Raw genomic sequence first — 101,276 nt, 5'->3', positions numbered from 1 at the left:
TTGTTCTTTTGGCAGTCCGTGGTGTATTCAATGTTCTTCACCAACACCACAATTCAAAGGTGCCAACTCTTCTTTGATCTTCCTTATTCATTGTCCAGCTTTCGCATGCATATGATGACAATGAAAATACCATGGTTTGGGTCAGGGCACCTTAGTCTTCAAAGTAACATCTTTGCTATTCAACATTTAAAGAGGTCCTTTGCAGCAGATTTGCCCTTTTGATTTCTTGATTGTTGCTTCTATGGGTGTTGATTGTGGATCCAAGTAAAATGAAATCCTTGACAACTTCAATCTTTTCTCCATTTATCATGTTACTTATTGGTCTAGTTGCGAGGATTTTGGTTTTCTTTATTTTGAGGTGTAATCCATACTGAAGGCTGTGGTCTTTGATCTTCGTCAGTAAGTGTTTCAAGTCCTCTTCATGTTCACCAAGCAAGGTTGTGTCATCTGAATGATGCAGGTTGTTAATGGGTCTGCCTCCAATCCTGATGCCCTGTTCTACTTCATATAGTCCAGCTTCTCAGATTGTTTGCTTAGCGTGCAGATTGAATAGGTATGGTGAAAGGATACAACCCTGACACACACCTTTTCTGACTTTAAACCACTCAGTATTCCCTTGTTCTGTCTGAACAACTGTCTCTTTATCTATGTACAGGTTCCTCATGAGCACAATTAAGTGTTCTGGAATTCCCATTCTTCGCAATGCTATCCATAATTTGTTATGATCCACACAGTCGAATGCCTTTGTGTATGCAATAAAACACAGGTAAACATCCTTCTGGTATTCTCTGCTTTCAGCCAGGATCCATCTGACAACAGTGATGATATCCCTGGTTCTGCGTCCTCTTCTGAATCCAGCTAGAATTTCTGGCAGTTCCCTGTCAATATACTGCTGCAGGTGGTTTTGAATGATCGTCAGCAAAATTTTTCTTGCACCTGATATTAATGATATTGTTCCATAATTTCTGCATTTGGTTGGATCCTCTGTTCAGTTCTTTTACTTCATCATTTCTTCCTTTTGCTTTAGCTGCTCGACATTGGAGAGCAAGTTTCAGAGTCTCCTCTGACATCCATCTTGGCCTTTTCATTTTTTCCTATTTTTTCAGTGACCTCTTGCTTTCTTCATGGATGATGTCCTTGTACAACTTGTCTGGTCTTTGGTCATTAGTGTTCAACGCATCAAATCTATTTTTGAGATGGTCTCTAAATTCAGGTGGGATATACTCAAGGTTGTATTTTGGCTCTCATAGACTTGGTCTGATTTTCCTCAGTTTCACCTTGAACTTGCATATGAGCAATTGATGGTCTGTTCCACAGTCAGCCCCTGGCCTTGTTCTGACTGATGATATTGAGCTTTTCCGTTGTCTCTTTCCACACATGTAGTCAATTTGATTCCCGTGTGCTGCATCTGGCGAAGTCCACATGTATAGTCACCATTTATGTTAGTGAAAAATGTATTTGCAATGAAGAAGTCATTGGTCTTGCAAAATTCTATCATTTGATCTCTGGCATTGCTTCTAACACAAAGGCCATGTTTTCCAACTACTAATCCTTCTTTGTTTCCAACTTTCGCATTCCAATCACCAGTAATTATCAATGCATCCTGATTGCATGTTTGATCAATTTCAGACTGCAGAAGCTGATAAAAAATCTTCAAATTTCTTCACCTTTGGCCTTCGTGGTTGGTGCATATATTTGAATAATAGTTGTATTAACTGGTCTTCCTTGTAGGCATATGGATATCATCCTATCACTGACAGCATTGTACTTCAGGATAGATCTTGAAATGTTCTTTTTGATGATGAATGCAACACCATTCCTCTTCAAGTTGTCATTCCTGGAATAGTAGACTATATGATTGCCCAATTCAAAATAGCCAAGGTTAGTCCATTTCAACCCACTAATGCCTAGGATATCAATCTTTATGTGTTCCATTTCATTTTTGACTATTTCCAATTTTCCTAGGTTCATACTTCGTACATTCCAGGTTCCAATTATTAACGGATGTTTGCAGCTGTTTCTTCTCATTTTGAATCATACCACATCAGCAAATGAAAGTCCTGAAAGAGTGATTCCATCCACATCAATAAGGTCGACTCTACTTTGAGGAGGCAGCTCTTCCCCAGTCATCTTTTGAGTGCCTTCCAACCTGGGGGGCTCATCTTCTGGCACTATATCAGACAATGTTCCGCTACTATTTATAAGGTTTTCACTGGCTAATTCCTTTCAGAAGTAGACTGCCGGGTCCTTCTTCCTAGTTCGTCTCAGTCTGGAAGCTCGGCTGAAACCTGTCCTCCATGGGTGACCCTGCTGATATCTGAATACTGGTGACATAGCTTCCAGCATTACAGCAACATGCAAGCCCCCACAGTACAACAAACTGACAGACATATGGTGGGGGGGGGGTAAGGTAGAGGGTCAGTGAAAAAGAGGAAGATTCTCGATGAGATGGATTGACACAGTGGCTGCAACAATGAGTTCAAACATAGCAACAATTGTGAGGATGGTGCAGGACTGGCAGTGTTTTGTGCTGTTGTACATAGAGTTGTTATGAGTCAGAAGTGACTCCACTGCACCTAAGAACAACAATGACAACCGTCTTTACATGTTTGTGGAAGATGAAACTATGTAGCCATTTTTACTTAAGGAAAATTTTTGGAAATTTAACTTTTGGATAAATGTGTAACTCAAATCACCCACGCCGTCTTTATTAAAACATATAGCTTTTAATTGCTATACCGAGCCTTCAACTTTGTGCACGCAATAAAAGGAAAAAGATATTTCTTACATTTTCATTTTGAACACTAACATTTTATATTGACTGTATACTAATAAATACTTCATCCTATCCAAATATAAATACACAACATCAAGAGATACAAAAATGCAAAATCTACAAAATGCAACTAGAATCAAAAATTTGTATAAGGGAATTCTTTAAACACACCACATTGTTTTCAAAACGTGAGAGATAAAAACCAGGCAGGAAGCCCATATTTGTGGGATAGGACACTGGGAGGTGAACTGTCTACTCGTGTTCAGTTAAAGCCCCAACGAATCTGAGCTTGTAAAAGATAATGCCATACAGAAGGGAATTTTCCAAACAGACACAGAGATCTGTCAGTTCTGAGGTTTCTGTCTAGGCTGACCATTCCAGAGATCATCTCTAATTAAGGGCTGTAAAAGAGAATGTCTATTGTGGATAGATTGAACAGGATCATTTTCTAAATGATACATTTTATCTTGAGGCTCCCAGTTTCACAATAATTATAGTTAACAGCTATACATCTGAATCTCAAAAAAGATGTCAATTCCAACTCATAGTGACCTCAAAGTGCAGAGGAGAACTGCCCCATAAGGTTTCCAAGGAGCAGCTGGTAGATTTGAACTGCCAACCTTTTGGTTAGCAGCTGAGTTATTAATCACTATGCCACCAGGCTCCCGTCTGATTCTCAAGATGGTCAAAACATCATATGCGCTAGAAAGAGAGTATTGCAACACATTCGATAAGCTCCCTATGAGCTTTATCTAAGCAGTCTAGAAAAATCAAATCTCTGTTATATCAGGGAATATCCTGCACAAAATGTCCAAGAAGACAGCAGCTCAAAGTTGGCCTAGTAAATCAAAGGAAATATTTATACTTCTGCAGGAGAATCTTTTAAAGCTGCTTCGAAGCTCATCCATTAAGTGTCTTCACATAACATGACTCTAGTGGATGGGGGAATTTGGGATTAACCGTGCAGTGCAAAACTCAACTGTTACTGAATTGTACACGTAAAAAATGTTGAAATGGCAAATGTTTTGTTATATGTATATATATCTGCCACAATTAAAAATAAAAAGTCAGTTAACTATGACCAATGCAGCTGAGAAAAAAGAAGATTCTATTCCAAGCTAGAGAAGTCTCTGAGCGGTGCAAATAGTCATATGCTTGGCTGCTAACCAAAAGGTTGGAGATTCAAGTCCACCCAGAGGTACTTCTAAAGAAAGGCCTGGAGATCTGCTTCTGAAAAATTAGCCACTGAAAATCCTATGAGGGCACAGTTCTACTCTGACACACATGGGGTTGCCATGAGTCAGAATTGAGTCCACGGCAACTAGCGGTAGTCCAAGTTGGAGGGCCAGAGTGCCAGACTCGGTGGTCTATGTGGGAAAAAAATTATTCCCTGGTGGTACTACATTGACTTCTTTATTGGTTTTCTATGATGTCAGTCCCCTCTGGCTGTCCTTACTTTCTCTGCAATCCCTTTCATACTCAGTAGGAGGCAGTGTTGAACAGGGAAAAGTACTGTGCATTACATTCAGGCAGATTTTGGCTAGAATCCTGGGGTTCTATGCTTCCTGGCTCTGTCACTTCAGGCAGATGTCCTGACTTTTTAAAGCCTCAATTCTGTTACTGTAAAATGGGAATAGTAATACTATCTCATGTGCATGGTGTGAGGATGAACTGAGGCTCTGTATTGAAAGCTCATAGCTCAGTATATGTACCCTCAGGATGTTTGAGCACTCACCCTAACAGTAGGCATTCTTTTGCATTTTTAGAGCACCACATCTTACTTTCCACGAGGTGCCTTGAAGTCTCAACCTTAAGACTGGAAAATCTGAGGGCCTAAACAGGCATCTGTTTCTCTGCAAGGAGGTCACGATGACCAGCACAATGGCGCCCTCTGTTGATAAGAATGGACGATTGCAGAGAGAAGAGGCCACTTCCCAGAGGCCAGAAAAATGGTGGCCAAGTCCTCAGTCAGGATCAGTGTTCAAAGTAATCATTTCTTCCTAGGATCCTGCAGGGTACTTTTGTGCAGAGGGGAGGCATAGTCGCTTGCCTCATTTGGTACTAAAGGTAAGGATCAGAGTGGCAACAAGCTAAGACCTTTCTTTGTACCAGTTAGTTCCCTACCATCACATGCCCTCTTGGATTCCTGTCCAGATACCAGGGACACAACACTCCCAACTGTAGAATTTGAATTATTCACCCCAATCCATCCAATGGAGCTCACCATGCTTCCCTCAAGGAGAGAGGTGGCAGTATACCCTTACAAAACCACATGAAGCTGCATCTCAGAACATCTGACCTCTGATATGAAAGACTGTCCCATCATCCTCTACTGCAGGAAGCTGTGGTTGACTGCATTACAGCCACAGAGCTCGATTTTTCCGACTTGAATCAACCCACCAGTTTTCTTAGAAAAAGAGTCATGTCCCTTGTTTCCCTTGCCCCCAATCTTAGATTACTGTGTTGCTGGGTCCAAACAAGAGTTTCTTTGTCTGATAAACTTTAGACCCATGTTTAAAATAATAATAAAAATAATTATCCTGAATCCTATCCCTGTCTCTCCCTTTCACTAAGAAGCAGTGCAAGAAATGATGCCTGAAGCTTTTCAGATTGAGGCTTGTGCACCACATATGACAAAAGGCTAGAGGGAAGGCAGAGACGTTGCTGCTGTTCTGGCCCTGCTCCCAGCTCAGTGGCTGACCCTCCTGCCTGTGGCCCAGTGCCAGCCGCTGACAGGGTGCTGCCTCCGTGGCAGCTCAGGGAGCAGCGTCACAGGCCACGCTACCCCTGGGAGGTCCTGGGCTTGGGGCAGATTTAATGCTCTGTGAAGGGAGGACTTCCCTTCCTCATTCAGGATCTGCAGCCTGTGTCCTGGCACCAAGTCTCTGCTAAAGTCCTGATTCTGCAATTTCAGCCAGTTGGCCCAACAAGCTGGAGAAGGGCGGCCGGTCTTCTGGCCTCTGGAAAGGGAAGAAAAAGCTCTGTGAATTCCTTGTAGATGTGTGTCAGGGTATATCCAAAGTGAATCAGAGTTCAATAGCAACACTCTGTTGATATTTAAATATGCTTCCATATACACTTTAACGAAAACATTACATTCTAGTTGTTAACAGTACGTTTCTGATTCTGGAATCAGAAAGTCTGGTTTTCAGTTGCAGCTTTACCACTCATTAGCTATGTCATCTTGTTACTTGACCTCTTTGGATTTCAGTTTTGTCATCTGTACAATGGGGTTAATCATCGTATCTACCTCATAAGATTTCTGTGAGAATTAAATAAATCCATGCATAAAAGTACATCATAAAAATAAGTGCTAAATAATACAAAAAATAAAATACTTAGGTATCCAATATATATATATATGAGCAGGCTCTACATGATGGAAATTATAAAATTCTGATGAAAGGAAGCAAAGGTCTAAATAAATGGAGAGATATTTCATGTTCATGGATAGTAACTCAGTATTGTTAAAACGTCAATTCTTTCCAACTCAGTTTATAGATTCAGTGTAATCCCAATCAAAATCCCAGCAAGTTGTTTTGTAGATATTCACAAACAGATTCTAAAGTTTATGTGGAAAGCCAAAAGACCCACAATAGCCAATATAATATCGAAGAAGAAGAATAAAGTCAAAGGATTGACACTACCTGACTCCAAGACTTAGTATCAAGACAGCATGGTACTGGGGCATCTATACAAAACCAACAGCCAACATCATTCTTAATGGAGAGAGGCTGAAAACATTCCCCTTGAGAACAAGAATAAGACCAGGATGTCCTTTATCTCCACTCCTATTTAACACCATGCTAGAATTCCTAGCTAGAGCAATAAGGCAAGAAAAAAGAAACAAAGGGCATCCAAATTGGTAAGGAAGAAGTAAAACTGTTCCTATTTGTGGATGATATGATACTATACATAGAAAACCCAAAAGACTCCACAAGAAAACTACTGGAACTAATAGAAAGATTCAGCAGAATACAAGATAAACATACAAAAATTAGTTGGATTCCTATGTGCCAATAAAGGGAATGACAAAAAAGAAATCAGGAAAACAACATCATTTACAATAGCCCCTAAAAAAATAAAATACTTGGGAATAAATCTAACCAGAAATGTAAAAAGCCTATACAAAGAAAAACTATAAAACACTACTTCAAGAAACCAAAAGAGGCCTACATAAATGGAAAAACATACCATACTCATGGATAGGTAGACTTAACATTGTGAACTGTCAATTCTACCCAAAGCACTCTACGAATACAATGCAATCCTGATCCAAATACCAACAGCATTATTTAAAGAGATGGAAAAACTAATCATTAACTTTACATGGAAAGGGAAGAGGCCCTGGATAAGTAAAGCACTACTGAATAAGAAAAACAAGGTAGGAGGACTCACACTACCTGACCTCAGAATCTGCTATACAGCTACGGGAGTCAAAACAGCCTGGTACTGGTACAACGACAGACACATTGACCAATGGAACAGAATTGAGAACCCAGATGTAAATCCAACCACCTATAGTTATCTGATCTTTGACAAAAGTCCAAAGTCCATCAAATGGAAAAAAGATAGTCTTTTTAAAAAACGGTGCTGGCAAAACTGGATGTCCATCTGCAAAAAAATCAAACAGGATCCATACCTCACACCATACACAAAGACTAATTTAAAATGGATCAAAGACCTAAGCATAAACCCCAAAACTATAAAGATCATAGAAGAAAAAATAGGGTCAATGCTAGAGGCCCTAATACATGGCATGAATAGAATATAAACTATAACTAACAATACACAAACACCAGAAGACAAGCTAGATAACTGGGATCTTCTAAAAATTAAACACTTATGTTCATCAAAAGAATTCACAAAGAGAGTAAAAAGAGAACCTACAGACTGGGAAAAATTTTTGGCTATGACAAATCCAACAAAGGTCTAATCTCTAAAATGTACAGGAAAATCTAACACCTCTACAACAAAAAGACAAATAATTCAATTCAAAAATGGACAAAGGCTATGAACAGACACTTTGCCAAAGAAGACATTCAAGTGTCCAACAGACACATGAGGAAATGCTCAAGATCACTAGCCATTAGAGAAATGCAAATCAAAAGCATGATGAGATACCATCGCATCCCACCGTTACTGGCATGAACCAAAAAAACAGGGAATAACAAATGTTGGAGGCTGCAGGGAGATTGGAACTCTTATGCACTGCTTGTGGGAATGTAAAATGGTGTAACCATTTTGGAAAATGATATGGCACTTCCTTAAAAAGCTAGAAATAGAAATACCGTACGATCCACTCCTAGAAATACATCCTAGAGAAATAAGAGCCATCATATGAATAGACATATGCACACTCATGTTCACTGCAGCATTGTTCACAATACCAAACAGATTGAAACTACCTAGGTGCCCATCAACAGATGAATGGATAAACAAACTATGGTACATACACACAATGGAGTACTATGCAATGAAAAAGAACAATGATAACTCTGTGAAGCATCTCACAACATAGATGAATCTGGAGGGGACTATGCTGAGTGGAAAAAGCCAATCAAGAACAGGCAAATATAGTATGAGATCACTACTATAAAAACTCACTGTAAAGTTTATATGCAAAAAGAAACAATCTTTGATGGCTACGAGGAAGGGGAGGGGTGAGGATGGAAAAGCACTAAATAGTAGATAAGTGGTAACTTGGTGAAGGGTAAGACAGTACACAATACTGGGGAAGCCAGCACAACTTGTCTAAGGCAAGGTCATAGAAACTCCACAGACATATCCAAACTCCCTCAGCACTCAAATTACTGTCCTAAGGGATGTGGGGACCATGGTCTTGGGGAACACCTAGCTCAATTGGCATAACATAGGTTATAAAGAAAATGTTCTACATTCTACTTTGGTGAGTAGCATCTGGAGTCTTAAAAGCTTGTGAGTGGCCATCTAAGATACTCCACTAGCCTCACTGCCTCTGGAGCAAGGGAGAGTGAAGAAAACAAAAGACACAAGGGAAATATTAGTCCAAAGAACTAATGGACCACAGCTACCATAGCCTCCACCAGACTGAGTCCAGCAAAACTAGATGGTCCCTGGCTACTCCCACTTACTTCTCTGACAGGGATCCCAATAGAGGGTCCCAAGCAGAGCTGGAGAAAAATGTAGAACAAAATTCTAACTTACACACACACAAAAACCCAGACTTAGTGGCCTACCAGAGAGTGGAGAAAACCCAAGAGTATGGCCCCGTGGACACCATTTTAACTCAATACTGAAATCATTCCTGAGGTTCACCTTTCAGCCAAAGATTAGACAGGTTCATAAAATGAAATGAGACTAACTGGACATACCAGCCCGGGGTAAGGATGAGAAGGCAGGAAGAGACAGGAAAGCTGCTAACGGGGAACCCAAGATCAAGAAGGGGAGAGTGTTGACATGTTGTGGGGTTGACAACCATTGTCACAAAACAATATGTGTATTAATTGTTTAATGAGAAACTAGTTTTCTCTGTAAACCTTCATACAAAGTACAATTAAAAAAAAAGATAAAGATCTAAAAAAAAAAGACAGCTTGGTATTAACAAAAGGACAGATAAATAGATCAGTGGAATAGAGTAGAAAGCTAGGGAATTGCAAATTAAAACAACAATGAGATACGACTACACAAGAATGGCTAAAATTCAAAACACTGACAAGACTCAATGCTGGCGTGATGTGGGGCAACAGAAATTCTCATTCATTGCTGGTAGAAATGCAAAATGATACAGCCACTTTGGAAGACAGCCTGACAGTTTCTCACAAACTAAACACAGTCTTAGCATACAATTGAGCAATCCTGCTCCTAGGTATTTGCCCATTGGAGCTGAAAACTTATGCCTACACAAAAACCTGCACACAAATGTTTAGGGCAGCTTTACGCCTAATTGCCCCAAACTGGAAGCAACCAAGAAATGCTTTCTCAAGCCTCAAAAAGATATGGAGGAACCATAAAGGCGTATTGCTAAGTGAAGAAGTCAGTTTGAAAAGGTGACATATTTTATGATTCCAACTATGTGACGTCCTGGAAAAGGCAAAACGATAGAGACAGTGGAAAAGATCAGTGGTTTCCTGGGATTCAAGGGAAAGGAGGGTGAAATGAACAGGGAATTTTTGTTGCTGTTTTTGTTAGGTGGCTTCGAGTCAATTCTGACTCATAGAGACCCTATAGGACAGAGTAGAACTGCCCCATAGGGTTTCCAAAGAGCAGTTGGTAGATTTGAACTGCCGACCTTTTGGTTAGCAGCCAAAGGTTTAACCAGTGTGTCACCAGGGCCCCAATATAAACTACAGGCATTAATTAATTCACGATTATGCATCAATATTGGTTTATTAATCATAACAAGTGTACCACACTAATATAAGATGTTAATAATGGGAAACTGTGTGGAGGGGAGGGAAGGTTATATGGTACTTTCTGTGCAATTTTTCTGTAAATCGAAAACTGTTCTAAAAAATAAAATCTATTAATTAAAACATTATTAAAAGATAGTTAAAAAAGAGAAAAGTGCCAAATAAATGTGAACTATCATTATTATTATAGCATTTAATCCATATGAAGTAGACAATATTTGTTTTGAGCTCTTATTTATATTGTTATTGCATTGTTCTTTGCTTTATTCCTGATTATAAAAGCTCTATGAACTTATATGTCAAGTATTATTCAATTCTCTTTTGCCCGTAAGAAAAAGGGGCTTCAGAGAATTGCCCAAGATTAATGTCTAAGGAAGGGTAAAGCTGAGACAAAACACAAGCGTCCCATGTTTTTTCTTTTCCACCTTATTGCCCTTCAATGATTTGAATTTTTTTGCCAACTATTTCAGCAACTTTCAACTTTGGCTGAAATTTACACTGTTCTAAAAGTCACCAAAGGACATCTGAGACTCATGCTGATGTGGCTCAAGGCACAGCCTGCCACCTGGGAACCGGGTAACTGAGCGCTCCGGGAGGGTACAGAGTCATCGGCTCCCATTCTGAATCCCCAGGACTGAGAACAGTGTATGACGTACATGAGGCTTTCAATAAAGGTTTACTGAATGAATAAAATTAACTTTAATAAGCCATTTTAATATATTCACAGCACAAATGAACTTGTTTCCCAATTTATAGGACTAATTAAATAAACTTTTTAATGGTTTTATGGTATTACTGATATTCTCTTCTCAGGAAATTGGGGAGGGGGGTGGCAAAGGCCTTACCCCACCCCCTCTCCAAGACTGTGTTCATGGCTTATGACATTATGCAGCAAATCAAATATCATTTAAGGTCACTGCCAGCTCTTAGGGATAAGGATCTCTCTAGTTAATTGACCCTCAAAGTCACTTTCCTGCTAATCTGTTTTAGTCATCTCTGCTGCTTCTTCCTTCTAACAGGGTTCCCTTCTCTAGGGAAAGGGGCGGGCCCTGAAATCATAGATTAAAACACAAAAGGAAACCACTTTCTCCACTGACCTCTTTCCAGCAATGATTCATGATCTGGTAGACATTTGTGGAGGCCAGTCGGGGCTTGTATAACCGAAATCCGGTACTGATGTCTTCCACCACCTCAGAGTTGCTTCGGTTTTCATATGGGATTTTGCCTTCGCTGAAGACTTCCCACATGAGCACACCTATGAGAGATGGTGAGTGAGGTACAGCTAAGGATAAAGTCCACAGGTCGCAAACAAACTAACCTTCAGAAACCACAGGCTCCTTGGCATTAGGATTTAAGCTCCTACCTCCGGGAGGTAAAGTATGAAGTCCCCCTAAGCTGATGAGGCCTGTCCTTTTCCTAAAGATCTGAGATTTCCCAACCTTCCTAGTGGCTAAGAGCTTTCAAGCTCAGCCCTTTGTTATACCTAACTTAAATGCTTATGATTAAAAATTGCAGGGGAAATAAACTCAAATGCCTATAAAGATGATGTAAATGAATAGAGTGGGGAGGTATGTATTGGTGAGGGTTGAGTGAGGAGTGCGGAAAACTGGAGACCAAAAGCTCTGTCTTAAGAAGACACCTGTGATTCAGCTCTAGACAACTTACGGCACAAGGCAAAGGGTTGCCACTTTTCCGATTTTTTAACAGAAGACAGACATTGAATTTTAAAATATGAGCTCGGTGTTTTGGTCATTAATTTGACTTTTAAAAATACTGTGTAGACCAAGCAAAAGACACCTTTGGGTTTGTGCATTTTTGACCTCTGATTTAATTCTCTTCTACCCTTGGTAGAAATGTCCCCCGGGCTTCACTGTATACCTATATATCCATAGGATGTCAGAGTGGGAAGACAGCTTGCAGATCACCTAACCCAGTGGTTTCTGAGGTATATTCCACAGAACTTAAGGGTGGAGTTCCCCAAAGTTGATCCCTAAAACACCCACATAAAATATCCCCTCAGAAGTTTGTTAAAATGGCAAATTCCTAGGGCCCAGCTCAGACTTACTAAGTCAGAATTTCTAGGACATCCTCAGAGGTGCCTAGGAAGTTTTGCAAATTTAGAACTTGACTGTAAATAAGGCTGTTTAACATCCAAAGAGGAGCCCTGGGTGGTGCAAGCGGTTAAGTGCTCAGCTACTAACCAGAAGGTTGGTGGTTCAAAGCCACCCATTGCTGCCTTGGAAGAAATGTCTGGTGACCTACTTCCAAAGGTCAAAGCCACTGAAAACCCTATGGAGCACAATTACATTCTGACACACATGGGATCGCTATGAGTTGGAATCAACTTGACGATAACTGGTTTTGTTTTGGAACATCCTGAGATACCAGGATTTCTAGTGAGATTTCTTTTGAAAATGGGGTTCTGCTGCTAAAAAAGAAAAAAAAAAGTTTGAAAATGACTGCTTTATTACAAACCTTCTACTGCATAGATGAAATACTGAGTAAAACTCAGAGAGGTTACTTGACTTGCTTAAAACAACACAGCTAATTAGAGTAAAAATCTTACAATGCCTGATTTAAAGTCCAATGCCTTAAGGCAAAGGTCAAACTCTCAGCCCACCCAGGCTTCTGTTTCTCACACTTTCTTCACTGAACCCATTCTACTCTGTATCCATCAGCCAACCTCATCTCTGGACTCTGTCCAGATGACACAACCCAAGCAGGGACAAGCTTCAGCCCAATACTCTAATTGTAAGATGCAGCAGAAAATTCCCAAGCTGACACCATGTGGCAAAACTAATCCCATTCAGATCAGGAGGTGAGTGTGTGAAAGTGGCTATTCCTGTAAATATCTCTTTATAGGCCCCCAACTGGGTGCAGTGTGACTGCCTTTGTCACCCGTGAAGAGATGGCTGCAAACCAGCCCTGAGCTGATTAGTTATACGCACTGGAGAAAAGAGAGTCTTCTGAGAATGCTGGTAGTGCATTCTGTAACCTAAACCTGGCTAGCAAAATCATAGCTAGGCCTGGTTTAAAAGAAAAGATCAGAAGGAAGTAATGAACAAACTAGATTGTTGGAAATGGATATTATAAAATGCTGGAGAAGAGTTTAAAGCTAGTTCTTCTAAGAGAGTTAATTAGATAGCTCCCCCCTGGTTTTCACTACTAGTCCATATACTTCACAAACCTTCCCTTCATATGGAATGGCAAAATCAAACTTTAACCAGTTGCTTCTTATAATCCAAATCAAAGGGGTTGTCTGGTGTATTTTTGTGTGTACTTTTGGTATGTACAGACTATGGTTTAGAATGACAAGACAAATCCAGCAAGAACATTTAATACTTCTTGCCATGCCAACCTCATTCATGCCTATTTGCACTTATTAGAAATTCTAATTCCTTACTATGGCCTGCCAACTTCATCGCCTTCTACTCTCCCAGTATACCTTGTTCTTTGGACACACCAAGCTTTTCCACTTTCTGCTGTGTCACGCTGTTCCCTGCTTTTTGAAAGGGGATAGTTCCCTCTCATCATTCAGGTCTCAACTTAAGAGTCACCTCCTCTGAGGAGCAACTGGAATACGTGTCCAATTGCCTCTATGAACAACTACCTCCTTTACCAGAAAACCAGAAGAACTGGATGGTGCTTGGCTACCATTACTGAACAATTTGATCAAAGATTCTATAGAAGAATCCTGATCAAAAGTGGGGAGGAGGGATGTGAAACAGAACTTTAAATTCTCATGGAATCCTTACTTTCTGGAGCCATTGAGGCTGGATGACCACCCGTCCCCCCAAAACTATTACCCTGAGAAAATCATTAAACCTTAAAACAAAACTATTCCCTAAAGTCATCTTTAAACCAAACCAAACAATAGTTTAGCCTAATTAGAAAAGAATATCTGCCTTAAGCATTGTGTTCTTTTAAAGAATTTTCTGTATCAGATTACATTGAAAATAGTAACTCAAAAGGTTGGATGAGAAGCTCAGGGGACAGTGAGTTTGTGTGGATGATGGTGAAACAATTTGGAAAATCGTATCATGAAAGATGGCACAATTTGAAGAATGTAACCAATGTCACTGAAATGTATGTGTAGAAATTATTGAATTGATGTATGTTTTGCTGTGTATAGCTTCATTAAAAAAAAAAAAAAAAAAAAGATTATGGCCGTTGCACCAGAATGTAAAAACAAAAAAAAGAAATAGAGGCCTTTTCAGACCACATTATTTGAAGCAGACTCTCCCCCATTTCAGTCACTCTATCCCATTACTCTGCTTTATTTTTTTTCATGCATTTATTCATCACCAGTTGGAACTGAGGGCAACTGTTTTCTTTTTAACTGATTTTATCTTATACATATATCTCTGCTAGTTTCTTCACATGATTGTTTTCACCCCTGCTAAAATTCAGTCCCAAGAGGAGTCTTTTCTGCCCCACCCACCACTACAGCCTCAGTACCTAGATCAACCCCTGATGTATAGTCAAACCATTTGCCATGGAGCCAATTCCAATTCATGATGACCCCATGTGTGTCACAGTAGAACTGTGCTCCACAGGGTTTTCAGTGGCTAATGTTTTGGAAGGAGATTATCAGGTCTTTCTTCTGAGGGTATCCCTGGGTGGACTTGAACCTCCCAGCTTTTGGTTAGCAGTCAAGTGAGTTAACTGTTTGCACCACTCAGGGACTAATAGATGCTCAGTAAATTGTTGTTGAAGGAATGAATAAAATATTTATTGAGGGTTAAGTGTAGGAATATAATGTTGAACAAAACATAGTCCCTTCCTTCAAAGAGTTCGTATTCTAATCTCATGTCTCCCCCTACCCTTTGACCTCACAGCAGATACCACCAGAATCCTAAATGCCCACTTTTATTTTTACCCTCATTTCAAGAATTTCCAAGAGTGACTACAATAATGAATTCTTTTCAGAGCTGTTTTGCACACAGACTCTCAGAGGGACACCCTCATGGTCAAGCATTCAGAGCAAGAAGAGATGCCTGCATTTGACAAAGGAAACCACAAGCCCACAGTCCCAGATCACAGGGGCGTGGGGCCAGGATGACTCTTACCAAATGACCACACATCTGACTTGCTGCTGTAACGGCTGAAGGAGAAAACTTCTGGGGATGCCCACTTCACTGGGAACTTGGTGCCTGTGGAACTGGTGTACTGATCATCGAGGACAAACCTGGAGAGAGAGTGGAAGGAGAATGTCGGAACATTCCAGAGCCTGAGTTCCATTCCTGAGACCTTGCTGACACCACATGCCCTTATTACCTTGTCATTCCGAAGTCAGACACTTTGATGACTTGGTTTTCTCCCACCAGACAATTTCGGGCAGCCTGGAGAGGAGACGGGCAAATAAAAGAAAAGGAAAAGTGTTGGTGGATAATCAGAAATTAAGGAGTCCCCCATAATCACAGTCCTTGGCTCTTCTCTTCTATGTGCTATTGCACGGGGGCCTCAAGGAGCTTTACAGACATTAATTAAGCTTCTCCAGGAAGTTAGCTGGAAAGTTCAATGTGTAAGATCCTTCATTAGGATGAGTAAGTTTGGCCTTTTATCTTTATTCCTGGGGTCTTTATTAGAAGAGAAGTCCGTGGTGTTGTCTAACCAACGATGTGCTCTAACACAACCAGAGGAGATATGAAATGTTAACATTAGGAAGTACGAAGAAACCACTTTCTGCCTGACCAATATAAGAATGTTTGCAGGTTGTTAATTTGTATAAAACTATCCCTCAGTAGAGAGGCTACTTGGCCTCTAGTTAGTATCTCAGAGTTGCATTGGATGAGCTCTCAGAGATAATTGACTCCAGTGATTCTCAAATTTCAGCGTGCCTATCAATCAGTTGGGGGAAACATGTCAAAATTAAAACTCTCGAGTCCCAACTCCCAGCCATGTTGAGGGTGGTTTTAGGATCACCCCAATGTGATTCTGAGAGGCCCTTGGATAACACTTTGAGAAAAAGGGGCTCGTCCATTGTCCCTCATTTTGCAGGGGGAAACTGAGGCACAGAGAAGTTAAGAGGGAGGCATTGTTAGCTCCATTTTGGAAAAATGTAAACTGCGACTCAGAGCATGAAAGGGACCGTCCACATTTAGAGGTGGGGCTGGGATTAGAGCCCAGATCTGAGCTCTCATGCTTCACTTTTCCACTAACCAGTCAACCAGTTGCCATTGAGTCAACTCCAACTCATGGCGACCCTATGCGTGTCACAGTAAAACTGTGCTCCACAGGGTTTTCAGTGGCTGACTTTTCAGTAAATCACCAGGCCTTTCCTCTACAGTGTGTCTCTGGGCGGACTCAAACCTCAGCCTTTCAGTTAGCAACCAAGCATATTTACCATTTGCACCATCCAGGGACTTTGCGATTTCCCACCAGAACTTCCCAAAGTGTGTTGAGGAAGAAAGACGTAGAGAGAAGAGTAGATGGTTTGTGAGTTGTTATTTATTAATGCAACCTCAGACTTGGTAGCCCTGCATTTCAGTGGGACCTGCCCCTTCATCCTGGACCTGGATTTGTGCCCCATACCCTCTTACCAGGTCTCTGTGGATGACACACGCATCTTCCAGGTAGGCCATGCCTTCACACACGTCCAGGCACATGCCCAGTAGGGTCTCCGCCGCAAAGACCCCCCGCTGGCTGCGCAGGTAATCTGAGAGGCAGCCATGCTCCATGAACTCAAACACCAGGCAGATGGGGGCCTGCTCCAGGCACACCCCATAGAGCTGGACCAGTTTGGGGTGAGAGAGTTTCCTGGAGGAAAAAGACAAAGGATGAGATGACCCAAACCCAGTCTCCCAAAAGTGCAGTACATTGTATCCAACTCGTGGTTTCGAAAACAAAATTCACTACCCAGAACAAAAAATATATTTGATTGTGTTTTTTGAAATTTGGTAAGTGAAGGAGTGGCTTAGCGCTTTGTATTGCATGGGACTGATCATTACCAGTAATAGAAAAAGAAAAAATAGCCTTTTCTGTTCAAACCTTCCCAATATCTTCTGTAGGGCAGAGTTGAGGTCACCATATAATTTAACATTCAAACTACGACACTCCTGAAAATGAAAGGGGATACTATCTGTAATACTTCTGGACAAGGACATAAAGCGGGACTGTTCTGGGAAAACCAGGATATGTGGTCTCTGTAAATAAGAGACAGAAGATGGAATGTGGCTCCTACAGATGTCTTCTTGTTGCTCTCCACTGTGTGTCAAACCTCAGCTTCTCCATCTCTAGAATGGGGGTGATAACAACCCATGTCTCATACGGCTGTGGGGAACAGGCTAGACCAGTGGTTCTCAACAGAGGGTAATTTTGCCCAGCAGGGGATATTTGGAAATGTCTGAAGGAATTTTTGGTTGTCATAAGTGGGAGAGGGATGTGCTGTTGGCACCTAGAGGGTTGTTATGGATTGAATTGTGTCCCTCCAAAATGTGTGTCCACTTGGTTAGGCCATGATTCCCAGTATTGTGTGATTATCTACCATTTTGTCATCTGATGTGATTTTCCCATGTGTTGTAAATCCTGCCTCTAACATGTTAATAAGGCAGGATTGGAGGGAGTTATGTTAATGAGGCAGGACTCAATCTGTAAGATTAGATTATGTTTTGCCTCAATCTCTTTTGAGATATAAAAGACAGAAGCGAGCCCAGAGACGGGAAGACCTCGTACCACCAAGAACGCAGTACCAGGAACAGAGCGTGTCCTTTGAACCCGGGGTTCCTGCACTGAGGAGCTCCTAGACCAGGGGAAGATTGATGACAAGGACCTTCTCCCAGAGCCGACAGAGAGAGAAAGCCTTCCCCTAGATCCGGTGCCCTCAATTTGGACTTCTAGCCTCCTAGACTGTGAGAGAATAAATTTCTGTTTGTTAAAGCCATCTACTAGACAACTAAGAGAAGGGTAGAGGCCAGGGATGCTGCTAACATCCTAGAGTGCATAGGACAGCCCCCACAATAAAGAATTATCCAGTCCAAAATGTCAATAATGCTGAGGTTGAGAAAATCTGGATTTGACTGAATGAGAGAAGGTTTTTGAAAGAGCTTTGTAACCTGAAAACCTTATTCAAATACAAGTGATCATTATTGCCCTAGCAAATGCACTAGTGATAACTTGACTCCAACAGTCAGCTCTTTTCTTCAATTATTCTACGTTTTTGGCTCATACAATTCCTTCCTAGACATCACTCATGCAACAAGCATTTACCAAGCAGTTATTATGTGCCGGGTACTGTGATAGACATCAGTGTTATGACAAATAAGACAGACACCTCCTGCCCCGTGGAGCTTACATTCTAGAGGAAACCAGGCTGCAAAAAGTAAACACAGCTTAAAAAAAGGTAACCCCATATAGTGAGTTGAGAGAGTGACAGGGTGTGTGGAAAAGGCCTATCAGATGACATCTGGGCTGACATCTGGCCTGAAGGATGTCAGGGACGCAGCTGGGTGTGTTTGAGGATGGGCAGAGATCAGTGTGGTTGGTATGTCTGGACCAGGGGTAGAGATCGGTAGGAGATAAGATTGAGGAGGTGGGCGAGGCCAGACCATGGAGAGCCTTGTAGACCATGGTGAGGAGTCTGGATTTTTATCTCTGTGCAGTAGGAAGCCTCCACTGGGTATTGAGCAGGGAGGTAGCACGACATGGTATTAGAGTGGGACCTAAAGAGCACAGCACAGAACATCTGCCACAAAGATTCTTTGTATCCTTTGTTTTGACCACTCACATCATGATTTCTGCCTCTTCTATGAAGTCCTCTTCTGACATGGCCCCTTCTTGAATGGTTTTGATAGCCACCTTGTCCTTGTTGAGCCAGTAACCAAGATGCACCAACCCAAACTGCCCGCTGCCTATCTCCTGCACAAAAGTGAGCTCCGAGGGATCGATCACCCATTTCCCTGAAAGAAACAGAGATGATTTTCCAGGGTTGGCAAGCAGTAGGTAGGAAGTATAGGGCTACCGGAAGGCTTTATAGCTCCTATGCAGAATTTTAGTCTTTTGTTAATATGATCCAAAGATGGAGAATGGTATAAGCTGTAGACTTAGAACTATCATAAACCCATTCTTGATGAGTCGATCCCAACTTACAGCAACCCTATAGGACAGAGTAGAACTGCCCCATAGGGTTTCCAAGGCCATAATCTTTACAGAAGCAGATCACCACATCTTTCTACCACAAGAACTATAGATATAATTATTATATATTTTTTCTAAATAATGACACAGGGCATGCATTTAAAACCTTGAAAATACATGTATGGGGTTACATGCCAAGGGGAAGGAGAAAAGCATTAATTAAGATATTAATGAAACTAAATGAAAGAGTTCTTGTAAGGTCCCAACCATTTTCTACAACTGATTGAAAATTTGTCATTGCCATTTTTCACGTAGGGCAAATTTTATTTAGGCTGCTGATTCATTCCTTCATTCATTTATCAAGAGCATCCACTATGTACACAGCACTCCACTGGCATTAGCCGGGGTGAAGAATATTCAAAGAGAGCTTGTACAGAGGCACAACCTAGCACAGTGCCTGGCATATGGTAGGCTCTCAATAAGTGCACAGTTAACAAATAAAATGGCTCTGTGTCTCAGCTTTTCATTAGCAAATGAGTGGGTTATCTCTGAGATGCCATCTAGCATAGACACATGAAAATCCTACAGATATTACAATAACCTTATCTTCATAAGAAGGCTAAAGAAGCATTATCCTTTTTTGATCCTTAGTCTAATATCCTTTTTTTTTTTTTTTTTAGTCTAATATCCTTAGTCTAACATGATAAACATTCAGATTTCTACATCTTTGAGGCAGAGACTCAACAAAAACAGTATTTAGTGCCTACTTTGGCCAGTCATGGTGCTGGTTGGGGACAGAGCCCAAGGCAGTTTTTAAGTTTGCCCTCTAACTACTTATATCAAAATCACCCAGGGTACTTATTTAAAATGCAGATTCTAGGACACCACACCCAGGGTTTAGGTTTGGATAAGTGTTGGGAAAGTTTCAGCAGTCAACATTTTTAATAAACATCCTGGATGACATTGATGCACACCGAAGTTTGAGAATGACTAACCTAAGAGAAAGGAGCCCTGGAGATGCAATGTTTAAGTGCTTGGCAGCTAATTGAAAATTGGAGATTCACGGGACAAAAGACCTGGTGATCTGCTCACATAAAGATTACAGCCCAGGAAACCCTGTGGTGCAGTTCTACTCTGTCTTATAGGATCACTACGAGTTGGAATAGGCTCAACAGCACCCACACACAATGTAGGAGACACAACATGAAAATTACACCAGCTCTCTCCCCAACCAGCACACCATCTGAGCCAGGGGATGCAAATGCAAATGGCTCCAGGCTCCAGGCAGTTAGTCATAAATGGGTGAAACAGGCCTGGAGGACAAGAAGGTACAGTAGGGGCTGTGGCACTGGTGATGCATGCTTGAATAAAGGCAATAAAAAATAATTAAAACTCTGCTGTTCAAGCTAATACTCCTGGGTGCTGCCAGCCTACAGCCCTTCCAATAGGCCAATCCTCAAAAAAGCTGTTGTTGTTGTTAGCTGCCGACACGTCAGCACTGACACATGGCAACCCCATGTGTACCCCCAGCCAACCTTTTGGCTAGCAGTTGACCGCTTAACCACTTGTGCCACCCAGGGATTCCTCCACCCCCCAACAAAGTAGATAACACGAAATTTCTAGCAGATAGGTGGGAGCACAGTGCTAAAGCATTGTTTACTAGTATTTTTCTAATAACATTTAGTAGAGTGCTCCGTACAAAGTAGGAGCTCAAAAAATACTTCGTTGATGAACTCTTAATTAAAACCAGTGGACACCGATTTGACCTAGATAATGTGCTCACATGTACACTTCTCTTATTCGCACATATTGTAAATGTTCATTTGTGCATGCTATCTCCCGTTACACAGCCTACCTGTTTTAATAGTAATTAGAAGCCTGGGGAATAGTTAGGCTCATGGAAAAGTGCATTACAATTTCCCTTAGTCCTTTAAAGACATGAGTTTTAGCACAAATGCACAATATTCTAGAATGCACTGCTCACCATATCTCAGCCCTGCTGTGACCGGGGCTTTCTGCCTCCAGGAACAAACTGGATACCGGAGCCGAGTGACCAGACCTGTTGAATAAAACGAGAAGGGTTAGAGCTTTACCGAAGCAACTGTCCAAGTTACATCATCAGGAAAAAATAGAATCCAATACAAAAGCGACTTTTTTTCTGAAAAACAAATCCCAAACAAAGACCCAAGCACTGGTTTCACACCCTCCCTGAGAAGACTCATAAGCACAGGTGGGCAAGTAATGACATTTAATGATTTCAACAGCAGAGTTTTCTAGTGGAAAATAAATGATATATTCAAATATTTGGCACCTTTTTCTATCTGTACATTTGGTTATTATTTATGATCACCTTGTGTGATATGAAGAGACCAGGCTGGGCTTTTGCCTCTTTATCCAAGTTCCCTTGCATGGGTACCTCTCCGCTTTGACCTCTAGAACTCACCTCCTCCGTTGTGTTGGTGGTAATTGATGAGGAGAGGGATGGAATCAAACACGTACTTTTCAGCCACGTAGTATCGCTTGGGATTATCATTTGTTTCTTTGATGTGATAGTGCTTTATACAGGGGTTGTTCTCACTTAAATGAAACATAAGGGCTGTGATTATTAATAAGCAATGCTTGGATGCAAAGACGTCTACTGGTATCAGATCCCTATTAGCTTTGTTTCTTGACCTCTTGCAAGGATGGCAGATACATTTCAACTTGTGTGCCAGTCTGGGCAGGTTACCATGGGTGCCAGGAGTGCTGTGTTAAGATGGATTCTGAAGCTGTGTCTGGACCCAACTGCAAACAGTGCCATGATGGACTGGTGATATTTCTTCCATGACCACAAAATGGGTATCACATGTGTTGCCCATTTTCCTTCTCTGCTTTATGAATATAATTAATCGTCAGCATATGTTGAGGAAGCATCTATTGCCCTTTCATATGTATTTGACTTTGTCAGAAAAGAATTAACACAAAGGCCTGATACTGCTATCCTTTGAAAGATCTGCTTGTAAGTTTAGCCCTGGGGTGATATTTGGAACTTGGATTTTGGGAGGGTTCCCAAACTGATAAAAGTGTCTCTGTGCCAAAACTCTTTATAAACAAAGTGGCTTATGTCAAATAACTGCTTTTCTTTTGGGAGTCTGGAATTTGGGCACATTCTAGGCAGGGTGCCTATGTGGCTAGCCCCCAGTTAAACTCTGGACACTGAGCCTCCAATGAACTTTTTTGGTAGACAACACTTTGCACGTATTGTCACAATTCATTGCTTGAGGAATTAAGTATGTCCTTGGTGACTCCACGGGGAAAGACTCTTGGAAGCTTGTGCCTGGTTTCCTGCAGATTTCACCTCATGTGCCTTTTCTCTTTGCTGATTTTGAGGTACATCTTTTTTTTTTTAGCCAGGAATCAAACCCTGGTCTTCCACATGAAAGGTGAGAATTCTACTACTGAACCACCACTGCCCTCCAATAAATGACAGGCAGTTTTATTAGCAGAGCCAGGATTAGAAGTCACATCTTCTTGCTTCCAACCAGAAGTATCTTTTCTCCCACTCCATATATATTAAATTATAAACTCCTCAGGATCAGGCATTTTGTTTTTTTAGAGCAGTGTATGCAGGATGCTAACTGGGAAGAGGAACTTGTGTCCAGCCCCAGCTCTGTCACTTTCTTGCTAAGGGACTTTGGTTATGTCCTTAGCCTCCCTAGCTTTGGTTTTCTCAGACAGAACTGGGAAACAATTTCTAGTGGCCCTCTGCCTTTCACATTGTCTGACATTGCTGTGCATTACCCATCACTCATCCACCTCAGAAGCATCTCTCCCCACATTGCTGAGTTAAGTTAGGACCATACCTTACGACAGCCTTGGTGAAAACAGACACAGTATATGTTCCTGGAGTCCTGGAATCTCGCACCATAAAGGCTCCTTCTTTGCCCTGGAATGGTTAGGAAGGATAGAAGGTTAGTGATCCCAGGAAACCAGGCTTATACACTCAGCTACACTTTATTGCCCATAAAAGGAAGAACTAGTGTAGGTTAGCTTGTCATAAAGTAGACTGTCAGTAATAATGGCTACCATTTCATTCATTAATTCAACAAATATTTCTTGTGCTCCTACTATATCGGGCACTGTCCTAGTACTGAGATTAGCAATGAATAAAGACAGACACAAGCTCTGCCCTCATGGGGATGACCATATACCATACTCTTTACAGATATTTTCCAATATGACACTGCAATCTAGGTATTACTATCTTCAGCTTACTCATGTGGATACTGAGTTCCAAAGTGTTTAAGTGACTTTCCCACGATCCCACAGCTAGTTAGTGGTGGAGCTGAGATGAACCTTGGCACGTCAGCAAAGCCCCAGCTCATTCTACTACACCATGGTGCCTCCATTCAACAAAGATTAGAAGACACTTTCCATCCTTTCAAGGACGGAAACACTTCTGGAAGCTTGGTCAGTTCCTTAGTGGGAATGTATTCCTCAGACCCTTTCCAGACTGCTGATTTTGCTGGAGGGTAGGAGGAGAATGAATATTAAGCTCCTGGATGCATGAGAGAAGTGGGGAGAAGGGAGCACCCTGAAAATGTACCCTTTACCACCTTGACAATTTTGCTAGGACTGATGAAATAAGCCAAGTGAATGGATATACCAGTTGATTCAATTCCTAGTGGGAATTTCTAAATCTTAGTTCTGTTTTAAATACTTCATGCCTAACCCTATTCCTGCCCAGCTGTAATCCTGTGCTGGTAACATTTACAAAGTCTATTATTATGATTTTCTTAACTTTGACAGAGTGAGGGTCACATTCTTTTGTATTGCTGAAAAATAGTGCATTCTATGGACATACCACATTTTGTGTGTCCATTTTTTTATTCATCAGATGATGGACATTTGGGTTCTTTCCACCTTTTGACTGTGATGAATAGTTAATGTGTATCTGACTACTTTTGCTCAATATCATGTTTGTGAGATTCTTCCATGTACTGCATGTAGCATGGCTTGTCTTTAAGTGAAGGCTGGAGTTAAGCAGGAGCCTTGTGTGGAGGGCATACACTTGTCATATATACAGCAAAGTACATAAAATCTTGAGTGGCACAAACCTTGCCATCCCCCAGCCCTGAAGATGGATTGTCTGCACTGCAAAAAATTGTCCAAGTAAAGGGTCATGCTAGTTGTTTGAACCCTAGAAACTCAGGGTTAGAAAGGACCTTGTAGTGATTATCAGGCCCAGGGTTTCTCAGCCTCGGCACAACTGACTTTTTGAGCCAGGTAATTCTTGGTTGTAAGGTGCTATCCTATGCATTGTAGGATGTTTGCCAGTTACTCCTGGTCTCTGCCTACTGAATGCTAGGTATCACTAAACATCCCTGGGGGACAAAATGCCCTGGTTGAGAGCAGGCCTTTGAACTGGTTCCTCCTGGTTCAAACCTCTGCTGAGAATTTGCTTTTCTAACACGTTCCCAGGCAATGCTAAAGCTGCTGGTTAGGAACCAATTCTGAGAACCACTAGTAGAGCAGTGGTTCCCAAATTTATCCTACATAAGAATTACCTGGAGATCTTGTTAAAATGTAGATTCTGATTCAGTATATTCGGAGTGTGTTATGGATTAAATTGTGTCCCCCAAAAATGTGTGTCAACTTGGCTAGGCCATGATTCCTAGTATTGTCTAGCTGTTCATCAGTTTGTGATTTGATGTGATTACCCTATGTGTTGCAAATTTGAACCTCTATGATATTAATGAGGCAGGATTAGAATTATGTGAATGAGGCAGAACTCAATCTACAGGATTAGGTTGTATGTTAAGTCAATTTCTTTTGAGATACAAAAAAGAGAATGAAGCAGAGAGGAGAGGGACCTCATGCGACCAAGAAAGAAGCACTGGGAGTGGCGCACATCATTTGGACCCAGGGTCCCTGGGCTGAGAAACTCCTAGAGCAGAGGAAGATTGATGACAAGGACCTTCCCCGAGAACTGACAGAGAGAGAGCCTTCGTCTGGAGCTGGCACCCTGAATTTGGATTTCTAGCCTCTGAAACTGTGAGAGAATAAATTTCTGCTTGCCAGAACTATCCACTTGTGGTATTTCTGTTATAGGAGCACTAAATAATCAAGACAGGGTGGAAATGCAAATTCTCAGCTGGGGTTCTAACCAGTTGGAAGCCCTGGTTGAGACCCACTGATCAAGCCCAACTCTCTAAACCCCTGTGTACCAAACTTTATTGATGATTAAAGTCTCCTGAAGAATTAAATAACAGCAACAACCATCACCAACAGCTGACCTTGTTCTACGTCAGACCTATGCACTTGGGGTCTCCAGGGGTAGAACCCCGGTGCCTGGGCTTTTAAAAGCTTGCCATGTGATTCTTAAAGACATTTGGGTGTAGTACCCACTGACTTAACTGGAACATACTTCTCCTATTTATAACAGTTCTGACAAGTAGTCTCCCTCCCAATCCAGCGCTGGTAGTTAGGAAAGCTTGTCCTTGTACGGAGTCAGAACCTGCTTCCTCCAATTGGCCCTCATCTACTTTTCTGTTCCAGTCCTCCTGGGGGTTAAGGGAAAATTGGCCCTTATTATGCATTTTGCCAAACCTATAGTTTACCACATAAACTTTGGGTTTTAGTACTAAACAGACTTTTAAAACTCTTCTGAGAGTTTCAAGAGCCTATTCTGAAATTTGAAACTAAGACCTGAATCTTCAGATCTCTGTTGCTGAGCCGCAGCTTCCCATCCCCCAAAAGGCCGTGAGCCGGGGCTGCCCTGGCTATGCTTTAGAGTTACTATTGATAATGTGATCTCGTATAGATAATTATTTAAAAGAACAATTTTCATGGTGAACACTCTTTATTAGTTTAGCTAAATAGCTATTTCGTTTGAAGATGACTTCAGGGGATAATTTCAGTTCATGGTTTGAAGATTTTCTCAGAGTGGCAGATTCAGGGGTTCCTCCCGTCTCAATATTATAGCTTTTTAAAAACCACTTTTGAGGTACAATTCACAGACTATAGAATTCTCCCATTTTAAGTGCACAATTCATTGATTTGTAGTAAATTTACAGAGTTGTGCAGTCATCACCACAATCTAGTCTCAGAACATTTCCATCTCCGAAAAAGATACTTCAGACCCTTGGCACCCCTGCCACGCTCATCTACTATCTCTATAAATTCGCCTGTTCTGGACATTTCATAAAAATGGAGTCATACAACTGACTTCTGGGACTGCTTTCTGTTACTTAGCATTATGTTTTCAATGTTCATCTATGCTGTAGCGTGTATCATTTCTATTTCTGGCGGAGTGATATTCCATTGTGTGATGTACCACATTTTGTTTTAAAATGACAGACATCTGGGTTGCTTCTACCTTTTGGCTACAGTGAATAGCGAATTTATGTCTGTTTTTTTTTTTTTTTTGCTCAACATCCTGTTTGTGAGATTCATCCATGAGTTGCATGTAGCATAGCTTGGCTTTGAAGTTTTGCCTTTTTGCTAAATAACATAACTTTTGGTCTTGCTTCATTCTAATGTGATGGGTTAAACTCAAGAAGGAAGAAACAAAACCTTATCAGAGTCAGACTTTATCAGAAGATGTACCTTACTCTTAGGGGATAGAAACATAGACCAAAAAGACCAGAAGTTTGTCAACTGTCTGTGAAGAAGATGGGGTGAACGTCTCTTCCATTTAATTAAGAATGTTTTGTTACTGTTGTTCTTCTTCTTTTAAAGAAGCCATTGTTTTTCTGAAAAATTTATAATCAGAATGGGGCCCAGTTATTAACAAGAGTAAACAATTCAGAGGAATTAGAAAAAGGAGAGGTAAGTCTGTCAGTCAGCTCTGCAGAGTATGGAAGGCCCAGCTTTTCTGAAGCACTCCCTTCCTTTATTGTAGTTGCTCTGGGTAGCATTCAGTGATAGTGACAGGAAACTCTGTTTTGGGGCTGAGGCAACCAAGAGTTCTGAGGAAACTAAGGCAGGCAGCACGTGCCATACGACCTACTTCCTGCCAAAAGCTCAGAGGAAGTCACAACCATAAAGGACATTGGAGCGTCAAGAGTAACCACTCATATTACTGTCATGAAAGGGGGCACTGACCTATGGGATGCAACCAGAGGGCATCCCTTGCTCCCTTGGGACATACTCAAGGTCCCAGTTTACTTTTTACTAGAAAAATAAAGAGGCAACAATAAAAAGAATCAAACATGCCAAGGAGGTGAGATATACATACAAACTGGTGGAATGAGTGAACAAAAAGTAACTTGTATACTACTCCCTTATTAACTCTGTGTGTGTGTGTGAAGAATCTTCCTTGCTCTAGTTCAGAGTATGAAACCGATTCACTCTCTGAACTTGGCCCCAGTTTACCCAACTGTAGTACAAAAGGCGGATGGACCAGAGAATCTTTGAAGGGAACTCTAACCCCAACAGACTAAAACTTTGTGAATTCCAGATAATTACTGATTAAATATATGAGCTTCAATTTCCTCATCTGTAAAATAACTTCCATTAGGTTGTTGTGAGAATTAAAGTGCATAAAACAGTACCTAGAACACAATACCAGAACCAAGACTATAAGGGATATTATTGGCCATTATTATTACACAGTATGGCATACTGTCTGCTAGAAGTATTAATTCTATTGTCTCCCTCCCTCTGAGACATGTTGGCAGTGCTATGAGTGTATTTCTTCCTTTCTGTCCACGTGACTTGAAGATGACCTTACAGAAGATAATCTTGGCACATAGGGTAGGTTATTGTGAAAAACACTAATGGATAATTCATAGCCTTGTCACACTGCATTATACTTAAAGAGTATCTGACATCTTCTATTCTCGAAGTGGTTCTTTTATTCTCCTAAAATAAACCTGTTATTAAGTCAAAATTGCATCGTTAATAGCATCTCTGAATCATGAGAGTATGATAAATCAGCGCCCTGGATAAGGCTCCTGCTTGAAATTCAGGTCTTTGAATGTGCGAGGTGCTGCAAGAAGTACTGAGTTACAGAGTGAGTACCAGCTCCTAAGACATTTACCCTCTACCTAGAGGGGCTAAGGCTGGAAAAGAAACTACTGCGATTCACAGTAGAGTGAACGCAGTGCCACTGGAGGAGGACTGTTACGGAAACACAGGGGTTCAAAGGCAGGAGGAACCACGTTCCATTATGAGGAAGGGGGAGGGCATGGAAAGCTTCCTGGAAGCAGAAACATACAAAGAATTCATAGGACTCGTTAGGAGAGGCTTTTCACTGGTTCCCAAACCTGAGTAAGTCCTAGAATCACCTGGGTGTCACCCCTAGAAGTTCTGATTGGTTAAGGCTGGAGTCCAGGAGTCTATATTTTTGAAATGCTCCCATAATTTTACTTAGAATCAGCCAGGCTCTCCTTAAGCATGATTGTTAATTTAGAAACATTTATTAAGTGTTTGATATATTCATTCATGCATTCAACAAATATTTATTGAGCAACTGCTTTGTGCTAGATACAGTTTTGGATGTTGAGTTACAGCAGGAATGGAGAAATACATATGGGGCAGTATACTGGGAGCTGTAGTTAATGAAATGAACCAATTTTCCCCTCGTAAGAGTACTACATTTGTTATGTAAAACCCAAAAACCAAACCCAGTGCCATGGAGTCGATTCCGACTCATAACGACCCTACAGGACAGAGTAAAACTGCCCCATAGAGTTTCCAAGGAGTGCCTGGTGGATTCCAACTGCTGACCCTTTGGTTAGCAGCCATAGCACTTAGCCACAATGCCAGGAGGGTTTCCATTTGTTACCTAAGGGGACACTAAATACACCCAGAGTTCCTGGGTGGTGTAAACAGTTAACACGCTTGGCTACTAACTGAAAGGTTGGAGGTTTGTCTTCTCAGGGGCACCTCAGAAGAAAAACCTGGCGCGATCTGAAAAATCAGCCATTGAAAACCACAGTTCTACTCTGACACACATGGGGTTGCCAGGAGTCAGAGTTGATTCCATGGCGACTGGTTTTTAAATATACCCGTGAAACTCTTCAGCTATTATTTCAAACAGCATACAAGCAACAGCAAAAAGAAATGAACACCGCCATTCAGTTTCAGTTACAGAGAATATGACAAGAACCCACTTAAGTTTACCCTCATATTATCTAAGGAGGATTTGATAACGTAGTTCAGACTATTAGAAAGGGGTGATGTTTCAAATGCTATAGCAAGCAAAATGTATTTAAGTGCCTCAAAAAAAAAAAATGTAAAAATGAAATTAGCTAGTCATTAATGTGGGCGGTTTTAAGAGCTCCTAAATAGATAACACGGAAACCCTAGTGGCTTAGTGGTTAAGTGCTACGGCTGCTAACCTAAGGGTCGGCAGTTTGAATCCGCCAGGCGCTCCTTGGAAACTCTACGGGGCAGTTCTACTCTGTCCTATAGGGTCGCTATGAGTCGGAATCGACTCGAGGGCACTGGGTTTGGTTTGGTAATAGATAACACTTTGCTAACTGATAAGCGATGGAAAATTAAAAACAAAACCTGCACTTGTTTAAACACAGTATAATTCAGGTTTTTAATTAATTTTGCACTCCCCATCAATTAGTCCTTATTAGTCAATTTTTACTATGGCATCCAATATCCAATAATACTATAGTAACACAGGTTGCTAGGGTCGCTATGAGTCGGAATCGACTCGACCGCACAGGGCTTGGTTTTTTGGTTTAACACAGGTTGGGGGTCGAGGTGCTGGGCTGCCCACGAGTGGAACACAGGTTGGACTTTCAAAAAAAAAAAAAAAAGTTGATTCCCAGGAAGGAACTCTGGAGATTCTGATTCTGTAGGTCTGGGTGGGATCTAGGAATCTATATATTTTTTAATTTTCCTGTGATTCTAACGTGTGGCCTATTGGGAACCACAGGAAACAGCTTAAGTGCTGAATCGCTGTAGAGCCAGACCAGAGCCCTTCCCAGCTAAGTTCCCCTGCCTCCATGAAGTCTTCCTGAATTCTCTCTAGGGCTTCTCTGAACTCCCTATCTGGGCCTGTCCTATCTGTTCATAGTTTATCTTAGATTATCCTCTAACTCTTTCTTCAGAGTTTGCCTTGTTTCCCAATAGAGTTCAAAGCTTGTTGAGGGCAAAGATCCTGTCTCAAGCACCCCAGAGTGCCTAGCTCTGTGCTCAGCAAAATGGCCTGGTACTTGAGTTTATGCTGAGAAACGCTAATAAACGCAATGGGCAGACCTGCCGTGACTGAGATGGATACTGACACACAGATGTGATACAGAGGCTGCTTCTTATGCGGGTGTCACAGGTACACACAGGGTATTGTGGAGGATCCATAAGTAACTGAACTTGTTCTTTGGTAATCAGTGATTTAGCCAAAGACAGAAAAGCCAAAGCTCACTGCTCCTAAATATGGTTTTTCCTTTTCCCCTTTCCCTTTTCATCCTGTACGAGCCTCTGGTGGTGCAGTGGTTAAGCACTCTTCTGCTAACCGAAATCTTGATGGTTTGAACCCACTAGCCACTCAATGGAAGAAAGATGTGGCAGTCTGCTTCTGTAGAGATTATAGCCTCAGGACCCCTATGGGACAGTTCTACTCTGTCCCATAGGGTCGCTATGAGTTGGAATCAACTCGATAGCAATAGGTTTTCCTCCTACAGAAATTATGTTTTTGCCTTTGATAGATGAAATCAACTTATTGCCAGTTTCCCTTGTACAAAGTAAAAATAATAATAATAATAACAAACTACTGTATATGCCTTTGAATTATTCTTTGACAGTATTCACCATCTTTCCACCTTCCTTTCATAGCTTTTCATACCTTTCCTGACATCCTCCCATGTCCCTTTCTCTAAGGCTCATCCATAGCTACTGTCCAAGGTATGAAAAAATGAAACAACAACAAAAAACCCAGTTGCTGTTGAGTCAATTCTAACTTGTGACAACCCTATGTGTGCCAGAGTAGCACTGTGCTCTGTAGGATTTTCAATGGCTGATTTTTCAGAAGAAGATTACCAGACCTTTCTTCCAAGGAGACTCTGGGTGGACTTGAACCTCCAAATTTTGGTTAACAGCCAAGCATGTTAACCATTTGGACCATCCAGGGACTCTATACAAAGTAATGGTTACTGGAAAATCCTGTCATTTGCTAGTTCTGTAAACTCCCAGATTACTGTCACGAAACATGGCAACCATTGTTCATCTAATATAGCAACCCAGTGCATTCGCATAAACCACGGCATGGCTGGAAAAAAAAAAAAAAAAAGCACAATTCATTTTAAGTCAAAAGAAACGTTAAGGAGACTTACTGTGTCCAACAGAAGTTTTTCAGCTTTGTCACGATTGATGCTCTTATTGTACCACCTGAAAGCATAAAAAGTCATGTGTCAATGACACTTATTAAATTCTACTATGTATTTATAAAATACAAGGCAGGAAAACCATTTGGTCATTTTCTGTTTCTACCAAGGCTTTTAAGCTCTATAGGAAAAACATGCTACTTTTAAGTGTAATAACATTTTTAACTGAAGGGGACAGATGAAAGAGGACTGGCAAAATATTGATAATTGTTGAAGCTGGGTATTGGGTATTCTCTCTACTTTTGTGTACTTTGGAAATATTTCATAATAAAATTAAAAAAAATTTATCTTTCTCATTTTAGAATTCAGTGGGTGGTTATACATAGGATGATGCTAGGGCAGCTATAAAAATTTTACACAAATTTGAAAGTTAAGCAAATATCCTTTTAAAAGAACTGTAGTATTTTCTTCTTTAAGACTGGTCTTCAAGACCTTCTGCAAAGTAATTATATTACTTTTAAATTTTTGAGGTCTGGTGAAAAGGAATAAAAAGTGGTAAATAAAAATATGTGTGATTTTGGGAGATGGAGGTTTATTTATTTTTATGTCCCCTAAAAATACTGGGTCTAAAAATACTAGAGCCACCATCTTGGTCTCCCTGAAAACTGACTAGGTAAAAGGAAGTAGAATAATCATCAGTTAATAACCAGTTTTGGAAATCAATACATCTAGGAGAAAAGTTCTGGTTGGGGAAGGAATACCCATTGCCACTGAGTCGATTCTGACCCAGAGTAATCCTCTTGGACAGAGTAGAACTGCCCCGTAGAGTTTCCAAGGAGTGGCTGGTGGCAGCCATGCTCTTAACCATTGTACTACCAAGGCTCTGGGGAAGGAATACCACTTATCAAACTTGTTTGGCTATTTCAGAGCAGTAATGAATAAGGGAATTAGTGGATCCTCCGGAGCTTTTTGAACATTCTGCCAGAATGAACTGGTTCAAAGCCCTGCAGAGAACTTGCATTTCTAACAAGTCCCCAAGCAATGCTAATGCTGCTCATTAGGGACTGACCCTGAAAACCACTAGTAGAACAGTGGTTCTCAAAAATTTATTATAAATAAGACTTTCATCACCTGGAGATTTTGTTAAACTGTAGATTTTGATTCAGTATATCTGCATTCTACAACAGAACAGTATCTTACACTTCAAAGGCCTCTTGGAGATTACGTAGTTGAGGGCTGGCAAATTTTGTTTTGTTAGGTGCCGTCAAGTCAGTTCTAACTCATAGTGACCCTATGTACAATAGAATGAAACACTGCCCCATCCTGCACCATCCTCACAATCACTGCATGTTTGAGCCCATTACTGCAGCCACCATGTCAATCCGTTTGTTGAGGGTCTTCCTTTCTTTGGATAACCCTCTAAGCTACCAAGCATAATGCCCTTCTCCAGGGACTGGCCTCCTGATAACACGTCCAAAGTACGTGAGACAAAGCTTCACCATTCTCACTTCTAAGGAGCATTTTAGCTGTACTTCTTCTGAGACAGAATTATTTGTTCTTCTGGCAGTAAATCATATTATTCAATATTCTTCTCCGCCACCAGAATTCAAGGCTGTCAATTCTTTGGTCTTCCTTATTCATTGCCCAGCTTTTGCATGCATATGAGGCAATGGAAAATACCATGGCTTGGGTTAGGTGCACCTTAGTCCTCAAGGTGACATCTTTGCTTTTTAACACTTTAAAGAAGTCTTTTGCCGAAGATTTGCCCAATGTAATACATTAATTTCTTGACAGCTGCTTCCATAGGCGTTGATTGTGGATCCAAGTGAAATGAAATCCTTAAGAACTTCAATATTTTCTCCATTTATCAGGATGTTGCTTATTGGTACAGTTGTCAGGATTTTTGTTTCCTTTATGTTGAGGCATAATCCACACTGAAGGCTGTGGTCTTTGATCTTCATCAGTAAGTGCTTCAAGTCCTCTTTCAGCAAGCAAGGTTGAGTCATTTGAATATCACGGGTTCCTAACAAATCTTCCTCCAACCTTGATGCCGAGTTCTTCATATAATCCAGCTTCTCAGATTATTTGCTTGGTTGGCAAATATGTTTCATCATATTCAAGCTATAATCCATGAGTAGTGGCTGCCTTGAGCTGTGCGTTGAAAAGGATTTTGAGGTCACGTCTGGGTTCAGTAAGTAACACTGTCAATATCTAATAGTGATAGCTACCCTGAGTTCAATGAAAGGGGAGGGACATCATTAAGAGTGCTTTGCCTTCCTTTACCATCTGACTTTTCATTTTATGGAGAAGGGATCTGAGAGCCAACAGGTGAGGTAATTTGCCCAAGGCCATGACCCCAAACAAAAGCTGGTAACCCATTGCCATAGAGTTCATTCAGACTCAGAGCCACCCTACAAAGGCATGAGAACTCAATCCAATCAATTTAACTGCCCATAATTATGTGCCACATTCTCACACAGATATCACCTGAAAGTGACAACATTAATTTCAAGGACAAAAAATCATCATATTGAGCATTTTTTATATACCTAGAAGTAAACTAAATATCTGGATGTTTGCTTGTAAGTTATTTTACTCTCTAGCTGTGACTTCATAATGTAAAGAATGCAAGCTAATAATAGCAGAAAAATAGGGTCCGGAAATTTTTTATTTGTTGTATGATGTGGTGTTTTATTTTTAAAAATGACTAAGGATACCTTTAGATAAGGGTTTATGTTTTGGGGTATATACTTTTTATTTACCCATGTCCCACCATCCCGTACTGCATTATATTCAGAATTTTGAGTTTGCCCCCTCTACCATAAATAACCAAAAAAAAGAAAGGAAACCCTGGTGGCATAGTGGTTAAGTGCTATAACTGCTGACCAAAAAGTCACCGGTTCAAATCCACCAGGCGCTCCTTGGAAACTCTATGGGGAATTTCTACTCTTGACTCACTATGAGTCAAAATCGACTCCATGGCAACGGTTTGGTTTTTATCATAAACAAAGAAACTCTAATGAAAAGAAAAAGAAATACAAATAAAACTTCCCAGCTTCTTAGTGAACACTGGAAATAAATGCCTACCCATTTTCTGGAGGTGTTCAATATATAGTTTTATTTTATTTAAGCATATCTCATATATATTTCATTAGGAACCTCAGTCTGCCCAGTATACCTCATTTAAGCTCAAATATTCTAAGAACTGATGATTTTCCTGTTAGCTGAGGGAGGGGCTACTCCCACATACCTGAGCCAATTTTTTTCAAAATGAGTGGCAGGTGAAAGACTTTTCAGAAAATGATAGCTCTTCATTACTGAACCTGTAAGAATTTCAGCAACACTTTGTTTTGTTGTTGTTGAAAAAGATACACAGCAAAACATATATCAACAATTTCTACATGTACAACACCACTTGATCACATTTGAATTACTGCGAATCCTAATGAGTTAACAGAAGTCCTCATTAGCTAGTACTCTTCAACCCAGTGGTGTAGTAGTTAAGCGCTATGGCTGCTAACAAAAAGGTCAGCAGTTTGAATCCATCAGGCACTCCTTGGAAACTCTGTGGGGCAGTTCTAGTCTGTCCTTTAGGGTTGCTATGAGTCAGAACCAACTCGTCAGCAACGGGTTTGGCTTTTTTTTTTCTTTTTTTGGTGTAAGCCAATTTTTGTTATTTTGAAATAATTTTAAACTTAAGGGAAAGTTGTAAAATAGTATAAAAGAGCTCCCATGTATGCTTCACCCAGCTAAAACAATTGCTGACATTTTGCACATTTGCTTTACCAGCCCCTCTAGATAGATATACAGCCATACAAACAGATGCATATATGCATACATAGAAATATTTTCTTCTGAATGATTTGAGAGTAGATTTTTTTTTTCTCTCTAATGAGCACATAGTATTTAATGGATGCACCACCCTCAACCAATCCCCTGCTTTTTTGGAGAGGAACTTTTAGGTTGTTTCCAAAAATATACTTTAAAACAACTATTTTAAAATATAACATTTCTGCTCCCTGAGGGCAAACTTATAAATTTTGAAACTTTATGGTTTCTCAACATTTATTAAACACATGAAAAAAAAATGCAGTAAACTTTCAAGGTGAAGAATGTTACAAAAAAATTTGTACCTAAACAATTATATTTAGAATCCAAAAAAGCTCTTCAACTCCGAAGTATTTCTATTAAATTCCTAATTGACCAGATCACAGTATCGGGTGACATTCTCACATAAGAGGCAATTCTCTTCCTACCCTGAATATTTACACATTTTTATTCTAGGCAGATGGATATTGTGCACATGGAAGAGAAAATTGTTACAATAGACACAGAGATTTTTATACTGGAAATGCGATCATTAGAAGTGTTTAGTGTCTGGTCAAGTGCATTTCTTAGGTAATTTTTTCATGTTGTACGGCCCAACTTTTGTTATTTTTAAATGTTGACCACACCAGCACTTCTCTAGAATTTATAGCGACATGAGTCTACTGCCGTCTCTCTGGGAACACTTGGTGAATAGTAGCACTCTTTTATAACAATAATTTTTTTTGATTCAGTACTTGAGAGTAGATTTTTATGCCTAAGTACTTCAGTGATTTACTAATAAAACTTATACTCACATAACGACAGTACAATTACCAAAATCAGGAATTTTAACATTGATACAATATTATTACTTAATTTCAAATCTTATTAAAATTTTATCAATTGTTCCAATAGCATTTTTGCAATAATTCTTTTTTTTTTTTTTTTAATGGTTCAAGCTCCAGCCTAGGAATAAGAGTGCATTCAGTTGCCAAGTCTCTTTATTCTTTCCTTTAATGCAGACCAATTTCTCAGGCTTTCCTTCTTCAATGGTATTAGCGTTTTTGAAGGGTGTGGGCCAGTTGGAAACCCTGGTGGCATAGTGGTTAAGTGCTACGGCTGTGAACCAAACAGGTGGCAGTTTGAATCCACCAGGCTCTCCTTGGAAACTCTATGGGGCAGTTCTACTCTGTCCTATAGCTATGGTCACTATGAGTCGGAATCGACTCAACGGCACTGGGTTTGGTTTGGTTTTTTTTTTAATGGGCCAGTTATTTTGTAGGATATATGTCAACTTGAATTTGCTTAGTATTTCCTCCTGACTAAATGCAGATTATGGACTTTGGACAGGAATATTGCAGGAGTGATGTTATGTCCTTCTCAACACTTCACACCTGGAGACACATATCTGTTGGTCCCATTTTCAGTAATGTGAAGTTGGTCATTTGGTTAAGATGGAGCCTACCAGGTTTCTCCACTTTGTAATTAATAAGTGATTAATGCAGAGATAATTTAAAGCTATGTAATTAAACTGTGCCTCATCAAACTTTCACTCCCTAGTTGTAACATCTAATATTGATGATGCTTGCCTGAATTGGTTGATACTTGGCCTTCAAAAGCTATGATTTTTAAAGTTTATAATTTCTTCTAGATTCATTAGTTGGCATTCTAGTGTAAGCAAGAGCTTTCTCTTCTTATCTAAAAAACTACTTACTTATTAATCTATGTATTTACTATGGATTATTATTTTATTCAATGGATCATAGTCTATTACTGTCATTATTTATTTCGATACTCAAATTGTCCCAGATTTGGTTAGTGGGAGCCTCTTGCAGCCGACTTATGTGTTTGTTAGATATGTCCACATTATTATTATTAATATTATTATTATTGAGTATTTTTTAATTTTCTGTCACAACAAGATGGCCCAGGTTCATCTTGTTCTCTCCCAGACCTAACCCTGGATCTCCTAAACCATTGCTCCAAGAAGTCTCTCTTAAGTGTAAAGTGTTAATTTGAAACCAAGATCCGGATGCTAGATGTGAGCATTGCTACTGCTATGTCATTACTTCAGGGCCTTCAGCAGGAGCTAGGAAATGAATATACATGGTGAGTACATTGTGTACTACAATTGAATTTTATTAAATGCTCAGTACTTTCATTAAAATTATGTCCCCATGAACTCTTTTAAGTGATATCTTGTAAATAAACACTTAACACAATATAAGCAGATATTTAATACCTATTTATTTGCCTATTATTTTGGTGTTTGGAAGCATTGTGGTTAACCATTATTTTAAATCTGTTTATATTTAATCCACTGTTCACAGTGTCTAGTCCTTCTCAAGTAAGACTGATTTTCTTGGGATTCCCAGTATGACCTTTTCCTTCAATCTGTCCCCCTTTGATAAAAGGGGACATGAATGCCCATACCCTTCCCCTCCTCTTATTTAAATTGCTTCTCTCCTGCTCATTTAGGGGGCGGAGGTTGAGGAAGAAGAAAGTGAATCAAGAAAAGAAAAGGCTTAATATTTTCATAATCAACCTATAATTTACTCCTAACCTAAAAACCCAAACATGTTGCTGTCGAGTCAGTTCTGACTCATGGTGACCCCATGTGTTACAGAGTAGAACTGTGCTCCGTAGGATTTTCTTGGCTGTAATCTTTCCCGAAGTAGACCAACAGGTTTTTCTTCCTTGGCACCATTAAGTGGGTGTGAACCTCCAACCTTTAGGTTAGTAGCCAAGAGTAAAACATTTGTGCCTCCCAGGAATCCCTCCTAACCTAAGGAATATCATACTTTTAGAAAACAAATAAAATAATCTTACTCGTAGGTTTCCAGGTTATTTGGAGATTTTTCTACCAGATAACTGCTTGGTACATATCCTTCATGCCTGTTAAAAGGGAAATTGGTGTTTAGGTTAATTCGACCTAATTTTCACATTTTTTTGTCACACATTTTTTTGTTACACATTTAATCCACTAAAAATTAAAGATGTGGAAGTCTCACATATGTCATTGCTAAGAACATACTTTAAAGTTTTGGAATAAAAGAACTGGTAAAAATAACAACACCTGCTATCTGTTAAAGGCAAGAGGCTTCACCACTAATACATGAACCATAAAAATAAGAAGTGGCTATTTTATTTTAAAAGCTCGGCTTGCTGCTCTCCTCACTGTGAAATTTCCTCTACTGGAAAAAAAGATTAATGTTCAGTCTCTATTTTCTATAAGGAAACATTTTTTTTTCATATGTGACAATCAGTATTTTTTCCACTCTAGTGCCAATGTTTCATAGTCATGAAGCCAAAATAATTAAAATATAAAAAATTACTTTCCAACCACAGGTCCTAAAAAGATACCACCAGTCAATATTATAAGCTTCTTAATTCAAGGCCTCTCTAATAGTTGTTATTAGTTAACCTCCTTCAGATATAAATGGCATAAATATGAGAAAATAGAATGAAGTAGGCTGGGTTTGTGGGGGCGTCACTTTTGAGCAAGAATTAGTAATTGTGCATAAACAAAGAAGCATGGATAAAGACACTAATAAGAATAGCAAAATATTTTATATTTGTGTGTAGCTTTGTCATTTCCAAAGCACTTTCACATTCATAGTCTCATTTAATTCCACAAGGTGAGAACATTGCCACTTCTGCTCTCTGGGCCTCTGACTTTGTACCTGTAAAACGAGGAACCTAAATTAGATGATCATTAAGTTGGACTCTGCCAAACTACAAAAGAATGCCTGAGAGTTTCTTGCTTCTAACTCCATAAAGTGTTTTATTTATTTATTTTTGCAGAATAAGGCTATTTGTCAGACTAGTGATTATGTATAATGGGGAATGTGTAATGTATTTCACAGAATTATTTTGGGAAGAGTGACAAAATCAAGAATAGAGATGCCAAATACAAGATAATTATCTTGTACCTTGTGCCCGTGGCAGACATTGCCAATCCATCATGGCATACTCTTTTTGGGGAATTGGACATTGAACCTCAGGGTCATCCTTATCATGGTACCCAAGGCAGCCACTGCCAGTTGATGGGAGACAGCTTGTTTGAAAATTATTTGCCATTCCTTCTGTAGCTCTTTTTTTGAATTCCCCTTAATTATGTCTCTCTTTGCCATTTTTTTTTTTTTTTGCCATACCGTGTGTTTACAGCTATATTAATAGATAAAAAAAAAAACATGTTTGCTTTCAAATAGAATTACTGTGTTTTAATATGCCAACTAAAGCTGGGTTATAGGCATCAATGATAATAATTTTTTTCCCTTGCATATAATATAGAACTTATGAAGCCCTTTTACTTTCACCATCTCATAGATTTCTCAACACTGTGAGATAGATAAAGTTGATATTGTCATTGACATTTTGCAGATAAGGAAATGGACTCACTGAGGCTAAGTGACTTGTCCAAAGACACACACAACAAGAGTAACTGTCCAAACATTAAAGTTCAAATCTCCTGTCTCCCCATCTTGTGTACTTTCCACCATACCACACTATTACAAAGTAACACCGGGAAATTCCCACAATGCAGATTGGCCCCTGAGGTGTCCTCTTTGATGTTCTTTGAAGTGCCAAGAGTTGAGCCTTTCCACAAAACCACTGTTCTAAGGGTAAACTGTCATTTGGGGAAGTAAGACCTAGGAGAAGAAATTTCCTGGCACATTAGCAGTGCTAAATGTCAGTTGATTGAACTGGTGAATTAATTTTTCTTTTCTTTTTTTTTTTTTTTAGTTAAAAACAATTTTTTTTTTTGAACTGGTGAATTTCTGAGTAAGTTTCTCCGGGGTTTGTAGATACAGGCAGCTTGGAGCTTGTTCCTGATACAGGTCTCCCCATAATGGGCAATGAAAGGTCATGTGACCAGCCTAATTTGCCTCCATGGGGGAGCTGGAGAGCAGGGTTCCTCATGAGGGTCTGTGGGATCTATTCTTAGCTACTAAGCTGCACTGCCTCCCAAACAGTTCTTGATTTGATCACATATTACCTAGCTCTCCAAAACGTAAATTTTGGTGTATGTAAATATAACCTTAGAGATATTTGTACCCCCTAAAAAAAATAAAATAAAAAAAAGATATTTGCACCCCTTTTTAAAATCGATCCAATTGGCTTTTTTTTTTAAGTTTAACGATACTCAGTATTGGTGAGAATGGAGCAAAATAAGCATTCCCATAAACCTATTGGTGGGTATGTAAATCTGGCAAACTTTTTGATGGAAATACCTATCAAAACTAAGATATCATATACTCGGACTCAATAGTTCCACAGTTAGAAATATGTCCTGTAGATAAATATATAGTCTCAAAAGACTGCCAAGATACACAAGCAAAGACCTTAATTTTGGGGCCTTGACTGAAATAGCAAACAAAGAAAACAAAGCTGAAAACTTCATGTTCTGCAGTGAAAGATTCCTTAAATACTTATAATATACAATCATACATTCTAACACTATGCAATTATTTAAAAAATGAGGTAGGTCTGCACGTCATTAACAGTTAAAAGCAAAATGAAGAGCAGGAATGTAGGTTTAGTGTGTAAATGAAAAAAAGGTGTATTTATATATGAGGAAGTCTGGTGGTACAGTGGCTGAAGCGCTTGCCTGCTAACCAGAAGTTCAGAGGTTTGAACCTACAGCTACTCCTTGGGAGAAAGATGTGGCAGTCTGCTTCTGTAAAGATTACAACCTTGGAAACCTGGTGGGGCAGTTCTACTCTGTCCTTCCTATAGGGTCGCTATGAATCAGAATCGACTCATGGCAGTGTTTTTTTTTGGGATTTGTATGTGAATAATTTTTTTTCCCAAGGATACACAAAAAAGTGTTAATGGTAATTACTTTTGGAGTTGAAGTGGGGAGGAAGGAAGATGGCTTATTTTTCATATATGTGTCTTTGTGCTCGTAGTATTTTTGGGTTTGTTTGTTTTAATAAATTATTGATATAGGTATCCAGATGCTACAATGATGGGACACTTTCTTTGTCTTTTTTGTATTTTTAATTAATAATAACCCCAATACTTTAAATGTGCTTAAACCCTTAATATTAATACACATGGGTGTTTATTGTAGTGTTATTAATATTTGCAAAATCTTAGAAACAGTCAAAATGCCCAAAAAGAGGGAATTTGTTAAATTATGGTACATTTACATGCTGGATTTATGCAGTCGTTGAAGTTATATTCTCAAGAATATTTCAGGGCATGGGTACATGCCTGTTATATTAAGAGAGGAAAATGATGCAGTCGTTGAAGTTATATTCTCAAGAATATTTCAGGGCATGGGTACATGCCTGTTATATTAAGAGAGGAAAATGATATAGTGTGAATCTGATAGATTTCAACTACGCACTAATATCAAAGTCATATACATTCCCGAGCATTCTGAAGGTTAGTAACAGTAATTACATTGTATTTCACATTAGGTAAAGGCTCATAGGATTTTTCTATTCACAAATTCTATAGTGGTCAATTAATATCTGCACAACTTTACTTTCTCCATGAACCATTTGGCTGGCTAGTTCTATGGTCATGCTTGTAACTAAATCTTACTATCTTCTTTCTGATACTTCTTAATATACCCAATCTGCACCACCTCTACATGCCTTTCTTCCCACCAAAAATAAGCTCTTCACAACGGGATGTACCTTCATCCTTACTCACTTAAACACTCAAGAACAATAGTGCGTTGCAAAAAAAAAAAAAAAGTTGCCCATCTCCCAAACTGTGGATGTCAGTGAAAAAACCCAGGGGATTTTTAGATGAGAGTGCTTGAGATAGGGTACATGGAGCAAGCATAGCAAGTGACTGCCTCCTGACCACTTCTGAGAAGAGGAAAAACTCCCCTCAGCTACTTCCTCTTCCTCCCTCTTCCTCCTGCCTCTGTTCTCTTCTCCTAACTCAGTATAGTGATCACTCTGAGAGAAGTGACACACATCATTCTGGTGTTTTCTTAGTCCCTACCACGCCTCACACCCTGGAACAGTAACCACCAGTTGCCGTCGAGTCGACTCTGACTCATGGCAATCCCATGTGTGTGAGAGCAGAACCGTGCTCCATAACGTTTTCGGTGGCTGATTTTTCCAAAGTAGATTGCCAGGCCTTTCTTCCGAGGTGCCTATGGGTGGACTCAAATCTCCAACCTTTCAGTTAACAGCCAGGAGCATTAAAGGTTTATACCACCCAGAGACTCCACAGTAACCACAGAAGTTCCTTACCCATTCCTGTCCTGAACTCTCCACCAGTGAATCTCAGAGCTGTCCAGCAGGTAGTACTCTTCATTGCGGCGAAGTGTGAGTTCCTGTGGGTCATTTGTTTGGTAGTCATACAAGGCAATGACCAAGGTTTCCTCAGGTTCCTGGAGTGACCGCTGGGTGAAAGGAACAACAAAATCGAGCAAATACATGAAAAGGAGGTAAAATGCAGAACAGGGTTAGCAAATTCTTGAGCTGTTACTTGCTCCTGAGTCTGCTAGATCAACACACCAGTTGCTATAATCCACAGGGATATTCACTGAAGCAATCTGCTGTCTTCCAGTTGGTTCTCTTTATGTGTTAGAATTATGCAGCTGAGTATGAGACATACACAATAAGGAGCTGGGATTCTTCGCCCCTCTCATTCTGTGCAGTAAATTCTGACCACAGTGAATTCCAGGCAGTCACATGCTTTTCACAAGCGTCTGCTGGTTTCTGTACGTGCACCATGCCACACATTGCAGTCTGCCTGCCGGAAGCATTGTATTCGGAGGGAAGGTAATGCAATCAATACTAAATCGTTCAGTTGATGCTTTGCTGATTTGATCTGTGGGTTGTCCAGATCAATAGGATTATAGATTATTGGAGCTAGAATGCCTGTGAGAGATCATTTTATGCAACTCATTTTGAATGAGGAAACTGAGGCACAGGTGGGAAAATGGATGTGACCAAGTTTAGAGGTGACTTAGTCTTAATGCCTTCTTCACTAAAGCACATGGTCTTCCTTCTTTCTCTTGTGGGCGTTCTTTCACTCATATCTCTACTCCTCAGTACCTTTCTTAAGACGAGATACTGAGGAGACGAAGAAGAGAATGTAAAGCAAACAGTCACAAGAGTTCAGGATGGGCATACTTGCTACTGGTTGGCATATTTTTTGGAAGAGTAAATATGGGAAGAGATTGAGATTGCTGGCTAAAAGGTGATTTAACGCTGGAGAAATCACAGTTCTCTGAGTACATTGTGGCATTTGGCAGCATAAAAATAATGAAGCTAAAAAGAAAAGGCTTGTCATACTGATGTAGTGTGTCATCCTAGCTTAGCCCAGACTGGAATTTGAAATCCAGATATTTGTGGAGCTTGTGAAGTTGCTGTGTCTTGGTGTACCTATAGACATGAGTCAATGGGCCTGTGGCTTTCCTTCTAAGAGCTAATGGAGGGAAGAGTTGCATTCCAGGACACCTGAAGAAGATAAAGGGGGGAAATGGCTTGGTATCCATCTCAACTAACTGATTCATCCCTCTAACTAGAAAGGTCAGAGCAGCAATTCTCAGATCATGGTGGTACCATCCCAAAAGGGACATTTTGGACATCTTTGGGAGTATTTTGAGTGTTACAAACATTGAGGTGTGCTAAGCAGCATAGTGGTTAAGAGCTACGGCTGCTAACCAAAAGGTTGGCAGTTTGAATCTACCAGCATCTCCTTGGAAACCCTATGGGGCAGTTCTACTCTGTCCTATAGGGTCGCTAGGAGTTGGAATCGACTTGATGGCAATGGGTATGGTACGGTAACGCCATTTAGTGCGTGATGGCCAGGAATACAAAACATTCTGCAGTGTACCATATTCTGTACAACCTTTAAATGTCCTGTTTGACCAAAACCAAAGCCAAACTCACTGCCAACAAGCTGATTCTGACTCATGGCCACCCTACAGTTCAGAGTAGAATTGTATTCCACAGGGTTTTCAATGGCTGTGATCTTTTCAAAGCAGATTGCTGGGCCTTTCTTTCGCAGCACCGTTGGGTCGATTCAAACGACCAACCTATCGTTAGAAGGCAAGTGCAAACTATTTGCACCATGCAGGAACCTTTCCTGTTAGACATTCACGTGCTAAGAAACCGTTTACAATAATACTACATAATGATAATCTGAGCCTAGATCCTACATCTACCCTATACAAAGTACTGGGTTTTCCAGGAATACATCTACCTGCACATTGAGGGAAGATTATACTTGGTTCAGTTTACCAAACTTCGGTTTTGTTACTGAACTTTACCAAGAGCTGCTCACCATTTGGAAAATCATATCACAGATGATAACACTGTATTTGAGTCACCGATACAATATTCCTGTATCAGTCCACATCTGAGCTGGTAAATTTACTGGAGTTCTACCTACATGTGCAAGCAATTGACTATTTCATTGTGTCTTCCAGTATAGTCATGATTCAATATTTATATACAGAAATATATATTACTTTATGCAAATTATTTTCCTTTTATTTTTTTGAGTATTTAATCTCATTTACTTTTTTAAATTACAGAGAGAGCATTTACTGATTTCTAGAAATTAGGTATTTAGGTAAGTTCTATTATCTGTGAATTTCTTTTCAGGATAATAAATGGGAATTTATAAAATATTTGTTATAAAAGGGGCATTGGGTCTGATAGAGTTGAGAATCACTAGATTAGAGTGAGAAAATGGAAGGACAGCATTTGGGGAGACTGTGAGACTCTGGGTTCAAGAAGGAATGGTTGGGGCCTAGGTGATAAGGGAAGGGAGGAAGTAGATGAGAGGACTGTTTCCCAGCCAGTCTGCTACAGGCCTCAGAACAGCCCTGACCTCCAAGTGCTTGGTCTGCTTTTAGCTGGGGAGAGGCCCACTGAACTGAGAAAGGCTTTCCCAGAGAGTTCAGGTAGCAGTGGCAGGGATAGAGTGTCTTAACAGGAAGGCAGGGAGAAAAGACAGAGACAGGCATGTTCCTGAGTGGTTTCCCAGGAAACCAAGATTGGGAGAGGCCTTGAAGGACCAGCTCAGTTCCCAGGTATGCAATGGGGGCCAAGAGGAATTGGAATTTGGCCTTCAATGTGCACATGACCTTGTTTTCATCCATAGGTTGAAACCAGATCAAACCAAACCCATTGCCATCGAGTCAATTTTGACTCATAGCGACCCTATAGGACAGAGTAGAACCGCCCCGTAGGGTTTCTAAGGAGCAACTGATAGATTTGAACTGCCGACCTTTTGGTTAGTAGTCAATTGCTTTAACCACTGCACAACCAGGGCTCCACCCACGGGCTAGAGGCCTGGAATTGTCGGTTACACTGATCATGGATAGTCTCCATTCTGACCAAAAAACAGCCACCCTTACCCTTTGGTGAACTAACCCTATCCCATCGTTTCCCTCACACAGAATGTTAGGCCTGTTAGCTTAGATCTTGAATTAAAAAACAGTTTTCCTATGTGCCAACCCAAGATGCCATCAGAACTTAGGGGACAGAACAAGAAGGCAAAGAGAGAAATGAATTTCAGTGGCTCAAAGTAAGAGAAACGTTGAAATGGATGTGTGGTTAAAATCAAAACAATGATTACAAAACCCTTGTGGTCGGAATGCTCAAAACAGTATTGACACTGCTCCTTTAAGAAGCTTGAAAAGCCAGATGACTTGGGCCAAGAAAAAACAGACTGGCAGCATTTTCTGTCTTTTTCCTTCATTTATGCTAAAAATAAGATGGGAGCAAAGAGCTACATATGTGGATTTTGTGGGACATGGGAGGAACCATCTGCGATCTGGGGCAGTGGGATCCCAAACCATATGTTCAAGGAAGGTGTGAAAATATTTTTTAGATGATCAATGAAAGAAGAGGAAAGGGAGCTCATTTTCTGCTACAGTTTACATACATTTCTTCCCTGCAGATGGGGGCAGGCTGATGACAGATCTAAAAACCAGCCCAAGGTGTTAAAGATTCAGAGCCTATTTGCATGGGGAAGCTGCCAGATTTGAAATGTCACCATGTCAGCTGAAGGGAAAAAAGCAAAGCTCATCCTTCCAGAAGAAGGATGAGGAAGCAGAATCAGTAGGTTCTGGAATAAAGGGCAGGTACTTTTTTTACTCAAACGTGGGGAGTCCCTGGGTGGTGCAAATAGTTAACAGGCTCAGCTGCTAATCAAAAGGTTGGAAGTTCAAGTCCACCTAGGGGTACCTGGGAAGAAAAGCCTGGTAATCTAGCTCTGAAAGATCAGCCATTGAAAACCCTGTGGAGCGCAGTTCCACTCTGACACACACGGGGTCACCATGAGTTGGAACTGACTGCACAGCAACTGGGCAGCTCCAGTGCGGCTACTGGTGTCAATATGACCGTAAAGTGAGGCCCGATTCTTCACTCTCATGTTTATTTTTTTGTCTCATTGACAGAATAAGCTTTCCCAGATGGGTTCTATGTTATCTAAGTGATGAGACTCAGTGTACCATAGGCCAATGGTTCTCAAACTTGAGCGTGCCTCAGAATCACCTGGAGGCTTATTGAAGTGCAGATCCCTGGGCTTCATCCCCAGAGTTTTGGATACAGTGGATCTAGGATGGGGCCTGAGAATTTGTATTCCAAACAAGCTTCCAAAAAAACCAAAAGTAAACCCATTGCTTTTGAGTCGATTCCAACTCATAGTGACCCTATAGGACAGAGTAGAACTGTTCCATAGGGTTTCCAAGGAGTGGCTAGTAGGTTCGAACTGCCAACCTTATGGTTAGCGGCCTGAGCTCTTAACCACTATGCCAGTAGGACTCTAAACAAGCTTCCAGGTGATGCCAATTCTGTTGGTCTGTGTACTACCATTTGAGAACTAACTACCGCTAGAGTGAAAGACCACCACGCCAAATACTCTTTATCCTACTAGCTTTACCACTAAGTTGTTGAGTGCCTTGGGCAAGACTCGAAACCTCTCTTGGGGCTTCATTTCCTAAACTTTAAGACAAGAAAAAAATTATAACCATTTGAAGGGGGCAGAGCAGGGAGTATCGAACTAGATAATAAAGTGGAAGTGCTTTAAAAATGTAAAGTATTATCAAACATATGCCTTCAAAGTGCTTATATGTCAAGGCATAAACACACAACTTTATATAGACGTGAGCTGTTTTTTTTTCCCCCCCAAAGTGACCATGTGGTAGCAACGCAGCTTGATAACAAGTGTTTGAGTGGATAAAGTGAGGTGATTTAGCCAATTGGTCCTGTCACATGAACAGACCCATGAGACAATTCAGTCCCAAGAAACCCAATGTATTGAGTACAACTGAGTCACGACTGTCTGCTACATTCACCCTGCTTTGAGAGCCATGGCAGACGGGGGGAAATGCGAGTGGGAACATGCCAGCCAAGCAGCCTGCAGCACCATGGGCCCACCTGCGCCTGGAGCTTGAGAGCTCACTCACCCTGTTGTCTTCAGGAGTAGGAGGAAGAGGCTTCTTTGAAGCTGAAACAAGAAAAACAGGAAAAGAAATGAGCATGAAACTAAATGAGCCCAGCCGGAGGTGAGCAGCCAGGGGGCTTTTAAGAGAAAAGGGGCCCCAAGGAGAACAAGACAAGAAAAGGGGCCAGAAGAAGATGAGGAGACACAGAGAAACCAAAATTGGCACTGTTAGAAGCTGTTTAATTTCTTTCAGCCTGCTGGTTCCTGATTCCCTTTTCTAGGAGGTACCAGAAACTTCTAGACGTCAACATTCTGGGCCTCTTACTTTTTGTATCCCTAGGAAAAGCCTAAACCAAAGGGTCTGACAGAAGGGTTAGGCGTGTGCCCTCCCTGGTAGATGCAAAGACTTCCATGAATGTACCTGGCACCTGCTAAACCCAGGAGTGGGAACCGGTGACTCAAGGGGACAGTGACTCACTGGCTTAGTGATGTTGTTGTGGCTTGAGAAGGGGGTGGAAGAGGCGAGAGGCCACTGTACTGCTTTTTGAGAGGGTGGAATCCATTTTTAGTTGCCTTCGGCATCTGAATATGTATTCTTGCTGCTTCCCCCAAACAGAACCCTGCAACATGTCTCCCTCTCTCTTTTTATCTCTGTATCTCCCTGTCTCTCCCCCCCTTACTCTCCTCACTCTCTTCCCTCTTTCTTTCTCTCTTTCTTTCTTTTCTTTCTCTTTTTCCCTACTTTCTCCTCCTTTCCTTCTCTCTCCTCTCTTCGCTGTCTCCTTCCTTTCTGTCTCTCACTATTTCTCCTTTGTGACGCTTCAAAGGACAGGCCCGGAATCAATGGACCAAAGCTGTGTGTCTGTGGGTCTGGCAGGCAGTGCACAGGTTTCGGCTTAAGATGCCTTAATAATTAGAGACAAGAAGGAGATGGGCTACAAAGATAGGCAGTGAGCTCCTCGAATTGGCGTGTGGTTAACTTTGAGTTAGATAGCCCCACGTGGAGGATATGGCAGAGGAGATTCTTGGTTTGAAACTGGGGCCCAGCCCCTGTGCAACTCCTTAAGCAAGAGCAGGATGGGGTATTGACTTGGGTATGCAATTAACAGAGAAGAAGGGTGGGAAGGAAAACACACATAATAGAAACTGTGGCTCCTATTCAGCACTCAAATTGCCACAAGGAGACTTGTGTTCTAATCCCAGCTACACTACAAATGAGCTATATGGCCTTGGGCCCCTTCCAACCTTGAACATTCTGTGACTGTTCTCTCTTTCTTCTTCCTCTGGCTTTGCCCTTCCCTTCCCTCCCTCTGGGTGCAGTTAGTATGTGGTAAGGATCAGGGCCAGTTCTTACCACAGAAATGTGTGTTGCTGTGGGCTGGGTGTAATAGGACTCATTTTTGTTCAACCACCTCTTTTTCTTCCCAGGCTATCTAACCACCTCCCAACACATATGCACACACACACACACACCCCTGTCTGTAGCGCTATATCTAAGCCTTTAAATTCTCCTGTTCACAAAAAAGTTGACACAGTTACCATTTATCGAGAGCTCATTAAATGCCAGCAGCTGTGCTAAGAGCATTCCAAAAATCAGTTGAATCTCCCAACAATCTCCATGAAGTAGTTACTTATCATTACCCTCATTTTACAGATAAGGAAACTGGCTCAAAGGCCCAGAGAGATTAAAGCGATATGCGGTTGGGACTCAGGTGTTTTTCACTCTGAAGCCTCGCACTCTTAGACCCTGTGCTGTTATGAACCCAACGCGCTTTCACCCAGAGCAGATGCCCGTGTGCTATGTTTACAGTGCAGTATGCTTCTTGAAGTTCTGCTCCAAATGCTGTCAAAACTGTGGTACGTGGAGCAATTTAAGCAATTTCAAAGAGGGTAGAATGAGATGTTCAGAGGGGGAAATGGCAGAAGGTGGCAATACAAGAACAGGACCACTAGCTAAGCAAATGCATGGTGCACCCTTGGAAGTGACCACAAGAGGTAGGCCCTGGGTTCTCATGGGGAAGAGCTCAGCATGACCGGCCCCCTGCCCTCCTTAAGAGTAGTCCTGGTGAGTCACTCAGATGCTCCTAACACCTCAGTCATGTGTCTACCACTCCGTTCGGGGAAATACTGTGTACCCTAGAAGAGAGGAATAGCTGCAATGTGTGAATGGTAAAAATTGCAAAATGGAAACACAGATTCAAAGAATTTCAGAATTGAAAATGGGCTTAGAGATTATTTCATGCTAGGCCTCCTAAAACCTCCCCTAAAATTTTAGAGATGAGGACATTAGGGCCAAGTGACTTACCAGCAGTCCCACAGCAAGGTGCTGCCAGGAATTCGAAGATCAGATCTTTGGCTTTGGAAAAGGTCTTTCACTCACTGGGACAAGTCCATACCATCTTATTACTGCGGTGGATTCCACCCACATAAAACCTTCCATTTCTTTTTTCGTTAAATACTGGGCTTTTTAAGCAAGGCATGGTCAACAGGGCTAATAAAGAGAATCCCTGCCTTCTAAAACTTAATAAATATTATTCTTCTGGGCCAAACGACTGATAGACTCAAACGACTTTCTCTCCCAAGATGGAAGATGAGAAGTGGTGGTTTTTAAAGTGTTACCAAGAAGGGCTGTGACTCAGGAAACTGCAGAAAACCAGTCCACATGTTATGTTTAGCACATCCGCCTAGGGTCGTCAATCAGAGGTATTAAGTTTTAGTGCAAAAAATAAATTGATAGAGGTGAAAAGGTAACTTGGGTAAGAGGGGTTGAGGGGAGAAGGGAATACAAGCAAAATAATCCATATGGGCCATCATTCCTATTCACCAATGGATTTGCAGAGCACTTCTTAGCTATGTGACCTCGAGCAGACTGACCTACTCAGGGCTTCCTTTTCTTTAACATCACACCTCCTTCCCTGAGAGCATGATACATGTAAAATCCCGTAATAGTGGAGGTGCACTTTATTGGGCATTTAAGGTTTCACAATCAGCATAGAAGTTAATATTGAGTTGCCCTTAAATTCCCATGACCTGAGCCTTTGACCACAAAGACCAAGAACTAACTTTTGTTTTCACTTTACACTTAGACTGAGCTGTGGCCTCATTTTCTCTGAGACTGTGGAGGTCAAGGGCAAGTCTGAAACGGAGCTGGGAAAATAAGATTTTTTTTTACTTCCTTTCCCTACTCCCCTTCCAAGTGCATACAGCTGAATTCATTGTAATTGAACACATGAATGATGTGATGCCACTGTGAATAAACAGTATTATATACCCATAAAGGCTGTCTCTGATACTTAAGTCCATCACTGTCAGTTTATCATACTATGGTAGCTTGCCTGTTGCTATGATGCTGAAAGCTATGCTACCAGTATTTCAAATATCAGCAGAGTCACCCATGGTAGATAGGTTTCAGCAGAGCTTCCAAACTAAGACACACTAGGAAGAAAAGCCTGGTGATTTACTTCCAAATACCAGTCGATGAAAACCCTGTGGATCACAACAGAATACTGTCTGATATAGTGCTAGAAGATGAGCCCCCTAAGTTGGAAGGCACTCAAAATACACAGTGGACACAACAATGGACTTAAGCATATCAATGATTGTGAAGATGGTACAGGACTGGGTGATATTTTGTTCTGTTATACATGGGGTTGCTGTCATGGATTGAATTGTGTCCCCCCCAAAATATGTGTCAACTTGGTTAGGCCACGATTCCCAGTATTGTATGGCCGCTGTCCTCCATTTTGTGTTCATAATTTTATGTTAAAGAGGATTAGGGTGGGACAGTAACACCACCCCTGCCCAGGTCAAATCCCTGATCCAATGTAAACAGAATTTCCCTGGGGTGTGGTCTGCACTACCTTTTATCTCTCAAGAGATAAAAAGGAAAGGGAAAGGAGCAGAGAGGGGGACGTCATACCACCAAGAAAGAAGCACCAGGAGCTGAGCATGTCCTTTAGACCTGCGGTTCCTGCGCAGGGAAGCTCCTAGTCCAGGGGATGATTGATGAGAAAGACCTTCCTCCAGAGAGGACAAAGTGAGAAAGCCTTCCCCTGGAGCTGACGCCCTGAATTTGGACTTTTATCCTACTAGACTGTGAGAAAATAAACTTCTCTTTGTTAAAGCCATCCACTTGTGGTATTTCTGTTATAGCAGCACTAGATGACCAAGACAGTCGCCATGAGCTAGAGCTGACCTGATGGGAAGTAACAGCAATGGTATTTAAGTAATGCCATCCACATTTCCTTACAGGAAGGGTTAGAGCAGTGCTTCTGAAACCTTACTGCGTATACAAATCTCCGGCAGATCTTGTGAAAACACAAATTCTGATCTAGTAGGTCAAGGGTGAGGCCAGAGAATTTGCATTTCTAACTAGCTCCCAGGTCATTTTGATACCACTTATCCAAGGACCATGCTTTGAGTAGCACGGAGCTATAAAGAAGTTAGTTTTGAGATGAGAGGAAAAAAAAAAAAAAAATCAGCAAACTAGTGGTGGAAGCAGATGATTCCCCTCAGAAAATTCTGAAAACCCAGAATTTTCTATCCAGTTCCTGACACTCCAGAGAGCTGTTAACTACCTAAGAGCACAGAGGTCAATCATTTCAAAAAGAAGAAAGGAATTCCCTAGTCTCTTACCGTTCTTGGTTGGGTCGTACTCAGCACAGCCTACTGCAAGCTTTTCCAACTGGGCACAGCATCTCCACCTCCCGTCTATCCAGAAATTAGGATGATACTTGGATACCAAACTGTTGTTGTTCCTTGTTTCTGAAAGGGATTGGCACCAAAAGAAGAATTATTTCTTGGCTAGTCTATCAAGGCACCACCTTCATAACTCCTTGGGATTTGACCCTGCCATGTAAGTCTGGGTGATTATTCGTAGAGACAGTCAAATGGCCTTTTACCTGGGCAGCTAAAGTCATGTTAGAATTAGGCATTATCAGATCTGGATTTGGCTCTGCCTCAAGTATGTCCTTAGGATGGGCAAACCCTCCTCTGAGCCTCAGTTTTCCTGCTGTGCAATGAGGTTGTTAGACTGATCAGTGGGCTCCACGAAAGTGTCTCAGGGGTGATGGGAAGCCCGAGTCGATGGGATTCTGACATCTTCACCTCTCCCACCTTCAACCACAGGAACCTGGCTTTCGTCCCTTCTAGATTTGTGGCTTTGAAGTAAGATTTTGGTAGAAAAAAAAAAAAAAGCTGGGCTCTGCTGATGAAAAAAAAAAAAGTCTAAAACCTGCAGAGCTAGCTAGCTACTTCCTTATGTTCCTTCCAGCTTTAAGATCCTGTGAGTAAAAGTCCTGCACAGATGGACAGCCGCTGAGGTTGTCTGCCCTTGAGGGTGCATAGCGAGACCTTTCTGATTACATTTTACTTTAATGTGTGTGTTCAGTTCTCCATGAGTCCTATATTTCTGAGCACCTTCTAGTTTGCCCGGCCTTGCCTATCGGGGCCCCGTTTGAGGCAACAACTGTGAAAGAAGCTGGGACTCAGATTTTTATTCTCATTTTTTCAGATACAGCTATTGTGGCTCCAGAGATTTCAGATGACTTGCTTTCATACCCATCCGTTTCCTTTGTTGTTGTTGTTGCCGTAGAGTAGAGACAGGTTAATATTTGAACCCAGTTCTCTTGGCAAATCCAGTGCTAAACAGAAGTAATAGTAATACTGACCGAGTGCTTTCTTGGGGACGGGTATTGTTCTAAGTGCCTCCTACGTACTGACTCACTTGATTCTCACAACAACCCTGTGTACTTGTTGTTGTTGTGTGTCGCCGAGTTGATTCCGACTCACAGTGACCCTATAGGACAGAGTCAAACTGCCCCATAGGGTTTCCAAGGAGTGGTTGGTGGATTCAAACTGCCAACTTTTTGGTTAGCAGTCTGAGCTTTTAACCACTTCACCAACAGGGCTGTACTTATATAACCATTTAAAATGTAACCATTAAAAATTATAAAGACCCTTCTTAATTTGGGGCCTTACAAAAACAATGGGCTGGATTTGGCTGACTCTTGTACTATACTATTTATTGCCTCTAGGGTCCAGGGGAAAATTTGGGACCTTCCACCAAAACAAAAAGGGAGGTTATCAGTTGGAATTTGTAGCTGAGGAAATGGAAATGCAGAAAGGTCACATAACGTGACCAGGGTCACACACTTCATAATTAGTAGGGCTGAGATTTTCACCTGAGCTGCCTGGCTTCCCATCCCATATACTTAAGCCCCAGGCTGGTTAGCCTAATTATGCCGACAAGAAAGCAAGATTTAAGAAATACCTTTGCTAATGATCTGGAAGAACAAGCTAGGTAGCATTTATTGGGTGCTGTCTACGGGCCTGGTTAATATTATGTAGGTATTTATGTAACCATTTAAAACTATAAAAAACATTTTTAGCTTGAGACCTTACAAAAACAAGTGGTAGGCTGGATATGGCCAGCCCCATGTTACAGGATTTGCTGCCTCCAGGGCCCAGTGGCAAACTTGGGACCTTCCACAAACACCAAAAGCGAGAAGTGCTTGACCATCAGCTACTCCCAAATCATACTCTATTCTAGTGTAGAACCGAAGCCCATTATAGGATCAAGGGAGTGGCAGGGACTCAATTTTACAGGAGTTTACTCACCTTCTTTGAGGGCCAGGACCCAGCGCTGCCGGCTCTCGCGGTCTGGAGCAAACACATACAGGAGGTAGTTATCATGCACGACCTGGAGACAGCACACAGAGTCAAGGTGAGCAGTATGTCCTGAGACCAAAAACTGGCCACATGCCCACCTGGCTGACTGGGCTGAGGGCTGGGTCTCAGGGGTTTGTCATCATCTAGGCAAACATCTGGGTGGTTAAGGAACTGGGGTCACTTTTACCCAGGTGTTTGGGGGCTGTGCAGATACAGGGTGAGCCTCTGCAACACAGGCTGCTCCTCACAGATTTGTGCCACCAGTAAGCAATCGTTACATTAAAACAGTGGCTTGACTTCTTAGGCGAAAGTTCTCCTCTTGACTGAATGGCACGATTATTTCTCATATTTATTTTTCAGTGATTAAAAAAAATCTTTCTGGCATGGGAGAAAATAAGATATTAGATGACAAGTGGACAAATAGGTTAAAAAAGTTTCTTTTATTTTGAAATCGTTGAAGACACACAAGAAGTCTCAAAAATAGTACAGAAAGTTCCCATGCACTCTACCTAGCTTTCCTTAGTGATAACACCTTTCATAACCCTAGCACAGCTTTAAAACCAGGAAATTCACCTGGATACCACACTGTTTACTAAACTACAGACCTTCTTTGTATTTTACCAGTTTTTTTTCATGCCCTCAATTGTCATGGGGTCTTAAAGACTGGAAAATACATGCCATTCCTTTTACTTTCATTTCTAAAACCTCCAACTCACCGGGGTCACTTTTCTAGTAGGAAAAAAATCCTTCTTTATGCCAGATTAAAAAGGGATATTCGTCTGTTAGGTTGACAAGCTGGAACAATGCCCTGGGATATGCAAGGAGATATCCACTCCTACAAAGCTATAAACTCCAAGAGTGGTAACAAGATTTAAAAAATGCCATGACCTACAGCCTCTAAGAGATCCTTAACCAGCTCTGTCCACTAGAACTTTCTACAGTGATGGATATGTTCTATATATGTGCTGTCCCATGTGGTAGCTATTAGCCACATGTGGCTAAAGAACATGTGAAATGTGACTACTGTGACCGAGGAACTTGATTTTTAATATTATTTCATTTTAATTAATTTACATTTAAATATAAATAGCCACATGTAGCTAGTGGCTGCTGTATTGGATGATGCAGTTCCAGGAGGCTCCCAGATTGTAAAGTCTGAGTCTTCTTACCCCCGAACCTCCAAGCAATTTATAACCAAGGATTTCAATCTGTTGCCCCAAACCATAGAGCAAACTGGACTTGAAGAATATTGGGCTTGCAGCCCTTGATGACAGCTTTTTCCTCCCCCAAGGGCCGAGTAATTAGGACTTTCCTTGAGGTAGGGAAGACATAAGGGAAAAGAGAATGAGAACAGATGTTTTCAAGATTTTGCACTTAATCTTTGTTGAATGAATGAATCTGTTACTTATTATAAGAACACAGAAGCCCTCTTAAGGGTTGGTCTCAGCTTTAACACCAGACTGGAGTCATTCCTTCCCGACCTTGTCTTACAATGGCTGAGGGTTTTAACCATAGTCTAGGGAGTGGGGAGCCAGTCCTCTTGGGCCTGACGGGCTTACCTGAAACGGGTATTTATAGTGGCATGGGATGCTAATGTCGCTTCTCACAATCTCAACACATTTGATTCGGGAGAGTTCAATGGAGCCCTTCAAGGTGCGCTTTTTCTGTGGGGAGAAAAGCACACCCCATTTAAACAAGAGAGAAGATAGGCTACTTCCATTTGGACTGCTTCTAGAAATCCATTACTGGATAAGATCCACTACCTTTGTAAACCAGGTCTGGCAAATATCCAGAAGCTGCCTGCTGGCCCTCAGTGCCTGAAAGAGACAATGTCAGCAGACTCCTGGACGACATGACCTTTGAATTGTCTTTTTTGATGGGGTGGCTGATTTCCACTCATTGAGGTAAGATGTCTTATACCCCACTGTCCTCACAACAAACGGCAGCACTGAACCACACGTGTGCCAAATTTCTCTGCTCTTATTTAATAGCACTGTAAATTGAGCTCAGGCCTGAGCTACGTGGTGATGTATAATTTTAGGGGAACATTCCTGTTCTATATCTTGCTTCTTTATGTCCCTTAATTATCCAGAGTCACACAATGACTCCTACAGACACTCCTGACCCTGCTGTATAATTATCCCTTCTCTATCCCACCCTCCCCCACATCAAATAGTACCCATTTTTCACTTCCTTGGGCTCTTGCCAGATATATTTCACTGATAACTAATTCACATGATGCTGTTCATGATTTATAATGTGCTACATGTTATTACATGTTATCCATTTCTAAGGGTCCTTGTACTTGGAGAGTGGATCACAGGGAAGACGATGCCTTACCTCGTGGGATAGATTCTATTGGTGAACTATCAGGCTCCAAGGAAGGCTAGTTAGGAGCATAGTAGCCTTTTAGAGCATAGCAGCCTTTCAGAGCACAGTAGCCTTTCACAGGTGCCCAGAATTAGGCTGTCATTGAGAACAAAATTTAATTCAGCTATGAAACCAGTTGCAAAATACCTCATTACACCATATCCTTTATAAGGAAGTAGTAACTGGTGATGAAATGGGCACAGGGTTGGAAAGGGTCAGGTTCGAGGTTAGGCTTTGCCTCTGACTAGCTCTGTGACCTTGGGCAATTCATCCAACATCTCCCAACCTTAGTTTCCACATCTGGTAAGTGAGGATAATAATACCTACATTTTAAGGGTTGATTGGAGAATAAAATGGGATGATGTAAACAGATGACTTGAATCATAATAAGTGTTCTCAGTAAAGGGTGCTCTTCCAACTAAAGAGGTCAAGGAAGTTCTAACTATCACAAAAGTGAGTCGTGATATAGCAATGCACTCGGTTGGTATTCAGGGAGCCACGACACCATCAGATTCTCCAGAACTGAGCTCAGTCTGTATATTCTATTTTTTCAACCCAGCCTGGATGCAGGTTTTTTGCTTTAGTAGTTGAGACACAGAACCGAGATGAAAAAAGTCACCATGTGCAAAGTACTCCCTATTTAATACAGGGAAGTTTTGTGGTGCTTCTTTTTCCATCTTCTTAAAAAAAAGAAAAAACTCATTTTGAAAATACACAATCTATCCATGTTCATTATAATAAATCAAATGATATGAACATATGTGAAGAAAATATTTATAATGTCTATCTGACCCTTTCCACTCCCCTTAGACAGTCAAGGTTAATCTTTTGAAATGTAGTCTTCTTTTCCCCACATGTTTATAGGCTATATATAAACAAAAATGAGCATCTGCTCTACACAGTGGTCTACTACTTGCTTTTGTAAGGTAATGATGTTACTAATGGGTCTGTCTGCCCTTAAAACCTCTGAAAATACATGTGCCCTTTGAACTCCTACTACCTTCTCTTTTGGAGTCTCCCACAGCTAGAAAAACAAGCCCTGATTCTGCCCATAATCATAGTTCTTTGGAATGGCTAATCTGTTTTTCAAAAACAGAAGGGCACAGGGAGCTGCCTTTACAACCACCGTCTGCAGCTATGGGTAAACAGGGAGCCTGAACTTTGAGGTTACCTTGTTATTCGAACCCTGTTGGGTTATTTCCTTAGCTGCGTAATGAAATGAAACAAAAAGTTCATGGCAGTAATAACAACAACTCCGTTTGCAGACAATTTTATCTTTGGAACCCCCTGATGCCAGAGCTCCCTGAGAGTACAGGCCAGGACGTGCACTACCATGGCCCACTGCCAAGCACAGTGGCTGGCTGGCAGGGGCAGGGCGAAAGGGGAGTTCTTAGTTAGGATGTGATGAATGAAGGCACCAAGTTGGAACACAGTTAAAACAATCTTGATCAGATTTAAGGCTAATGCACTTAGCCATCCAGGAAATATTTATTAAAGGTCAGTGTTAAGCCAGGCATTTTTCTGACTGTAGGAAATAGAGTGATGAAGATGATAAGACACTCTCTTGGAGCTCACAATCTGAGAAGGCAGGCAATAAACAACTGCTGTAAAGAGGTGCCTCTGAAGAAATCCCTGGCTATCTGTTTCCAAAAGGTCACAGCCTTGTAAACTTTATAGAGCACAGTTCTACTTTGCACACATGAGGTCGCCATGAATTGAAATCAACTCAACAGCAACTGGTTTGGTTTGGTTGGTAAAGAGAAAAAGAACAAGTTTGATGTGATCATCTTGTGGTCAGGGCAAGCCTCTCTGGAGAGAGGGCATTTGAGATCAGAAAGTTGAAAAGGGAGCCAGATCTGAAAGGTTTGGGGAAATGAGCATCCTTGCAGAAGGAACAGTGAAAGAACAAAAGCTCAGAGGTGGAAAAGTGCTGGCTGCATTCAACGAACAGAAAGGAGCCCCGTGTTGCCAGGGCAAAGTGACACCGGAAGAGGTCTTTAAGGGCCAGATCATCCAGGTGAGGAGTTTGGCTTTAATTTTGAGAGCAATGGGACTCCATTGTAGAAAAGGCCATCTCTAACAACCAACTTCTCTCTACTGATTCTGAATATTTTTAGGTTCTTCATGTACTTCTTCATCCCTATGACGTAAATTTTGGTTACCCCCAACTTTTGCAACATAAAACAAAAATGTGAGGCCTATTGTCATGTAAAATGGTTAAGTGCAATTTGTCATTGCTATTACCAGTGTATTTTAGTTTGTAAAATCTTCATACTGGATTTTGTTTACTTCTCATGACCATCTTGTGTGCCCTTGTGGATACCTGACCAGACCTTAGCACAATAACAAATGTTCATGGAATGAAAAAATAACTGCATGAATGATCCCCATTTTATAGATGAGGAAAGTGAGGTTGAAGAGGTCAAGCGCCTCACCCAGGGTAGCACAGTTGATAAGGTGGCAACCACAGCTCAGATTTGCTGACTACTTGCTGGAGCACGTTTCAAAGCATGACGTAGCTTTTTAGGTGGACAAATTTTTAACAAGGTATTAACCAGAGAATCTACAGGGCTTGGCATCAGAAAGACATGGTTCAAATCTTGCCACTGCTACTTACTTGACCTTGGGCAAGTCATTTAAATTCTGTAAGCCTCACTTTTCTCATTTGAAAAACCAGGAAAGATAACATAAACACGCTTCATAAGATTGTTATGAGGGTTAGATAAGATCATTCATTCAATGCAGGTAGTACAATATGCTGCACACAGACAAGTAAGGGTGGTTGACAGCCTGAGACCTTTGTAATCAGGGCATAAAGTGGAGGTGACTATTAACTGGAGTTATGAATACGAAAGAAAAAAAATGCTTTGTGAAGTTCTAAAGCGATGCTCCACCACTTGTCTGTCAGTTTGTTGTACTGTGGCTTGCACTTTGCTGTGATGCTGCTGGAAGCTATGCCACCAGTATTTCAAATACTAGCAGGGTTGTCCATGGTGGGCAGGTTTCAGTGGAGCTTCCAGACCAAGACAGACTAGGAAAGAGGACTTGGCAATCTACTTCTAAAAAAATTGGCCAGTGACAACCTTATGAATAGCAGTAGAACATTGTCCGATGTAGTGCTGGAAGATGAGCCCTTCAGGTTGGAAGGTACTCAAAATACGACTGGGGAAGAGTTGCCTCCTCAAAGCGAGTCAATATTAATGACATGGATAGAGTCAAGCTTTTGGGACCTTCATTTGTTGATGTGGCATGACTCGAAATGACAAGAAACAGCTGCAAACATCCATTAATAAGTGGGATGTGGAATGTAGAATGCACAAATCTAGGAAAACTGGAAGTTGTCAAAAATGAAATGGAATGCATCAAGATAAATATCCTAGGGCATTCGTGAGCTGAAATAGACTGTTATTGGCCATTTTGAATCAGACTATCATATGGTCTACCATGCTGGAAATAACAAATTGAAGAGGAACATTATGACATTCATTGTCAAAAAGAATTGGTTGACGTTCAACCATTTCAGGAGGCAGCATATGATCAAGAACTGATAGTACTAAAGGAAGAAGTCCAAGCTGCACTGAAGGCATTGGCAAAAAACAAGGCTCCAGGAATTGAAAGAATACCACTGAGATGTTTCAACAAACAGATGCAACAGTCGTCTATGCCAAAAAATTTAGAAGACAGCTAACTGACCAACCAACTGGAAGAGATCCATATTTGTGCCCATTCCAAAGAAAGGTGATCCAACGGAATGCAGTAATTATTGAACAGTATCATTAATACCACAGGCAAGTAAAATTTTGCTGAAGATAATTCAAAAGCAGTTGCAGCAGTACATCCACAGGGAATACCAGAAACTCAAGCTGGGTTCAGGAGAGGAAGTGGAATGAGGGATATACTCGCTGATGTCGGATGGATCTTGATTGAAAGCAGAGAATACCAGAAAGATGTTTACCTGCGTTTTATTGACTATACAAAGGCATTCTCCTTTGCAGATTGTAACAAATTACAGACAACATTGCAGAGAATGGGAATTCTAGAACACTTAATTGTGCTCATGAGGAAACTGTACATAGACCAAGAGGCAGCTGTTTGAATAGAACAAGGGGATTTTGCATGGTTTAAAATTAGGAAAGGTGTGCATCAGGGCTGTATCCTTTCACTGTATTTGTTCAATCTGTTTGTTGAGCAAATAATCCAAGAGGCCGGACTATATGAAGAATGGGGCATCGGTATTGGAGGAAGACTTATTAACAACCTGCGATATTCAGATGACACAACCTCGCTTGCTGAAAGTGAAAAGGACTTGAAGCACTTATAGAAGAAGATCAAAGACTACAGCCTTTAGTATGGATTACAACGCAACATAAAGAAAACAAAAATCCTCACAACTGGACCAATAAGCAACATCATGATAAACAGTAAAGACTGAAGTTGTCAAGAATTTCAGTTTACTTGGATCCACAATCAACACCCATGGAAGCAGCAAGAAATCAAACAACATATTGCATTAGGCGAATCTGCTGCAAAAGACCTCTTTAAAAAATATTAAAAGACAAAGATGTCACTTTGAGGACTTGGGTGCACCTGACTCAAGCCATGGTATTTTCAATTGCCTCATATGCCTATGAAAGCTGGACAATGAATAAGGAAGACCGAAGTAAAATCGATGCATTTGAATTATGGTGTTGGCAAAGAATACCAAATATACCATGGACTACTAGAGGAACGAACAAATCTGTCTTGGAAGAAGTACAGCCAGACTGCTCCTTAGAAGCGAGGATGGTGATACTTTGTCTTGCTTATTTTGGACATGTTATCAGGAGGGACCAGTCCCTGGAGAAGGTCACCATGCTTGGTGAAGTAGAGGGTCAGCAAAAGAGAGGAAGACCCTCAACAAGATGAATCAACACAGTGGCCGCAACAATGGGCTCAAATAGCAATGATTGTGAGGATGGCACAGGACTGGGCAGTGTTTCTTTCCGTTGTTCTTGGGGTCGCTATGATCAGAACGGACTCGACTGCACTTAACGGTAACAACAACAAAGCAGTGCTGGTCAACAGAATTAAAATGTGAGCCATATATATAATTAAAATTTTCTAGTAGCCACATTAAAAAAAGCAACAAGAAACAATCTAACTGAATATATTTGTTTAACCCAATATATGTAAAATATTATCATTTCTACATGTAACCAAAATAGAAAACTTAGTAATGGAATATTTTTTTTTTTAATGTAAAGATTTTTTTGTGCATTTCACAGTACATCTCAATTTGAACTAGCCATATTTCAGGTGCACAGTATCCACGTGTGGCTGGTGGCCACCATATTGAATAGTGTGTTTCCACGATTTCCAAGGAAGATTTCTCCACTAAATTCCAGAAGATCTCCTTTGATTTCTTAATATTCGTTGATTTCAGACATGGATTTTAAGAGACATTTGTGCCTTAACAGTCTGACAGGCGAGCCTTCAATCAAGGCTGCTGTTCTATTGAAATGGGTCTCCTGTCCCATTATCGAAACTCTCTTATTAACAAATGAGTGCTTGGTTTCCCCCTCATAATCCTTTCTGCATTGGCAGGCTTTCTCCAAAGGCCCTGAGTCCAGTTCTCCTCAGTCAACACAAGACCCAACACTGGTAGCAACAGGACCAGCTGTGCACCCCCACCAGGCACTGGGGAACAGCCAGTCAATGAGGTGAACACAGTTCAATCTCTGGGAAAAGCTGATTGTCTGTAATCATCCCAAACAACTGTGCTATTCCTGAAAATGCCAGCATAAAGTCCTCCAAAGAAACCACACAAAAGCCACCAGAGAAAGACAGCGACCAAGTAAATCCTGCCCTCGTTCTTACTTGTTACTCTGTCTGCATCATTTGGGGTGAGGGTTACAGGACTGTGCTTGGCCTGGCCTCTTTTCTTGGCCATGGTCAAAGTTATGGCCTCCTCATCTTCCACTGTTGCACCCTGGACATCTGGCATGTGTCAAACACAACCCAACGAGATGCCGATGCCCGTGTATTTGCACAAAGGCAAGGTTGTGCAAGCAGCTTTGAGATCTTTTCTTTTTATGTTAATATATTGTATGAAACAGAATATGGATTGTCAGTTTCAAAGAGAGAGACAAAAAACAAAATAAAGATGCTAACTTTTTTTGAGCACTTCCTATACTTGAGGCACTGTGCTGCTTACTCACCTCACCAACTTATTTAATCACAACCCTACAAAGTATTTTCCTCCCATTTTACCTGTGGGCTCCTGGGTGATGCAAACGGTTAACACAGTCGGCGCTAACCAAAAGGTTGGAGGTTTGAGTCCACCCAGAGGTGCCTCGGAAGAAAGGCTTGGTGATCTACTTCCAAAAAATCAGCCATTGAAAACCCTATGGAGCACAGTTCTACTCTGACATGCATGAGGTTACCATGAGTAAGAATCAACTCAATGGCAACTGGTTAAAATATAAAATAATTGGTTTTACAGGTAAGGAAATTGAGGTTCAGAGAGGCCAGGTCTCTGAGTACCTGGCAGAGCAGCATACAAGCTCAGCTCTGCCTTACTCCAGAGCCTGAACAGTTAACTACTATGCTTCACAGCTTTGCATTTGTTTGACTTTTCCTTACCCCACCCAAGGCTCAAGGATCACTCTTGTGACTGGTTTTCTCTAAGTCTTGCCCTGCAGAGCTTTGTTTGTGCCACATTTCCTGGATTTCAACGCAGGAGCACATTTCCTGGTTCCTCGGAGTAAAAACAAGCTCCTCTTTAACACTGGCCCCGTTGCTGCTTGGCTAATCCACCAGATATATAAAAGAGTGACTGTTCACCACCCAAGGAAAGAGGGCTTCACCTTTTCTGAAAAACAGCAGCATTTCAGCTTTGTGCTCTGGTATGGCAGAGTGGTGAAAGCTTCCAGGACAGGCAGACCTGGGTTTGAATCCTGACCTGATTCCTATCAGCTGTGCAACCTGAAGCAAGAGTTTTGTTATGGAGTAAATTGTGTACCCCCCGCCCCCCACCAAAAAAAAAAAAGTATAGGTTGTAAATCCTAATCTCTGTGCCAGTGGTTTTGGAGCTCTGGTGCAGCAGTGGTTAAGCATTTGGCTGCTAACTAAAAGGTCAGCAGTTCGAAACCACCGGCTGCTCCTTGGAAACCCTATGGGGCAGCTCTACTCTGCCCTATAGGGTTGTCTGAGTCAGAATTGACTGAAGGGCAATGGGAAGCCTGTGGTTATAAAAGCATTTGGGAATAGGTTGTTATGTTAATGAGGCAGGATTAGTGTAGGGTGTGTCTTGAGTCAACCTCTTAGAAGAAATAAAAGGAGATTAAGTAAGCAGAGATGGGGGAAGATAGATGCCAAGACACATGGAGATCTCCAAAGAACCAGAAACCAGGAGCTGAAGAGGCAAGGACCTTTCCCCAGGATCAACGCAAGAGAGAAAGCCTTCCCCTAGAGCTGTTGCCCTGATTTCAGACTTCTTCCCTCCTAAACTGTGAGAAAATAAATTTGTTAAAGCCACCCACTTATGGTACACACTAGATAACTAAGACATGTCTCAACCTCTCAGTTGCCTCATTTTTTTTAAAAGTGGAAATAATAATAGTTCCTTAATCACTGCCTTATTTTAAGAACTTAAAAGAACTTCATATACCTACTAGCAAATTTGAATCACTCAAATGACAAACCACTCATACATGACTTTTCCCTTTTTTCCTTCCCCAAATGCTGCCTGTAAGATAAGACCTTGTTCTTTTGCCTGCATGTATCCACATATTCAGAAACCCTGGTGGCGTAGTGGTTAAGTGCTACAGCTGCTAACCAAAGGGTCGGCAGTTTGAATCCACCAGGCACTCCTTGGAAACTCTATGGGGCAGTTCTACTCTGTCCTATAGGGTCGCTATGAGTCAGAATCGACTCGACGGCACTGGGTTTGGTTTTTTGGGGGGTTTATCCACATATTCTGTGGGGTTTTGTTTTGCAAATATAATTCATGTAATCAGGAGCCACCATTTTGGAGGACAACATTAACTTTCAACTGGCGAAGCTGGTGATTTTCACAATTTGAGTCATTTGTTTATTTTGTCTGTTATTTGTAAAAATCAGGGGGAAACCATGAAAGGGGTTGTTTCCTGGTCTCCCAACTGTGCCACATTCATATTCACAAGGTTTTATCTTCCTGCTTTCTCTCTCAGTCTCCTGTCAAAATTTTCTCCAGATAAGTCCGTAGTATAACTCACTGATAACTTAAATCTTGGCTTGTTCCGGGGGACCTTGGATTTGGACAGATACCACAGACTTAGCCAAGAAGGAGCCTTGCCAATGGAATTTCAGGCAGCAGCTGAGAGACAACTTTTCTAAGAGAACCACCTAGGGAAGTGGTGCACTGAAGACTTTCCCTGGATTACACTGTAAAAGTAGCTAGACATAGCATTTATCCGAGTTTCTTTAAGAGTAGGCAATCTTTCTGGTGGTGATTTTTAACAAGACATTTAAAAGAAGAGGCTCAATTCCTCTTCTGAGTGTAGTATAGCCATTGTACCAACCTGAAATCCCACAATGACACAAATGAAATTAAAGCTAATGTCATATGAAATGAAACTTCAGTGACTGATTTGGGGGCTGTTTTCCCTGCCCCCAGTAGAATGCAGACTATCGGTTTGAAACTTGGTTCTAGAGTTCTTCTTGGGATCCAGTTTCATCCCCTCTGTACAACATGCTCAAGGTGACCCACAAACTCCCTCCTGTTCTCCTAACTCAGATTTCTGTCTCTCACAACAAAGGGAGCTCTTATGTGGCAGCGGGAGGAAAGCAAGGATCCTGGATTTGGCAAAGCCACAGTTTGAACGATGATATGAAACATCGTGCAAGTTGTTTCTCTTCTCTGAGCTTGGTTTCCTCTTCAGTAATAACGGAAACGCTGACAGGTGCACTCAAGGTCATTATGACCTGAGCTATAGAAGGCCCCTAGCATGGTGCTTGGCACCTAATAAAGATATGACCATGACCGTTTCTATGAAAAAAGGAGAAAGTTGTAAAAAAGTGGCAACCTCTAAAACACCAGTGCAATTTTTATTTAGCTGTTGCTGTTTCCTCCCCTCCCTAGCTCATCTTCGGCTGAACCTAACTCCACTAAACTTGAAAGCTCTGGGAAGATCTGGAGCTAAAGCAGCAGTTTTTGAGGCTCCCTGGACCAATTTAAAGCCAGGAAACTATGATCCATCCTACACCTGCCTTCTTTTCTTTCCTCTTTTCCACAAGGCCTTTTAGTCATAATGAAACCATAGTCATCTGGCCTTCTTCACCTCAGCGTTGTCATACTGTGGTTTACTATGAGGCACACTGTGCTGTGAGGAAAACACTCTTGTCATCTGCCATCTTGTCAATAGTAGCACTCTGACTACCCGAAAGAAAAAAAGTGAGAATTTTACCAAATAAGTAAAAAGAAAGAAAAGGAAAAGGGCTAGAGTCTCATATAGTCTCTGGATGGCAATCTGGGATCTTCTATTAAAATTATAAATGTATCTTATGACAATAAATTTATTAAGAGCATATACCTGTAGGGGTGGTTCTGGGGTTTGAGGGTAGGGAGTGGAAGAGAGCTTTTTCTTTTCACCTAATATCCTTTGGTACTGTTTGAATATTTTACCATGAACATATATTTCTTTTGTTGTATTAAAAAAAGAGTTAAGTAAATAAATAACTTCCCTTACAGGATTTATTCTACAGAAACATTTGCTCAAAATATATAAAGATACAAGAATAAGGACGTTCAAAGCAGCATTATTTATCACACCAAAAACCTAAAAAGAACCTAAAGACCCACCGATAGGGGGATGGTAAAATTAGTTATGGTTCATCTATTCTGTGGCTGCCGGAGGCCGTTAACACTGGTTCTTGCTTGTAGGTGGCACCATCGCAGGCTTTCGCAATCTAAGTTACACATTTCTATAACACTTGAAGTTTTTACAGTGAGTAGGAAGGGTTAGTAAGCAGAAAAATAAAACTAATATTTTACAGCAGTCAGAAATGTTAAAAACACTGCACTGTAATACAGTGTTGGCCAGTGACTACAGGAGAAAGCTAAGTGGCATATATCATATGCTGGGTACACAAAATGTTGCCACTCTTTGGCCTTGTAACCTCATAACCCCACTAGCAGTAAGAAACAGCCATGCAGCACCTGTCACCTGCTCTTCTGAATCCATAGCAATTCAAGATCATGACAGACCCTCTCATGTTCTTCTTGAGGGGTAACCATTTTCTTCACAGATTCTAATAACTCATGTCTGTGTGCCTTTATGTGGGCATATTTCTCTTATAAGTGAAGCAATAGTTTAGGAATAATTTCTGAGCACAATCCATCTTAGATAAAAATATTAGTGACCCTACCCTGAAAAAATATTGGTTAAGATTTGCTTACAAAACTGGACAGAGAGAAAAGGACTTATTTGGAAAATCAGAACAAGAGTGTTATGTGGCAGGCACGGAGTATATCCACCCTCAAGGCATCCAGCACACCGTGGCACTCAGTGTCTCTGGTCTGTGAATGCTCTTTCAAAGCCCTCCTGCTTTCCAGAATAGGGAATATGAGGTTTTCAATGAGTTCGAAAGGATATATTATGTATCTTCCTTTCAAGTACTGAAGAGTCAGTAGCCAAATGCTGTAAACTGATAATTTCACCGCATTTCAAGAAATAACTCCCTGTACCAAGGCAAGGGTTCTTTGATATTTGTTAATTGATTAATTGAGGTAACAGCAAGTGAGACCAAGTGTGCAGCAGAAAGTGATATTTGTGAACCCTGTGACAAAATTCTTAATGAAAGTCGCTCTGAGTATGATTTCCAGAATGATTGGCAGGTGGATAAAAATCTCTTGACAATGCAAATGTAGGTTAAAACCAGTCTGCAGGAAGAGTTTAGCTAATAGATGAAAAGTCCCTACAATTAAGGAAAAGACTAACAGTTTTAAACAATTCACAGAGAACAAATATTAATGGCTCTTAAACATATGAAAAGATGCTTAAACTCACTATAACAGAAATGTAAATAAATTACACTGAGATAGTATTTTTTTTTAACCTGTGGGACTAGCAAAGATCAAAACACATGACAATGGTGTTGGTAACATTTTGAGAAAACAGGCCTCTCACATGTGGCCTGGGCAGTGTTTATTAGTACAACTTTTATTTGGTCATATTGGACAGAATAACAGATGCAAATATCCTCTGACACAACAATTTCACTTCTAAAAATGTTTTCTACAGACCAGGGTTTCTCAGCCTCAGCACTACGGACATTTTGGGCTGAATAAGTCTTTGTTGTGGAGGGCTGTCCTATGCATTGTAGATATTTAGCAGGATCTATGTTTTTTTTCTGGTCTCTACCCACCAGATGCCAGTAGAACCTCCACCCCTGCTCCCAGCTGTGACAACAAAAATGTCTCCAGACATTGCCAAATGTCCTCTGGTAGGCAAAATTGCTCCTGGTTGAAAACAACTACTATAGACATACTCGAACATATGGAAAGTGACATGCCTACAAGGTTGTTCATTCCACATTGTTTGTAATAGCAAACAACTGGAAACAGGCTAAATGTCTATCATTAAGAGAAATTTCTTATCCAGACAACAAAATATTATGCAGCCATAAAAAAAGAATGAACAGGTCTTTGTGTATTGCTATGGATTGAACTCTAAAACGTATTGTTAAATGACTAAAAGTAAGGTTAGGATGTGTGTGTATAGTATATTACCATTGTATAGAAAGGAGGGAAAGAAGAATGTTTATTTGTATTTACTTATATATACATAAATTCTCATTGGAAGAATTTAAGAAAATGTTGATCATATTGGTTGGTTTCAGGCAGGGTAACTGGGTGGCTTGGGACAAGGATAGGAGATTTGTCACATTATGTAATTTTTCATTTGAATTATGTAATATGTTATCGATTCAATAATTTTTTAAAATTAGTCTGGATTTTGTAGAAGATTCTCTAACAAAAGTGACTATCAACCCACAGATGGGAAGTTCAATAGGCATAGATGCAAAGGGGCAAAGGTTTATTCCGGCAACAATAATTTTCTTGGTGAACCAATTATACCAATTTGCAACACAGTTGAAAAGCAGTGTGAAATATACTAACCTTTTTTTTTTAATGTCACTGAGGAGCCCTAGCCGTGCGGTGGTTATGAGCTAACCGAAAGGTCAGCAGCTCTAATTCACCAGCTTCTCAGAAACCCCATGGGGCAGTTCTACTCTGTTCTATAGGGTCACTAGGAATAGGAATCGACTCTACGGCAATAGGTTTGGGTTTTTGGTTTAATGTCACCGAAATTTATAACTGGCTTTTTCTTTTTTTCTTGAATTATAACAACTTTTTCTTGAATTCAGAGAAGTTTGGAGGTCAGAACAGATTTTTGGCAGCAGGTTCATTTGTTCACTGTGTTCCTGGGTTACAGCCATCCAGGTACAGTGTGGAGGCCTGAAAGGACCTCTTTTTCCTGTCTTCCCTGCTCCTCTGAGCTTCTCTATCCAAATGGGCTCTTTGGAAGGACCTCTCCATCTCCAAATGTCAAAACAAACAAACCAGTTGCTGTCGAATTGATTCCAACTCATGGTGACCCCAGGTCAGAGTAGAAGTGTGCTCCATAGCGTTTTCAATGGCTGATTTTTTGGAAGTAGGTCACCAGGCCTTTCTTCTTAGGTGCCTCTGTGTAGACTCAAACCTCTAACCGTTTTGTTAAAAGTGGAGCACATTTTAGCATTTGCAGCATTCCACTCTCTGAACTACAGGCAGTCCCTGGGCTACAAACATCTGACTTATGGACAACTAGTTCTTGCCCTTTAATGCTATGTACATTTGCCCTCACTTTGAAATGATTGCACCAAGTCCTACTCGCAACAAATTCTTCATCACAATGAACTTCGCTTGCTGCACATGCAGCTTTTAAATAAATCACTGAAAAGGCTTCAAGCCTTTCCTTGCACTAAAGTACAGCTGTAAGACTAAATAAGATCCATAGGCACCTGTCCCAACTTACCTACAAATTTGACTTAATGGCACAACTAGGACTGGATCTCATTCATAACCTGGGGACTGCTTGTATTTAAAAGCAATAGTCATGAGTCATGAATCGTAGTTCCTGTTGCAATTCCATGGATCTAGTGTTCTCAGGCTTTAGTCATTTGCATCCCAACTCTTTTGCAATTTCTGTTCTAATCTGGTACCATCAAATGGTATTCAATTTTAATATTATTCTTCCATTAACTTACTTTTTTGCTTAAACGAATATATTCTAAAAGGAAAATTTAATCACTACTATAAATAAAAAAACAGTATTTTCTAATATAAATTGTAGTGAACACGTAACTATTAAGTTAAAAACATGATCAAAAGCATATTTATCCATCTGCCATTTTGGGTGCTCCCAGTGATACCCCACTTTGGGAAATACGAAGTTAGATCATTGTACATGAAGTTGGCTACTGTATGGGTTGTAAAGATAGATGAAGTTTGGTGTTAGTGACTCCCTGGTCTCCTTTTTTGGGACCCTGGTCCTGAATGATAGCATCTACATGGAGTTCCTTCTTGTATTACCACTCTGGGTATAACCATCCCAGAACATTATTCCCAGAAAGTGTGCAATGAAGGGTATCTATTATTATTATTGGGGTCATTATGAATCAGAATCAATTCAGTGGCAACTGGTATGGTTTGGTTTTGGGTAGGTGCAAAAGGTCACTGCACTTGGCTGCTAGTCAAAAGCTTAGAGGCTCAAGTCTACCCAGAAGTGCCTTGGAAAAAAGTCCTGTTGATTTACTTCTAGAAAATCCGCCACTGAAAACCCTGTGGAGCACAGTTCTACTCTGACACACATGGGGTCACCATGAGTTGGAATCCTCTCGATGACAATTGGTTTTGGTGTATTATTATTAGTTAATCTGGTAAACTAAACAGAGGTGAGCCTTACGCAGCATATGCTCCTTTGTTAAGGTCGCCCCAGGCACAGGAATAGAACTCAATTTTGTTAGCCCACTGAGTCCGGGTGAACAGAAGCATACACTGCGAACTAGTAGTGAGGGACACGATGGCCAAGATGCTTGTGTTGGGTTTTCAGAGAATTCTTATCGAAGGAAATCATATTTGGGCAACCAAATAGTTATCATGAAAGATGGCACTGGTGAGTATGGAGTCCAAACACTGGGAACCACTTCCTCTCCAGGCAAGGTGTCACTTTTACACTTCTTGCCACTCTTATGATCTTGGGCAAAATTACTTAACTTCTCTGCGTCTCAATTTCCTCCTCTTTAAAAGAGAATTTTACTTGTACTTACTTCAAAGAACTTGTGAGAAAATCCACAGAAAAATGTTCTGTCCACTGCTAGCTGTGATGCCGATTGTTGTTGATGATGTTGTTTTCGCTGTTACTCAGGACAACGGGGGCACTCCCGCTGGTCCCCACTCATGACCTTCATTAGACGGTGGTGGAAACTCACATGAATCCTTGACCAGCTCTCCCTTATCAGCCACCACAGCTTCTGTGACAAGACTTCTACACAAAGAATCTTAGATCTGAAAATGCCCACTGAAGGATATTTAACTCAGCTTTTGATATTTATCCCATATGTATGACCTAGGAAAATATAATTAACTTCTGTAAGTCTCTACTTTTCTCATCTATAAAATGGGGATAATGATAGGACCTAATGCATGTCACTATGAGACGGGATCGACTCGACGGCACTGGGTTTTAATGCATGTGGTTATATTATTGTGAATATTTATGATATGATACACAAAAAGCACTTAATCCAGTGTCCTGGAACACAGCAAGAACTTATTAAATATTGGCTCTTATTATTTTAGATTTGATCTTGGTTACATTTAAACATCTGCCTTCTCACATTCTTGGTGCCATGCTCCGATTTTGGCAACTTGCTTATTTTATCAGCCACAGTTATTAATCATCTCTTGGTTCACTTCCTGGGAAGGTTTCCATGTTTAGCTAATCTCTATCTCTTTTTGTGAATTTCTGGTATCATTGGCAGAGAGATACAATTGTACAGTTTTTTCTTTTTCTAGCTGGAAGGGTTAGAGGTGAAATTATTTTCTAAACTGACTCTTGTCCTTCCAGTACTTACTATGCAATTGGTACCCTGGGGGGACCAGAGTCTTAGAATCGGAAGGCACCTTGGTAGTCTTTGAAGGTCAAGGGACAGGCCAGGGGGGTAGGGTTCTGGGCAGCCTCCCTGTTCCTACTTTAACCACAGTGGTTCATTCCATTTCCATCTGTTTTAGATATAGAAATGTGGATAACAAGTATGATTTTGTTCCAAAAGAGGGTCCTGCTGCTTTAAAAAGAATGAAAACCACTGATCTAGTCCATTCCCTTGATTTTATGGATAAGGAATCTAAATTCAAGGGAGAGCAAGGAATTGACCAAGGTTATCCAGGTAATGAGTGCAATGCCTCCATTCTATTAAGTTGCCCTGTTTTTAACCACCTCACCACATACCACTTTTCTAGAATTACAACCTGTCTGGGACCTTCCATCCCTTAGGCCCTGTCTAAAACTGTGACTGACCTCTAAGGAGCAGACATAAATGGTTTATGTGATATCCTTTTGATATTTCGTTTGTTTCTTGGTAAAGATGCTTGATGATCTAACCCAAAGAGCTCATTCACGGGATCCTTTTAGACTTCCCAAGAGAATCAATTAAGCAGATTGATTTTTGTGGAGTGGAAGGTTTTTTGGTACTCCTTAAATTTTACTACTTAGATGGAAGACTCATTTACCTGTATCTGTTGTTGTTGTTGTATGCCTTTGAGTTGATTCCGACTCATAGTGGCCCAGTGTGACCAAATAGAACTGCCCCATAGGGTTTCCTAGACTGTAATCTTTATGGGAGCAGATCACCAGGTCTTTTCTCCCCAGGAGTGGCTGGTGGGTTCAAACTGCCGACCTCTTGGTTAGCAGCCAAGCGCTTAACCATTGTGTCACCAGGGCTCCTTAACATGTATATAGGATTAACTTTAAATCGAATCATCTCACCCATTTATAAAATATTATATATTCTCTCTCATTATAATGTTCACAGCCTATAAAGGTAAATAGTATACCTGAAAATCACCATAAGGAAAGAATTCTTTTGTTTTTATTAGCCTGTTCTTAGAATCTTCTATAACTGTTCCAGTAACAAATATGATGCCATTTTCGGCCTTGTGCATCGCTTCAGTCTCTTTGGAGGATGGTAGAAGCCAGAAAGTGTTCTTATCCTATGACACAGTTATCCCACTTGTGGAACTCTATCTAAAGAACAGATTTTTAAAAGGAAATAGCCCTATATTAGGTATGCTAGTATTTTTAAAGTATTTTCACTTCACCTGGAAACAACCTGAATGTCCAACAATAGATGATTAAAAAATTCATCAACTCATCCAAATCCACAAAATAGACAAGGATATCCCTAAAATGGAGTCCTGGTGGCATAGTGGTTAAGATCTCAGCTGCTAACCAAAAGGTCAGCAGTTCAAATTTACCAGCTGCTCCTTGGGAATCCTATGGGACAATTAAACTTTGCCCTATAGGGTTGCTATGAGTCAGAACCAACTTGATGGCACCTAACAACAAGAACAACGTCTCTGAAATGAAACAACTCAACCATTAAAAAAACACATATATGAGAAAATGATTTCTTTGGTGGCCATATATATAAAAATGTATCTACAGAAGAGTAAATGGAAAAAGTAGAATACAAAATTGTCTTATGCATTAGGATTATAACTACATGAAAGCTATGTCCACATGAGAGATAAGGGAAGTGTTCACAGAGATATGTATATTGATGCCTTTAGACAAAAGCATTATGGAGAATATTTTGGGTGTAGTTATTTCATTAATCTTTTCAACAACAATATGGGGATATGAAAGCTTATCATTTTGTCTGTTCAGATTTCTCAAAATCGACTTAATTCTATTTTGTTTTCAGTCTTTGATGCTAAAGGCTGCCCGAGCTTAGTGTTGGCTCTAAGCCAAGTTATACATCAGGTGCTATTCCATTAAAACATGGAGTAGGATCCTGGACACAGTACCCTCTGGAAGAGGGATACTAGAAGAAAGTTAAAACATAAAACAGCTGAAGAACTCATAGAATACCATATAATACAAAAGGTCAGAAGAACTAATTAATTCTGGACTACTGCAGTAGGCTCTGCCTGACTTCCTGGCTTCTGCTACTCCTGCCCCTTGTATAATCTGCTATCCCCAAATCTGCCCAAATAGTCCTTCCAAATGTAAAATGGATGGGATCACTCTCCTGCTTTAACCCTTCAGTAGCTTTTGCTTATACCCCACGGCCATCGAGTCGATTCCAGTGAATACTGACCCTATAGGACAGAGCAGAACTGCCCCATAGTATTTCCAAGGCTGTAAATCTTTACCGAAACAGGCTGCCACAACTTTCTCCTGAGGAGCAGCTGGTGGGTTTGAACCACCGACCTTTTGCTAGCAGCAGAGCACTTAACAACTGTCCCACCAGGGCACCTTGCTTTTTGTTATAGTTGGGATAAAAATCCAAACTCCACAAGGGTCCACGTATATTGGCTTCTGCCTCCTCATCTTGGACTTCCACTCTTGAACTCTGTATGTTTGAGTCTGTTACTCAAACGAGCCAAGACTTTTCCCACCTAGGTTCTTTGCATTTGTGCCTTCCTCGCCTGGAATGCTCTCCCATATTTCTTGACTGGCTCTTTCTCATCCTTCAAGCCTCCACCAAATATAAATTCCTTCTCTGACCAACCCGCCTCCCAACCCGGCCAGCTACGGCTAGGTGTTTTCATAGAACCTACCACAGTCTGCATCTATCCTATGTATTTATATACTTGCTTGTTATCTGTTTTGTCTGTGTCTTCCACTAGAATGTAAATTTATGAGGGCAGAAACCTTGTTTTTTTAACCACTGTGTGTGCCTGGCGCATAGAAAATGCTTAAGAAATGTTTGTTGAACAAATGAATGAATCTAAGTATACCAAAATAGAAACATTTCTTGGATACAATGTTAGGCGAAACAAAAAGGTCTTGGCATAATATATGCAGTTTTGGGAAAAAAAAAAAAAGCCCTATATTTGATTTTTTTTTGTAACACGCATATATAATTTCTATGATTTTTTTTTAATTAAAAAAGGAAAATTAAAAAAATGAGAAGCCTACTTATAAATGACTTCAGGTTAATGGGAATTATATGGCAACATAAGACCTTGGATCAAGTTTTTATTCTAGTAAATTACCAATAAAACTTTTTACTGAATTTCAAGGGCTGGGGTAAACATTTGATCTAGAACGGGAATTGTATGTTCATGAGAAACCATTTCAAAACTTCGTTCCCTCTTCTGGATCTCTTTTACTGAGGTCCCCGAGTGTCATGAAGGGAAACCCGAACTGATCTCTGCATGAAAATCGTATCCTGGAAGTATTACTTTATTTTCAGTAGGCCTATCAACTCACTGACAAATGGAAGAATTTATTGTTAGTTAGTTAAGGAAATAGTGGATAAGGATTTAATATTTAGGCAATGAAAATTTTAGAAGAGCTTTAAAGTGGTTTTCTGACTCAATTCTGGATTTGATACTCATAACGGCAGAGTAGAACTGCCCCATAGAGTTCCCAAGGAGTGGCTGGTGGATTCAAACAGCCATTCTTTTGGTTAGCAGTTGAGCTCTTAACTACTGCACCACCAAGGCTCTGATGAATAGAATTTATTGTTAGTAAGGAAATAGTGGATAAGGATTTAATATATTTAGACAACGAAAATTTTAGAAGAGCTTTAAATTGGTTTTCTGATTCAATTTCTGGATTCGATATGTTGTTGTTAGTTGCCATCGAGTAAGCCCTGACTCGTGGTAGCCCCACGTACAACAGAACAAAACATTTCCCAGTCCTGTGCCATCTTCATGATTGTTGGTATGTCTGAGTCCATTTTTGCAGCTATTATGTCCATCCATCTCACTGAGGGTTTCCCTCATCTTGGCTGACCCTCCACTTTAACAAATATGTCATTCTCCAGCAATCGGTCGCCGCTGATGATGCAGCCAAAGTAAATGAGCAGAACTCTGAGCACAATATTCTGTGATCCATAGGGTTTTCATTGGATAATTTTCGGAAGTAGATCACCAGGCCTTTCTTTCTAGTGTTTCTTAGTCTGGAAGCTCTGCTGAAACCTGTCCACCATGGGTGACCTTGCTGGTGTTTGGAATACCAGTGGCATAGCTTCCAGCATCATAGCAACATGCAAGCCGCCACAGTACAACAAACCGACAGATGGGTGGTGTGATTTGATATAAAGTTGTCTTATTTTATGTGAACCTCATAGTTCAAGAAACTGGATGCTTGTGTTTTCAGTTAAACCTCTCTTGCATACTGAGCCAGAAACTGAGCTCTCATATTGACAGTATTTCTCCATGGCCTATTTTTACTGTAGAAATTGATTAATGTGTACACCAGTCCCTCGGCTGCAGCTATCGAATCTAATTTTAATGTAGGAGTATTCACCTCCAAAACAAAAATCTTCCATGCAAAGGCTGTCTCCATGAGACATCAACATCACTACACACAGGCAAAAAATCAATTTATGATGAAACTCCATTAAGGCAGACATCCAAATTGCACATTTGGGACCTTGGGTGACCTAATTGTATAGTACTTTTCTTGGGTTCTCACTTTTCTTTACCTGGTTAGACAAGGCCCATCTGCTTTTCTGAATTCACTTTGAGTTAGGTGACCTTTGTTCACTCACCAGGTATTTAATAACCATCTGCTATATGCCCAGCACTCTTCTAGATGTTGGGGATACGGCGATTGAGCAAGACAGTCAAGACAGAAAATAAACAAGGAGGCACGTTAATAAACTCAGCAAATACGTACAGATACTGGAGTAATGAAATATCTATGTGCTTTAAAAAAAAAAGAAACAGGACACTGGGAAAATATTTGAAGAAATTGAAGACAAGAAAGAAACAACCCTAAAAATATAGGGAGAAAGAGTGTTGTAGGCAGATGGAGGCAGCTAATGCAAAGACCCTGCATCGGCATGACCCTAAGAATGAGTCCCTCCCTAAGTGCGTGCCTCACTTGCCTCACCCTATTCCTGGCCCTAACGGGAGAGTAAGCTTCAAAAGAGGAAAGAGCCTGGAAAAGAGAAAGGGCTTAGAAAGAAGAAAGAAGACAGAAGTGATAGAAGTCTCATGGATAACAGAGTGTGGTGTGAAATGACATTGGAAAAGCAGGCAGGGACCACTGGATGAAGTGTTTTGTAGGTCATAGTTGAAAATGACCTAGAAGGCTCCTGAATCATGTAGGAATGAAGTGGAGAGATACCACGTCTGATGAAAGTCTCAGGCAAAAATGCTCAGGTAGCCTCAGCAAGCTCTAAGAAATTGATCTGCAAAGCAGTTAGCTGCAAGAAGGAAAGAAGGAAAAATAAGGCAGGATAGAAGGAAAAAGAGGACAAAGTTGTTTGTCCTCTTAAAAGGAATTGGAGCCTGGGGGGCTGGCCTGCCTGCTGGTTCCTACCTGTGCCTCTCTGATTCGACTCTTAAAATTCCAACTACCTGAATCTCTCTCTTCTTCCTTCAAGGCAAGGCCATGAACCGCTACTGCAGTGGTTAAGTACTTGGCTGCTAACCAAAAGGTTGGTGGTTCGAAACCACTAGCTATTCAGCGGGAGAAAGATGTGGCGATCTGCTTCTGTAAAGATTAAAGCCTTGGATGCGCTATGGGGCAGTTCTACTTTGTCCTATAGACTCGACGGCAATGAGTTTTGGTGACGCCCAGAAATCTCTCTCTCTTTTTTGAAGTCTTTTGTTCTCTATTCATTTGGCATTGAACTTTGTTTCGTTCGGGGTTCACTTGTTAAACTCTAACCTTTCCAACTGGATATATATCTCACATTCTTCCTTCTTCCCTTCCTTTCTCCCTACCTCCCTTTTTCCTTCTACAAATAATTGTTGAGTAAATAGTATGCGTCAGGCACTATACTTGACACTGGAGTTACCATCTTCAGCAAATTGACTGCCTCCACGGCTGCCTGCTCTTATGAAACTTATAGTCTAATGTGATGTGTGTGTGCATGTGAGAGAGAGAGACATTAATAAAATAATCTCATTAACAAATGGGTAATTACAACTTCGTCATGTGCTGTAAGAAAGGGTGCATGTTGCACAGCACAGCATAGCAGGAGGAGATGACCTGGTCTATAGAAATCAAGGAAGGCTTCCCTAAGCTAAAAAAACCAAAACCAAACCCAGTGCCGTCAAGTCAGTTCCAACTCATAGCAACCCTACAGGACAGGGTAGAACTGCCCCATAGAGTTTCCAAGGAGCACCTGGCAGATTCGAACTGCCGACCCTTTGGTTAGCAGTCGTAGTACTTAACCACTACACTACCAGCGTTTCCTCCCTAAGCTAGTGACATTTAAAATGAGCCCTTAAGGTTGAAGAAAATCTGGTATGGTTGGAGCCCAGATAGATGGGAGAAAGAGGGGCACCACCTGAGACAAAGGAGACCCTGCAGTAGATTCTGGCATCCACCCTCAGCACAGTGGGAACAGTCACTGAGGGACATGTCAGCTTTCTCCATTTGAAAAGCTCACTTTGGCTGCTATGTGGAGAATGGAGTGGAGGCGGGGATAGAGGATGCAGAGAGGCTGTTAGGAGGCTGTAGCAGTCCCAGGCGACAGATGCCAGAAACTTCCACTAGGGCAGGTGGAAGCAGAGTCTGCCAAGCCTCTCATTTCTTTGTGGATACATATTACGTCTCCCAGAAGTGAATGAAAAACAAAGAGTTGCTCTGGAATGTGTGTGGAAATGATGGAGCTCATGACATCCCTCACAGGGAAGACCCCTGTGGTATGGGGGTGCTGATTTCCAAGACTGCTCTTTGCATTGAGGACTTCAGAGCAAGAGAGCATTGCACATTCTGTCATAACTCTGTGGAGGCCCTGGTTACCTACAAGTAACAACTGCTAAAAATAATAATCACCACTTATCAGAGAGGCTGTAGGCTCTGGAGATATTTGGGACCTCAGGCAAGTTACTTAAACTCTCTTTGCTTCAGTTTCCTTCTCTGTAAATCTGGGTAATAATAGTCTCTAACTTCCAGGGCGGTTGTAAGGATTAGCAGTCCCTAGGTGGTGCAAACCATTAATATGCTCAGCAGCTAACTGAAAAATTGGAGGTTCACGTCCACTGAGAGGTGCCTTGGAAGAATAGGCCTGGCAATCAATTTCTGAAAAATCAGCCATCGAAAACACTATGGAGCATAGTTCAACTCTGACATACATGGGGTTGCCATGAGTCAGAATCGACTTGATGGCAACCGGTTTTTGTAAGGATTAAATGAAATGATTCACATTTAACACAGTGTCTGACACATAGTAAGTGCTCAATAAAGGTTAGTTATTACTATCAGAATAGGTAACCTCCACCTCGTTAATGGGAAATAACATCAAGAAAGAATGTTTACTCAGCTTTTAAAAAGTGAATAGCTTTTTAAAGGTAGTACCACATTAAGTCACACAGCCCTAGAGTGGGGAAGCAGGTCTTTGACCCAGATCTGTCTGACACCAGAAGCTGTGTTTTTGAATGCTATGCAATAACGTTTCCTAAAGCAAGGAAAGGTGCCCCTGGTGTAATGGTTGAGCAAGCGCTTGACTGCTAACGAAAAGGTTGGTGGTTTTAACCCGCCAGAGGCTCTGCAGGAGAGAAGAGCTGGCAATCTGCTCCTGTAAAGATTAAAAAAAAAAAAGAAAAAAAAAATTTTTTTTTTTTTTGCCAGCCTAGGAAACCCTATGAGACAGTTCCACTCTGTCCTATAGGGTCCTTATTGTCAGAATCAACTCAATGGCACGTAACAACAACAGCAAAAATAAACAAAGTAAGGCAAGGGAACATCTCCATATCCGCCAGCTTTGATTTTGGAAGAAGGCATGGTGACCCATGTGCCTCAGAGTAGAACTGTGCTACACAGTTTTCAGTGGCTGATTTTTTAGAAGTAGATTATCAGGGCTTTCTTCTGCGGTGCCTCTGCATGGATCCTCCAACCTTTTGGTTAGCAGCTGAGCATCTTAACTATTTGTACCACTCGGGGACTTGAATAATGGTCTTACCAAGTAGTAATTAATGTTAAGCTTTTAACATACTTTTCTCATGAAATACTCAACACTACTTGAGGTAGGTGACCCTGGGTCCTTACTTTACAAATGGGAAACAGTACTAAAAAGGTTAGATATCTTGCCTGACATCTAGGAAGTGGCTGGATTTGAGCCAGCTCTAGTTGGCTGCTCTGGCCTCACCAGTCTATGATGTTTGTCTCTGTCTATGCTGCCTCTTCATTCCTGTGCTTACTTAACAGACAAGGCCCTCAGTTTCTCTCTTTACCCCTGAACAGGATATAATATCAGTCACGCGCAGCTAAGTACAGGTAGTCCCTAACTTATGATGCATTCGAGTTACAGTGAACAGCACTTACAACTGCCTGTTTTTTTTGTGTGTGTGTATGTACATCTTACCATTAGTAATATGTAGTACATATGATGTGTGTATTGAAGTTGTCAAGGATTTCATTTTACTTGGATCCACAATCAACATCCATAGTAGCAGCAGTCAAGAAATCAAAAGACAGATTGCACTGGGCAAATCTGCAAAAGACCTCTTTAAAGTGTTAGAAAGCAAAGATATCACCTTGAAGACTAAGGTGCACCTAACACAAGCAATGGTGTTTTCAGTCACCTCATATGCATGCAAAAGCTGGAATAAGTAAGACCAAAGAATTGACGCCTTTGAATTGTGGTGTTGGCGAAGAATACTGACTATATGATGGACTGCTGAAAGAATGAACAAATCTGTCTTGGAAGAAGTACAACCAGAATGCTTCTTAGAAGCAAGGATGGCGAGACTACGTCTCACATACTTTGGACATGTTATCAGGAGGGATCACTCCCTGGAGAAGGACATAATGCTAGGTAAAGTACAGGGTCAGTGAAGGAGAAGAAGACCCTCAATGAGACGGATTGACACCGTGGCCGCCACAATGGGCTCAAGCATAGCAACTTTTGTGAGGATGGCGCAGGACCAGGCAGTGTTTGGTTCTGTTGTACGTAAGGTTGCCATGAGTCGGAACTGACTCGTCAGCACCTAACAACAACAACAACAACACAATGTTGCAATGTGTAATTTTGCTGATGTTATCATTCTCAAGCCAACTCTCAAAGACAAAGATTGGGTTTATAAAGATACTGATAATAAAAGGGAATAATAATGAAAACAACAAAAAAAACTGAGGTATTCAACTTAACGTCAGAACCAACTTATGATGGAGTAGTCATCGGAATGGAACCCTGTTGCAAGTTGAGGACTACTTGTATGTTGTCCAGTTGGTGACTACCTCTCCAGGGGCTGTTTACATTTAAGCTGCTGGTGGTGTGCTGGATCTGGCTTGTACTGGCCTACAAAAGCCAGCTGCTAAATTTTCGGGAATGTTGTCAGTCAGTAGATGCCACATTTGTACTTTGAAATAGCCATGGTGGGAGTATTTACATCAGGGATATCACCAAACACTATGAATCGGGGCTCCTAACACTTCCTTCTCCACCATTGCAGAGGTTGTTAAGGATTTACCAACACACCGCTGGGCTCTTACCTCTCACTGTCTTCTGTTAAAGAATTTCAACCATCAGAGACCACTTTGCAAAGAAATCGGCAAGCACAGGGGAACATGTGAAATCACACCCACCTGCAAGCTGCTACCTGCCCACTCTATGCTTCTTTGTGGATCTTCTAGAGATGATTTTAGCCCACTGATCCAGAATGGTGAAAGGGCTTCCTGGCCTTTCTGAAAACACTTGAACATCTCAACAGGGGAAACAGGCATCTTACGCCAGAACTAAATCCATGTTAAAATAAGAGGCTCGCTTATTCTATCAGCATTATAATGACAAGAGGCATCAGTATTAAAAATTAGAAAAAAAAGGTTTAATTTGCAGAATTTACAGAATTTGCTCCTGAGTACGTGGAAGAGTTGTTTTTCATATAGTATAAAATCACAGACTGTCAGAACTACAAGGAACACAATTCAAATGAAAAAAGAGAAAAAGAAGCTGAGACCCCGAGAGGCTCAGCTTCACACAGCTCATCATGTGTGCACGTCTCTCCGCACAAACTTATATTTAGTCACAGCATAGAAGGAATCCAGGACCCTGCTTTTAGCTTGTCTTTGAAGAATTCTTTAATCTTTCCCTTCATTTGAAAACGAATATGTTATGCCAGCCTACTACTATCTCCTTCAGAGACGGTACAAATAATGGCTCATTCTTAGTATGTGACAGGACCTATGCTCAGTACAGTCGATCCTCATTATTCCTGTATTCCATATTTGCAAATTTGTCTACTTGCTAAAACTTATTTGTGACTCCAGAATCAACACTTGCAGTGCTTTTGTGGACAAGTACCGAGCATTGAAAAATTTGAGTTGTCCATCATGCGCAGTGTCTGCTGAAGCTGAACGAAGTGATGTGCTGCCTTCTGGTTTCCACTCTCATATTGCAAACAAATGTCCTTATTGTGGTATAATTAATGTCATGTTTTCTCCATGTTTGTACTTTTTGTCGGTGATTTCTCTGTTTAAAATGGCCCCGAAGGGTAGTGCTAAAGTGCTATCTAGTGTTCCTAAGCGCAAGAAGACTGTGATGTACCCTATGGAGAAACCATATGCTGTTATAAAAAAAAAAAAAACTGTTATAGGTGGTCACTAATTCCGTGTTCACAGTAATTTCATAGAACAGAGTTACCGTGAATAACAAGGATTGCTTGTACTTTATATATTAAGTTGAGCTATATAAAATTGCCTATATCTAACCATTTCTATCTATGAAATGGTACTTTCAAATAGTTCAGCCTAAGTACATTCTCTCTCTTCAACTTTATCATTTTATCATGACGTGGGTACTCTCATCACACCCATTTACAGATCAGAAGACTGAGGCTTTAATTTCAAAATAAAAAGTTCCTTCTCATAAATATTACGTTATTGCTTTTTCTGGGGAATGCACAGTGCACTTCTTTGTGCAAATCGGTGGCCCTAAACAATGGGAGATAATTAGGACATGAATCTGTAATAACTCATTTATCTTAACTTTCTCAGTGACCTTGGAGAAATTTCTAACCAATAAATTTCTATACTATTTAAAGAAATGCTTTTAAAATAGTTATTTAGGTATATAAACTGTAGGCATTAGAAAACAAAAAACTTGATTTTTGTTTTCATGTATTTTCTATATCCTATACGGAAACTTTAGGGATTTTAGCCCAGGGCTCGCCCATGCACAGAATGAATTATGCTGTAACTTTTCATAATGCTCAAATGAAGCACAGTGATTTCACAACATCGTCTAAAGAAAAATTATAACCAACAAAATTCTGAATCAAGACCACTCGGCTTGTGATTATTTACGAATACTACTGCACTGAACTCTCTGCTTAGGAACTGTTATCAGTATCAGGACTAACAAGTGAGATGGTGCTATGTGGAGTCAGGAAAAAAAAAAATTGGCAAAAACTGTAACGTGGACTTTGAAAAGAGAATATTTAAAGGCCGGTGATAACTCTTTCAATATGGAACAAGAACCTTAGATGTCCCACTCACAATAAGAAAAATATTGACTGATGCCATGTGATTTATCAGCTCTGTATGTTGACTCTCTGAAGTTCAAAACTTGGCTACTGGCCCTATGTTCCTTTAGTCAACAAATATTTATTGAGCACCTATCAAAGGGGCCTTCTACATAATCAGTAATCACCATATGTTTTCTGACTGACCGGTATTGTTATCAGTTAGAGTCTGCTGAATTGCTTCTCGTTTTGTGAAAAGGAGATGAGCAAGTCTTATCCCCTCTTAAAAAAAAAGAAAAAAAAAAAAAAAGGCAGTATTATTTCACCTACTGCATAAAAGGGTCAATCACCCACAGGCTGCATATAACTGTCCAGCCTTATTCAGGACTCCATTCACTGAATGCTTCAAAGCCTGACTCTCAAAAGACCCCATCCTCCTGCCTGCACTTACTAAGTCAGATCCCAACAAGGACTCAGAGCAGCTTTGTCCACACCTGACCATTAAGCACCTAATGTTATTTCTCCTTCAGTAAAATAAAGGTGACAACCCCTTTCCTACCACCCTAATAATGGAAAAAGTACAGTGATATAGTAAGAAATCAAACATGTATTGATGAATTGCTCAGAAGTACTAAACAAGTGCCTCTTCATTGAATAAAAGAAATTTTTAAAGAAGGAAGGGACCTTTCTTTTTAAAGAAAGAAAGAACAAGAGACTCTTGCTCAGGCTCAATCATCCAGTGAGAAGTGGTTTGGTCTCCAGATCACTTGCCCAGTGCTTTTTCTACCAAACTACATTGTTATGATTATTCATGTTGCTCCTGTAATTGCTGACGTTTCAGAATGTGAGAGTATCTTCAGATATACAAAAAGATTGACTTAGCTAAGCAGCGATTACCTTATGGATAAGAGCCGCTGGTCCTCACCACAGGTCACTTTTTGCTTGGTAATACTAGTTTCCTGGGAAGTTTTCCAAGGGCTTAAGGGGTTTACCATTGTGCCATGCAAATTTTGGGCAACACCGTATTCAATTAAATGCTCAGGGAATATTATTCCAAGATGTCAGGCGACTGGTGACCGTTGACACAAATGGGTTGAATTAAAGAAAATACTGATTTTATCTACCACAGTTTGAATTCTGGCTCCACCACCTGACTAGCTGTCAAATCCGTGGGCAAATTACTCAAGGGCTCTGAGCCTCTGGACCCATCATGTAACCATTCCTGGTACCAGTTGCCTTCACTGTAAAATAAGGAAACTGGGCAATATCATCTGTCAGCTTCCATCAGATGTTAATATTTTATTAAGCAATGTCCCATAACACGTAGCATATTTCAAATGAAGTTCAAGTTATATCTAATCAAAACATTTGCTATGTATAATATTATCATAATTTTAAAATTAAGCTTAACCCTTGCGGGAAAAAGAAGCTGATGGCTATTCAACTCACAGCTCTATGATTTTTAGAACTGAAACCACCATGTACAGCTACCTCACCTCTTGACAAGCATGTCTGTGTCCCCCGTTTTCTATTTTATTCCATATAAATCACCCCAGTACAAATATAAAATACTATTCAAAGAAAGACAAAACAAAGTGCTCACATACCCCATGGCGGTCCTCAAAGTATGCCAGGCTGGTTTTGGTTAAAACAAAGAAGCGAACTTTAAAGTTCGAGGGAGAAGTTCTTCTCTTCTGTTGGGATTTCTTGATGAGCTGTTCTTCCAGGAGGATAAAGTTGTTCATGATCCAATTCTTGAAAAGTGATGTGCCTTGGGCATCACCCCTTAGCACAACCAGAGGAAAGAGCTTCTGGGCAAGGAATGCGACGGGGAGGCCGTTGATCTTCAGAGAGTTGTTCAAAGGCAACTTGCCTCCAACGTTATCTTTCTATCAAGGTTCAGTCAGCATTGCAGAGCTTCCCCCTGATGTCAAAGACTAAAACCACATCCTTTCAAAATTCACAAAAGAGGTATATGTGAAAAAAAAAAATTACACCCTTTGCTACATGGTTTGGAAATGGTATTTGAAGAACCTTAGACTCAAATGATATTAAGGACTAGAATTTAATCTTTAGTCCATCTAACAGCACAAGGGGTAGGAATATGGGCTCTGGAATCAATTAGGCCTACCCAAGTTGACATACATTTTTGAGGAACACAATTCAATCCATAACACTAGTCATATATCTTGCCTTATGGTTAGTATGTAAGTTGAAACATAGTATGTGAACCCTACTTCCAGCAAGAAGTAAAGAACCAAGAAATCTTAGTGTAAGCAGAGATGGTATGTACTGGACAGGGATAAATAATAAAACAGAAGACTCATTACTGCCATATAGGAGTTCAAATCTCTAAATTTTATTTTTAAAAATATAAATTACTAGACTAGAGCCTAATTTTGTATCATATATTGAATGCCCCGGCATAATCAAAACACTCTGGGAGAAGTTAAGGAGGAGAGTATTGTAAATGATGCCCCTAACCTTGTTCTAAGATTTTAGGATATTATATGTGGAAATACATTGTCCAATAGAGGTTGTATTTTGTTTGTTTTTTCTGGTACAAGAATTGCTATTTCTCCCAAACATGTGCTCTCTCCTTCTTCCTGCGTAACTGATTCTGACATCTGGCTAGCCAGAATAAAGACAACATTTCCCAGCCTCCCTTGTAGTTTGTGTAGTCATGTGATTGTGCTCTGGCCAATGGGACACAGTGGAAGTGGTGAGCATGACATCCAGGAAATGTCCCTTAGTGGGAGACTTTGCACCCTTTTCCCTCCTTTCTGCTGACCAGATTGTGGATGTGATGGCTGGATCTGGAGCAGGTATCTTGCAGCATGAGGTGGAAATTGCATGCAATAGAGCACAAGATTGAAACACCCTAAGGTCCTCATGACCATGGACCCTCCATGCAAGGCCCGGATAGCCTTTTTTAGCTTAAACAAAAATAACTTCTAATTTTTAAGCTTCTGTTATTTTGAAGTTTCTGTCACTAGCAGCAAAACTCATTCTAACTAATACAGTGCTACCTTCCCCAACTAAACTATAAACTCCTTTGGGGAGGGTAGATTTATTCCTGGTTGTTTCAGATTAAAAGATTTACAGACATCATACAAGTGTTCTCATCTGAAAAAGCAAAATATTGTCAGTAGCTGTGGTAATAGTTGGGAGTTTTTCATTTGCCAAGCCTCCGTAAAATACAATCAAGAATTCATCTTATCCTCTCTCTTATAGTATCTTCGAACTCACTCAGAGAAGTTAGGTTTTGCTCGCTCAAATGAATAATTTCTTTGATAAGGATCAGCACAAAGCTAGTTCCTATAAGGCAGAGGTTTAAGATGTCCCAGATGTCCAGCTTTTCCAAGCTGCTGTACCACTCCATCATCTCTAACATCAACCACTCCCTCTCCCCTCAGCACTCCCCCTCCTGCCACCATAAAGCCATTCCAGCATGACTTCCATGAGCGGCACACCAGGCGCTTCCTCTGGAGTGTTCCATTGGGTATTTAGAGGGGGAGGGGGCAGTTTCTTTTCTCGGAATAAACAAATCTCACTGCAAATTTTATCCAGTCCATCAGGCTGGCTGTCTCCTCTGGGGTAACCTGCTGTGTAAATGCATCTAGTATCGCCATTTGTGAATGTTCCATAGTAAGTTGTGGCTCTTGTATCAACCCAAACACATTCTTCCATTCTGCAGCATTCAAAACTAAAGACATTGCTCCTAAATGAGCCACTTTCCCAATTCATTTAGTAATGCCGATCTACAAATTGAAGCAACTCCTTTACACTATACCCTCTTAGTTTTGTCCGTTTCCTCACAGACTACCTTCCTGATGAATAATGGTCATAGAAGAACTGTTGTTCCAATCTGATTTTTCCTTCCTTGGTTGGCCCTGAGACTAGCGGTCTTAGCTCTGACTGAACTGAATCTGGGCTTGGTTCAATGCTAAAATCAGGCCCTACATTCTTTTTCCCTGCCATTATAGCTATTACTGATAACAGAACCAAGGAATCTTATGTTTGGCCCTTCCTTTGTCGTTGTTAGGTGCCGTTGAATCAGTTCCAACTCATAGCAACTTTCTGTACTATAGAATAAAACACTGCTTGGTCCTGCACCATCCTCACAATCCTTTTTGTGCTTGAGCCCATTGTCGCAGCCACTGTGTCAGTCCATCTTGTTGAGGGTGTTCCTCTTTTTCCCTGACGCTCTACTTTACCAAGTATGATGTCCTTCTCCAGAGACTGATCCCTTCTGATAACATGTTCAAAGTATGTAAGATGTAGTCTCACCATCTTTGTTTCTAAGAAGCATTCTGGTTGTGCTTCTTCACAGACAGATTTGTTCATTCTTTTGGCAGTCCATGGTATATTCAATATTCTTCAGCAACACCACAATTCAAAGGCATCAATTCTTTGGTCTTCCTTATTCATTGTCCAGCTTTCACATGCATATGATGTGATTGAAAATACCATGGCTTGGGTCAGGCGCACCTTAGTCATCAGGGTGACATCTTTGCTTTTCAACACTTTAAAGAGGTGCTTTGCAGCAGATTTGCTCAACGCAATGCGCCTTTTGATTTCTTGATTGCTTCTACCGTGGTGCTGATTGTGGGTCCAAGTAAAATGAAATCCTTGACAACTCCAATCTTATCTCTGTTTATCATGATGTTGCTTGTTGGTCCAGTTGTGAGGATTTTTGTTTTCTTTATGTTGAGATGTAGTCCATAGTGAAGGCTGTGGTCTTTGATCTTCATCAGTAATTGCTTCAAGTCTTCTTCATTTTCAGCAAGCAAGGCTGTGCCATCTGCATATCACAAGTTGTTAATGAGTTTTCCTCCAGTCCTGTTGCCCCTTTCTTCCTCGTACAGTCTAGCTTCTCAGATTATCTGCTCAGCATATAGATTAAATAGGTATGGTGAAAGGATACAACCCTGATGCACACATTTCCTGACTTTAAACCATGCAGTATCCCCTTGTTCTGTCCAAACAACTGCCTATTGATCTATGTACAGGTTTTTTACAAGCACAATTAAGTGTTCTGGAATTCCCATTCTTCACGATGTTATCCATAATTTGTTATGATCCACACAGTCGAATGCCTTTGCATAGTCAATAAAACACAGATAAACATCTTTCTGGTATTCTGTGCTTTCAGCCAGGATCCATGTGACATCAGCAATGATGTCCCTGGTTGCACGTCCTCTTCTGAATCTGGCCTGAATTTCTGGCAGTTCCCTGTCGATATACTGCTGCAGCTGTTTTTGAATGATCATCAACAAAATTTTACTTGCCTGTGATATTAATGATATTGTTTGATAATTTCCACATTCGGTTGGGTCACCTTTCTTGGGAATAAGCATAAATATGGATCTCTTCTAGTCAGCTGGCCAGGTAGCTGTCTTCCAAATTTCTTGGCATAGATGAGTGAGCACTTTCAGCACTGCATCCATTTGTTGAAACATCTTAATTGATATTCCATCAGTTCCTGAAGCCTTGTTTTTCACCAATGCCTTCAGTGGAGCTTGGACCTCTTCCTTCAGTACTGTTGGTTCCTGATCGTATGCTACCTCTTGAAATGGTTGAACGTCAACCAATTCTTTTTGGTATAGTGACTCTGTGTATTCCTTCCATCTTCTTATCACTCTGCATTTCCATATGCATCCAAATAACCAGTTCCTCAAGAGTTAGATTCACCCTTCCTAAATCCCATGACTAGCTTTTGCCTTGGGTAACTGATTACAACATACTTAAATCCACCGGTGTTTTTTCATTCCATCCCTAAACCAAAAGTTTCTCATTCTTCCGTTTTTCATCTTCTCTCTGCTCTGGAATTGGCTCTTTTTTAAGGCAAAACCAACCAATCCCCCTAGTGGGCCACAATTATCTTATTTGCACATCCCTGCCCAATCACCTGGGTGGGAGTTATAAGACCATGCCAAGAAAGACCATACTAAATAATTTATCACACTGCACCACTCCTAAATGAAACCTTGTTGTTGTGTGCCTTTGAGTTGATTTCGACTCATACTGACCCTATAGGACACAGTAGAACTGTCCCATAGGATTTCCTAGGCTGAAATCTTTATGGGAGCAGATTGTCAGGTCTCTTCTCCCACGGACTGGCTGGTGGGTTCGAACCGACGACCTTTCAGTTAGCAGCTGAGTGCTTAACCATTGCACTACCAAACTCAAACCTAACCCATTGCTGTCGAGTTGATTCCGACTCATAGTGACCCTATTGGACAGGGTAGAACTGTCCCATAGGATTTTCAAGGCTGTAATTTTATAGAAGCAGACTGCGGCATCTTTCTTCTGCAGATCAGCTGATGGGTTTGAACCACCAAACTTTTGCTTAGCAGCTGAGTGCTTAGCCACTGTACCACCAGGGTTTCTTCATTGCAGCACCAGGGCTCCTTAAATATACCAAAAAATCAAAACCAAACCCAGTGCCATTGAGTCGATTTCAACTCATAGCGACCCTATAGGACAGGGTAGAACTGCCCTGTAGAGTTTCCAAGGAGCGCCTGGTGGATTTGAACTGTCAACCTTTTGGTTAGCAGCCATAGCGTTTAACTATTACGCCACCAGGGTTTCCCCTTAAATATAGCCTTAAAAAAAAAAGAAACCTGTTGCCATTGAGTCGATTCTGACTCATAGTGACCCTATAGGACAGAGTAGAACTGACCCATAGAGTTTCCGAGGGGAGCCTGGTGGATTTGAACTGCCGACCTTTTGGTTAGCAGCTGTAACTCTTAACCACCATGTCACCAGGGTTTCCAAATACAACCTTAGGTAGGTCCAATATTTTCCCCATTACTTTCAGTAAAACATAAACATATGTTTTGTTCTGGCTTTAAAAATTTAGCTCACAAGAGCTAAATTCAGACAGTTCCCAGTGGGGCAAAGAGGAAAATTTGGGCATCAAATTTATTGAATATCAAAAATGTTAAAATCACGAGTGCGTAAGATAACTCGAAAAAAAATCTCAACCCATTGATCACCTTCGGAGGACGCTAGGGAACCAACTTGTTATTCCGAAAACTGGGAAAAAAAGGCAGAAAAACAAAGATATGTCTTAGTCCCTAGGAAAAAATACCATAAAGCGAGTAGCTTTAAAGAACAGAAATTTATTGTTTCACAGTTCTGGAGGCGGGACGTCCAAATCAGGATTTGGCTGGGTCGATTCTTTCTAAGGGCTTTGTGAGAGGGACAGTTCCATGCCTCTCTCCTGGTTTCTGGTGGCTCCTGGCAATCCTTGGTATTTCCTTGCTGCTTATACATGCACCTGCTTCATTGTCACATGGCTTCTATCGTCCCTCTGTGTGTCTGTCTCTCCCTGTCCTTATCTTTTATAAGACACCACTCACAAGGGAGTGGGATTAGGACCCAACCAGACTTAACTGATAATATCTCCAAAGAAAGGCACTAAGTCCCCAAACAAGGTCACATTCAGAAATACTGAGATTAGCACTTCTATATATCTCTTTGGGGGACACAGCTCAGTCTATACCAACATACTCCCTACTTTTCCTGAAGAGCTGTACCTCAGTTCAGTTCTCAAATATTTAACGAGGGAAAGTTCTTCTTTAGAGAATTGCAGCTAATAAATGAAGAGGGGATGATGGCATTAAAATATCACCGTTTTCTTCAATCTTACAATGACTAAGAACTGTACAATCACTAAGTGAAAAGCCAGTGGGAAAACTGATAATTCATACATTAGGCCGACCACACTGGAACCCACTGATCGATCTTAACATCACAAAAAGAGAGGCAACCAGACATTACATGTCTCTTGATGTGATGCAATAGGACGTACACAAAACCACCCACGCAGAAGTTCAAACCTCTAGATCTAAATCCTACTTTACAGGAAACACAGGAGATAAAGAAATGTGACAGACGACACCATGATTTGCAATTGGCCAAAGCGAGAATTTAAAGTGAGAATACACAAAACTCTATGGGAAAATGACCCGGTGTCTGCAGCAAATAAGTGGGAGGTAAGGACCTACAGATTAAAAGAGACTTTAAGAGACATATCAAGCATGAGAGAACTTTGGTTACATCTAGATTCAAACAAATCAACTGTATAAAGACATTATGAGACAACTGGGGCTAAGGTGTAATATGGCATTATTATATAAAAAGCAGTCCTTATTTTGTACAGAAACATACTGAATCAATTACTGATAAAACAATGTCTGAGATTTGCTTCATTATAATCCAATGGAGGAGGAGAAGTAGGTAGGAAAATAGATGAAGTTTGGTCACGAGTTGCTAAGTGTTGAAGCTGGGCGATGGGCATATGGGGGTTCTTACTGTATTTTATTTACCTTGGTATATGGCTCATAATTTCTATGAAAAAATAAAGAAAAGCCAGCCCAATTCAGTGTAATTATCAAAACTCCAAGCACATATTCCATTTAATGATTTTCCCCAATCTAAGTATGGGCTTGCTTCAGGCTTAGATGCATGTTGACTTCTCCACTCTGTCCCAACTCCTCACCCTTCCCTATACACTATCTTGGTGTCTGACCCACCCCTTCAGGCTCAGGCTTAGGGGGCAGAGGGTTGTGGAGCAAAGGGCCCAGCACTCAGTAAAGCTGTAACCTGGAGTGATGTTCTCTGGATGTGGTAGGTACACAATTGTTAATTTTTCTCTCATAGGGAGTTTTTGTGGTGCGTTTTGTTGTCGTTGTTTTCAAAGATCCTCCAGCTGAGGCCTCTGACAGCAGTTCCGTAGATGTGGGTGATGCCACTCTGATGGCCCAGTTATGAGCCCAACCCTCAGCGCTTGGGTCAACCCCTGCCCTCATCCCTAACTCCTGACTCGATTGGCATCCCTTGTCCATTTTGTTTGTCCTGTTGAGGGAGATTTCCTTGAAAATGACCCACAGACAATTTATACCCTCTTAGGAGTCCCTACAGAGCCCTGGTGGTACAATGGTTATGAGCTTGGCTGCTAACCAAAAGGTCAGCAGTTGGAATCCACCAGCCACTCCTTGGAAACCCTATGGGGCAGTTCTACTCTATCCTGTAGGGTCACTATGAGTCAGAATCAATTCAAAAGCAAGGGGTTTGGTTTTGGTAAGAGTCCATAGGTGGTGCAAACTGTTAACATTCTCAGCTGCTAACCAAAAGGTTGAAGGCTGAAGTCCTCCAGAGGCACCTTAAAGAAAGGCTTGGCAATATACTTCAGAAAAATCAGCCATTGAAAACCATATGGAGCAGAATTCTACTCTGACATTCATGGGGTCATAATGAACCAGAATTAATGCAATGTCAACTAGCAACTTGAGTCTACTTGGAAGATTCAGGCATCCTTGCCCTGCCACTGATGCCTATGTCTCTCGCCCCAGGTACAGGCCCCATTTCCCTCCAACTCCAAATAAACAGCTCTTCCACAAGCTTTCACCACTACATTTCTCCAGGTGGTATTTAGACACCAATCCTTCTATCTTCCAAACTCTGTGAGATTCATGCCAAGCTGAGTAGCCCCCTGAGGTCCTTGTCATTTGCCTTCTGGTGGAGGCAAGTACCCACTCCCATGGGTTGGTGGTGAGAGGAAATGCAAAGCACGCCAAAAACTTGAGCTCTTCATTCTTCAGCCCTCTGTCTTCTAAAGACTGGAGGTGGGCAGACCATATTACTGGCAGAACCTGTTTTGTCTCTTGCTGTGTCAAGCATGGGTGATGCTGCACCTGGCTTTATGATACAGAGATGCTTGTTTCCTACAACTTATATTATTCCAGGTCTTTGGGCCTCAACTGAAACTGAGCTGAAAAGCTACATTTATCATCCTGTAGCAAAGATACCCAATTCAACCTGGTGCTGCTGCATCCAGGTAGTCAAGCAATGACATCAGAAACTCTGCTTTTCATATCCTAGCTCTGTGCTGGCTTCACTCTCAGACAGTTTTGCTTCATGGTGGCAAAGTAGCTTCTAGAAGCTCCAGGCTTTTATCACTGGAAGCAGTTTCTCCTTCTTATTAAAAACAAAAGAAAACAAAACATAAAACAAAACCATTGCCACTGAGTTGATTACGACTCATAGCGACCCTGTAGAATGGAGTAGAATGCCCCGTAGAGTTTCCTTCCTATTAGGAAAAGCCTAATAGTTCCAGATCAAAGTCCCAGAATTGTGAACCATTGGCCTGGCTTGGGTGACATGCTCACATATACCCCAATGATTTGATGGAAATGTTCCTGTTGTCTAGTTCTAGGTCCGGACTCTCTCTTGGAGTTGGGGTTGAGGTGGAGTCAGCCCTACCCAACCACATGGACTGAGAATGGAGGGAAGTGGTTTTCCAAAGGAACATCAGAGTGTTGTTGGTAGAGGAAAGGAGAACAGATGCTGGGCCAGCAGAGCCACCTCTCCTCACTGTTACATTGACCTAAAATCCATCTTTGTTGCTTTCTCATTTGAGGACCTACAATTCCAATCCTCTTCTCTAGTCGGAGGAACATCCCTTTGGATAAGGGGAGGTGGTTCTTATATAAGTCTTATATAACTTACATATAGCTTACATAACCAGACCGAAGAGATTCTTCAACTTTCCTCTTAGGATGTGGCTTTGAAAACTTTTATTTTCCTTGTGGTTCCCATCTAAACTTGATCAGGCCTATTTACATCTGTTTAAAAGTGATACAGGTATATCCCTCATGAACTCAGATGCAAAAATCACCAACAAAATACTAACCAATAGAATTCAACAGCACATCAAAAACAAAATAATTCACCATGACCAAGTGGGGTTCATACCAGGTATGCAGGGATGGTTCAACATTAGAAAAACAATTAATGTAATCCATCATATAAATAAAACCAAAGACAAGAATCACATGATCTTATCAATTGATGCAGAAAAGGCATTTGACAAAGTTCAACACCCATTCATGATAAAAACTCTCAGCAAAATAGGAATAGAAGGAAAATCAAATTCCTCAATATAATAAAGGACATTTATACAAAGTCAACAGCCAACATCTTCCTAAATGGAGAGAGTCTGAAAGCATTCCCCTTGAGATAGGGAACCAGACAAGGATGCCCGTTATCACCACTCTTATTCAACATTGTGCTAGAGGTCCTACCAGTGCAATTAGGCGAGATAAAGAAATAAAGCTCATCCAGATTGGTAAGGAAGAAATAAAGGTATCTCCATTTGCAGATGACATGATCTTATACACAGAAAACCCTAAAGAATCCTCAAGAAAACTACTAAAACTAATAGAAGAGTTCAGCAGAGTATCAGGATACAACATAAACATACAAAAATCAGTTTGATTCCTCTACACCAACAAAAAGAACATCGAAGAGGAAACCACCAAATCAATGCCATTTACAGTAGCCCCCAAGAAGATAAAATACTTAGAAATAAATCTTACCAGGGATGTAAAAGACCCACACAAAGAAAACTATAAGACACTACTGCAAGAAACCAAAAGAGACCTACATATATGGGAAAACATACCTTGCTCATGGATAGGAAGACTTAGCATTGTAAAAATATCTATTCTACCAAAATTGATCTATAGATACAATGCAATTCTGATCCAAATTCCAATGACATTTTTTAATGAGTTGGAGAAACAAATCACTAACTTCATATGGAAGGGAAAGAGGCCCCAGATAAATAAAAGCATTACTGAAAAAGAAGAACAAAGTGGGAAGCCTCATTCTACCTGAATTTAGAACCTATTATACTGCCACAGTAGTCAAAACAGCCTGGTACTGGTACAAGAACAGATACATAGACCAATGGAACAGAATTGAGAATCCAGACATAAATCCACATATAAGCAGCTGATATTTGACAAAGGCCCAAAGTTAGTTAAATGGGGAAAAGAAAGTCTTTTTAACAAATAGTGCTGGTATAACTGGATATCTACCTGCAAAAAATGAAACAAGACCCATAGCTCACACCATGCACAAAAACTAACTCAAAATGGATCAAAGACCTAACTATAAAATCTAAAACGATGAAGATCATGGAAGAAAAAATAGGGACAATGCTAGGAGCTCTAACACATGGCATAAACAGTATATAAAACATTACTAACAATGCACAAATACCAGAAGAGAAACTAGATAACGAGGAGCTCCTAAAAATCAAACACCTATGCTCATCCAAAGGCTTCACCAAAGAGTAAAAAGATTACCTACAGACTGGGGAAAAAAAAAAAAAATTAGCTATGACAATTCTGACCAGGATCTAGTCTCTAAAGTCTACATGATACTGCAAAGACTCAACAACAAAAAGATAAATAACGCAATTAAAAAATGCGCAAAGGATATGAACAGGCACTTCACTAAAGAAGACATTCAGGTAGCTAACAGATACATGAGAAAATGCTCACAATCATTAACCATCAGAGAAATGCAAATCAAACTACAAGAAGATTCCATCTCACTCCAACAAGGCTGGCATTAATCCAAAAAACACAAAATAATAAATGTTGGAGAGGTTGTGGAGAGACTGGAACACTTACACACTGCTGGTGGGAATGTAAAATGGTACAAACACTGTAGAAATGGATTTGGCACTTCCTTAAAACACTAGGAATAGAACTACCATATGATCCAGCAATCCCACTCCTTGGAATGTATCTTAGAGAGATAACAGCCTTCACACAAGCAGATATATGCAAACCCACGTTCACTGCAGCACTGTTTACGATAGCGAAAAGCTGGAAGCAACCAAGGTGCCCATCAATGGATGAATGGATAAATAAGTTATGGTATATTCACACAATGGAATAGTTAGCATTGGTAAAGAACAACGCCGAATCCGTGAAACATTTCATAACATGGAGGAATCCGGAGGGCATTATGCTGAGTGAAATTAGTCAGTTGCAAAAGGACAAATATTGTACGAGACCACTATTATAAGAACTCAAGAAATAATTTAAACAGAGAAGAAAATATTCTTTGATGGTTACGAGAGTGGGGAGGGAGGGAGAGGTGTATTCACTAATTAGATAGTAGACAAGAACTATTTTAGGTGAAGGGAAAGATGACACACAATACAGGACAGGTCAGCACAACTGGACTAAACCAAAAGCAAAGAAGTTTCCTGAATAAACTAAATGCTTCAAATGCCAGTGCAGCAGGGGTGGAGGTTTGGAGACCAGGTTTCAGGGTACATCTAGGTCAACTGGTATGATAAAACCTATTAAGAAAACATTCTGCATTCCACTTTGGAGATTGGCGTCTGGGGTCTTAAACGTTAGCAAGTGGCCATCAATTGGTCTCAACCCACCTGGAGCAAAGGAGCATGAAGAACACTGAAGACACAAAGTAATTAGGATCCCAAGAGACAGAAAGGGCCACATGAACCAGAGACTACATCAGCCTGAGACCAGAAGAACTAGATGGTGCCTGGCTACAACTGATGACTTCCCTGACAGGGAACACAACAGAGAACCCCTGAGGAAGCAGGCGAGCAGTGGGATGCAGTCCTCAAATTCCTGTAAAAAGACCAGACTTAATGGTCCGACTGAGACTAGAAGGTCTCCGGAGGTCATGGTCCTCAGACTTTCTGTTAGCCCAAGACAGGAACCATTCCCAAAGCCAACTGTTCAGAGAAGGATTGGACTGAACTATAAGAAAATGATACTGGTAAGGAGTGAGCTTCTTGGATCAAGTAGACACATGAAACTATGTGGGCAGCTCCTGTCTGGAAGGGAGATGAGAAGGCAGAGGGGGACAGAAGCTGGGTGAATGAACACGAAAATAGAGGGTGGAGAGAAGGAGTGTGCTGTCTCATTAGGGGGAGAGCAACTAGGAGTATATAGCAAGGTGTATATAAATTTTTGTATGAGAGACTGACTTGATTTGTAACCTTTCACTTAGAGCACAATAAAAATTAAAAAATGTGATACAGGTCCCTGCGTGACTTGAACGGTTTGCAATCGGCTACTAACCTAAAGGTTGGTGGTTTGAACCCACCTAGCAGCATCATGTAAGAAAGGCCTGGTGATCTGCTTCCATAAAGATTACAGCCAAGAAAACCCTATGCAGCAGTTCTACTCTGTAACGCATTGGGTTACTAGGGGTCAGAATTGATTCCACAGCAATGGGAGGAGTGATATCAGAATATTGTGATAACTACAGAGTCTCTTTCTTCTGAAAAAATTAAAAAAAACATTCCTCTGGAAATACCAATCCTAGAGAAAAAATACCATGAATACGTAAAGATACATGTACAAAAATATTTACTGCTGCTTTGCTTCTAAGGAAAACAACCTGTATGTATATCAATAAGAAACTGGTTAAATAATTTATGGTGCTTCTATACTATTGCATACTATGAAACCATGAAAACGAGTGAAGTATGTTATAGTGTGTCAATCTAAAAAAGTACAAGATATATTGTTAGTATAGAAAAGCAATGTGCAAACCAATATAAATGGCATAATCCTGCTTTTATATAAAAAACATATGTATTTGTAGGTACCCTGGTGGTAGAGGAAACCCTGGCGGGGTAGTGGTTAAGTGCTATGGCTGCTAACCAAAAGGTCGGCAGTTCAAATATACCACGCGCTCCTTGGAAACCCTGTGGGGCAGTTCTACTCTGTCTTATGGGATCGCTATGAGTCAGAATCAACTCGATGGGAATGGGTTTGGTTTGTTTTTTTGGTCTGGTGGTACAACAGTTAAGAGCTCGGCTGCTAACCAAAGGTTGGCAGTTTAAATCCACCAGCTGCTCCTTGGAAATCTATGGGGCAGTTCTACTTTGTCCTATAGGGTCACTATGAGTAGCAATTGACGGCAATGGGTAAAGGTAAAGGTATGTATTTATATAAATGTGTATGCATATGTATTGGGCAATGTCAATGAATTTATAGTTTTAAACTTCTAGCAAATGGAACTGGAGGGATTCAGAGATGTTTTACTTTTTAATTTATATAATTTTTAAAGTGTTAATATTACGAAAAAAATTTTTGCTTTCCAATTTAAAATAAACCATTGGTTTGATTAGTAGAAGACAGTGATAACTGAGGTAGCCAGGAAGTTTAGAGTTAATTCTTAGAAGACGTATTTTTAGATATAAAAGTGAAATATATTCTTGGTAGGAAAAGCAGAGAAAGGGGAAATCACTAACTAGATAACAGATAAGTGGTAACTTTGGTGAAGGGAAAGAAAGTACACATAACAGGGGAAGTTAGTACAATGTGGCCAAGGCAAAGTCATAGAAACTTCAATAGATACATCCAAACTCCCTGAGAGACTCAGTTACTGGGCGGAGGGCTGGGGAATATGGTCTCAGGGGACATCTAAGTCAGTTGGCATAACATAGTTCGTAAAGAAAATGTTCTACATCTGACTGAGTAGCATCTGGGGTCTTTGAAATCTTGTGTGCAGCCATCTAAGATACATATACTCATCCCATCCAGTCTGGAACAAAGGAAAATGCAGAAAACCAAAGATACAAGGGAAATGTTAGTCCAAAGGACTAAGGGACCACAAGTACCACAGCTTCCACCAGCCTGGGCCCTGAAGAACTAGATGGTGCCCAGCTTCTACCACCAACAACTCTGACAGGAATCACAATAGGGGATCCAGGACAGAGTGAGAGAAAAATGTAGAACAAAATTCAAATTCACGAAAAAGACCAGACTTACTGGTCTGACAGAGACTGGAAGAACCCTGAGACTATGGCCCCCAGACACCCTTTTAACTCAGAATTTATGTCACTCCAAAGTTCACCCTTCAGCCGAAGATGACACAGGTATGTAAGACAATAACACACGTGAGGAACGTGCTTCTTAGCTCAGTCATGTAAATGAGAACAAATGGGCAACACCTGCCCATAAGCAAAGACGAGAAGGCAGGAAGGGACAGGAAAACGGACTGAATGAAAACAGGGAAAATGGGGTGGAGAAGGGGAGAGTATTGACACTTTGTGGGGTTGGCAATCAATGTCACAAAAGTTTGTGTATGAATTGTCGAATGGGAAACTAATTTGCTCTGTAAACTTTGACCTAAAGCACACACACACACATAAAAGTAGGGAAGCAAGCAGACAAAAATAAAAATCACTTCTAATCTCATCCCTTGGGGATAATCTCTATTAACATTTATTTTACTTCCAGTGTTTTTTTGAGAGTTAAATTTAGTATCTAATAGCAATAATCATCTTCTCCCAGTTCCTGGACTAATCACTTCTGTCTAGACATTTTCTGATCTTCATTTTCATCTTTAATATTGCCTTTTATTATTTGTATATGTATTTAATTGCAAGCCTCTTCAGTATAACATCAAAGAAATAAATATATAAACTGAGGTGAGATATCTCATGGCTTGTAAACACAGCAGAATAGGAAGCCAAGAGAAAGAAATAGACCATCAGGAGCTGAACAATTCTGGCTCTGGAGTGGAGCTCAATAGGCCTGCTCAAAAGCAAGAAGTGGGCAGAAAGCCAGAGCAAGGGGACGAGAGAGAGGTAAGGCTAGTTGGCTCATAATGCTGAGAAATAAAATTACTGCAATGGCCTCTCTGGTTTCTTTTATGTATACCACCTTGTTTTCTTTTTGAAATCTAAGGCAGAAGCAAGGTAATTTGCATACTGGCCCTCAGATGAAGAGTCTGGGTGATAATGGTCTTTTCTCACAGCCAGAAGGTGAGGCTGAAATTAGGCTGACTTTCTGAAGCCCTAAGTGCCTACGGCTAGCTGCAGCTCTCCCCACGCCATGCCACCTTGCCACCTTCAGTTTAGCAGCATCAACATAAAAGTACTGTGGATTGTGCTTCAGGCCAGGGGATTTACCCTGCAGGCCCATGTTGTATACACTATGGAAATCTCCCCACCCTCGCATCCTGCCCAGCTCACCATGTCCTCCAGGTGCTTGAAAAGGTTATAAATAGCTGCCCTCTTGCCTTGCTTTTCAAAATAACAGTTCACTTAAAACTTCTTCCCATGAGAAATGTTTAAATTTTAACCGTCTATCATCTTGCATGTCTACATATACTCAGTACAACATATACAAAGTTTTGTGTTTTTACTCTCTAGCATTAAATCTGTTTAACCACAGGCCAACATTACAAAATATTTATTGTTGCTTTTAAATACAGTGAGAAGGATTATTAGGCCACCATTCACCCAACTCATTCACTGTTACTCTATCTTGTATTTATTGGCCCTCCTGTTTTGTTCTTGGTTTCTTCCATGTGTATTCTCCTACTAGATTGTAAAGTCTTGGAAGTTAGCATCATGGCTTATACATCTGCTGCCATATTCCCTGTTAAGAAAAAAAAAAAAAAAATTCCAAAACTTGTAAATAAGGCTAGAAATAGGCAACACATACTCTCAAGGTCACATTGAAGCATTTAACAGGCCCACCCATGGATTATTTAACTATCTAGGGAAGTGAAGGAAGACAATGAGATTTGATCAATAAGGCAGGACTGAGGTTCCAACAGCTTTATTGACATATATTCCACATAGCATAAAATTAATCCATTTAAAGGGTACAGTTCAGGGGCTTTTAGCATATTCGCAGGGTCACTGCAACCATTACAATGTAATTTTAGAACATTTTCAACACTCCAAAAGCTATCTACTATGGATTAAAGATCAGGCTTTATGAAGTTTCATAGTAACTTACAAATTTTCACTTCCACCACTTGTCTGTTTGCCATACTGTGGTGGCTTGTGTGGTGCTGTTATGCTGGAAGCTATGCCACTGGCATTTCAAATTTCGGCAAGGACATCCATAGTGGACCAATTTCAGTAGAGCTTCCAGACTAAGAGGGGCTAGGAAGAAGGACCTGGCAATCTATTTCTAAAAAAAAAAAAAAAGTTCAGTGAAAACCTTATGAATAGCAGCGAGCATTGTCTGATACAGCGCCAGAAGATGAGCCTCTCAGGTTGGAGGCACTCTTTATCAACC

At 40.8% G+C, this 101,276-nt stretch overlaps 1 protein-coding gene across 1 annotated transcript; it reads right to left on the bottom strand.

Annotated features, from left to right (window-relative positions):
• Nucleotides 1-2,741: 2,741 nt before the first annotated feature.
• ITK (IL2 inducible T cell kinase) lies at nt 2,742-85,298 on the bottom strand. Its single transcript, XM_049874208.1, has 17 exons — nt 84,990-85,298; nt 55,916-56,020; nt 54,306-54,387; nt 52,323-52,451; nt 47,710-47,750; nt 42,530-42,681; nt 38,139-38,204; nt 31,512-31,566; nt 23,085-23,167; nt 21,686-21,819; nt 21,227-21,301; nt 18,893-19,064; nt 16,710-16,926; nt 15,445-15,509; nt 15,237-15,355; nt 11,265-11,422; nt 2,742-5,736 (listed from the first exon to the last, which is right to left on the bottom strand). The coding sequence occupies exons 1-17, from the start codon at nt 85,125-85,127 to the stop codon at nt 5,665-5,667; spliced, it is 1,863 nt and encodes a 620-aa protein (XP_049730165.1). The 5' UTR covers nt 85,128-85,298; the 3' UTR covers nt 2,742-5,664.
• Between the last annotated feature and the right edge of the window lie 15,978 nt (nt 85,299-101,276).

This window comes from Elephas maximus, chromosome 2, assembly GCF_024166365.1.
Source record: "Elephas maximus indicus isolate mEleMax1 chromosome 2, mEleMax1 primary haplotype, whole genome shotgun sequence".
Classification (NCBI taxonomy): Eukaryota; Metazoa; Chordata; class Mammalia; order Proboscidea; family Elephantidae; genus Elephas; species Elephas maximus.
Note: the sequence above shows the minus strand (reverse complement) of the source record. Positions and strands in the feature narration are given on the sequence as shown.

Bases quoted from the DNA above. Each gene is read 5' to 3' on its own strand.
- ITK (XM_049874208.1), bottom strand. From the start codon at position 85,127: ATGAACAACTTTATCCTCCTGGAAGAACAGCTCATCAAGAAATCCCAA. The intron at 19,065-21,226 runs GTGAGCAGTGCA...TGTTTCTTTCAG, and splicing joins CACAGCAGGGCTGAGATATG to GGAAATGGGTGATCGATCCC. The intron at 15,510-16,709 runs GTAAGAGGGTAT...TCTCCTCTCCAG, and splicing joins GTGTCATCCACAGAGACCTG to GCTGCCCGAAATTGTCTGGT.